Consider the following 144,179-nt stretch of genomic DNA (forward strand, 5'->3'; position numbering starts at 1 on the left):
GTCTGTCTTTTCACGAAGCAGCTCCTACTTAATCTGGGAACCATATCAGCCTGTCATTATGGTGGTCATACTTTCCAGACGAAACCTCAGGTGAGACATGTATTCTGAATGCCTGGTCACCAAGCCTTTATCCAAATGTTTAGCAACCAAAACTTCCCTCTCCCTTTTTACATTAGTACTTTTGTATGTGCTCTATGTGCTGAATAAATAAATGCTCAGCTCTGTAAACCCATCTTATTATAATTTACCACTGACTAAGCAAGGAAAATTAGATTTAATTAGCATCTATTCCATGGTTAGGGGCAGTTTTTCAGTCTCAATTAGAAAGCGAGGGCAGAGACTGTCTTTTGTCTCTCTGCAGTATTGCGTATGAATTTATATATGTACATGTATCATTGTCATCATAACAATGAGTGGTAGTGTAGGTCCACTCAGTACACAGGTACTCCGTCTAATGGTACAGAGTTTTTAAGTGGCCATACCATACTCCAGATTATCTTCCCAACCCAGGGCTCAAACCCATGTCTCTGATGTCTCCTGCATTGGCAGGCAGGTTCTTTACTACTAGCACCACCTGGGAAGTGCCAAGAGAGAAAAACTCTCTTTTTTATTTGTTTACCTGCTTGTTTCACTCTATCAGTCTTCTGCTTTATCCATTGTCCCAGTTGCTTACATACCTAAAGTCATGTTCTCCTTTTTCCTTACTTTCCTTCCATCCCAAGGCTTTGGAGAGAGAGTGGGATAGGATACGGGGCTTACAGCAGAATTTATATTGACTCTGTAATTTATTGTGATTGACTCTGATGTGTCTATCTGTTCTCTTTATCCTTTGTTCTTGAAATTGGAAGTAGCCAGTGGCACAGTGAGCAATAGGATTGGCATTGGGAGTGAGGTAATCAGCCAGTGAGGACTTGAGTAAGCCTTGTGTTTATTAGTAGTGGCTTACAGGATGACGTTTCTTGTCCCTTATTGCAGAACTCAACCAGTCTGCCTGCAGATACTGGGTTTTGTGCATGCCTGCCTTCTTTTCCTGAAGGTAAGTTCTATGCCTTTTTAATTTTTGATACCCCTACAAGTTTTAGCAAAGTATTTTGTGCTTTAGTTTATGTCTAGAAAAATCCCTAATGCATTGAGTTCTGTTAAAGAAGAGAAAACTCTTTGTATGGAGAAAAAATGTGGAGAGGCTTCCACGTTTGCAGGATCCAGAAATGTGATTGTTGCAGGGAAAGCCCTCACTGGGGTAAAGCGGGTAAGCTCCCAAGGTGGGCCGCAAAAAAATGTAGGAAGTTAACCTTTGTATGGTGGTTTAGTCACTAAGTTGTGTCCGACTCTTGTGACCCCAGGACTGTAGCCTGCCAGGCTCCTCTGTCCATGGGAATTTCCAGGCAAGAATACTGGAGTGGATTGCCATTTCCTTCTTCAGGGGATCTTCCCGACCCAGGAATCGAACCCAGGTCTCTTGCATTGCAGGCAGATTCTTTACCAACCGAGCTATGAGGGAAACCTTTGTATAATGAGATGCAAAATTAGAGATGAAGAGTCTGTGTAAATTGATTATTCGCCATTAATGTTCTAATAATGGTTAACACTATATCTAAAGTGTCTGTGGTTTGTCTGTATGATGTTTAACTTTCACTTTAAACTACACAGAATAAATTAAAATGAAAAAAAAAAGATGAACCTATCTGGAGCCTTGTAGAGTTTATTTTTGACACATGGGGAAGGCAGTAATAGCTAGTTCTGAAAACAAAATATTTTCTACCTAAGTTTCTTGATGAAGAATGTTATTGTTGTTGTTTAGTCCTAAATCATGTCCTATTCTTTTGTGACCCGATGCACTGTAGCCCTCCAGGCTCCTCTGTCCTTGGGATTTCCCAGGCAAGAATACTGGAGTAGGTTGCCATTTCCTTCAAAGAACGTCATTAGCAATCAAGAAATCAACTGGAAATAATTTTTTTTTTCTCCTCCTCTGAGTACCGGGATGTTTGTAGAATTAACTTGGCTTGGAGGAGAGTGAACCCCTTGTACTATTGCACAGGCACTTTCAGAACTGGGAGACTGCAGCACTTGCTATGAAGATTCTTTCTGCAGTTCACTGTAACCCAGCACCTAAATGTTAGTATTTAGAAAGTCTGAGACTTTTGTTTCAGTATAAACTTACTGGAAGTCACTGATTTGGAATTTGGTGATAGGTTTTAAAAAAAATTCTAGGCTCAGTAAATGTAAACGTCTTGTAGTATAGACCCAAAAAATAGCCTTTCACCGATTTCCAGCCTTGCAGACGCTCAAATGTAAAGTTCACTCAGAACAGACATGAAAGTTCTTTCATTGAGGTAGCCTGCAGGAATCATCACTGACTCAGAACCTGCAGCAGTTTTATCCCTATCCTTGGCTACTTTTTAGAATCCTAGAAATTCCAAGACAGGAGGGCATGTTGGAAATTATATAGTACATCTAATCCCCATAATTTGCAAATGAAGGAAGTGAAGTCTAGAGAGAGAAGTGAATTGATTTGCCATAGGATGTACCTGTTGACAAAGTGGTTTTGGTATCAGGGTAATGCTAGCTTCATAGAATGAGTTTGGAAATATTCTCTCCTCTTCAACTTTTTGGCATAGTTTAAGAAGGATAGATATAAAGTCTTCTATAAATGTTTGTTAGAATTCCCTTGTGAAGTCATCTGTCCTGGACCTTTGTTTATTGGGAGGTTTTTGATTACTGGTCAATGTCATCACTAGTAATTGGTCTCTCCAGGTTTTCTCTTTCTTCCTGACTCAGTCTTGGAAGATTGTATGTTTCTAGGAATCAATCCATTTTTTCTAGATTGACCAATATGTTGGTATATAACTATCCAGAGTGTTCTCTTATGATTATTTGTATTTCTGTGATATTGACAGTAATGTCTTCCTCTCTCATTTTAAATGTTATTTATTTGGACCCCCCCCTCTTTTTTTTTTTTTGATGAGTCAGGCTAAAAGTCTGTCAATTTTATTTATCTTTTCAAAAATCCAGCTCTTAGTTTCACTGATCTTTTCTAAGTCTTTATTTCATTTATTTCTGCCCTAGTATTTATTATTTCCTTCTTTCAGCTAACCTCTGTCTTTGTTCTTCTTTTTTCTGATTTTGCTGTTTGTCAGCATAATTCACCTACGTAAGTTAAAAATCCAAGTCTTATTAAAATTTTCATAACAAAAAATTTTAGTCCTCTGTCTGACCACTTCCCACCCTTCCCTTATCTCTGAGGTCTCCTTCCATACCCTTTTACCTGTTTCTTCTAGTCTTTAACTTCACATTTCTAAGTAATCTGCTTAGTCTATTTCTTGATTTATTGGTTTTTATCAGTCTGAGGTATTTTCTATTAACTCCTGCTAACCAAAGGCAGAATTTAGCATTCTTACATACATTAAACCCCAGCTTTCCTACCCACTGCCCTGTTCAAAGTGTTACAGAATTTTTTGTTGTTGCTATAATCCATATCTTCTGTTTACTATACTGATTGTATAAGTATTGCTCACTACTGAGCTAAGTAGTGTACACTGATTGCAATGCCTTTCTTGTATGATTTGATATTCTTCATTGAGTTAATAATTGCCTCTTTTCAGATTGTTTAGTTTTCTATGCCACTATCAGAACTTCTGTCCAAACCTGCTGAGAGAACTCTAATATCCTTAGATAGGATTTTTCACAAAACTCATGAAGTAATCAGTCATATATATACATTTATGTATGCGTGCGTGCGTGTGTGTGTGTGTGTGTGTGTGTGTGAGAAAGTGTTAGTCGTTCAGTCCTGTCCAACTCTTTGCGACTCCATGGTCTGAACCCCCCAGATTCTCTCTCTCTATGGGATTCTCCAGGCAGGAATACTAGAGTGGGTTGCCATTTCCTTCTCCAGGGGATCTTCCTGACCCAGGGATGGAACCATATCAATATCTATTGATTTTTTTTTTTTTTCTTAAGGATCTTCCCTGGATTCTTCTGTGTCACTGCTTCAGTCTGCACTGGTTTTTCTTCAGGCATAGCTGTCATCTTGGGACCTCTCCTTTGTTAGTTCCCTGTTAGTGGGATCCCATGTTTTTCACCTTTGGGGTTCACTTTCTTGTGTTGGTGGGACCCACATGTTGGTAGCTTTCTGAGAAGTGATATATGAGTCAATTTTTTGAGGCTTTATGTGTACTTGAATACTTCTTTAATTTATAATCATTTTTGTTTGACAGTTTGGCTGAGTATACAATTCTAGTTTGAAAATAATTTTCCTCTAAGCATTTTAAAGGCATTTTTTCTACAGTGTCTTTTAGCTGCCATTGCTGCTGTTTAGTCCAGTGCCATTTTTGTTCTTGATTCTTTTTAGATACTATCTCTGTTTTTTCCTCTGTCTCTCTTTTTTTTCTCTCAAGTTTGCTACAGTCTCTTTGTTTTTGGAATTTGTTCTATGTCTTTTTGTTCCTTGATCCAGGAACCTGATGATTCCTTTAAATCTGGAAATCATGTCTATACCTCTGCTAAATGTTTTTGTATTATTTCTTTAATAATTTCATACCCTGAATTTTATCTGCCTTCTTTTTCTAGAGCTTCCATTAGTCAGAGATTAGTCTTCCAGAACCGATTTCTTAATTTTCTCATTGTTTTTTCCTCCTATTTTTTAAAGTCCTCTTTTCTCTTTTAGATGTATTTTCTGCAAGATTTCTTTGACTTTACTGTTCCACTCTTTTTATCAAAATTTTAAAATACTATGACCTAGTTTTAATTTTCAGGAGCACATTCTTGCTGTTTGTTCCTTCTTCATATAACATACTGTTGTTTAATGAATGCAATGTCTTTTCTTACCTCCTGAAAGACATTTTTTGTTTTTGAAGAGCTATTCTGTTCTATGCATTATAGTTTTTTCCTGAGTTTTTTTTTCTTCAAATAGTTTCTTTCTTTCTTTTTCAAATTAGAGGCTTTCTTCCAATGTCCAGTGGCTCTTTGCAGTCTGGTTTATATTAAATATGAGAAATTGAGTTCATGGTTGGAAGCCCCATTGTGTTGAAGGGGTTTTTCAGAAATTCCCTGAAATTGATTTACCAATCAATTGGTAAGGTCCAAGAATTTTCACTGGAGGACCTCACATGTCCATATGTATAGGTCCTTTCTCCAAGATGCTTCACTTATTCCAGAGAAGAATCCTTCAGTTTCCTGCACAGAGTGAGAGATGGAGGCCTGGAGAGCTTTGGAGACAGTTTTCTTAGAGCTGAGTGTTAAGGGGCATGTTTGAGGTATGTCAGTAGGTAGACTTTCTCTTAGTTTTCGATTGAGTGCCTCATTCCCAACTGTTTCTGTTTCATATTCCCAATACAAGAATCTCTCTAGTTTAATTTCCCAAAGAATGATTTTTCTATAGACTGAAGTCTCTTCTTTCCCCTGATGGAGTGGGGAAGGGCATCTGAAGCTCTACCTGCTGTTACAGAGTTTCATCAATTCCTCTGTTTTCAGCCCCACATCTCACTTGTACCCTCTTTGTATCCAGTACTATTTTGGAACCTTTGTGTGTTTGTAATGTGAATTAATTTGTTTGTTTCTCGCTTCATTATCTGCAAATGATTTGTTCACTTTTTAAAATTTTTATTTTATATTGAAGCATAGTTGATTAATAATATTGTGTCAGATTCAGGTGTATAGCAGAGTGATTCAGTTATAGGTAAACATGTCTATTCTCTTTCAAATGCTTTTCCCATTTGGGATATTACAGGGAGCAGAGTTCCCTGTGATATACAGTAGGTTCTTGTTTATCTGTTTTAAATTTAGCAGTGTGTGTGTGTGAGGGCTTCCCCAGTGGGTCAGTAGTAAAGAATCTGTGTGCGTTGCAGGAGATACAGGAGACATGGGTTTGATCCCTGGGTCGGGAATATCCCTTGGAAGAGGAAATGGCAACCCACTCCAGTATTCTTGCCTGGAAAATCCCCTGGACAGAGGAGCCTGGTGGGCTACAGTCCATGGGGTCACAAAGAGTTGGACACGGCTAAGCACACATGCATGCACACACACATGTACATGTTAGTTCCACACTCTATCTAACAACAACAAAATTTGATGTGCTATGTTTGCTTTTGCTTTTTCTATTTAGGCGGGCATGGGATTTATACCTTTAAAAGTATCTTTTTCACTTTAACAGGGTTTCATGAAGGAGCAGAAACAAATGTGTTCACTTCACTGTTTTAGCAGACAAATGAGGCTCCATTTTGACAAGTTGAGTGTAATATGCCCATGGGACATCAGGTGAAACTGTTCAGCAGGCGGTTGAATAGATGAGCCCACAGCTCTTAAGAGGAACTATTATTTTGAGTGGTGTCAATAGAAAGTGCTACTCAAAGTGATGAGACCACCATGGAGAGAGTGTGTGGAGTGAGATAAGCTGCGGACCAATAATAGATTCCTGACGAACCCAGTATTTAAAGGAAGACAGAAGAAGAGGGAACCATGAAGGAGAACATTCTAGAATTTACCAAAGGGGTAATGTCAATGTGTCAAAGAAGCCACTTGAGATAATGGCCAAAACTTTTTTTTTTTTTGCAAAGTGGGGAACATGGAAATCACTAGTGACTTTGGCAAGATGGTGTGGACAAGTCTGAATGGAGCAAATAAGAGAATGAAAATAGTTTTGTTTTGTTTTGCTTTCAGTAATTGCTAAAGAAGCAGTAATAGAGGGTGTTTCCATGGCTCAAGAACTAGATGAACAAGTCTGTGGGCTTTTTCTGTTGTCTCCACTTGGGATGCTATCACACTTGATTTTAGGATATTTAATGAGATGATTCAAAACTGCATCCTTGTGTTATTGTTGAATAGTCTGGTTGTGACTTTGTTGCCCTTTTATTATCTGTGTGAAGATATTTTGGATGGTTTGATTTTAGAAATAATTTTTCACCATCCATTTTCATAACTTTCCAAGGCTGGTGTGGGCAAGCCAGACAGACTGTAGGGTACTTCAAATTCTGGATATGTGAGTGAAGCTGATACTAGTAACCACTTCTTTTTTCAATCACATATATGATGAAATGTTTACAGAATAATAGAGACGGGGGGGTGTAGTGGGAAAAAATTCCAGCCCATTACCCTTAGCATAAAGCCCAAATTCCATTCTGTTGGAGTTTCTGAAGCAGTCTTCCCAAATAGCAGACTTTTTGCTGTTGCCTGAGGTCTGGGGTAATTGAGAAGACAAAAGAGCAAGACAGGTGGAGAGTAAAATATTACCTTTCTTACTAAAAGTGACTGGGTTGGGTTGGTGCTTCTAGGGAAGTAGACTAAAGCCCAGACTAGAGAAGACTTGCACAGACATACATAGCTCACGTTAGTGGAGACAGAAAGCACTATTTCCTGGGGAAACACAGGAAGAGCTGAGCCCAACATGCCCAATTTATCCACATGTATCTATCCGATAAATCTTTCTACCTCTCATCCTACCCTCCTCAGAATGAACAAGAGGGTGGCAAGAGGCCAGCCTTACCAATGATGGAAACATCAGAGCTGGGAAGAAGTGAGCCCCCCAAACACATGTTGGCCTTCAACACCCTGCATGATCTGATAGCTGATCTCATTTGTACCACCCTCCCCATCACTCTCACACTGCTGCCATCCTGGCTTCCATCCTGATTTCTCCAGTTAAGGAGTCTTTGCAATCACTATTCTCCAGGCTTGGAGAAGGAAATGGCAACCCACTTCAGTATTCTTGCCTAGAGAATCCCATAGACAGAGGAGCCTGTTGGGCTTCTGTCCATAGGGTCGCACAGAGTTGGACATGACTGAAGTGACTTAGCATGTGTGCATGTGTTGGAGAAGGAAATGGAAACCCACTCCAGTATTCTTGCCTGGAGAATCCCAAGGATGGAGGAGTCAGGTGGGCTGCTGTCTGTGGGGTCCACAGAGTCGGACACGACTGAAGCAACTCAGCAGCAGCAGCATTCTCCAGCCTGGAACTCTCTTCTCTCTAGACAGTTACTTGAAACTCTCCAGTACCTTCAGATCTTCTCATATGTCACCTCCTCAGAGGGGCCTCCCCTGATCACCCCACCTGACCTAAAGACACCACTCCCCCCCCATCCCTCTCTAACCCTTTATCCTGCTTTGATATTAATAGCTTTCCTCTTTCTTGTCTCCTTTATATGGGAAGCTTCATGAAGGTAGACACTTTGTCTCTTTTGTTTTCTGTGCCTGCATGGAGTCTTTAGTGCATAGTAGAGCTAACTCCATAGGAGCTAACATATATTTGTTTATCAAATGAATGACCAGTCCAGTGAACTTGGGGCCTGTCCCAGCTCTGCTACTTCATCCACCTGAGTCTCTGTTGAAGAGCTGCATTAACTCCTTTCAAGAGTGATAGTGAGGATCCAATGAGATAATGTGTGCAGAACAGATGAGGCAAGCACTGAAATGATCCAAGCGCTTGCATGGATATTGCTCCCAATGACAACACTGTCTCTTTTGGAATCAAGGAGAAGTTAGTTTCTTGTCACCTTAGTGACAAATGATGGCTTACGGTGATGACATTGAAAGATTTCCCAGGACCATCCTCACATACTTTGTACCCAGTTTTATCCTTGTATTTGCCACATTGTGTATCCTGATTTTTTTATAAAAAATTTAGTCATGATGGATAGCAAAAAAGAGGTTCATTCTAAAAAAATAGGACTACATTTACTTCAGTAAAAAGAATTTCTCAGCGGAAAACATTTCTTTTGCCATGAATCTTAAAGGATTGAGGGCTTCAGCCATCCCCCTAAAACTATTTTCCAAATGGAAGGAAGCTAGAAATTAATTTTGAAGGAATTTCTTGGCATGTGAGTTTCACTTTTTTGCAAATAAACATGCTTTTAAATCACTCACAATTTCAGCACCTATAAATCTTGCAAATGGCATGCCAAGGTAATCCAGTTAACCCAGAATTCTGCTTTTTTGTCAAAAGTTGCATGGGGGCAGATTTTGTTGTACTATGTCATTTACATAGTGATATATATGAAATCAACCCTGAATATTCATTGGAAGGAGTGATGCTGAAGCTGAAGCTCCAATAGTTTGGCTACCTGATGCAAAGAGCTGACTCATTGGAAAAAGATCCTGATGCTGGGAAAGATTGAGGGCAGGTGGAGAAGGGAGTGATAGAGGATGAGATGGTTGACTGGCATCACCAAATCAATGGACATGAATTTTAGCAAACTCTGGGAGATAGTGAAGCACAGGGAAGCCTGGCATGCTGCAGTCCATGGGATTGGAAAGAGTTGGACACGACTTAGCAACCGAACAACAACAATATGAAAAGTATATGGACTTTGGACTCATCTAGATCTGGCTTCAAATTTGAGCTTTTACTGTTTAATGGTTGAGTTGAGGGCTTGAAAAAATTAACCTCGTGCTTGAGAAACTAGTCAACCTAAGATTAAGTTTCCTCATCTGAGTATGTCTTATATAAACCTTGAGACTTAAGGCCTTTCTAAGAAAAGTGACACAGATATAAATGAAATAAATAAAAAACACATGCTGTCCATGAGCAAGTGAGAGGCTCTGAAACATTCATTATATAACCAGGAAACCCATTTTAATTTGTTTGGCCCACATTTTCCTAAACTTTTATCCTTATGAAATCTAATAATATCTTGCTGAATCAGTATTCTGTAGAGGATTCAGTGGGAAATCCTGGCTTGCCAGAATGCCAGACATATCTTAAATGTAAAATCCATTTATCTTCCCTTTCCCATTTTATTGTTGACCTCTCAGAATTTTCACCCAGATGCATAATACTAACTTAAAGTAGAACTGTTTAAGTTCTACTATTTGTTCCTTTATCCCCTCCACCTTAGCTTCTTCCACAGTCATCCCAACTATCCATGTATTAGTTTTATAGCAGTGCTATAGCAAAGTACCACAAATTGGGTGGCTTAACTCATCACAGATTTGTTGTTTTAGACTTCTGCAGCCTAGAAGTCCAAACTCATTGTGTTGGTGGGGCCTTGTTCCCTCTGAAACCTTTAGGGAAGAATGTTCCCTCATCCTCATTTACCTTCTGGCAGAAATTTTATTTTCTTATATTATTTCCAAATTCACCTGAATAGGGAGATAAGATCCTGGTGCACATCACTCATTTTGGAGATGCTATTAATAGTATTATGGGCTTCCCTTATGGCTCAGACAGTCAAGAATCTGCCTGCAATGCAGGAGACCCAGGTTTGATCCCTGGGTCAGGAAGATCCCCTGGAGGAGGCAATGGCAACCCACTCCAGTATTCTTGCCTGGAGAATTCCATGGACAGAGGAGCCTGAAGAGCTATAGTCCATGGGGTCACAGAGTCAGACACAACTAAGAAATTAACACGACACAACATTAGTAATGTTGGGATTATTGAATGGTCTTAGAAAATTGATTGGTACTGACCTCAATTCTTTGCTGTACTACTTACCACCTGTGTGATTCTGGGCAAGTAACTTAAATTCTCTGAGGATCAATTTCTCATCTGTAAAATGGGATAATAGTACTTATCTGATAAAGATTAGAAATAAAAATATAAAGTAGTTAGCACAGTTCTGATGCATGAAGTGCATTTAATGACTGGGGACTTGTACTGATATCATTATCATGAAGATGCCTTGGATCATGGGGGCGGCCTTCCTGTTTCAAAACTATTATTAACATTTTGGGACATTGGCTACTTTCACGTCCTACCTCCATTCAAATTTTTCTTCTGGTTAGCATGAGATTTCAAAGTAAAGCCCCTACTATAGTGTCAGATAGTTTTATTTCCTCCTCTTCCTGATTCTTCTCATTCACTACCTGCCACATAACTTGAGTTTGACTCCCTTTCCTGTGAGCCAAAGGATATGGGGGCAGAGATAGGGATGACTAATTCAATTAGCAAGATTAGACACCACTGTCTGATGCCAGAGGGGGAGCCTGTGGAAAGGAGATAGGCATGTAAGTCTCAGGGCCCCTTCAGCAAAAGCTTGCCCATCACCTCGTGTGTCATGTACTATGTCCTCTATGGGGGAAAGAGTGCTTCAAATATCAATTTTAGAAATTAAACTGATGCTTTAAGGAAAGCGAATACTGGATCCTTCAAAATAAAGGTTTTCTTTTACCATTTGTTTGCATAGAAATCCTTAGCAAAAAATAGCTAGATTTGGGATTTGGGTTGGTATTTAATTCAGGGTTGCACAATAGCCCTTCAAGATTCAAATGCTTTGGATATGCCTGAATAATCTTGAGAAGTGACTGAATCTTTTTTAAATAGGGGGACCACTTTTATGTACCTTTCTTTAATTGCAAATTTCATGGAAATGTCTGTTACTAGTTGGCCTGTTTTTTGTTTGTTTGTCCGGGGGAATGTTTTTCTTGTTTTGGGAGTACTCAAGCCGGTTAAATATGTGAGAGGTCTCCAAATAAATATTTTAATTGCAGCTATGACATTTATTACATGAACGACTTTTATCCTTTGTTTGGAATAACCTATAATGTAAAATGCAGAAGTGGCAAGAAGAGAAGAAAACATAGGGCTACTTAACATGTTTGCTCTTTGTCCTCATTCTGGAGTTTTTGTTTCTAGTTCTTCTTTTCACTGGTAGAACACACACTTTCTGGTAGCTTTCTCGGATTTCTTTTCTCAAAGCCTTGCCTATCTGAGCATATTAACTGGTTGCTTCTACACACAGATGACAGCTTGGCAGGATTTTCCCTTTTTGTCTCTTCTGATCATTTCCATTGGAACTGGGATATGAGTTGATTGAAAGTAGTTTCCAGCTCAGTTTTCAAATAAGAAACATGAGACTCACATGAGCAGGTAATAAATGTTGAATATCAGAGTTCTCTGGGGTAGGGTGTCCAGGGAAGCCTTGATTTGTGGTGTTTCCTGATTTCTATGGTATAAATACTCCCATCATGGCTGATTCAAGCTATGAGATGTTACTCGAGACCAAGTTGGAAAGAAATGCACAGTAGCAAACCATTATATAATCTTTCAATTAGATAAATATGAAAAATATAACTCCAGAGCATAGATGATAGAAAACATAGTAAACATAGTAAAATAGTTAAGTAGTGATGAGTTTTGAGTATTTATCACTTATTTTTTAATATACCATATTTAATGGTAAGCTTTTAGACCCTAATTTTGAACAATAGCTGCATTGAACAGCTGACTCTCACAATTCCTGGAGACCTAACCCTTGGTTTTAACAAGGGTTTAACGTTGTCCTATCCAAGGTTCAGTGAATGAGTCATGTTAGAACCTGGATTAGAACAAGTCATTTCTAAAACCCAAATTTCTCTAGAAAGACTTACTTATTGATGTATCTGTTTATTCATTTGTTTATTTATTTATTTGTACTACATGCTCTAAAGATTTAATAGAAGGAATTCAGACTATAGCAGACCATTACTATCTATTGAGACAATAAGAATCAAAATATTTGAATATATATAATTACAACCACAGATGGGCAAGTGGAAAGCCAAATAGATTTAGGGCCATAAATGAATCCTGGCTTTGAGTCTCGGTTTTGCTGCTCAACAACAGCTTACAATATATTTTCTTCACTAGATCCAGTTGTCTAGACTGTGAGATGAAGGAATTGGACCATATGAACATATACTACCTCCTGTATGTCTAACATATCATGATTCATTATTTAGACCCATCAGTTCAGCAACTATTTGCTTAAACCAATTATATTCACATTTGTTATGGACTCTACTCCAGGCAGAACTGGATATAAATGCAATCAGAGTAATTATTATTAGAACAGCATCTCATGTTAATGCAGAGCCTTTTAATTCAACAAGGAGAAACTTTACTTTGAGTCTATGAGGTTCTATGACAGTACGAGATCAGAACACATCTTCACAGAATGTTAGTGAAAGCAGAACCTATTCTAAAAGGACAAACAGAACTCTTACTCCTAGGAAACGCAAGAGGTCATAACCAGGTAGTGATAAGGAATAAGGAACAAGCCATGCTTACCAGTTGCTTCACTGATAAAAAAGCAAAATTGAAAATGACTTTCTTCTGATTATAAGATTAATTATTGTAGAAAATTTAGAAATTATAATGAGTATTAAATAAGGACAATATACTATACACCCAATTTAATAGCTTGCTTTTCTTTACCTAATATTTTAGTATATTTTATAAAACATTCTCAGTAGAGTCATTTTAATTGCTGTATATGATTCCCTTTTTTTGATGTACAGTAACTTATCTTAAGTTGTTTACATTGTTGACAGTTTATTACTCTAAATAATACTGTGATAAATACCTTTGTTGATATAAAAAATTGTATCTTGTACACATGATTTCTGATTGTAATATTTAAGGTTTTTAGTAAGAAGGTTTTGGGCTTCACAGGTGGCACTAGTGGTAAAGAACCTGCCTGCCAATGCAGGAAACATAAGAGATGTGGGTTCAATCCCTGGGTTGGGAAGATCCTCTGGAGGAGGGCATGGCAACCCACTTCAGTATTCTTGCCTAGAGAATCCCCGTGGACAGAGGAGCCTGGCAGGCTACAGTCCATAGGGTCACAAAGAATAGAACAGGATTGAAGTGACTTAGCGCACACACGCAGTAAGACAGTTATAGCAAATCACAGATTTTGACCTTTAGCATATTTGATTCTGCCAATATTGTTTTCTACTTGCATATATTTTATTGTGTTTCTGAACATTTATTAAGAGGAGCAGTTTGCTTGTATCCTTCAGTAAGATGTATTTGAATTGGAAATAGCACCAATGTTTCCATATCACTTCAAGTAGATACATAATATTGTGTAGGGTTAATAATTTTTTCACTCTCTGCAGGCAATAACTTCCAATACAGGGTTTATTAGTTTAGCAAGGACTCAATAAATGTTCAATAAATGAAAAGATTTTGGCTAATTTAGGGTAGGCAAAATACATTAGTGAAAGATGTTAAGAAAAAAAATACTCCATTCATGATATTGCTTTCATTTTCATCAGGAGAGATGACAGCTAAGCACAGTCCAGGAACTCTGACCATTAAATGAAACAGTGAAATGAAGTATGTTGTTTTTTTAGTTCACCTACATGGGAAACCATGACTCTAATAGTTATTTGATTAAATGTTAGTGGGGGCTCCTAAGTTGACCCAATTCTTACTTTGTGTGTTAGATTTATGTCAGTTAAAACAAGACCAATTTCACCTTTCTTTTTTTAACATCTTTGAGTCAACATTTGCCGACAAAAGAAGTTGTAACTACCCTGGTTATTTAAATATTAATGACTTCCATTAAAGGGGGCTGGATGTTTACAGCAAAATGATTGAGAAATTAGATGGTATGATTAGTTCCTTGTTTCTGCCTGCAGGAAAAAGCGTCTTAATGGAAGAGCTCCTTCCAATATGTTTTTAATACCACAGATTTTTTTTCCTCGTGAACCAGTTAGAGAGTAAGATTGTTGACTTCAAGCATTCCTTGAAAGTAGCTGTTACTAAAACATTAGCATAACAAGTTCTTATAATTCAAAAACAAATCTTTTATCAGTGCCATAGTGGTCATAATACTTGGGCTTCTTGGGAACCTAATTTCAGTTTCTAATGTCATTTTGTTCCTTATTATAGTAAATAGACAAAACCACTCTTAAGTACATGGTCTATTTGGTTGGGCTTGTTTACATTAAGTCTGGGGAATTCTATTAAGTTAACCATGAAAGACTTGACAAAGGTTATGTATTCAATCAAATTATAATTATAAACTTTTATCTTATTGGAGAAATGTGGCTGAAAACCTTTCTAAATTTGCTAGAACCAATATTTTCCTATTATGCTGAATTGGGTTGTGATTAGCATGTGGTTAATAGATTACTACGTCTTGTATGTTTTTAAGGTATATTAATGACTTGGTATATTAAGGCACTGAACAATCAGGGCAAGCATTGTATTTGCTTATATTGTATATTTCTCTTTGCATCCAGAATCTGAGTGAGCAGAGTATTTAACTAGCAGCAGTACACAGTCATGTAATAGCACTGGTGCAAAAATCATATTACTTAATAGAGTCAGGATTAACAGAAGCAATTGAGGCACCTGCCTTGGATGTAAAATCTAAGAGTACCAAAAAACTCAGTAATCAAGATAAATAATATTTAATGCAATACTTGAAAAAATCAAAATTAACTTGAAAAAATCCTTGATAGACAAAATTTCAAAATTAAAAAAAAGATAAGGTCCCACTTCACATCTACATCAGACTCACCTTACCCTCAGCCCAGCCCTGACTGCATACTAGTTCTGGTTTCTCTGCTTTGATGTCTGAAGATAAGGTACTCCTTTGAGTCAAATTTTGTGTGTCTAAGATTGATGATGATAACCCTTGTTTTCCTGGTTGAGTTATCAGGATGTTCAGTTATCAGGATGTTCCGAAATACATTGGAAAAACACATTGTAAATACAATTTACATGTTTACAAGTTTAGGGAATTCACCATACATTTTTGTGCTATTATTATCAAGCAAACATCAGGTTGGAAGATCCTTGAAAAGCTTAGTGTTAATGAAGTGTGGAGTCTAACTTTTGAGTTCACTTGTCAGCTTGCTATAGGGGTAAGGGCCTGAAAATGGTTGTAGGATCTTCCCTCTCTTCTTTCTTTCTTTTTTGTTCTTGAATGAGAAGTTTAGTGATTTGTAAGAGATAAAAAGATGGCCAGAAATCTATTCTGATTCTTTTAAATTTCCCTGCAAAACACCCAGGGACAAGTCAGGTCTCACCTTTTCTCAAGCTTTGCCTTCCACCAGTGATGCCTTCCCCATTTCTCCTGCCTAACTGAGTTCCACCCACCTTTTACTCACCTTCTACCTTGGTAAGGCCTTCCTTCCTAGGTTCTCGTGTCCTGAAATGTGTTCTCGGTCCTCTGCCTGGAGTGGATGACTGTCCCTCCCACTCACTTTGTGATTTGTTTAGAGTCCCTGTTGTCTTCATGCTTCCTGTAATCCTTCGTCAAATTTACTTTCCAGACCACAGTTTTAGAAATAGAAGTTGTTGCTCTAGTTACATTGCCAATCGCTTAAATAGCCTTCCATTAGAGTTAATTTCAGGATGAGCAAGGACTGGGTTGATCTTATTTAGGCTGTATATAAGGGACTTAGCAAAGAGCTTTATATGTATTTTTTGAGTGACTAAATGAGTGTTTTGCATATAAAGGGGCTTGGTAAATATTTACTCTCTGGATTCATTTGTAGAAAGTTATTGTTTTCATCCTAGGCCCAGAGGGAACGGTTGGTGCCATGTGGAAGGCACTCTTTTTGCTGGTCTTGTTGGCGCTCAGCCCTGGTGCTGATGGGTTGTTTCGCTCCTTGTACAGAAAAGCCCATGTTTCCAGACCACGTAAAGGAAACCCAGGACAGCCGTTATTTCTGACTCCTTATATTGAAACTGGGAAACTTGCAGAAGGTAAGCTTGAATCTGAAACCACTGAAACTATATACTTTCAACAGTTGTTGTTTTAGCAGATGTCTCACAGGATCCAAAAGACAATATGATATTTTACTCAATAGTTTTATTTCAGATATTAACAATTTGATATCATATAGTATCAGAGTTTTGAGCTAAAAGGAAAGTTCATCAGGGTCCGATTAACTAGTGGTTGAGTCTCCGCATATCTATTTATAAAACTACTATAGTGCCTCTCTACAACTGGTCATTTAATAGGGCTAATAGTAACCTTAGAACTTACTCTGTGTCAGTTATTGCTTCCAAGCATTTGATATAAAATCATTTAAGCATCTCAACAACCTATTTAAGCTTCTGTACACAGAAGATAACTAAAGCAGAAAGAAATGAAGTTACTTGCCAGTCATGCAGACACCAGCTGGTAGATGCAAGGGTCACACCCAGACAGCTTCATTCCCGAGTCTAAGCTCACAGCCATTGTGCTTGGCCCCTTTGCCTGAGAAGTTATCTGAGTCTTAGGGCTCATTTTCCTCATTGATTAGATGGAGAAAAGCAATTCACCCAAGTCACAGAGATGTTAAAAATATCAGATTAAAAAAAGTACATGAAAACTCTTTGTAACCTGTAAGTTGCTCTCTAAATACCTGTATTCGCTGATGGCTTTTATTTAGAGATTGTCCTAATACTAGTACAAAAAGTGTCATTTGGTGTCATCAGAGTCTAAAATTTATGACCTGCCTCTACTCTTAATGCTTCTTCATGCTTAGAGAAATCACTGTATAAGATAAAATGTAATCTTTCTGGACCTCATGATACTCCTAAACTATTAAATAGTATATAGACAGCTATCCTGAAGAGCTGTTTGTAAAAGAAAGCAGAGAAATGGGGTGGTGGCTGAGGAGAGTTATGGAGTCAGGAAGGGTCATTAAGAGGGTAGGAGATAATGGCAAAAGTGGTCCAGTAGAGAGGGGAAAAGTGATGGGATGGGACATCTGTTGGTGGAGTATATCTTGGAGATGAGCATCCATAGATGAAGGTCTTGGTTTTTGCTTTGGATTTTATCCCTACTCACATGTAGGAAGGCAGACTTAATGCTTGCGAAGCTGATATGCTGGTAGATTTCATGGGCATGTGGAACTGAAACTAGAAATTTTAGGGAAATGAGCATGTTAAAGATAAAAAATAAATGCATATACTCTGTATGGACGTTTAAAATAAAGTGACTTTTCTTCATTTGAAGAGATTTCATAGTCAATAGACTGTCATAATTTTTTTTAATTTAAAGCCAAAACATTTTCCCTTCTTAAGGGTGCATTTGAGTTCTGTTCATATATCTTTGCCTGAAATATGCATTGATTCCATGTTTCATCATGTTTTTTGTAAGAAAAGATGAAAAACTTTGATAATATAGTCAATGATAATATAATGAGGCAATGCAGTCTTTTTTTTAAATAACTCAATTTTGCTTGATGTAGAAAAGTCATGAAAATGTGGCAGCCCAGTGTTATAGGCTGATGTCACTTGACATAAATGAAGAGGCAAAATATCATTACTCTAAATCCACCTAGTTGAGTCATATGCATTACTTTCAGCTTCTTTAATAAGTGGGTACTGATGACTGAGATTATGTTCATTCACATAGCAGAGTTAAATATTCATAACCAAACCCTACCAATCCACAGATGAGGAACTTGAGACTCAAATATTTTACGTGACTTGCCCAAGAGGACACAGGTAATAGTAGCAGAGATGGGATCAAGATCCAAATTTTCTGCCTTCTGCTCTGTAATTTGCCTTCTATAATTTATTTTCCTTTGTTTAAAAAACGTGTCCTCTTCTGGAGTAACCAGATGCACACACATGAAACAAGGAATCAGGCAATGCACGCTAAAATGCTAAAGTATTACATTTGAGGTAGATATGCTATAAATTTTTAGAAGGAAGCTATCCCTGTTGGTTGGCATAATCCAGGTAGAAAATAGTAGTAGTAAGAAATAAATAGCTAACATTTAGTAGCAATTATATCCCCTGTTCCTGTCAGTGCCTGTATATGTTAATAGGCACTCAATAAATATTTGTAGAATTTAAATTTGAGACCTAACTATGTTCCAGGAATTATGCTTTACACACATTATCTCTTTTAATCCTTAGAGCAACCCTAATGAAGAATGAATAGTTATTGTTCCCATTTTATAGATGAGAAAACTGAGACCTAGAGAAATTAAGTATCTTGCCCAGGGCTATGTAAAGCTGGTAAGCGGCAGATCTGACTTTAAAACCTGCCTCTGCTGACTCATGATTCCTGTGTCAGGAAGATCCCCTGGAATAGGAAATGGCAATATACTCCAATATTCTTGCCTGGAAAATTCTATGGACAGAGGAGCCTGGCAGGCTGTAGCCCATGGGGTCACAAAAAGTCAGACACAACTGAGTACGCACGTGCATGCGCACGCGCGCACGCGCGCGCGCGCGCGCGCACACACACACACACACACACACACACACACACATGCACTGCTGACTCAGCACACACACAGACACAGACACACACAGACACAGACACACTGCTGACTCACAGCTCAAGGTAGGAACCACTGTGCTATGTGGCCAGACTTGAAGATAGAGGGGAAGATTTGGGCAAGTAAGAAAGAGCCTGCACATCCTTAGTGAGGAAGACAGCTTAAACAGCATTAAAGGAAAGTGTCTTTGAATTGTGCATCAGGTAGAACCAAGTGCAGAGAATATAGAGAAATCTGCCCGAGATTGTCCACATCCCACCCATTCCTGGATTTCTTGCCTATGAGAATGTCTCTCTTATGGATGTTAACGGTAGTAAAGAAAGATTTCAAGGGAGATAGTTAAATCTTCTCTCCTTTTGTGCCAACCCTGATAGATCACCATCTGATAAGTGACAACATTTACAATATTAAATCTGGTATAACATCACTTTCTAAAGTTCTGTTACATAGTCAAAAATCTTTTAATGGAATTTTAAATGGCTGATCCAAAATCTGGTACATCTGGGTATTCAAATGTAGCCCTGACAACATAATTAAGGATAATTTTATTCATCCGCTTTACTGAAAGTTCAGGAAGCTCTGGGCAGATGGTCAGCTCACTCCCCTGAATCCCTTTTGTGCATCAAGTGTGTTGAAATCTCAGGGACATGAGTCTTAATATCACAACGAAACATTTCTGAGATAAATAGTAGTTCACAAAAAGACACAGAAAATTTTAATTTCTTTTAAAAAGAATTAGTTAATTTCCCAGTTAACTAGCTTAGTTGTACCTAGTTGTAATTGTGTGTTTGCTTTCTCTGCAGCTAGAATAAACTGTCACTCTCTGAAACAAAATGAATGAAACTAATATGGGGGGCAATTTTAGTGTATTTCCAAATGCTGCCTTTCCATAAACTTTAAAGAATATTTTGCTATTGGGTCTTAATTTATTAAAACTTATGGCCTGGTAGTGTCCTGTCCATCCGGATGATGTTGCAAGTCTTTGCAAATATGGAGTGCCTCATTAGCTGGTTCAAGCCCTTCTTTGGTCATGCTCCATTCTTTTTGGATTGGAAGTGTTACTATCACAAGCACCAGTCATCGCAGTAAAAAGGAAGTGAAGCCGCTTCAAAGAAAACCTTTTTCCTTTTTTCAACTGTTTCAAACATTTGTATTATGAGTCATGATTCCAGGAAGAAAGAAACTCTTACATCTTAGGAGTTTATTTTCCACATTCCATTAACAGATTCTGGAAGGATGAATGGGACATTTGAAAATGCGAAAAAAAAAAAAATCAATTTATTTGAGAGAACTTTTAATCATTTTACTGTGGTATAGTGAGAGGAAATTTAAAATTCAAAACAGGGCGAAACACTTTTTTTGTGGGCCAGAGAAAAGTTTTTCTGAGTTTCCCAAGATCTTAATAAGGCCTGCCTGCCTTAGGAGGTTTTTGTAGAAATGAGCTAGTCTGAGTGCATTGCCAATGTGTCATGTTTTAGTTCATTAATTCACATTTATTCATTAACAAGTATGTATCGAATGTCTTAAGTGTTTCAGTCAGCATGCTGTGTCTCTAGGGGTACAAAGGTAAGCAAGACAAATTCCCTGCTTTCCAATAGCCCCTGATCTAGAAGGAAGGTAGAAAATATACCCAGGTCAGTTCAAGGCAACAGAGATAGAACTTTGAGATGCTCAGGAAGGGTCAGAAAGAGAGGACCAGGTGAGCATCTGAGATATCTTCAGAGCAGGCCATTGGACCTCGTGTTGTGTTGGTCTCAGAGAGATAAATTGATTCAATCACCCTATCTCCCAAAGTCCATTCCCTCCTGCCCCTTTCTATTATATGTTTTCTCTTTTTCTCTTTCTACTTTGATCTCTCTCATTTTTCTCTGTCTTTCTTGAATGCCCATTTACTCCTCTGGGATTCACTTCTCATTCATTCCAAACCCCTCAGTTTTCAGTTCTCTGCTCTCCTTTTTTGGGGAGGGTCTCTGTGGATTTTGAGAAGGTTAATAGTTTTGTGAAAAATATTTCAAAACTGTTTCAGATACAAACTTCCAACTCCAAAAGATAGGAGTCCCAGGACTGTGATATACGTCATAGTAAGAAGAGTTAATAAACTGTCTTGCATATTTGAAAGTTGCTAAGAGAGTAAATCTTAAAAGTCCTCATCACAAGAATAAAAACTGTAGCTGTAGGGGGTGATGGATGTTAACTAGACTTATTGTGGTGATCTTTGCACAACATATAGTGTATGAATATTCAATCATGTTGTACATCTGAAACCAATATCATGTTGTATGTCAATTATATTTCCAAAAAAATGGCCAAAAGAATTGTTTTAAAGACTGCCCAGCCCTGGAGTTGATTTTTCTTTGGGCTAACTGAGAGTGGAAGCAAAGATGGGAAGAGGGAACGGTGGGGAATGGGAATGGGCAGGTACACACTGTTTTCCCCTGAACATCTCCCTTTTCTGTAAAATCTTTCTTTTATCTTTGCCTTTTTTTTTTTTTTTCTTCTTTTGATTGGGAGGGATAGCTCTCATGGGGAAGAAAATGGGGAAGAGGTAGAGAGGTTGAATTAATCTTTCCTGGGGGAACTGCACTGAGCCCAAAAAAGGCAAAGTCTTCTAGACTATTCTTGGGGTGGCCCATGGGCTTATGAGAATCACCCCTTTCTTTGCCTGAGCCCTTATTTTATGTGCATCTCTGTGCTCAGGGGTCATATGCATGCTTTCATTTGATCCTCACACAAAGTCCAGGGTGGACAGATCAATATCCACATTTACACCATGGCTTACCACGCGCTATCAGTGACTTCACTGAATACCAATTTGGGAAGAGACGCTGTCAATCAGCATTCCAGGACCTGTGGGCTCCGGCAACCCACTGAAGGCATCTCTAGTTGGTAGCACATGTATAGGGTCGAGCTTCCTTACCTACTGTCTACTAACCAGTCTCCAACTTAGTAAGCTCAGACTTAAGTAGCTATTCTTGAACGATCCATTTTTAGCAGGGAACTTGCTTTGTTCCCCCTAAAGGTCTCCTCTTCACCCAGACTTCGCCACCACCTCCTGCTTCCTACCTGTTTACTCTCCCTTCTCCACTCCTTTCTTATTCACTGCATCCCCCTACACTCCCTGCTGCCTACACCTTCTGACTGACTTGCTAGCTGAGATGCCTTGTAGCAGGGTAGGGGCAGGAGCTATCTCTGCAGCCTGACTGCTGGTTTAAATTCCATCCCTCTTTTACTAGCTATGTGACCTTGGGCAAGTTACTTAACCCCTCTGTGCTTTTAGCTTTCTCATCTGTAAAGTGGAGGTAATAATTGTACCACATCATACAAAACCCTTGTTATATCAGCCTTGGAAGTATTAGTTCTGTTGGTTTTGTTTACTCCTGGGTGGCCTCAGCTGTCTGAGTGTTCCCTCTTTCTCCCTTCCTGACCTTTTGCTGCCATAAGAAAACCAGGACCTGTGCCTTTCACAGATGTCCCGTGTCCTGTTTGGCTCCGTCTGGGTAGCCACACGATCACCCCCAGTCCCACTGCCCGCCTCTCCCCACCCTCCTTAGCCGTCCCTAGTCATCCCCACTCCCCACACACCTCACTTCATTTCCCTTTAGTGGAAGTGTCAGGCCCTTTGCTCTCACCATCAGAAGAGTGTGGAGAACACAGGCCTCCCCTGGGCCGAGAGCTCATTCGCTGTGTTATTTCTCTTGCACCCCTCACCCCCACATTTTAGAATTAGGTGACTTCATCCTGCCCTGGCCTTCCAGGTGGCCAATGTGAACACCTTGGTTTAACTTTAGAGTGGAGGTGAGGATAGCTGATTATCTTCTTGGCTAAAAGGTGAATGTTGAATATGTGGACCTGGCCAGGGCAGTAAACACCTTTATGGCAATCCCCCTGTAGCCTTTCTGATCACTCCATTCCAGACCTGGACCCTGGGAGAAGTCTGGCCAAGATGGAGTCTGGGCAGCACTGCATTTATGTTTTTGTCTAATCCTTATAAATTTTTCCCCCACTAGGGAGACAGTTGAGTTTGGTACCTCCTTTCCCAGGATGGAATTTGACAAGCTATTCCGGCTACATCACTGTGAATAAGACTTACAACAGCAACATTTTCTTCTGGTTCTTTCCAGCAAAGGTAGGCCTGCAGCAGTGCCCGCACAGGACCCTGTTGCTCAAGACCTGACTGTGTTGCTCCAGGTGGAAACATCAGTCTACAATCAACCCAGGGTTGGTTTTTTTTTTCAATCTTTTAGATTTTTTTTTTTCTAAAAATAAGTGCCAGTGATTCCATGTAGTGTTCCTGTTTATGTGCAGGAAACAAATGTTAGTGGGGGAGGTCCAACTTTTAAATTCCTTGCAACCTTATTCAGAGTATTAGTGCTGCTTTCCTCTTCCTGCCATGGTCTTCTTCCTATCTTTTTTTTTGCTTTATTCTAAAAATACTTGGGGGCAGGGATGGGTGGTAGGGAGCAAGGAAAGACAGGGAGTGGGGAGATTCCTGAAGTGCATAGGTAATGCATGTCTAAGCCTGTCTACATTTAGTCAGGCATAGACTGCTCTGTCTATGGATTTTACTGTACCAATTATTGTTCTTATACTCACTCCTTTGTGCATCTAATACCCACTTACTCTGTAGAACTCGGTGGGGACACAAAGGAGAGAGAACTGTACTCACTCTGTGGGCCAGTAGGGGAGGGCTGGGAAGGACTGGTGACCCAGGATGGCTTCTGAGGAGGGGTCTCTTCACCTCACATCCATACAGACATAGGTTCATATATGCTTGTACTTTACCAGCTGTGTTTAGCTCAATTCAAGGTCACACGGTGCTTCAGCATGGACAAATCACTTTAGGCTTATAGATACTATTGGGGGTTATTGTAAGAGGTACTGAGATGCATACATAAATCTTATCCCACCATAGGGTAATTTTCCGTTTTTGTTTTCTAAATTGAGTTTGCTTCAGAAGCCAGAGAAAACAAAGAAAAAGTTATCCCTGTGGATGGTAGTGTTTATTTTTGCATACCATTTGCATATAACAGCACTGTATATGTAATGACTGCATAAATTGCTTAAACCAAGTTTCTTCTCTTAGTGCTATGGGATTGTGTTTTTTTGACTTTTCATTTCTGCTTTCTCACTCATGGCCTCTGGTTGTTCACCAGGTGGTTGTGTGTGGTGTGTGGAGAAGGCATGTACGAAATGGTGAGGAATTCCAGGTTCTTTGTGACTGGGGCTCTTAGTAGTTTTCAGACTGTCACCACTCTGGGAGGCCTCTCCTGAGCCCCTTATTTCTTCCTCATTGTACTCTTGAGTGAGGCAAGTAAGGTTCCTAGAGCATAAAATTTAAGAACTCACTTTCATGCGTGAGCACCTAGGAATTGATGCTTTTAAACTGTGGTGTTGGAAAAGACTCTTGAGAGTCCCTTGGACTGCAAGGAGATCAAACCAGTCAATTGTAAAGGGAATCAGTCCTGAATATTCATTGGAAGGACTGATGCTGAAGCTGAAGCTCCAATACTTTGGCCACCTGATGTGAAGAACTGACTCATTTGAAAAGACCCTGATGCAGGGAAATATTGAAGGCAGGAGGAGAAGGGGATGGCAGAGGATGAGATGGTTGGATGGCATCACTGACTCAATGGACATGAGTTTGAGCAAGCTCCAGGAGTTGGTGATGGAGAGGGAAGCCTGGCATGCTGCAGTCCATGGGGTCACAAAGAGCTGGACATGACTGAGAGACTGAACTGAACTGAACTCATGGGTGTACAAGTGCAAGGCTGGCACCTGAATGTCCTCTAGACTTCTGCTGGAACCCCTCTTGGGGGAACCCAACTGGAAACCAGAGGGCAAGGGACTCTGGTCCATTGAGGTCTGCCTACCAGGGCATGGAGCCAAGTGGAGACTGGATTTTCAGAAGCGGTCAAGAAAATATCCGAATATCCAGCACAGTGATGCTGAGGACAGTTGGTATAAATTAAGCCTAGAAAGATGACCTATTTTTGACAGGTGGGAAATTTCCTTGTGTTCTTGGAAGTCACTTAAACTTTATACCTTTCAGAAACCATACTGTATGGTTTGTGATATCACATCTATCTATATAATATGCAAATGCAGGCATTTATCATGAATAGCAGTTGTATGAGTTTTCAATTGCCATTGTACAAATTTAGTCACTTAAACAACACAGATTTATTATTTCACAGTTCTAGAGATCAGAACTCCAATACAGGTCTCACTGGCCTAAAGTCAAGTTGTTGGCAGGGCTGTGTTCCTTCTGGAGGCTACAGGGGAGAATCTGTTTCCTTGTCTTTTGCGGTTTCTAGAGCTGCTGGCATTCCTTGGCTCAATGGCTCTTTTTCTTGTCTTCACAGCCCATATCAGTGAGCTGAATACTTTGCACATTGCATCACTTTGGCCAATTCCTTATTCATCACCTTCCCTACTCTTGTATTTTGCCTCTCTCTTCATATAAGGACCCTGGGATAACTTTGGACCCACCTGGATAATCCAGGATAAATCTCTCTATTTTACTGTCAGTTGACTAGCAACCTTAATTCCATCTACAACCTTATTTTTCTTAAGAATTAACATATTCACATGTTCTAGGGATTTGGATGTGTACATCTTTGAAGGCCGTTATTCTGTGCAAAATAGATCCTTGAAAAGTTTACCCGGATTAGTGATTCACAATATGTTCTTTTATTTTATTGTACTTAAGAATGATCTTCAAATTCCCCAGAGATTCTGACTCATAAACTAGGAGAGGCTAGCAAGTTGTAGGATTAGCAGGTGGACCATGCTTCAGAAATCATCGCTTTAGCCTACAGGCTACTATCCTGGATTCAGTGTTCCTGACCCCAAGTGACTCACATTTCTTTTGCCAGAAAGAAACAGCCAGAGCAGGCAAACCCCGATGGAGGTGGTTGTGTTATCCCATGCACTTACCTAAGATGAAGGCTAGAATGGGGGACTGAGGAGGTGAATGCAGCCTTTGGGGTCAGCTCTCCTAATCCTGCCACTGCCGGGTCTCCAACTCCAATGCACTCTGCCTCTCCACCCTCACCCTAGCCCTGCCAAACCCAATTCCTTACTCTCTCTTCTGCTTTGGTGGCTGGTTATGATACCGGTGAGCTCCTCATTGATTTCTGCATGATATCTTTTATTTTTTTTTTTTTTTGTAATGATCCAGATTTGTGAAAACAGGGAAGTGATCAAACAAAAACAAAACAAAGACTCAGTCTTTTCCTTTTTAGGTTGCCTCTAAGCAGGTGCACAGCTTTATCAAGGAGACTGGTGATGCTCTGGGACTGTAAAGCTGGTCAGGGAAAAGGGCTTAGGGTTTACACTCACTTCTAGTTGCTGGACTGAAACCCCTTGCAGTAAAATAACTAGACTATTAGGGCCCCCCCTTTAGTTAAAGAAGACCTGCCTATGCACCCCCAGATTATGTTTTCTGGGGGCCCAGAATTGTAGCCCTAAACACATTCTAAGATGATCCCAGAAGACTTGAAACCGAGGCCACTGTGGCATGAAAGATGCTTAAGCACATAGTGTTCTATTGGAAGGGATAGACTGTGCTTCAGGAGAGAGGCGCAGAGAGATGAAAAGACGGTTCTGTTGACAGGTTATCACCACATGGCAGCTGGGATAGATAGTTCCAAGACCTCCTTCAGGGGAGCCCACACACACAGCCAGGTCTCTAAGGCCCCAAAGCAACCTTTCCTGCCGAGGCAGTCAGGTTATAAATTATGGACCAGGCCATTTTGGGTGAAGGAGATAAAGCATGCGACAAGGAGAAGCAGTGATCACTGAGATGGGAGAGAGTTCCTTTCATTTGGCAGAAATAATAGTTTGTTGCCTGTCACAGGGGAACAGCTGATAACGATCATCAGGAGAGAAATGACCCCTTACGAAAATTGAAGGTAGAGAAAATAAGAGACCCAGGAAGGCTGCCACACTTGTAATAGCCCCTGGGTGATTTTTTGGACTGCTGTTTCTCAAATTAATTGTGTTTCCTGTTATTTCTGTGAGGCTCCCCTGTTATTATATACAAACCAGTGCATAATGGGTTCCAGAAGTTGAAATTGGTGTGCAGTTGGGGGACACAATCAACATGAGGAATGAATAGTCATTTTTCATAGAATAAAAAGTACAATGAAACCAGTAAAAATATAACAATTATAATAGCTGCTCTTAATTGAACATTGACTATGTGCTAATAAGTACTGTGCATTTTTCTTTAATCCTTACGAAAACCACATGAGGAAGGAATTACTATCCTTACGAAAACCACATGAGGAAGGAATTACTATCTTCATTTTACAGTTGGAAGAGAATTGCAGAGATTAGATAATTAGCTCCAAGTTTCCCAACTAGAATTGGGCAGAATTAGATTTTAAAACAAAATCTCTGTTGGAGAAATATTTGCTCTTGATCATCTCAGGTTGATTGTGAGAAAACAAATCATGGAGGGCAAAAAATTACAATTGTTAAAAGTATGGCTCTTGGGTTAGGCTTGGATAAAACCCTGGCTCCACTTCTTTTACCAAATGTGATAGTCAGGCTTGGATAAAGCCTTGGCTGCACTTCTTATGCCAAATGCGACCTTGGGCACATTCTTAACTTCTCTGAGCATTGGTTTCCTTATTTTAAAATGAGGCTCAAAATACCTACTGAACAACGGTTTTGAGAAAATGAGATAATATGATAAAGTTTCAGAATGGTGTTTGATATCTAATAAGTAGAGTTGCTATTATTATTTCATTATCAGTATCATCACTGTCATTACTAGTTTTCCTACTATTAACACAAATACTCTACAGAATAAAACCAGACATAATTTGGTAGGTTAAAGAAGGCAGGAGATAAGGAGCAATTCCAAATTGGAAGGAGTCGGATGCCAGCCAAGAATGTGGATTAATTGTTACTGGGAAAGGAAATTACAAAGTGAAACTTGGATTTTTCATGTTTAAGAAGGTAAAAAATCATATATTATTATTTTTTTTTTGAAATTGGCATCCTTTTCATTAGAAAAAGTATCCAGCATTTAAGTTTTTCTTATAGATATAGGAGTAATTTGTTGGTGCATTTATCTAAAACCTGTAGATTATTCAACTGCCATAGAGTCAAAATCTGAGATGTTTAGAGTTGGGTCTAAGCCCCTTTTGGGCTGCCCCAGTGGCTCAGCAGTGAAAAATCCACCTGCATTGCAAGAAAGGCAGGACACAGGGGTTCAATCCCTGGGTTGGGAAGATCCCCTGGAGTAGGAAATGGAAACCTACTCCAGTATTCTTGCCTGGAGAATCCCATGGACAGAGGCCTGTAGTCCATGGGGTTTCAAAGAGTCAGACATGAATTAGTGACTGAGCATACATACACGCTAAGCACCCTTTACTCAGGTCCCTACCTCGTTCCTTAGGCCAAGGAGAATAACTGGGGTTCCTGGAATCTGACTATCTGGTGATGGAGAAAGGTCAGTATCATATTGAAGAGTCAGCAAGGCCGGGATAGGGTGAGGCATGGGAGGTGCCTGGAGGCAACATTTGAGATGCTCCCTCCCTCTCAGGGTCCTGCAGGTGCCCACCCTGCTTAACCGGATGCCAGGAAAAGCATGAGTGCGGGGGATTAGGTGAACACGGTCCACGCATCCACAGTGCGGTGCAGAGGCAATGAACCACTCTGATGCTTGTGGCCAAAGCAAAAGGCATTCTCTCTGGGAGCAGGAGAGCAGGTCCCCCAGGGTCCCTGGAAGCCAGCAGACAGCCGACCCTGGAAGTGCAGACACAGGGCCTTCGCACACACTCAGTTTACTTCCTCCTCTGGATGTTTAGACTGCTTCAGTAAGAGTGGCACAGAGCAGTAGCTGCCAAACTTGGACTGCTCGTCAGACATAACTTGGGAGCTTTACAAATATGACAGATCCTCCAGCTCAGTATGCGACGCCTCCCAGCAGAGATCTGATTTGTTTGGTCTGGAGGGGGCCCAGGGATCAGTGTTTCTATCAAGTTCCAAAGTGATTCCAGCGCAGCTAGTCAGTTCACTTGAATTTGGAAAGAGAGAACTAAAGATCAGGGTACTTTCTCTAGTGTAACCTCCAGACATATTTTCTCATACTCCCTGTGTTCAAATGATATCTGACCAACTTAACAAGTATTGAATTTTCAGCGAACACGATATTTAGCTTTGTCAATAGAGGGTGCTGGAGGGACACTGCAGGAGGAAGTTGACTTCTCTTCCTGGTCCCTTGTTCTGCATTTTGCTTTCTCTTGGCCCTGCTGCCCAGTCCGTCAGCAGTGTGTGTGGAGGGACAATCAGTGGTGCTCTGCCTTGGCTGGGCACCCAGACCATGAAGACCCTCAGCAAGTTTATAGACTGGACTCCATCCCAGTGACCACCTGTCTGTGGCCCCCACAGACAGGTCTCACCAGTGAGCAGGCTTCCCACAGCCTAGGCTTCCTACTTTCTCTGGCATCCTCTCATCAGCCTGGACCACCTGCCTCCCAGAGGGTCACTTCCAGCAGCCTTCCTGGCATGGACACCATGCACTTCTGGTTGTTTGTGCCCTTCAAGCAAGCAGGCTCCCAATGTCCTGACTTCCTCTGCATTCCTGGCCCCTGCCAGCCACAGCCTGCTGTCTTCCAGGCCTTTCCTACTTGCCCAGGGGTTGTTGGCCCGCTTTGCCTGGGCACCTCAGTGAATTTCTCAGCCCCTCAATGGGCTGGAACCATAGCTTCTCCAACGAGATCTGGACTGTGTTCTTGGGAAGGGCCATACCCCACCTTATGAATTCGTCCATCCGTGGACATTCTCCCTCAGCCCAGATACCCTTTAGAGTTCTCTTTACATATTTATGATTATCCTTCCATTATAATGAATATCCGTTTACATTAAAATATGGACACAGGAAGCCGACCCAGAATGCTGGCATTTGGCCAACACCAAGGAAGAGGCTCAGTGGGGAAGAAGACCCTCTGGTATTCCATCCCCACTCTTGTCCTGGGATGGATGAACACGGCTAATGGAGACCAGCGCAAACACTAGGACTTGTAATGGTATTGAAAGTCAGTGTTTCCAAGTTAAAAAAAAATATTTGAAAAACAGAAAAATTTAAGAGTTAAAATTTACTGTGTGGTTACGACGAAGGTGTCAGGATCCACGGCAGCTGGTCTGTCTCAATCTTATTCTGCTAAGACCAGTGAATTACTCATTTGTGCTTCATTGCAGATCAACTTTCTTTGTTTCTACAGGCATTTAATAGAAGATGGCTACCCTACAGTTTCCTAGTTTATCTGTCCTTGGACCATGCAGTAAACAAAGATTAACTAGCACTTCTCCTGGGGGAAGAGTGTGATTGGCCCAGTTTGGGTCAGGTGTTCTTTCTTGGTCCTTTGAGCTAAGGCTGAGGGTGCTGGGTCATGTGGTAATTAACATGGCTAATGGGCTCTTTCCATTGGTGAATGGACTTAGAGAAGGGGATTTGATTTGGACAAATCGCTTAAAATATGTCTACCACTGATGGCTACAAATACACTAATAATACAGTAAAGATGTGGAGGTCATAGACATTTGTCTTCTTTAAATGTTCACTGTTTATCTTCTCTTGGCTATGTACTGATAGCATCAGGGATCTGGGAAAATAGAAGGTAGGTGAGTGAGACAAATCAAAAATAAAGTAGCTAAAAATGATAAATTATGGATCATCCCATCCATAGGTATGCTCAGGCTCTGCAGAAACCTTGATATGCCTCATTGCCTTTGAGAAATAAAATTTTAATTTGGAGAAACAAGTAAACTTTTTCACTCATTTCTTTCTGTGCATCAAGCAAGGAAAGTCCTTTTCTCCAACACCCTTCCCCCGTTCTTCTAATGTCCAGCGTTTTGGAAGAAAGCATGAACAGAGAAGCCAGAACTTTCTCATGAAGAAATAACAGCTAGGTAGAAAGGTTAGGAAGGAGAAAGGTAAAGAAGATTCTAGTGGGGTGTGAGCTGGCTCAAATGAATGAGACAATTCAAAGCTTAATAAGAGTCAGTGCGAACTTGGAAATGATATGAGGAGGCTTCAGAACGGAAAAAAAGTTGGAAAAAGTTAATTGTCCATATGATGGTACAGTGGCAGCTATCATAGTATAGGAAGTTTTTAGAGAGTGTTTGAAATGAAACACTGTGAGTAAAATTCCCCTGAAAAGCACTGAATGTCTTAAGTAAGTTGTCTTTATGTGTTGGGAATATGTGTGTATAATTAAAATGTTATTAAGTATCTAGTTAACAGTTCTAGTCACAAAACCAATTGCTTTAAATAAAAAACCTCTGCCTTCATTAGTATCATTAGTGTTGCAGCTGAAATATCAGCTGAACTGGGATCTGTGCCGCAAAATTGGAGTCCATTCAAACATACTTGGGGGAATTTTCAAGACAGTTACATGGGGTACTAATGACTTCAATTACAACAGAACACATTACTTAAACCAAGCAAATGATCAGCCTCTGCATATAGAAGTGTGAAGGGAACCTTAATTAATTTACTAATTGCGCTTCTTATTTTAAGTGGTACCACTGGTTTGGGTCTATAGTGGTTAGGTTGCTGTTTTCTCTTACAGAGTGTGGTGTTCGTTTGTGGGGCTGGAGGAAGGGAGTGCCTAGAGTTATGTCCGCAGGCCTAGGCATTGGCAGAAAATATTGCTTCAATACTTATTGAGTACCTAAGTTTCCCTAGGGTTACTCCAATAAGTCCTCTGTCTACAATATAGTCTTATTACCTAAGAGTATTGAAATCTCCAAGTGTTTACTGCATCCCCAGCCCCAATCCGACATGACTGAAGTGACTTAGCAGCAGCAGCAGCCCCAATATAGGAATGTACTGCTTCAATGATTATGTAAGGTTAGAAGGTTATCTCTACCACCTGATGTAGAGGAGGGCCCGGGAGGATGGAGTGAAAGATGGGTATGGTTTGATGGGGAACAGGGTGAAAAGGAAGACTCGAAGTGTAAGAGGATGCTATTCATGTGGGAAGCAATAGGGCAGGAGGGTTTCATTTCATTAGTGTTTTCATGTAGAGTCCTTTATGCTCACTTAGAAGCAAGAAGGAAGAAGCTGGGTGTTTTTGAAGAATCTCTTTATGTACAGAATGTTAAACCAAATAAATGAGTTTTAATACTTCAGATGACAATCTGTTAAGAAAGAAAGTGAAAGTGAAGTCGCTCAGTCGTGTCCGACTCTTTGTGACCCCGTGAACTGTAGCCTACCAGGCTCCTCCATCCATGGGATTTTCCAGGCAGGAATACTGGAGTGGGTTAAGACCTAGGGTATTTTTTCACCATCATAGTGAATGATAATGGAATGTGCTAATTTAATGTGAGAGATTGTGAAATTTTCTCCAGTAGAGATCTAAAAATTAATTGATAAACTGTCTCCTGGGCTCTTCCTTTAGCAACAAACCCTGAGGAAGGAGTGTCCAAGTTCATGATCTGACCACCAGGGGTCACCAGAAGAATTGAAAGGGCTTCTGAGGCAAAGCCATAGTTTCCTGTTCACCAAGAAGAGGGCAATATGTGCTTCTATTGTTAAAGAGACTTCTCACTTAAATATTTAAGATTCTTTTGTCCCTTCTTTTATATTTAAAATTGCCTTGTCCCTTATTTTTGATCGTCAGTTCTTGCTACACGACTCTGATCTATATGTCATTGGTAGATATTTTTCTTTTTAATTAAATATATAAATGCCTATTCGTAAGGGATTACTCACATTTCAAATGTTAGCCCATCACCAGAGGCTGCCTTTAAGTACTCAGTCTAACATCTTCCTGTTGTTCTTTTATATTACCCATTTCTTTAATTACTTATTTACTACCTGTCTTTCCACTTTACCAGAAAAGTAATCAGAGCTAACACTTAAGTAGATACTCTAGGCACTGTTCAAGTGCTGGGCATATATTAACTCTGAATCTGCACACAGTCCTGTACAATAAACATTATTATTATTCTTATATTCAAGCAGAAGACACTGAGACACAGAGAAGTTAAGTAACTTGCCCAAGGTCACACAGTTGTAAAATAGCATAATTAGAATTCAGACCCTGGCAGTCTGGTGCCACAGTCCATGTTCTTTTTCATTAACTATCCTTCCTGTCCATGAGTGGGAGCTGGCCTGCATCCCCAGCCCTAGAATAATGCCTGTTGATGTTCTGTGTTAAATGAATTAATATGTCATGGTAAATTCAGAGTGTCAGACTATTCAGCCAAATGATGATATTTTCTGATATATGAAGAGATTTCCACAACATGATGTTAAGTGAATGCAGCAAATATAGAATATTATATATTGTTGTTTTTCTTCAGTTGCTAAGTCATGTCAGACTACTTTGGGGGAAAAAAAGGTACTTATGTACATAATATATGTAACATCTATGAGATATTTGCATATGTACATGTGAGGAGGTGGGGTAGGGTATAGAGAAAAATCTGAAAGACTAAATACTCTGATGATCATCTGTAGGGAATAAGATTGGTGGGGCAAGGGGATTTTTTTAATACCCTCTTTGAAAAAAAGTAAGAATAAGTATTTTCTTTATGATATGAAAAACTTTAAGTACAAATTTTTGAATTTTTGACAAAAATAAACACACTCTCTCATTTCATACATTCTTGAATTATAGTTTCAGAATAATAAGTACTTTAAAAGTCCTTCATTTCCTAAATCTATAAATGAAGTAAAACAGTTGTTTCTTTCTTCATTTGAGTCTGAGTTTTGTAATTTTGTTCAGGGTGTCTTTATTTACTTTTATTCTTTCCTAAATGGGGGTAGGGGGTGGGAGAAGGGCTTCATTCCACAATTGAGAGCTAAATATATCACCCAAGGAGTTATCACATAATAACTTTATGCCATTATTATTGACATAATTACTGTGTATGTCATGACATTGTGATGTCATGCATATGTGTGTGCATGTTCAGTCACTTCAGTCATGTCTGACTCTTTGCAACCTCATGGACTATAGCCTACCAGACTCCTCTGTCGATGGGATTCTCCAGGCAAGAATACTGGAGTGGGTTGCCATGCCCTCCTCCAAGGGATCTTCCTGACCCAGGGATTGAACCCACATCTCTGGCATCTCCTGCATTGCAGGTGGATTTTTTACCACTGAGCCACGTGGGAAGCCTTGCGATGTCATATCATATTAAAGAAGTCTGAAAGCTGTGTGATAACTGACTCTTAGACTTTTTGCATTGAACACATGAACCTTTCTTTTCCAGCATCTGATTTTTGCATTTCATTCTAGATAAGGGCAATATTTACTTCACAGTTTGGTTGGCACATCAGAGTAAAATGATGTTTGCATGGAATTTTCTTTTTAAAAAAGTGAGCTTCTTCAAAGATTGTTGAGCTCATTCACCTCCTTCAGGAAAGTAAATTTGAGGAGCAGGGTCAGCTGAGGTTGGAGGTGTGTATGCAGATCTCTTATTATTTAAGCATTCCAAGAATGCAGTGTCCTGTGCTTCAAAGTTGCATAATGAAGATGTTTGGCACCGAGGTACTAGACTTGACTTTGTAGTGTGGCCTCTCAGGGTCTAGCCTATTTTTCTGAGAGCCTGGAGGTCCCATCATTGAGCCAGGTCACAGGAAGAGACATGAAAAGCTGGGGAGGATGGAGTGGAGAGCAGAGGGCCCAGGGCACCCAAGAGGGCAAAACTCTCCATCACCCTCACAGCTTCTCAGCCCTGCCTGCACATTTAACCACCTGGGAGCTTTTAAAACAAACAGATGCCTGTCTCACTCTAGACCAGTTGAGTTGGAATTTTGGGGATTTGAGCCTAAGCAGTAGTTTTTTTAAAAAAAAACAGCTTTCCATGTTGTTTTTTTAATGAGTGGTCAAGATTGAGAACCACTGGCTCGTGCATAACTCTTCAGGGCTTCTGGAAATGCATGCACATTAGGAAGGAAGTGGGGGACTGGAGGCCCACAGGGTTGGGTGGACTCACAGTATTTCACACACTGGAGGCTAGAACCACTTCCATGTAGATTCCATCCTCTCTCCACTGCTTATACTCTCCTACTGCTGAGTGAATACAAGTTGAAGATTGTCCTGGAAAGTGGTATTGAGTAGCAAGTTAGAGGATCAGAAGTCATGTTTTGTGACCCCATGGACTGTAGCCTGCAAGGCTCCTCTGTCCATGGGATTCTCCAGGCAAGAATATTGGAGTGGGTTGCCATTTCCTCTTCCAGGGGATCTTCTTGACCCAGGAATGGAGCCAGGGCCTCCTGCACTGCAGACAGATTCTTTACCATCTGAGCCACTAGCAAATCCCATAGAGGACTGGAGGGGAGATTTTTTTAAAAAATCACTTATTCAAACAAAACACACATAGTTGGGGCCAGGCAGGCTAGGGCAGAGCTAGTTACATTTATTCAGCACAGTAGAGTTGACAATATCATTTCATGATACATCTTCTCATCAGGGTCCTCAGGCAAGCCTTTGAGGTGGGCATTATCGCCTTCTGATGGATGAGGAAGCAGAAGGCTGGAAGAATCTGAGGTCAGGATCACACAGCTATTATGTGGCCAAGTAGAACCAGCACCTGTCTGGCTACCCGTTCCTGAGCCACACTGCTCTCCCATAGTGGTTATACAAGGCCGGCTTTGATTTTAATTTGTTTTTGCTTCAGCTTATAAGTTACTGCTTCTCTTGAATTCTCTATGGACATTTTCAACACTTTAGTCAAGAGAAATAACTAGTGAAAAACTGACCAGGTAAGATGGCCAAAGGAGCAAAGAACAGCAAACAATCCACTTTTCTTATTCTCCCATTAATAGATGGTTTACATGAAAACTGTCTTATAAATTCCTGGTATTTCTTTCTTACAGCAATAGCTAACATTTAAGAACATGCACTATATGCCACTCACTAGGCATTACAAAAGTTAATATATTTAGTCCTCCCAACCACCATGTGGCATAGGTACTATGATTGATCCCCATTTTATAGGTGGGAAAACTGAGGTCCAAAGAGTTTAGCCAACTTACCTAAAGTCATCCAGCTAGTGGATAGCAAAGCCCAGATTGGAATCCAGTTTGAGACAAGAGCTCACAAACTTTATCTGTTACACTCTGCTGACTCTTAGAACTACAGCCCTGCTGATCTGAGTTCCCAGTTTGCCTCTGGGCTCCTACCTTTTCTACCTGTTTCTTTACTAATCATTTGTGCTTAATGTCCTCTTATCATGCATTAGGCTTTGCTGCAAGGGCTTGGTAGATATTATCTCATGTAATTCCTTAACACTGGAGACTGGGTCCCAGGTGGCCCCTCCGAGGGAGGCTCCTCTCCAGCCCATGGCTGTTCTGACCCATCCCTGTTCTCAGCACGCTCCCTTGGTCTCTTCCCAAAGCTGCCAAAGACCCTGTAGATTTTGAAATTTTTCTGTCCCCGCTCTCCTCATGGTTAGAACCCTGCAAGCTCAGCTTTGCTTCCAGGTTCTTGGCTGCGGGTCACAGATCCCTTCCCCTTGAGTTTCTCTTGCCTTCTGTCCACTGCCTCCTCACATCATCCAGGTGGATGCACCAGTCCACTCCAACTTTCTAATGTAGAAGTGACATGTCTCCGTGTGACTGGGCTAAGGAAGGGATTGCAGGATTTCATTCTGGCCCGAAGCAGTAGGATCCTTTCTGGCCAAACATGACTGCACATCAAATGAGCCATGACATCACGGGAGGGCTTACAGTCACATCCTGCCTTGGCCTTGTGGAGACCAAGTGGGCCTTCTTTCAGACTGCTCCCAAGGATTCACATAGGGCCAGGTCATCTACACTTGCTGCTCTCCCACTCAGTTCTTCTCTGGCTTGAAGACTTCTCTATCATTTTCTTCCATCTACAGCATCATTTCCTGGCTCTCCTTGTGGCTGAATCCTTCTTGGCTCCCAAGCCTCAGCTGTGCTCTCAGGATCTCACTGAGAATTTCCCTGATCGTGTGTCCAAAGGAAGTACCTCTTTGTCAGCCCTCACTCACTCTCTTGATATCACCCTTATTTCCTCTCCTCGATGGCTTAGATAGTCAAGAATCTGCCTGCAATGTAGGAGAACTGGGTTCAATCCGTGGGTCAAGAAGATCCCCTGGAGAAGGGAATGGCAACCTGCTCCAGTATTCCCGTTAGGAGAATTCCATGGACAGAGGAGCCTGGGAGGCTGTAATCCATGGAGTCAAAAAGAGTGAGACACAACTGAGTGACTAACACTATTTCATCTCCACACTTTTTAATCATCGTGTTTATTCATTTACTTACTGTCTGTATTTTTCATGAAATGTAAGCTTGAGGAGGGCAAGGAGTTGTCTTTTTCACTCGCTGCTCTGCCAGGACCTTCTCTTAGCATGGTGCCGACCCCTAAAAGGTGCTGAGTGAAAGAAGTAAAGACACCTCTGTCATTGAGGGTGGTAGTGTTGACCACTGCCAGTGACTCATTTCCAGCATCCCACCCTGCCAGTGGCCTTTCCTTATTTACATTGGCCATACCTCAAATAAATCTGCACCTTCTTCGGGGTTTTGTTGCTGTCATTCGCATGGACTAGATGACTCAGGTCCTGCCTGCTGCTTCTCAGTTCATTGAGTTGAATGAAGTTACTGTTGTCTCTGTGAACACCTTCTCTGTAAATAAGAAAGTCAGTTTGGATTCTTGGTGAAGGGAGCAGATTGTCACTGAGGAGGGTGGATTCTTTGTTATCACTCTTTGAGAATATTTTGGTCTAATGGAAGAGTCCCTGGAAAGTTTAAAGAGCTTAAATATATGTATACTGTGCTGTGCTAAGTTGACTCTTTGCAACCCCATAAACTGTAGCTTGCCAGACTCCCCTTTCCATGGGGATTCTCTAGACAAGAATACTGGAGTGGGTTGCCATGTCCTCTTCCAGGGGATCTTCCCAACCCAGGGATTGAACCCAGGTCTCCCACATTGCAGGTGGATTCTTTACTGTCTGAGCCACCAAGGAAGCCATATATATATATATATATATATATATATATATATATATATATATATATATATATATATATATAAACTGTGCCATAGGCCATATGGCCTAGGGCTTCCCAGGTGACTCAGTGGTAAACAATTTGCCTGCCAAGCCAGGAGATGCAAGAGATGCAGATTTGATGCCTGGGTTGGGAAGATTCCCTAGAGAAGAAAATGGCAACCCACTCCATTATTCTTGCCTCAAAAATCCCAATCGACAGAGGAACATGGCAGCCTATAGTCCATGGGGTTGGAAAGAGTTAGAGACAACTTAGTGACTAAACCACCACCACTACCACTAGGCAGTATGCTGGGTATCAGTTCAGTTCAGTTCAGTTCAGTCTCTCAGTCGTGTCCAACTCTTTATGACCGCATGAACCACAGCACATCAGGCCTCCCTGTCCATCACCAGCTCCCGGAGTTTACCCAAACTCATGTCCATTGAGTTGGTGATGCCATCCAACCATCTCATCCTCTGTCGTCCCCTTCTCCTCCTGCCCTCAATCTTTCCCAGCATCAGGGTTTTTTTTCCAGTGAGTCAGTTCTTCGCATCAGGTGGCCAAAGTATTGGAGTTTCAGCTTCAAGATCAGTCCTTCCAATGCACACCCAGGACTGATCTCCTTTAGGATGGACTGGTTGGATCTCCTTGCAGTCCAAGGGACTCTCAAGAGTCTTCCCCAACACCACACTTCAAAAGCATCAATTCTTTGCCGCTCAGCTTTCTTTATAGTCCAACTCTCACATCCATAAATGACTACTGGAAAAACCATAGCCTTGACTAGACAGACCTTTGTTGGCAAAGGTCTTTGCTTTTGAATATGCTGTCTAGGTTGGTCAGGTTTCCTTCCAAGGAGTAAGTGTCTTTTAATTTCATGGCTGCAATCACCATCTGCAGTGATTTTGGAAACCAAAAAAATAAAGTCTGCCACTGTTTCCCAATCTAATTGCCATGAAGTGATGGGACTGGATGCCATGATCTTTGTTTTCTGAATGTTGAGCTTTAAGATGACCATTTCACTCTCCTTTCACTTTCATCAAGAGGCTCTTTAGTTCTTCTTCACTTTCTGCCATCAGGGTGGTGTCATCTGCATATATGAGGTTATTGATATTTTTCCCGGCAATCTTGATTCCAGCTTGAGCGTTTTCCAGCCCAGCGTTTCTCATGATATACTCTGTATATAAGTTAAATAAGCAGGGTGGACAATATACAGCCTTGACGTACTCCTTTCCCGATTTGGAATGAGTCTGTTGTTCCGTGTCCAGTTCTAACTGTTGCTTCCTGACCTGCATACAGGTTTCTCAAGAGGCAGGTCAGTTGGTCTGGTATTCCCATCGCTTTCAGAATTTTCCACAGTTTATTGTGTTCCACACAGTCAAAGGCTTTGGCATAATCAATAAAGCAGAAATAGATGTTTTCCTGGAACTCTCTTGCTTTTTCGATGATCCAGCAGATGTTGGCAATTTGATCTCTGGTTCCTCTGCCTTTTCTAAACCAACTTGAACATCTGGAAGTTCACGGTTCATGTATTTCTGAAGCCTGGCTTGGAGAATTTTGAGCATTACTTTACTAGCATGTGCTGCTGCTGCTGCTGCTAAGTCGCGTCAGTCGTGTCTGACTCTGTGCAACCCCATAGATGGCAGTCCACCAGGCTCCCCCGTCCCTGGGATTCTCCAGGCAAGAGTACTGGAGTGGGTTGCCATTTCCTTCTCCAGGGCATGAAAGTGAAAAGTGAAAGTGGAGTCGTTCAGTCGTGTCCGACTCAGTGACCCCATGGACTGCAGCCCGCCAGGCTCCTCCGTCCATGGGATTTTCCAGGCAAGAGTACTGGAGTGGGGTGCTAGCATGTGAGATGAGTACAAGTGTGCAGTAGTTTGAGCATTCTTTGGCATTGCCTTTCTTTGGGATTGGAATGAAAACTGACCTTTTCCAGTCCTGTAGCCACTGCTGAGTTTTCCAAATTTGCTGATATATTGAGTGCAGGACTTTCACAGAGTCATCTTTTAGGATTTGGAATAACTCAACTAGAATTCCCTCACCTCCACTAGGTTTGTTCATAGTGATGCTTCCAAAGGCCCACTTGACTTCACATTCCAGAATGTCTGGCTCTAGGTGAGTGATCACACCATCGTGATTATCTGGGTGGTGAAGATCATTTTTGTACAGTTCTTGTGTGTATTCTTGCCACCTCTTCTTCTGTTCTTGCCTTCTCTTCTTCTTGTCTTCTCCTTCTGTTAAGATCATACCATTTCTGTCCTTTATTGAGCCCAACTTTGCATGAAATGTTCCCTTGGTATCTCTAATTTTCTTGAAGAGATCTCTAGTCTTTCCCATTCTATTGTTTTCCTCTATTTCTTTGCATTGATCACTGAGGAAGGCTTTCTTATCTCTCCTTGTTATTTTTTGGAGCTCTGCATTCAAATGGGTATATCTTTCCTTTTCTTCTTTGCTTTTCACTTCTCTTCTTTTCACAGCTATTTGCAAGGCCTCCTCAGACAACCATTTTGCTTTTTTGCATTTCTTTTTCTTGGAGATGGTCTTGATCCCTGTCTCCTGTACAATGTCATGAAACTTCAACCATAGTTCATCAGGCACTCTATCAGATCTAATCCCTTGAATCTGTTTGTTACTTCCACTGTATAATCATAAGGGATTTGAGTTAGGTCATACCTGAATGGTCTAGTGGTTTTCTCCACTTTCTTTAATTTAAGTCTGAATTTGGCAATAAGGAGTTCATGATCTGAGCCATAGTCAGCTCCCAGTCTTGTTTTTGCTGACTGTTAGAGCTTCTCCATCTTTGGCTGCAAAGAATATAATCAATCTGATTTTGGTGTTGACTATCTGGTGATGTCCATGTGTAGAGTCTTCCCTTGTGTTGTTGGAAGAGGGTGTTTGCTATGACCAGGGTGTTCTCTTGGCAAAACTCTTATTAGCCTTTGCCCTGCTTCATTCTGTACTCCAAGGCCAAATTTGCCTCTTACTCCAGGTGTTTCTTGAATTCCTACTTTTGCATTCCAGTCCCCTATAATGAAAAGGATATCTTTTTTGGGTGTTAGTTCTAAAAGGTCTTGTAGATCTTCCTAGAACCGTTCAACTTCAGCTTCTTCAGCATTACTGGTCAGGGCATAGACTTGAATTACCGTGATATTGAATGGTTTGCCTTGGAAACAAACAGAGATCATTCTGTCATTTTTGAAATTGCATCCAAGTACTGCATTTCTGACTCTTTTGTTGACTATGATGGCTACTCCATTTCTTCTAAGGGATTCCTTCCCACAGTAGTAGATATAATGGTCATCTGAATTAAATTCACCCATTCCAGTCCATCTTAGTTCACTGAATCCTAGAATGTCGATGTTCACTCTTGCTATCTCCTGTTCGACCACTTCCAATTTGCTTTGATTCATGGACCTAACATTCTAGGTTCCTATGCAATATTGCTCTTTACAGCATCGGACGTTACTTCTATCACCAGTCACATCCACAACTGAGTGTTGTTTTTGCTCTGTCCCCATCTCTTCATTCTTTCTGGAGTTATTTCTCCACTGATCTCCAGTAGCATATTGGGCACCTACCGACCTGGGGAGTTCACCTTTCAGTGTCCTATCTTTTTGCCTTTTCATACTGTTCATGGGGTTCTCAAGGCAAGAATACTGAAGTGGTTTGCCATTCCCTTCTCCAGTGGACCACATTCTGTCAGACCTCTCCACCATGTCCTGTCCCTCTTGGATGGCCCCAGACGGCATGGCTTAGTTTCATTGAGTTAGACAAGGCTGTGGTCCGTGTGATCAGATTGGCTAGTTGTCTGTGATTGTGGTTTCCATCTGTCTGCCCTCTGATGCCCTCTCTCAGCGCCTACCATCTTACTTGGGTTTCTCTTACCTTGGACATGGGCTATCTCTTCACAGCTGCTCCAGCAAAGCACAGCTGCTGCTCCTTACCTTGGACGTGGGGTAGCTCCTTATGGCCGCCGCTCTTGAGGATATACAAGGGAAATCTTTTATCATTCCTGGGTATTCTGGCTATTGGTGAGAAAAGACTTAACTGCACAAGATAGATACCAGCATATGAAATAAATACTAATTCTAAACAAGAAATGACAGTGCTTTACTTCTGTAGAGAGTGGTCATGGGGAAGGTTTGATGAGACTTAGTCAAGGCTGTGAAAGACACAGGATTTAGGTGAGTTTGCTTGGGTATTTCGGAGAAGGCAATGGCACCCCACTCCAGTACTCTTGCCTAGAAAATCCCATGGATGGAGGAGCCCGGTAGGCTACAGTCCATGGGGTCGCTACGAGTCGGACACGACTGAGCAACTTCACTTTCACTTTTCCCTTTCATGCACTGGAGAAGGAAATGGCAGCCCACTCCAGTATTCTTGCCTGGAGAATCCTAGGGACGGCGGAGCCTGGTGAGCTGCCGTCCATGGGGTCGCACAGAGTCGGACACGACTGAAGCGACTTAGCAGCAGCAGCAGCAGCTTGGGTATTTTCTGAAGCCTTAGCACTCTGTGTATTCACTGGGTTCTTTGTCCTTTCTAGTTAGAGCCACAGAAAGCGCCAGTTGTCCTTTGGCTGCAGGGTGGGCCAGGAGGCTCATCCATGTTTGGTCTCTTTGTGGAACACGGACCTTACATTGTCACAAAAAACATGACTGGTAAGTATTGCTTGGGCTCTGTTTTCCCATGTAGAGTTCTTCCTTTGAACCTTGTATCTGCTTTAGAAATAACTTAGTGTGAACAGTGAACCACTAGAAATAGCTTTACAGTTTCAGATTATGAAAACGTAATTTTCTGGCAGTGTCTGTCCAAGAAGGAGGAGCCACCAGGGTGAGTGTCCTGACTGGGCTGCTTTCTGCCTTGAAATTTGGGTGAAAGGTTCCACACTTCGTTCTGCTAGTCTACTGCTGACTCAAGCAATCCAGACTTATGAAAAGAGTTGGCATTTATTACTGTCTGGGCAAGACCTTTTGTGTGGGACAAGTGGGTGGAATTATATCACTAATTATTCATACAAACTGAATGGCATACAATTCAGCCACACAAATGATCAGGTATCTTGGAAGTAAGGTGCTGAGGGCTGAGGGCGGCAGGAAGGAATGCAGAAGGAGCTACATCCAGGTCTAACCCAGGTTTACCTCCACCTGGGTTAGGAGAGGGGAGATTGTTTGCTTTCCCCAGGTCAGAGTTTGGAGGGTGAACCAGTTTGTGACTTGGTATACTTATGTACACAATTCTGTTGAAGTTGTGGGTCTCTTCAGTGTTGGATGGGAGGGAAGATTCTGGAGAATCAGAGGTTAAAGAGGATTCACTTGATTGGACAGAGAGGTTTATTGCATCTGTGGGTGATGGGTGTTTCTGCATGAGGCAATTGCATGGGGTTTGTTTCCAACGTTCATCTTAGATGTAGAAACTCTCTGGTTCTGGGAAAAGTAAAGGAGAGGAGGGGAGGAGGAAAAACAGCTGGTGTCTGTTCCTGCTGCAGGAGAGTGACACAGGGTCAGAGGGACACCAAGAGTTCCCCAAACTGGAGGGGACAGGTGGGCATGTTGGGCTCCAAACCAGAGCTAGACGTTAGGTGGAATGTTTTATTAAGGATTCAGTCTCAAGCCTCTTCTCTGCTTTACTAGTGTATGCCAGAGACTTTCCTTGGACCACTACGTTTTCCATGCTCTACGTTGATAATCCCGTGAGTACCTGGGGTCCTGTGAAATGGCAGTATTGGCCTCTCTAGTCTTTTTTTCTTTCGTTAAGTACATTTATTAAATAGAAAAACACCAGATTTTTTTTCTTTTTAAAATATAATTGTCTATTTTATTTTTCAAATAATTTTTAAAAATTTTATTGGGCTACTCCGGGTCTTAGTTACGGCCTACATGGGATCTTAGTTGCCACATGCAGTATCTAGTTTACTGACCAGATTCCCACCTGGTTTCCCTGCATTGGGAGCACTAAGTCTTAACCCTTGGACCACCAGGGAAGCCCCTATAATTGTCTGTTTAAAAGACACATTTGATTCAATTTGTCCCACCCTCTCCTTCAGCATTGAAACATGTTCATTGCCATAGGTAAAATAGATAGCTAACTAATGGGAAGTTGCTGTATAACACAAGGAGCTCAACCTGTTGCTCTGTGACAACCTAGAGGGGTGGGATGGGGTACAAGATGAGGGGGAGGTCCAAGCCGGGGGACATATGTATACCTATGGCTGATTCATGTTGTTGTATGGCAGAAGCCAACACAATGAAGCAATTATCCTCCAATTAAAAATTTTTTAAAAATTGAGATTTAATTTTTCAAATATGTACCGTTATATCCAAGTTTGGGAATTTTCCTTGCTGCTTTCTCTCCTTCCCTCATTTCTGGTCTTATGAAATGTCCTCTTCACTGAGTTATACCATCCAGGAAGGGATGACTTTCTCTCTACTGATAATATGGGTTTCTCTATAACTTGGGTTTCTTTTATAGTATGGGAACACCTAATCTTTCAAATTGAGCTCTGATATAAAAAGTCAAAACTAGCCCCTTTCACTTATCACAGTGAGCTGAATGCCTCATCTCAGGGAGAGCAAAAGGTAGAATTCTCCTTGGGAAGTTTTTATGAAATCAAATCAAATAAACTACAATATAGGAGAGTAACTTTAGGGTCAACTCCTGCAGATTGGGAGTATCTGTCCTCTAATCTTTCTAACTTCTTTCACTTCCCAGATGGTTCAAAGAGAAAACAGAAAAATAGGAAGAAAAAAAATCCAACATTCTTGCCCCCCATTATGTTTTGTCAGCCATCTTCTTTCCTAATCTATAATTCCATGTTTACATTAAAGTTTAATTAAATGTCCTGTTCCCTTGGCTGTTTGGAAAAAAATAAAAAATATTTACAACTGATGTATATGGTGAGGGAGCATTCCTTGTACATATTGTTGACCCAAAATAAGTAGTGGCTTTTTCTATTGATTTACTCAGGTGTCTATGAACTTCCAGGAATAAGGAACTATGAGTTTAAAGCTAATCTTTATTTTAAAGCCCCCTATCTGCTGAAGGTGAAAGGGCTTAGTGGCCATATTTATCACAAATAAAGAAATGGGGGAAAAAACTGTGCACACACACAACTAGCTTTTATCTTCGGCCAATAGAGAGTTCCTTCTTAGCAGGACAGAGCAGTGCACCTTCCAGGTTTCAAAGAGGAGACAACTTTGAGTCTCTTGATACTGTAGCAGGGGCCAGGAAAGGTGAGTTTCTCATCCTTAAATAATCATCTGACAGAGTCCCCACTGCAGGATCAGAGAAGAGCTTTGCACTGCCAGTTTATTTGGGCTCAGCAGAGGGAAAGGGGACTTGGTGACACGCAGCATCCTCCTGTGAGCATAAATGAGTGCACATGCGTGATGCCAAAAAGCTGAGGCCAAAGGCATGACCTTGGGAATAATGTTGATTTCCTTCCCGTGCAGTGTCTCTCAGCAAGTTGTGCGTTTCTCTCTGTTTATACCTGCTTATTTATTTCATCTTCAGGTGGGCACAGGTTTCAGTTTTACTGACCATATCCAAGGATACGCGATAGATGAGGATGATGTGGCTCGAAACTTATACAGGTAAAAGGCCCTGGCTTTCTTTTGGTCATCTTCAGACCAAATGATTTTCTATTTCAATATGAAAATTCCTCCAGTAGTAGAAGTATTATTGATTGGTCATCATAGTCCAGTTCCTGAAGATCTTTTAAGAATACTTCTATGTGAAGAGTGCGTGCACGCAGCGCGCGCGCACGCACGCACACACACACACACACGCACACACACACACACACACACACACACCCCTGTTTTCCATTTTGTTATCATTGATAACTGTGAAGTGGCTAGCAGAGAAAGTAGCAAGAAGAACTGACATCTTAAGGTGTAATTTTGTAAAAATATTCTTTGAAAAACAAAAGAAACAGCAGAACTATTCAACCAAATATACTTTTCCAACCTTTCAACTAGCTGCCTGAGAGGTTTCTGCTTGCTTCCAACATTATTTATATATTGAACTTTGGATTTGCCGAGAAACAACATCTCAGATGTTTGTTTGTCTTCTTTTCCAGGAGTCCTCCTTTTGTGGCTATCACAAAATGCAGTTTTTCACTCCTATATTTCTCCTTCATGTCTTTTCCAAACTGAAAGCTCAGCTTGCTGGCTAGTCTTACTTTTCCTTTCAGATTACAAAGTTATTCTTTTACACAAAAAATTAAGGAAAATGTGAAGTTGTCAACCTGATCAAACAGTATACATATAATATCTTCCTTTCTCTTTTCTTACATTCATTATAGCTATTTTTAGTACATTTTCTTAAAGTGACCTTTCTTATTTGGTCATATTTTTTTTCCCAGTCTGTAGATTATTACTAGAGACCAGGTCCTGGATTCTTTCAGATCACTAGCACCCCCCCACCCCCACGCATTGTAATAATTTGTTGAAAGAATCCTAGTCGCCAAAAAGAGTTAACCAGCTCCTCTATGCTGCCCCCCTACTTTCACCAAACACCCCGTCTGCTAAATGGTAAGCAAACCCAACCAATCCCCAAAGTGAAAGTGAATCTAATAGGAGTCAGTTTTTTGATCTCTGACAAAAGCTTTCCGTTTTATTCCTCTTTCTTCCCAAGGCAATGGCTGGGAGGGGTGGGGGCAGGGGAGAGGAAAGAGGGACTTCCGGCCTCTCTCCCAGAGATGTTTCTTCTCTGCTGCCCCAGAAAACGACAAGGCTGGTGTCCTTCTTGCACACTTTCATTCGCCACATGTCCCATTATTTTAACACGGTCATTCAATCTCCAGGTGAGCTGACTAGGACCCACACTTCTGCTTCCAGATCCTATGGGTCCTTAGCCAGATCCTGGCTGGGGTCCCTCCGCTGCCACCAGCTCAAACACCTCCTTTTCCCTGCCACAGACAGGGAAATAATAACACTGCCATAATCCTGATGGCAGTCCTTACAAGTTAACTCAAGGACCATGTCTTTCTCATTTAGTACTGACTGTGAGCTCTCATTTTTCAGGTCGGAAACCTACATGCCCCATACCCTCCTCCTCCAACCCCCTTTTGGCTTAACTCCAAACAACCTCAGTTGTTTAACTAGCAAACACCCTGAGGGTGGAGGGTCTGTATTAAAGAAATACATCAGACCCTCTAAGCCAGAGCCTTGCACCCTTGCCCTTCCTCCCCCGATGATGGTCACAGCTTCCAGTTGACCCTCCGAGTGGATATTTACTGCTGACATGTGGTTCATCTCTTCTCGCAAGACATGTAAAGAGAACCTATTTCAAAGCATCCATTGTTTATGGCTGTTTTAGTTCTTTTTGCTTCAGGCTCTTAGAACTGGAAAATAGCTAATCAAGGGTAGGCAGAAAACTGATTTCAGCTGTTTCCTTTATGGTTTATTCTATTTGTTTCCCTTTGTCACAGCACTCTTCACCCCAGCTGTCCAGATGGGTGTTTGGAATAAGAAGGTCGCTTTGAAACCTATAAACAGGCTACTACAGGTTTAAAGAGTAGAACTTTCTTTTTCTCCCTTTGAAAGCCGTCTTTCTTTTTCCTGAATATCCCATTCCATTTCACTATTATTAGTGCACAGCTGAAAGGAGTAGATTCCTAAAAAGACATTTGACATTTACATTTAGGCTGCTTTTCTTTGTGTTTGGAAATGAAACTTTTTCCACTAACAAGATGTTTAGACTTTTTTTTTTTTTGCTGTGTTAGTCGCTCAGTCATGTCTGACTTTTTGCCACCCTATGGACTGTGGCCACCAGGTTTCTCTGTCCATGGAATTCTCCCTACAAGAATACTGGAGTGAGTAGCCATTCCCTTCTCCAGGGGAATCTTACCAACCCAGGGAATAAACTTATGTCTCCTGCATTGCAAGAAGATTCTTTACCATCTGAGCCACCAGGAAAGCCCATTGCTAAATAAAACTTCATAATGTGACTATGAAACAGTTTTATATATTAAATTGAGAGCAACATTGCATGAAGGGTGCAGGTGAGATCATGACCCGGCCACACTAGATGTGGAATGAATGAATGCTGAGGATAGCTCCCCATCTGATGCAAGAGAACAAAACCACTGAGATCCTTGTTGCTATGCTTCTTTCAGCCAGACTATCAGTGACTAAAGGTGTACCTTGTCTGGTTTTTGTTGGTATGGAGCTTTTGCTCAGATTATTTTAACCTCAGTTCTCCTGAATGTCTTGTATTTCTATGACCCTGACTCCACTAGAGCTGACCAGAGTCCAGAGCTGTCTTTGGATCTGTAATGTGTTATCATTTACATCCACCTTCTCTGCCCTGAGCCCATCTTCTCTTTAATAAAATTATCTGGGGGGTGGTTTCTCCTGATCATTCACCCTTGCCTTCTGTGTTTCATCCTATTGTCCCTCAATGTACCTTTCTGCCACTGAGTAGACTTTGACTAAAATTCTACTCATTTGACAAGGCCTTGACACAATGCCAGCAAGGTTCCAAATGGAAAGACATGGAAGAGAGATATGCTTTGTGTGCCATATGGCTCTTGTGCCTGAATAAATGTGTGGAGTACACACACACACACACACACACACACACACACACACACACACGTATAGTATGTATTGGGTTGATCAAAAATTAGTTCAGGTTTTTCCATAACATCTTACAGATAAACCCAAATGAACCTTTTGGCCAACCTGATATTATATACTTTAGCAGTTGTACTTCTAAAGTTTGCAGTTTTATGTGAGGATGATTCTAGATTTTATTTTTGAACAACCCTTTACCATGTAATAGTCTAATCCTTGATGAAAACACAGTTCAATGAACAAATGGCATATGTACCTCCAACTTACCAAATTTACCTTTTTCATTTTTCATTCCCATTTAAGAAAGACTTACTAAGGCATTGCTATGATTAGCAAAATTTTTGTTCAGATCCTACTGTGAAATTAAAATTCTGTGATAACTTCCTCAAGTGGGACCTTGCCTTGGAAATTTCAACTAGAGAATCCTGCTTTTTCGAGCTAGAAGTAAGCTGGGAGATTATATCCTTCAACTAAGATTGCCAGATAAAATACAAAATGCCAGTTAAATTTGAATTTCAGATAAACAGTGGATAATTTTTTAATCTAAGTATGTCCTGTGCAATATTTGGGACAGACTTATACTAAAATATTATTTGTTGTTTATATGGAATTCAAATTTGGTTGGTATTTTATTTGCTAAATCTGGCAACCCCAACAACTCTCCAACAAATTCTTTAAGGAAATAAGTCTTAAGCTAACGCACAAGGCTTAATTGAGATTTACTATATTAAATTGTCTATTGCCATTCCAACTAGCAGGAAGAGAGAAAGAGAAGTAATTTTTAGTCTGAAGGTTAAAGAGGCAAGGGTGGAGAATAAACTCCTATTTTTATCTCAGCTCTAAAGGCAGCGCATTGCCAGCACAAACATGGAGACTATGTAATGCACTTTCCAGATTTAGTTGCTACAAAGATTTCAGTTACTATAAATAATAAATAAATACACTGAAACTCTACAGTAGAGTTTAATGTTGGCTTGTTTTTTTTAAGATTTTTTTTTTTGATGTGGACCATTTTTAAAGTCTTTATGAATTTGTTACAATATTGCTTCTGTTTTATGTTTTGGTTTTTTGGTCGTAAGGCATGTGGGATCTTAGGTCCCTGACCAGGGATCGAACCCCCACCCCTTGCACTGGAAGGTGAAGTCCTAACTAATGGACCACCAGAGAGGTTCCAATGCTGGGTTCTTAATGGAGCCTTTGAAAATTATTGCCAGGATGTGGTGATGGTAAGGACCCAATTTTGCCTCTGTGTAACCCTTGAACTTTCTGCTCCTGGTTTTGCAGGGCCTCCTTGCCTTTCATCTTCACTGGCTAGTTCACGGCTTTTAGTCCTTAAGCAGGAAACTGGAACAAAAACCCTGCCCAGCTTCTCAGGCATTGCAATCTAGGTCAAGACATTCATAAGGCTTCAGAGTTTCACAAGTTTTTGTCTCCTTTATGAAAGATTCTGTTCAAGTAGAGAATCATTCAATAATCTACCCTTTTCTTGCTTGTTATGAAATAATTTCTTGAGTCTGTTTAAATCTATTTCAGCATACCAAAGTGGCTGTTGGCAGTCTTTAGTAAATGTGGATATTTTGAGCCTGGAGGCCACTTGGCACTTACTTCCATATCTGTGGGCATTTGGTGATTTTCCTTTAGACTATAGTCATTTTAGGAGGCTTCCCAGGTGGCTTAGCAGTAAAGAATTCACCTGTGATTGTAGGAGACATAAGAGACATGGGTTTGATCCCTGGGTCGGGAAGATCCCCTGGAGTAGGAAATGGGAACCTAACTCCAGTATTCTTGCCTGGAAAACCTCATGGACAGAGGAGCCTGACAGGCTACAGTCCATGGGGTTGCAAAGAGTCAAACACACCTGAGCAACTGACCACAAACACACCTAGTCAGTTTACAGTTTGTCTGTTCTTTGGTTATTAAAACACTGAAATTGTAGGGGCCCCATTAGAATATAGAAATGTTCAGTGTTCCCCACAGAGAGAGGTTGGTAAGCAACTGAGGTTCCCATTACCTCACCACAAACTGAGGTTAGTGGGACTATAATGTTTGTAGAACTAACTCCACAAATTGCTAAATGATAGGTGAAAGCCTGTGGTACTTTGCTCAAGGGTCCCCTCAACAGGCAAGTAATTCAAGTTGGTAACCCAGGGATTTGGAAACCTTTCCAGAATGTTGATGTTCACTTGTATGAACTTCTGAGTATCACAGAGCAAGCCTACAAGTATTTTTCTAACCATCCACAGAGTATGGAGTGCCATACACTCATGAGACTTCGAAAACAATACCTCCAGAAGCTTATAGCATAATAGTATCTTAATTGAATGCAAAACCTCTTGTCTAAGAGTGAAACAGGGTAGTATAGTATGATTCCATGAGATTTTTATTGTTGCTTTTCTTTTTGCAGTGCGTTAACTCAGTTTTTCGAGTTGTTTTCTGACTATAGAGACAATGACTTTTATGCCACTGGGGAGGTAAGTTGAAATCATGTTTTCTTGTGTTCTTCCAACATCATCAAGACTGGAATATATTATGACACCTGTGGTTTATTCATTCAGTATGTATACACACATTAATATTAATTCAATCCATATAAAAATTCTCAAATCATTCCCTACTATGTCTGAGGCTTTGGACAAGTATTAAAAATTCAGTTATGAGTAAGACATTAATTCTGCCATAAATCTGAGAGCCTAATAATAAATACAACACAGAATGAAAAGTACAATTACAAAAGTAGCTGTAAAGACAAGTAGCTTAAGGTGAGCAAATAGCTACCTCTCAAGATGTGATCCACAGGAAAAGTCAGACAGAGGAGGCAACAATTAAACTGGATTTTGAAGGATGAATATGGGTGTATTAGTCAAGGCTCTTCTGCTTACAAGTGACCAAAACGCTATGCAAAGTGGCTTAAGTAAAATAGAGGATTGACTGGTTGGCATCAGGCATGGCTGGATCTGGGTGCTCAAACTTTATCATCAGGATTTTGTATCACATTCTCTTGATCTAGTCATGTGGCTTTGCACGTGACTGGTTAAGTTCTTTTCACCTGTGCCCTCGCCTCTCCAATCCACTACAGAGCTCTAGAGATTGCCTACAGGCTAAACTTCTTCCTCACCAGAATTCCACCACATTTCTAAATCTCATTGTCCATTTGGAACCCATGCCCATTCTAGAGGTCCAGGGGATGGAGTACACAGATTGGCCAGAATGGTGCCTGAGGCCCACTGCAATGCCCTGGGAAGCAGCAAATCATCTTGGAGCCTTTACACCTGAGCCACAAGCTTGAGAATGGGAGATGAGTGATCTCCAGAGGAAGATCTGAGTGACGATACCAGAGGGAGGGCTGGAAGGATGCAAGCACAGACCACAGGTGTCCATTGTAAGGGTGTCAAAGTGAAAAGCGGTCTCAGCTTTTCCAAGGGAGTGACAAGTTAACGGAACTAGGATCTTCCCTCTCTTCACCTTCTTTCTCCTTTTTCTAAACTGTCTAGAAAGGATATCCTGACTATTTAGCTTCTTACACTTCAGTCTTTTTAAAAGAGCGTTACCTAGTTAGGATTTTTTAGGACCTCTACCAGTAATTCCCTGCTGTTCCTTGCCTTTTAACCCATTTCATAGGCAGCATGGGGAAGAGGGAAGGAAGCAACACCCCTGTCATTTTGGTAGCAACCTTGGAAAACACCCAGTCTCCACCTCCAACAACAGAACGATCTGCTTAGAGTGTAATTCCTTGTCTTGTGAATAATGTGACAGTTTTGTTAACTGTGATGTTGAACTTTTCAGCAAAGCTGCCAAATTTTCAATGAAAAACTTGACTTGTCTACTTCATGTCAGCCTGGTGGTTTCATGCATGTAATTTCTGAATGTGTGCAGGAAAGGACAGTTTTCTTTTTACATTCTCTGCTGCCAGGATGAATACTTTTAAGAAAACCTGTGCCTTCAAAGTGGTGAAGGAAGACGGAAATGAGGGCGGGCAGGGGCTAGGGTGGAGATGCACTTGCCAGGGAGCAGCATCTCTGTAAGAACCATGCAGGAGACATTAAACCAGGGGGCACACCTTTTTCTAGAAGGAAGAGCACTCAGTAGTGACTGATGTTTTATTATTTGCAGAATGTGGTGTTTCTCTTTAGTTTGTTCCATCTGGTCTTCTGGTAAGGCTAGGAGGAAGAACGGAGAAGTGGAAGGAATTCTGGATTAGTAATTAAGAGACCTGAGGTTCTTTGCTGACTTTGTCTCTCTGAATGATTCCAGACAATTTCTTTAACTTCTCTGGGCCTGTGCATTTCATCTTAAAATCAGAAGGGTTGGTTTTTAAATTAGATCACTTCCAGGGATATTTTGCTTTACTGGATATTCAACCCTAGTTACCTAGACATACCCTTAAAGCATCTGTATATAAATGTAGTTTTAACATAATACCAACCCCACCTGTGTCCGCCACCAAAAAAAAAAAAATGTTGTAATAGATTTTTCAAGAAAGGGAAATCTTTTCTCTTGTGAACTCTTAACTTCTTCATATTTTTGGGAGAGGTTGAAAATAATGCTGCTAGATTTGTAGAACTGTTCTTGGAAAAGAAATGCATAAACTCAGAAATGGTTTTCTGCTTCTCATTGCAAATGTGAAAGTGTTAGTTACTCAGTGATGTCTGACTCTTTGCAACTCTTTGGAGCCCTCTAGCCATGAAATTCTCCAGGCAAGAATACTGGAGCAGGTATCCATTCCCTTCTCCAGGGGATCTTCCCAACCCAGGTATCAAACCTTGGTCTCCCGCAGGCGGATTCTTTACCATCTGAGCCACCAGGGACACTTATTACAAATGTACTGGACCTAAATATCTCCCACTTTTGTGTGCTTTGAATGAGAGTAGCCTGTTGCTCTAAGCGACTTGAGCAGCTGTTCGGCTCCCTAAATTCGTTGTAAAGGAGCCTGGAAGTAATAACAGTACCTTCTGAATAGGGTTGTTTGAGCATTTAATTAGATAATCCTCCTCAAATATTTAACAGAGTGACTGGCTGTAGAGAGTACCCAACACATGATGACTATTACTACCATTCATGTTGAAAAGCTGGATTAATATATTACTGCTCCAAAGCATATGGCCTAATGCATGTGAGCAGGGGCTGAGATGTTTAAAGAGCTCTGCTCACTTCTTTTTGGGATGTGGCATTGTCTCCCCTCTTATTTTGAAATCATCTGTAAAAGAAGTTGTTCACTTCATCAGAAGATGATGGTGGAGCTTAGCAGCTTTGGATAGTAGCAAAATATGTGGGGATCAACTGAGGGCCCTCGCCCCTGCCATGCAGACCATGGTGAGGCCACAACAAAGCATGGTGTGGACCTGCATTTGAAGCAATGGAGAAGGAAGAATTGCTTTGTCTCCTTCCCTTCTCTCTGCTCCTGCCTGGAACACCAACTGGAATTAATTTTCTCTAAAGAGAGGCAAATGTGTCTGTAAATCACCCTCCTCGAGGCATGAAAAAAAATATACTTCAAAAAGAGAAACAAGCTGCATTTAATTCACATAATTAACTTTCTTCATAAGTGTTATCCTTTCCGAGCCAGTAACTATTAGTGAGATTGCTCTTTTTCATGAGGTTCAGACACTCTTTAGAATCTGCTCAAGTGTACATGGGCCCAGCTAGAAATTAAAGCAAAACAGCCCTGGTGCATGAAGGCAGGGAGGTGGCAGAAGGGAGGGGTCTGTCCACTGTCCTCTGCGCCTGTGGTTTTCAATCCACTCGTGGGAAAGATCCAGTGCTTAGGGGTGGTTGTGCCAATGGGTGGGATCGCTTGTGAATGGCATCTGAAAAAACTGAGCTTCTCTTTTTGATCAGCAGGAGGAGGGCTGCTTTCCTTAGAAGCAGTTTGCCACCAGGGTTTATTTGAGGCAAAACTTTGAAGCTATTTAAAAATTAGCAAGCTTAATAGGATACTTTATCTTCATCCACATGAGCAAAATCCTTCTGGGTTCACCGAGTCTGATTTCTTCATTGAAATCATCATTGTCCAATGGGTTCAGAGGAGCAGGCTCCCAGGAGTCAAGAGCCAGGTTTGCTTAATTTGTTTCATACAATACTAGGCACACTGTTTAATAGATGTTGTAGAGTGGCGTTGAGCAAGGCATTTACCAACCTTGCTGGTAAAATCGATAAAAATATCGATGACCCTTCTCTTTGGCTTTTTTTGGTCTCCCTTTCATGGTTCTTCTCTCCCTGTACTGCACCCCAGGCCCTGGGAACCTCCTTTCTACTCTTATTTTCCAGTGCCCTAACTCCCACTCTCAGCCTTCCTTTCCTTGGCTGTATGGTGTTTGGTCCTAGTTCTCCCATGCTTCCTCCATCCCCATCGTGATTATTCTGTTTCTCTCCCCAATTCTGACTTGTTACCAGCTCACTGTCCATTAGAGAAAATTAGATTAAGCGTACTCCCAGCATGCTGCTGCTGCTGATTAGTCGCTTCAGTTGTGTCTGACTCTGTGTGATGCTATAGACTGCAGTTCACCAGGCTCCTCTGTTTATGGGATTCTCTAGGCAAGAGTATTGAAGTGGATCTTCCTTCCAGGGAATCTTCCTGACCCAGGGATCGAACTCGTGTTTCCTGCATTGTTGGCAGATTCTTTATCACAGAGCCACCAGGGGAGCCTCTTCCCAATATACTTGTCTTTGAATAGAGGATAGAGCCTAAGCCATAGAAAGATACTTGTAATAGGGGAATTTCAAGCACTGACACACCTGTAAAGGGGCAGGCTGGGGGAACTATCCAAGTGATAGGTTTATACTTGTTTATAAGGGCCACACCTTTGTCTTAGCCCAGCCTTGTGATCCTTGAATTTGGTAGTTAGAAGGGGACCTTCTGGGGAAGGAAATTACAACCCACTCCAATATTCTTGTGGGAAATCCCAAGGACAGAGGAGCCTGGCAGACACACAGAAGAGGTGGACACAACTGAGCGACTGAGCAACAACAAAGGGGACCTTCTGGAGTGTTTAGTCCCTTTGTTTTATTTGTAGATCTTATTTGAGAATATTTATTGAGAGTGGATCTTATGACAGGCATGATGCTGAGCAGTTTCATGCATTTCCTTATTTAATCCTCACAATGGCCTTATGAAGCCAGCGCTGTTATCATCATACCCATTTTACAGCTGAGATGAATGAGGCTTGGAGAGGTTACAAACTCATCCAGCCCAGAATTAGAACCTAAGCAGCTGGACTCCAGAACCCAAGGACTGTGGTCAAGGGATGAGCTAAGGATTGTAACCCCCTTCATGGAGATGCTTTCTGGAGCTTAGCTGCACTCTTCTCACAAACTGCACTGTCTCCAGAACCCACCTCTTCCCACAGAACAGATCTGTCTGTACAAGGGAGTCAAACATCCTTTCCATATTTTGTGCAGTCTCTGAGGGTTACTAACCTTATACAAACAGTAAAGAAGTTCCCAGCTTCTTGGATATTTCTGTATTTCTGGCCAAGACTTCATTTTAATCATAAAGGCTTGGCTTTGATCATAAAGTTTTATGGGGTAAATGGAGGTTTCAAGTGATCTAAAGGCTTGAAGTCCTTGGAATGTAATTATTTCTCAAAGCTTGGAACTTGCTGAATTTTATTAGATAACATTTGAGCTGCTTTAACTCTTGAGCTCATGACAGATGTCTATTTTCAGTTATGTTCTTCTGACTTGCCAATATTTTCTTTTAGAATTGAAAACGGATTTTGACTATTTAATGAGTTTAATATTAGAAAAGTTAAGGTTTAAGCTGCAACCTGAAGAATTGAATGGGGGCATATGGAAATGTTTGCAAATTGGGCCTCAGGCTTTTGGATAGCATATCTAAGTCAAATCAGCACATATTTACTAATTCTTTAGTTACATGGAAAAGAATACGAGTAAATCAGAAGTAATTATAAACTTTGTCTGAAGTGAGCTACCATGCTGGACCAAGCAGCATGAGACACAAATAATAACCTGATTGGAGGAGATGTCTAGGCTGAGGACTGTAAATACTAAATTAAATCTATTATGCACAGCTTCAGCCTTCTGAGTTCTATCTACAGTGAGCAAATTCAGTTTGTTGACTGTGGTCCAATATGTTCATGCTCTTTATTTAAAAGCTGAATTAACTACAGTCTCTAAACAAAAGTGTTTACTCCTCTGATCGAATCACCTGGCTTTGAGCTGGGTATGAATTTCCCTAAAATCGGCACCGAGGTCAGAGTTAGGGGGAGGTAAGGTGTATCTTTTTCACCTATTTTAGTCACCGATGAAATTATTTTTTAAAGAAGCATCATCTCAAAACAAAATAGAAACATATCATTTGGAAGGCAATAGATACTTTTTCATAAATTTATGTGACTCAAAGCTGAATACAGATCAAAATGTTTTTCTTATATGTCTATTCATGTAGATTCTGCATTTCTTTTTAAGCCCATAGTCAAGAGAAATAGCTATTTAGATAAAATCATATTCTCGTTAGAAGCCCCCCCTCACCTTTTTTTAATCGTAGCAGTGTGGTCTTGAAACTAGATGATGCATGGTCTAGCAACGTCTAGGAAGTTATAGAGATTACCACAATCTATTGTGTAGAAACTGAAGTTCTAGTTTTCCCCATTCATTAATTTTCTGAACTAGCTGTGTTAAGGCTACCCCTCTTCTCTCTCCAGTAGAAATAATGGTGCTGAGTGAAGTAAGATTCTATCCCAAGGCTAGATGAAGTCAGGGTTGTCCTAGCTTAATCCAGTCCTCGTGACTGCTGTGTCCTGTGTGACTCCATTCAGCTTAGGCTGTTCACCAATTTTTGTGGTAAAACTCTCTTCAAGGCATGTCCCCCTCTTAAAGGCATGTTCACTTTGATCACCCTCATATATGGGAGTAGCTCCACCACAGTCTGTGCTTGGGGACAGCTAGAGGACACGAAACTGGTGTGACTCTGTCCACAAGGAGAGCCCACTTGTTTTTCTCCTGAGCATGGAAGGGTTCTCACCAGCCCTGAAGTGAATTCTTAAAGTACGTTCATCCCACCTGGAGTGGCTGGGGACTTGGTGACAGAGCAAGGAAAAGGGCGTTGATGACCCTGACCATCCTCATTGTGTCATTGCTGAAGCTGACAACTGCCCTTTTCCACTTCCAAGCAGAGGTGAGGGGCTAGGGCCAGTAAATACTTGGTAACCAGGTTTCAAAACCATTGCTCATTATCACTGATAAAGTTTCTGTAAGTTTTACCATAAAAGATATACTTAGAAGCAAGTCAGAGAATGAATATAACGGCATCTACTTTAGTAAGAAATGTAGACGGCTGAAAGTAGCTTACACAATAGTAACTGCTAACATATGTGAAGTTTCTGTCAGAGGACATTGTTTCCATTAAAGTATTATTCTCTGACATGGTTATTTTTTCTTCTGGAGGAGCTGATTGAAACTTGATTTTTCGATATAATTTTTTTTCCTCCCTTAAATGTAACCGGGTGGCAGGGGTGCAGTAAGTCTGCTGTGAATGTTGTTGAAACATGTAAGAAGGGAGAGATTCAGACGGAATACACAATTACAAGTTTCTTTAAGTCCAATTGCATTGTGCTTTTACACATCTGGATAATTAACCAAGCATTACATTCTCTCTAGACTATTTTTACGAGTACAGTATGCTCCTAACATGATTTCCATTAGGCTGTTCCAAACATCATTTAAGAACTCAGAAAGATTGCAGACCAAGATTCAAAACCACTGTTCAACTGTAATGTTGAGACCTTTTTCTCTCATGGGAGAAATAAAAGATTGAGAGCTGAATTCTGAGATCCTTCTGATGTCAGAGGAAAAGTCTAGGTTTGTTGCTTCTTTAAGCTCCAACAAATACAAGCACAAACAAACATACACTAATATCTCTGACCCTTCTTGCCAGGGGTGAGCTCAAAATATGGTCACTGTGGAGCAAAGGAACCATATCAGAATAGTGCTGGAAATTGCAACTTCTTTAAATATCGGAAAGGAGTAATTACTAGGGGCAGACTAAAATCCTAACATGTTGATTGCTAATCAAGTTTGAATTATTATGATGGTTAAATATATTTATCTGACTGAGTTCCTCATTTGAAGGTCACTGCTGAATTCTAAAATAGTATGTGTTCAGATAGTTTCTGGCCACACTTTTCCTCTTTCCTTTTATAATTGCTTTGATGCTGTTCCGAGCTTTTATGAGGCCAGGGTCTGATCCAAAAGTAGAAGGTTAGTGTTAATTCATAGACTTCAGGAACTTCCTTGGCCAGCTGCTGCCCACATTGGTGAACCCCAGCCAGAGATCAGAGAAACCACAGGGCTGATAATTGTGGTTGTTGTTGCTTTAGTTGTTGTTACGGGTAGAACTCAGAACAAAAGAGGCAAGAGTTCATAAAATTACAGGATCATAACTATAAGTCCTTAAGGGGCCATATAGTCCATTTCTGATCCATAAGACAACCACACCTAACTTCTCCCTGCAGAGTCTGGGCTTCTATTCTATTTAAAATCATATCTGGAAAACTGGGTAAAATCAAATAGACTTGATTTATTGACTGGTTGTCTTTTAAAGTGCTCACAGTGGTCAGAGAATTGTTAAATTGAGAAATAAATGGTTCAGAAAGAATAAACAAATCTGATCTTGAAAAATAAACAAAGAAAGAAATGTGTCTCAGCAAGGAGAATGAAAATAATTGAAATTTCATCATAATGTTTCGCTGTCCATTTTCCATAAAATAATCCTATAACTGTCTACTATTTTGACAGTCTGAGTCACTCAACCAGTGGAATGATTAATGAAAACAACAGTGAAGGATTTGTCACACTGATGCAGGGCAAGGAAGTGTGTGAAAGTCATTAGAAAGCAAAAACGGAGGCAAACATCATCACTGCTAGGTTAGCAGATATGGACTGAACATTGAGGAATCTGTTTTGGACGTGGTTATAGTACTACCCATGCCTGCCTGCTAAGTTGCTTCAGTTGTGTCCGACTCTGCAACCCTATGGACTGTAGCCAGCCAGGCTCCTCGCTCCATGGGATTCTCCGGGCAAGAATACTGGAGTGGGTTGCCATGCCCTTCCCTAGGCAATCCTCCCAACCCAGAGATAGAACCCGCATCTCTTATGTCTCCTGCATTGGCAGGTGGGTTCTTTACTACTAGCACCACCTGGGAAGCCACTTATATGAACTACCTATATATATATACACACATATATATATATGTATACACACACACACACGTATAGTGACTGCAGAGTGCATGAGTGCTCAGTCGTGTCTGATTCTTTTTTCTGTTTGTTTGTTTGATTTTAATTGGAGGCTAATTGCTTTACAATATTGTGGTGGTTTTTGCCACACATCAATGTGCATCAGCCACAGGTGCACATGTGTCCCTCCATCCTGAACCCCCCTCCCACCTCCTTCCCCACCCCATCCCTCTGTAATATAAACATGTAATATACGTGTTTCTATGTTATTCTCTCAAATCATCCCATCTTTGCCTTCTCCCACGTAGTCCAAAAGTCTGTTCTTTACATCTGTGTCTCTTTTGCTGTCTTGCATATAGGGTTGTTGTTACCACCTTTATAAATTCCATATATATATGCATTAATATACTGTATTGGTGTTTCTCTTTCTGACATACTTCACTCTGTATACTAGACTCCAGTTTCATCCACATCATTAGAACTGACTCAAATGCATTCTTTTTTATAGCTGAGTAATATTCCATTGTGTATATATACCACAACTTCCTTATCCATTTGTCTGCCGAGGGACATCTAGGTTGCTTCCATGTCCTAGCTACTATAAACAGTGCTGTGATGAATACTGGGGTACATGTGTCTCTTTCAGTCCTGGTTTCCTCAGTGTGTATGCCCAGCAGTGGGATTGCTGGGTTGTATGGCAGTCCTATTTCCAGTTTTTTAAGGAATCACCACACTCTTATCCATAGTGGCTGTACTAGTTTGCATTCCCACCAACAGTGTAAGAGGGTTCCCTTTTCTCCACACTGTCTCCAGCATTTATTGTTTGTAGACTTTTTGATGGCAGTCATCCTGACCAATGTGAGATGGCATGTCATTGTGGTTTTGATTTGCATTTCTCTGATAATTAGTGAGGTTGAGCATCTTTTCATGTGTTTATTAGCCATCTGTGTCTCTTCTTTGGAGAAATGTCTGTTTAATTCTTTGGCTCACTTTTTGATTGGGTTATTCATTTTTCTGGTTTTGAGCTGCATGGGCTGCTTGTATATTTTGGAGATTAATTCCTTATCAGTTGTTTCATTTGCTATTATTTTCTCCCATTCTGAAGGCTGCCTTTTCAACTTGCTTATAGTTTCCTTCATTGTACAAAAGCTTTTAAGTTTAATTAGGTCCCATTTGTTTATTTTTGTTTTTATTTCCATTACTCTGGGAGATGGGTCATAGAGGATCTTGCTGTAATTTATGTCAGAGTGTGTTCTTCCTTTGTTTTCCTCTAAGAGTTTTATAGTTTCTGGTCTTACAGTTAGATCTTTAATCCATTTTGATTTTCTTTTTATGTATGGTGTTAGAAAGTGTTCTAGTTTCATTCTTTTACAGGTGGTTGACCAGTTTTCCCAGCACCATTTGTTAAAGGGATTGTCTTTTCTCTATTGTATATTTTTGCCTCCTCTGTCAAAGATAAGGTGTCCATAGGTGTGTGGATTTATCTCTGGGCTTTCTATTTTGTTCCATTGATCTATATTTCTGTCTTTGTGCCAGTACCATACTATCTTGACGACTGTAGATACGTGTCTGATTCTTTGCAACCCCCTGGACTGTAGCCTGCCAGGTGCCTCTGTCCATGGAATTTTCCAGGCAAGAATACTGGAGTGGATTGCCATTTCCTACTGCAGGGGATCTTTTTGACCCAGGGATTGAACCTGTGTCTCTTGAGTCTCCTGCATTGGCAGATGGATATATATATATATATATATATTTTTTTTTTACCACTGAGCCACCCAGGAAGCCCAATAAAACAAAATAAAACTACCCATTTCACTTTCTTATTTTCTGTAAGTGATCCACTTGGCAAGTGTGCAGTGGCTAAATGCAAGAGTGGGTCCCAGCTTTGGGGACCAGAGACTTGCAGTTATTTCAGGACCGTTGAGTGAAATGTGATTTGATGTGAGAAATGGGAAGAGTGGAGGCAGCCAAGCCCGGATAGAATTTCAAGTGGGCACATGACTAAAATGCACAGACCTTTGTTTTCATGATTTAAAATATAGGAAGATAATGTTAACTTTACATTGGCTCAAATTACAATAAGTGAAATAACCTGTTTATAGTAGATGCTCAGAAACTCAGAGGGTGTTCCTTCTTAATCTCCTGCCTGAATATATCCCAGAGACACATGATGATCGCAAGGGGGAAGGTGCCATAAAAATGTGACTGTTTTAGTTTAGATTTGTCGTCGCTACCTATAAAATACACACTCTTCTATCTCTGAAAAAAGGCAAGTGAAGGGTTTTATTGCCAGGTCTTATAACAAGACAGCTTGAGTAATAACATCACTGGAAGGTATACTTTTTTAGCATTTGTACTAATTTCCAATAGAGAAAAAAATGTTTAGAAATGTCAGATGAGTCATTCATTTATCAGATGTCTTTTTATGTACCTACTATGTGCTGGTCAATGTTCACATGGTGGAGATAATAAGCCATGAAAGTGGTAAACATAGCCTTAATCACATTTGAGTCAAGTTTTCCATAATGTATTTTTAAAAGAAATTGTGTTTTGTTATTTATTTATTTTTGTGTCTACTCAAGTATCTATCATGATATCTTTGACAGAAAAGTTGCCAGATAAACCACCGCTGAATGAAGAGTATATAATACATCTTTACCAGTGAAATGATTATTCAAAAATGTTTGCTTTTTGGGGTCAATTTACAGAAATATTACTTGATTCACTCACTGTCCCTAAAAAGAGAATATAGCAAAATTATACAAGCCAAATTTCAGACATATAAACACATCTTGATAACACCACACAGGGAAGTTAAAGTGTACTTCTGAGCATGTGCTGTGCTGTACAAGTCACTTTAGTCATGTCCGACTCTTTGCAACTCTTTGGACTGTAGCCCCCAGGCTCTTCTGTCCTTGGGATTCTCCAGGCAAGAATATTGGAGTGGATTGCCATGCCCTCCTCCAGGGGATCTTCCTATCCCAAGAATTGAACCCGCATCTCTTACATCTTCTGCATTGGCAGGCGAGTTCTTTACCACTAGTGCTACCTGAGAAGCCCACTCATGAGTACACTTTGATTCAATACTTTGCCTAAATAATTATTATTACAAGAGGGGTTCATTAGTGAGGTGATTTTATATAAATTATGGAAATTACATTCTTCTTTCATAATTTGGAGGTGGTTTAGGATTTGGAATAGATCAGACCAGGTTTGGGGCTTCCTTGTTAGGTCAGTTGGTAAAGAATCTGCCTGCAATGCAGGAGACCTGGGTTCGATCCTTGGGTTGGGAAGATCCCCTGGAGAAGGAAATGGCAACCCACTCCAGCATTCTTGCCTGGAGAATCCCATGAACAGAGGAGCCTGGCAGGCTACAGTCCATGAGGTCGCAAGAGTTGGACATGACTTAGCGACTAAAGAGACAGAGAGAGATACAGTCCATGGAGTCTCAAAGACACGGCTGAGCGACTTTCACTTTCACTTTTTAAACGGGGCTTCCCTGGTGGCTCAGCGGTAATGAATGCAGGAGATGCAGGAGATGTGGGTTCAATCCATTGGTCGGGAAGATCCACTGGAGAAGGGATAGGCTACTTACTCCAGTATTCTTGGGCTTCCCTTGTGGCTCAGCTGGTAAAGAATCTGCCTGCAATGCGGGAGACCTGGGATCGATCCCTGGGTTGGGAAGATACCCTGGAGAAGGAAAAGGCTACCCACTCCAGTATTCTGGCCTGGAGAATTCCATGGACTACAGGGTCGCAAAGAGTCAGACATGACTGAGCAACTTTCGCTCACTCCTACACTCAGACGAGGTTTAATTCTGGCTCTACCACTTAACTTCTTTGAGCCCCAATGTCCTTACGTTGACATGGGAATAATAACTCCAGCATATGATTTTGGCCTGGAATAAAAATGAAAACTTTCCAGAATTCTCAGACTGTGAACTTCGGAGCCCTAGAAAGCCTTGGAAATACTATGAAAGTTCTACAGGTCCATATGTACCCACCTAATGCCTCTAGTCTATCTAGAACATATGTGCATTGCGGATTCTCAAAGGCATGTAAGTTAATTAAAAATTCATTCATTCAGCAGTAGTTTATTAAGCACTCACAAAAACACAGCATCAGGCACAGGGAAAACATTAGATAAACAAAATAGACATATCTCTGTGTTCGTGGATCTTCTGTTCTAGTGTGGGTAGAGGATAACAATACACAAGATAATAAAAGTCTGTTGGAGAGTGATAAAGATTAAGATGAAAAAGGAGCAAAAGAGAGTATAAAATATCAAAAAGTGGTGTTAAATTTTTAGATAGAGTGGCCAGGGAGGGCAACCCTGAGAAAGCCTCACTTAAGGAAGTGAGGGAGTTAACCAGATGGATATCCGGGAAAGAACATTCCAGGGACAGGAACAGCTAATGCAAGGGAAGGTATAGTGCAGATCACAGTTAAGATTTAGTCTGAGAGGGGCTGGAGAGGATGAGCAAGAGGATAGTAGAGGATAATGTGAGGGAAGTGACCAAATCATGTCAGCCCTTGATGCCTCAGAAAAAGGACTTGGCTTTTGCTTTGAGAGAGATGGGAAGTCATTAGTGGGTTTGAGCAGAGGAGTTGCTTGATCTTATTTGACAGACCACTGTCCTGAAATTAAACTGGAAGAGCAAAAACAGAGGCTTATTGAGGAGGCTACTGCAAGAATCTAGGTGAGAGATGATGGTAACCTGGGGCAAGGTAATAAAGTACGGATGTGGAAAGACACTGGATTCTGTGTTTGTCTTGATAGAATAGGTAGAGTTGTTGAGATTCACTGATGGACTTTTGTGAGGTCTGAGTGAAAGAGGAAAAGAATAGCACCAAGTGTGTTGGCCCGAGCAATTAGAAGAACAAAGTTAACATGAATGGAAAGGGAGGCTACAGGGAAGGTTGGAAGGTTGGAACTTCATTTTGAACATAGGAAGTTTAATATTAGACACACAAGTGGAGATGTCAGGAAGGCAGCTTTTTCGTGGAAGGAATACAGAACTATTTTAAAATATCACAACCAATAATAGCTCTTTTCAGCATAATCTAAAAGAAGAATTATTATCATGTTTATGTTCACAAAATATTTCAAAATTAAAAAAGAGCCTTTTACTGTAAAAGGCTGAAAACAGAGGTAAGTTCAAGTGACCAATTTAGTGGCCAATAAATATTATTTTTCCTTTTCCTCTTCCTTTAATACGTGTTGATTTCAAATTTTGGCATCATTATACAGATTTTGAAATCTTAACTTTGGCCTTTAGATTTTTTTTAAAATAAAGCTTGCAATGGAACTTTCTGGTAAGAGAAACCCTAAGGATGGCAGAATTGTGTTCACTGGTGTCCATGTTATTTTATTTTGGAAAGAAATTAGAAAGTTCACTTAGTATTTTCTGTGTTTCTAACCTGTAACTTGCATGTCACTTGGTACTGTTTGGGATGACAAAAGAAGGAAGGGACTGAGCTCTGTGCTGTTGTGAAATTTGCAATGTGAGGTTAAGAATAAAATACATGGTGCAAATCTTGTGGAAATCCTGCTCGTTTGATTGTGATTTTAATTCACCTAAATGTGCCATTTTAGTAGCACCATTATGTGATGGTTCATTTTAATGTCTGCCCTTCCCAGTCTTACGCTGGGAAGTATGTGCCAGCCATTGCCCACTACATCCACATACTCAACCCTGTGATGACCGTGAAGATCAACCTGAAGGGAATTGCTCTCGGAGACGCGTATTCTGATCCCAAGTCGGTAGGTGGCTCTTCTTTACTTTCCATTTAATCAGATAGAGGCTCCTCTTAACCCTAGAGACCTAACTTCATAAAGGGAAATACTGTTGCTCGAATGACTTTCTAATGATTTAAATCTTCTAATTTTTACCAAATGTTCTACGGTGTCAACTTACTGTGTCAGCCTAGGTTGGCTGTGAGTGCAAATGTCAGTGTGTGTGTGTGCCTGTGCTTGATGTGTTTGTGTGTATTTTGTGTATGTATGTGTTATATGGGTGTGTGTGTTGTGTGGTTATGTGGTATATGTGTGTATGTTTTGTGTATGTGTGTTTGTGTGGTGTATTTGCATATGTTGTGTGGTAGGTGATGCCTGTGACGTGTGTTTGTGTATTTGTATGTTTTATGTCTGTGTGGGTGTGGTGTATTGTGTATGCATTGTGTGTGTGGTGTGGGGGTTGTATGTATGTGTGTGTGTTGTCCTGCTCCACTAATTAACAAGTTACAGAAGGCTATTTCTCAAGCAGACGGGCTCCCCTCACATCCCTTTCTCTCCCTGTCATGTCTGTCTTTGCCTCTTTTGTCCTCAGATCATAGAGGGCTACCCATCATTCCTGTTCCAGATTGGCTTGTTGGATGAGCAGGAGAAAAAGTACTTCCAGAAGCAGTGCAATGACTGCGTGAAATTCATCCACCAGCAGAAGTGGCTTCAAGCCTTTGAAGTGAGTTCTGGGTCCCACGCTGCCCTGGAGCAATGAGCATCATCTGAGAGGGTCCTGGAAGCCCCGAGGTGCCTGGCCTGGTGTTTTATTGTTAGAGAAGCTGTATCTGGGGTGCTGTCACAGGTCAGGAGGTGAGACAAGCGGGCTCATAAGGAAGAAAAGGACCATCTGGGTTTCTTTGAATTTACTTTGGCAATATTTTAAACCTGAGATCACCTCGGGGTGTTTATATAACTGTGTCTTTCATTAACTGTTTTGATTTCTGTACATGCTGTGTTGCCCTCGAGGCATCCCATTTGCCAACAGGGTAATCAGAAGAAAGGCAACCTGGAAAGTGGATGCATATGCGTCCACACGTGCTCTAAGCCCTTCAGAGGGGAATATCCGCACACGGGGCTCCAGCTGGGGAAGTGGCCGCAGTTTAACAAATGTCACATGTGCCTGTGTGTCTGGAACAAAGAGTATAAACGGTGGTGTGGTCGTTTGCAACTTTTGCAAAGAGCTGTTGACTTTTGTAAATATCATCACATCACTCTCCTAAAATTGAATTTGAGGATCCAATAATATGATTATGTTCTTGAACCATTTTTTTTGGTTGTTTAAAGCCTAAGACTCTACTAAATATTAGGATATGGGGGGGACTTTGTTTGTTTGCTGGCTTATGCAAACAAAGATCATGTGTAAGCAGTCTTCCTTGGGGGTTATGCCACTTTTGCCATAGAGCCGTGATGTATGACCCAGTAAATGTGATGTGACTGAATTTTGAGGCCTTTAATCTTGTTACTGCAAGCACAGCCTGTCACCGTTTACCCAACAGCATTGTTTTTATTAAAGCTGAGTCCTGATATTAATAGTCCTTCAGGCACTGCAGGTCAGCTGGTTCAGATCAAAACAGGAGACATACAAATTTATGGAGAAGAATGGGGTAACAAAATGATGCTCCATTTTACAAATAGGGTGCCAGGGCACTACCTGAAAATCCCCAGGGACTGATGCTGTGAATTCTGACAGCAGCAAGCTGTGTGAGTGCGAGAGCTCAGGAAGTCCTGGGTCACCCTGCAGGATACTGGTGGGCTCCCCTTTCTGTTCAGGACCCTTGATGTGGCTGCAGAGTGTGCATACAGGATTTCTTATGCAATTGTGAATGCGATGAAAGAGGATCTTATCGGAGACATGTTGGGTCATTCTTCAACTCGCAATCACAGTATTTTCAAGACTGGTTTTAGGCTGTTTGCTGTGGTAGGCAGGAAGGGTAAAAAGGACTAAACTTTCAGAATTTAGAATTAATATGAAATATAACATTGGATGAGGCCCATCTGCATGTGAGACATGCGATGTATTTTTAAAGAAGCATACAGGGATTAAGCAATATCAAGAGCAAGAACATTTGATAGATTCAAAGGAATAAAGAGGGACTTCTCTGGCAGTCCTGAGGCTTCCGTGGGAGCTCAATTGGTAAAGAATCCACCTGTAATGCAGGAGACCCCAGTTGGATTCCTGGGTCAGGAAGATCCACTGAAGAAAGGATAGGCTACCCACTCCAGTATTCTGGCCTGGAGAATTCCATGGACTGTATTGTCCATGGGGTCGCAAAGAGTCGGACATGACTGAGCGACTTTCACTTTCCCTGGCAGCCCAGTGGTTAAGACTTCACCTTCCAATGCAGGGGGTGGGTGTTAGACCCATGGTGAGGGAGCTAAGATCCCACATGCCTCATGGCCAAAATACCAAAACAGGAAACAGAAGCAATATTGTAACAGATTCAATAAAGACTTGAAAAATGGTCCACGTATTTATTTTTTAATAGGTGGGGGGATAAATAAAGCAGATAGATATCCGTGGTGCATGCTCCAGCAGCCTAAGGACCCACAAATTAGTGAAACTGCTGAGAAGTTCAGGTGTTTTGTATATTCCGAGACAATGAGAAAATGGCATATGAGGTCTCTCCCAAACCAGATTTACCAGAAAAAAGAGAATCCCCCCACCAAAAAAAAAAAATCCTGAAGGTATGCAGTATCTCTGTGGATCACTGGTCCAAAATCTTGAGTGATAAATGAAAACACTTGCTTTTTCAAGGGAAATAAAATGATACTTATGGAAGTCAGCAAGTAGTGGGAAAATGTATTTCAACTTATTCAATCAGCTCAGTTCAGTTCAGTCACTCAGTCGTGTCCGACTCTATGCGACCCCATGGACTGCAGCATGCCAGGCTTCCTTGTTGGTCATCAACTGCCAGAGCTTACTCAAACTCATGTCCATAGAGTTGGTAATGCCATCTAACCATCTCATCCTCTGTCATCCCCTTCTCCTCCTGCCTTCAATCTTTCCCACATCAGGGTCTTTTCAAATGAGTCAGCTCTTCGCATCAGGTGGCCAAAGTATTGGAGTTTCAGCTTCAGCATCAGTCCTTCCAATGAACACCCAGGACTGATTTCCTTTAGAATGGACTGGTTGGATCTCCTTGCAGTCCAAGGGACTCTCAAGAGTCTTCTCCAACACCACAGTTCAAAAGCATCAATTCTTTGGCGCTCAGCTTTCCTTATAGTCCAACTGTCACATCCATACATGACTACTGAAAAAACCATAGCCTTGACTAAACGGACCTTTGTTGGAAAACTAATGTCTCTGCTTTTTAATATGCTGTCTAGGTTCAATCAGTTCAGTTCAGTCACTCAGTCATGTCTGACTCTTTGGACCCCATGGACTGCAGCATGCCAGGCTTCCCTGTCGGTTGTCAACTGCCAGAGCTTACTTTTCTTCTAAGGAGTAAGCGTCTTTTAATTTCATGACTGCAGTCACCATCTGCAGTGATTTTGGAGCCCCCCAAAATAAAGTCTCTCACTGTTTCCATTGTTTCCCCATCTATTTCCCATGAAGTGATGGGACCAGATGCCATGATCTTAGTTTTCTGAATGTTGAGTTGTTTTTTTTTTTTAATAAATTTATTTATTTTAGTTGGGGGCTAATTACTTTACAATATTGTAATAGTTGTTGCCATACATTGACATGAATCAGCCATGGGTTTACATGTGTTCCCCTTCCTGGACCCCCCACCCACCTCCCTCCCCATCCCATCCCTCTGGGTCATCCCATTGCCCCTGCCCTGAGCATTTGTCTCATGCATCGAACCTGGAATGGTGTTCTGTTTCACATATGATAATATACATGTTTCAATGCTATTCTCCCAGAACGTCCCACCCTCACCTTCTCCCTCAGAGTCCATAAGACTGTTCTATGCATCTGTGTCTCTTATTCTGTCTCGCATATAGGGTTATCATTACCATCTTTCAAATTCCATATATATGCATTAGTATACTGTATTGGTGTTTTTCTTTCTGGCTTACTTCACTCTGTATAATGGGCTCCAGGTTCATCCATCTCAATAGAACTGATTCAAATGTATTTTTTTAATGGCTGAGTAATATTCCATTGTGTATATGTACCACAGCTTCCTTATCCATTCGTCTGCTGATGGACATCTAGGTTGCTTCCATGTCCTGGCTATTGTAAACAGTGCTGCGATGAACATTGGGGTACACGTGTCTCTTTCAATGTTGAGTTTTAAGCCAATTTTTTCACTCTCCTCTTTCACTTTCATCAAGAGGCTCTTTAGTTCTTTACTTTCTGCCATAAGGGTGGTGTCATCTGCATATCTGAGGTGATTGATATTTCTCCCAGCAATCTTGATGCCAGCTTGTGCTTCATCCAGTCTGGCATTTCTCATGATGTACTCTGCATATAAGTTAAATAAGCAGGGTGACAACATACAGCCTTGACTTACTCCTTTCCCAATTTGGAACCAGTTTGTTTTTCTATGTCCAGTTCTAACTGTTGCTTCTTGACCTGCATACAGATTTCTCAGGAGACAGGTCAGGTGGTCTGGTATTCCCATCTCTTGAAGAATTTTCCACAGTTTCTTGTGATCCACACAGTCAAAGGCTTTGGCATAGTCAATAAAGCAGAAGTAGATGTTTTTATGGAATTCTCTTGCTTTTGCAATGATCCAACGGATGTTGGCAATTTGATCTCTGGTTCCTCTGCCTTTTCTAAATCCAGCTTGAACATCTGGAAGTTCACAGTTCAGGTACTGTTGAAGCCTGGCTTGAAGAATTTTGAGCATTACTTTGCTAATATGTGAGATGAGTGCAATTGTGTGGTAGGTTGAGTATTCTTTGGCATTGCCTTTCTTTGGGACTGGAATGAAAACTGACCTTTTCCAGTCCTGTGGCCACTGCTGAGTTTTCCAAATTTGCTGGCATATTGAGTGCAGCACTTTCACGGCATCATTTTTCAGGATTTGAAATAGCTCAACTGGAATTCCCTCACCTCCACTAGCTTTGTTCGTAGTGATGCTTCCTAAGCCCACTTGACTTCACATTCCAGGATGTCTGGCTCTAGGTGAGTGCTCACGCCATCATGATTACCTGGGTCATGAAGATCTTTTTTGTAGAGTTCTTCTGTGTATTCTTGTCACTTCTTCTTAATATCTTCTGCTTCTGTTAAATCCATACCATTTCTGTCCATTATTGTGCCCATCTTTGCCTGAAATGTTCCCTTGGTATCTCTAATTTTCTTGAAGAAATCTCTAGTCTTTCCCGTTCTATTGTTTTCCTCTATTTCTTTGCATTGATCACTGAGGAAGGCTTTCTTATCTCTCCTTGCTGTTCTTCGGAACTCTGCATTCAAATGGGTATATCTTTCCTTTTCTCCTTTGCCTTTTGCTTCTCTTCTTCTCACAGCTATTTGTAAGGCCTCTTCAGATAACCATTTTGCCTTTTTGAGTTTCTTATCCTTGGGGATGGTCTTGATCCCTGTCTCCTGTACAGTGTCACAAACCTCCGTCCACAGTTCTTCAGGCACTGTGTCTATCAGATCTAATCCCTTGAATCTATTTGTCACTTCCACTGTATAGTTTTAAGGGATTTGATTGAGTTCATACCTGAATGGTCTAGTGGTTTTCCTTACTTTCTTCAATTTAAATCTGAATTTGGCAATAAGGAGTTCATGATCTGCTCCCGGTCTTGTTTTTGCTTACTATATAGAGCTTCTCCATCTTTACTTCTCCATCATTACTTTACCAACAAAGGTCTGTTTAGTCAAAGCTATGGTTTTTCCAGTAGTCGTGTATGGATGTGAGAGTTGGACTATAACGAAAGCTGAGCACCGAAGAATTGATGCTTTTGAACTGTGGTGTTGGAGAAGACTCTTGAGAGTCCCTTGGACTGCAAGGAGATCCAACCAGTCCATCCTAAAGGAAATTAGTCCTGAATATTCATTGGAAGGACTGATGCTGAAGCTGAAACTCCAATACTTTGGCCACCTGATGCGAAGAACTGACTCGTTGGAAAAGACTCTGATACTGGGCAAGATTGAAGGTGGGAGGCGAAGGGGACGACAGAGGATGGATGGCATCAATAGATGTGAGTTTGAGTAAACTCTGGGAGTTGGTGATGGACAGGGAGGCCTGGCGTGCTGCAGTCCATGGAGTGGTAAAGAGTCAGACTGAGCAACTGAGCGACTGAACTCACTCACTCACTCCCTTAGTCTTAGTCTCCTCTCAGTAGTTACCTTGTTCTCTTTACCTTAGCTGCTCATTCCCTTTTCCACCTGCAAAAAAATGCTGGCAATCACTCCATAATCTCAGATGCAACAGATTCAAATTCTTCCCCCACCTGACACCTCTGGTCCTCCCAGCTCACTTCTCCAAACATACCAACATGAACTGTTGCCCTACAGCTGCATTGTCATTTGGTCCATGGATCCTACGGCTTCATCACGGCCCCCCACTCCTGCAAGTCTTAACCCAATGTAAACCCAAGCTCAGTCACACATATTCTCAACCTGTGCCCCCTTTGCATGCCCTCCAACTCCTTTGGCCAAACCACAGTCCTGGATAAATGCTCCTCTCCTCTCCACTACTTCATGCCTGCCTTTGTGCAGCTCAACATGACCTGAGAAAAACACACCATGTGCCAATTGCTCTCACTCTCGGTTAATGACTGGGTTTTCGATGCCAGCAGTCCAAAGCTTACTTCCACCAGTTTCAAGCACCTGGAGGTATGCCTCCTGCCCCCTTGTCCCTGGGTGAGTGGTCAGTGGTCACATTACGATAACCCTTCCCCACAATGCTCACTCTTGCAGCTGGGGCTTTGGGCCTGCTGTTTTCTCTCCTTGGAGTGTTCTTTTCCTAGATATCTGCATACCTTGCTTCTTCCCTCCAACAGGTCTTTACTTAAATGCCACCTCTTAAATGAAACCTGTTTCCTCCTCTCTGCAGTGTCCCCTCCACCCCCACCAGGTACACACACATGCCCACACACACCCATGACACTTCCTCTTCCCCTTCTCCTTGTTAGTTTTCTCCTTTGCCCTCACCACTCTCTAATACACTGCATGTTTTACCTATTAATGCTTGTTTAATGTTCTTTCTAGAATATTAGCATTTTTGATCTGTCTTGTTCGCCACTGTTTCCCCAATGCCTTGGACAGTGTCTACAGCACAGAGAAAATGTGCGGTGATTGGTTGTTGAATGAAACAATGTGGGAATGACACAGTTATTGAATAAATGAAAAACAAATGTCTGTACTTATTTACCTATCCTGATGTTTTTCTCATTTCTTTATCTCCTCTCTCCCAACCTAGTTACTGGACCAACTACTAGATGGTGGCTTAATAAGCGAACCATCTTACTTCCAGAATGTTACAGGATGTACTAATTACTACAACCTTTTGCTGTGCACGGTAATGACAACATTTAAAAAACTATAATAGTGTTTGCTTAAAACTTTTGGCAAAACCAAACTTCTTCAGATTTGGGAAATATAGTTGACTTTACACTAGAAAAACATGTCCAAACTATATTGCATTATTTGGTCTACTAATCTATAGGATCTTTTACCTTGCCAATGTTGTATACTGTATAATCTGACCATTGAGAATGTGTCATATTCCAGATAACTCAAAAAGAAAAATCTCTGATTAACACAATTTCCCCCCAGTAGAGCTTGTTATACAGAAGTTCGTTTGTGAAGGAGAAAGGCCAGGATTGCAACTCTGGGTATCAGGCCCCAGAGCCCCAGGCTTGTAGTGAGTTTCTTGAAAATGCTCACATTATTTGTTCTGTACTTAAGACAGCTTGGATAACCCAAACTGCCAAAGCCTTTATGAAAATATTTGCTTTGTCTTACTTTTAACTTAAGATTTTTAATGCATTTAGTATGGCCCTCACTTTAAGCCCTTTGGAATATTCTCAAAGTATTCAAGCAGTTTCTTTCATAAAAGTATGCCAAAGTTGATGTTTATTGTGTAGCTTTAATCGAATAAGACAAAGGAAGCCAGAGTGGGGATTTGAAATTGTATAATCCAAGTCTAGGGTATATGACTATGCATTCTGTTTTTAAAATTGCCTTATTTATGAACTATTTCATATATAATATATAAAGCTAATTTCAATGGAATTTGCCAATGCTGGCGTTTTGGATTTAGATTTGACCAAGAGAAAAACATTTGCTAGGCAAGAAAGAAGCAAAATTTGTAATGATATTTTTTTCTTCACAAAGTAACATATTCACAGTTAGCAAAAAATATTGATGATTCACAAAATTGTTGATTTCAAACTTTAACAGTTTTTTAATTATTTCATAACTTTTTGAAAAAAACAGCATTTAGTCCTTTTTTTTTTCCTTTTAGCTTAATGAATCTTACAGAGACTTTTATGCAGTGCTTTTAAAAAATAAGGCTCATGGACAAGTTTTCGTTTGACTTATGTCCTTCATAAAGTATCATCTATTTTTACACTTGTTATGTTTTTCCTCTTAAATTATGAGTATCAGCTGAGTAGTTTGTGTGTGTGTTTTTAATAAACAGCAGAACACAAAAAAGAAATCCTCATCTTTTAATCTACCACATCACCTCCCTGGCTCCTTGTGGTCCGTTTCACCTTTCCCAAGAGCCTCCAACAAGGAGCAAATTGACTTTGATAATCTCACCTCTTCATCTTCCCTATTTATCTTTGTCGTGAAGGGGGTTTTTAATTGGAGTCACAGATGGCCAAATATTAGTTACAAAAAGGAAAATTCAGCATTTGCAAATTGGATATTGCCTCTGAGAGTATCAGATCATCCAGACTTTTGGGATAAAATTTGAAGTGAAGTGAAGTCGCTCAGTCGTGTCTGACTCTTTGTGACCCCATGGACTGTAGCCCACCAGGCTCCTCTGTTCATGAGATTCTCCAGGCAAGAATACTGGAGTGGGTTGCCATTTCCTTCTCCAGGGGATCTTCCCGACTCAGGGATTGAACCCAGGTCTCCCGCATTGCAGGCAGATGTTTTAACCTCTGAGCTAAATCTCCTCAAAACCCCCAAGTCAAAATGGTCAGGATGAAGACCAGTTAATAGTCATGTCACATCTTGTTCATTGTGGTATGGAAAAGAAAATGTTAGTCACTCAGTTGCTCCATTGTGCTTGACTTTTTGTGACCCCATGGATTGTAGCCCACCAAGTTCCTCTTTCCATGGAATTCTCCAGGCAAGAATACTGGAATGTGTAGCTATTCCCTTCTCCAGAGGATCTTCCTGACCCAGTGATCAAACCCAGGTCTTCTGCACTACAGGTGGATTCTCTACCACCTGAGCCACCAAGGAACCTTCATTGTGGTATATGTTAGGAAAAATCTGAAGCATTACCCAGCATGGTGTTCCTACCCAGCCATATTGCCTAATGTCTTTTTGATGGCCCTTTTGCCAGGAGCCTGAGGATCAAAGTTACTATGGGAAATTTTTGTCCCTCCCCCATGTGAGACAAGCCATCCACGTGGGAAACCAGACTTTTAGTGATGGAGCCAAAGTTGAAAAGTACTTGCGAGAAGATACAGTCAAGTCAGTGAAACCATGGTTAACTGAAATCATGAATAATTATAAGGTAAGAGGGCTACTTTAGTTGCTATCTATTTTAGGAACTTTTCAGATTACCCAGAGCAGAAGTGACCTTCTTTTACTCGTAATTCAACTCCTACCATTTTTTATTCTTCTGATATCTTACAAATGTAAATAATAACCATTGCATTGTTTGATTTCTTGGAATTAAAAGTTCTTTTTTTTCCTTCTAATTAAATCACTTTCCCCTACTAGTTCCTAAAAATGAAATTCTCTTTGGCACATGCCACCTCTCATCATTTCTTGAGAAAAGAGGGATAACAGAGCCGAGAAGATGACTTGCCTTGTGTAAGCCAAGTTTCCCCTATTATTTGCTTTATATTATTAATCCCAATGAAGTCAGGGATAAATGAAATCAACTGGTTATTCCAAAAATGCTTTTTGCTTGATAATTGCATTCATTCACATCACTCAGCCACAGTTTCTTCAGTGTCTGCTTCAAGCCAAATGTTGTGCTAGGCTGTCAGGTTGTGATGAATGAGACAAGGTCCCTGTTTTGAGGCATATAGAGTCAAGCACTGTAGTATCTGACTGAGATGTTCTGCCTGATTCGATGCTGAAGGTACCAGAGGTTCAAGCAAAGGAGCTATGACCCCTAGAACTCTCACTGTGAGGGAAGGACTCCACGGGCAGGTGACAGAGGGAAAGTTATATTGTGCATTTCTTTGCCTTTTCCTTCTCTTCTCACCTCCTCCTCTGATCTTCTGGGACTGTTAGCGTTGGTCATAGGCATGGTTTGGGAACACCCCGGCAGGGTAAGTGTGCTAATGACAGAGAAGATCACCACCGGAGGTGATCTACTTTTTCTCTGTTTCCTGGCAGTGGCAAAAGTAATCAGTTCAGTTCAGTCGCTCAGTCGTGTCCGACTCTCTGCGACCCCATGAATTGCAGCACGCCAGGCCTCTCTGTCCATCACCAACTCCCGGAGTCTACCCAAACCCATGTTCATCGAGTCGGTGATGCCATCCAACCATCTCATCCTCTGTCGTCCCCTTCTCCTCCCGCCCCCAATCCTACCCAGCATCAGGGTCTTTTCCAATGAGTCAACCCTTCGCATGAGGTGCCCAAAGTATTGGAGCTTCAGCTTCAACATCAGACCTTCCAATGAACACCCAGGATTGATCTCTTTTAGGATGGATTGATTGGATCTCCTTGCAGTCCAAGGGACTCTCAAGAGTCTTCTCCAACACCACAGTTCAAAAGCATCAATTCTGTGGCGCTCAGCTTTCTTCACCGTCCAACTCTCACATCCATACATGACCACTGGAAAAACCATAGCCTTGACTAGACGGACTTTTGTTGGCAAAGTAATGTCTCTGCTTTTAAACATGCTATCTAGGTTGGCCATAACCTTCCTTCCAAGGAGTAAGCGTCTTTTAATTTCATGGCTGCAGTCACCATCAGCAGTGATTCTGGAGCCCAAAAAAGTAAAGTCTGACACTGTTTCCCCATCTATTTCCCATGGAGTGATGGGACCAGATGCCATGATCTTAGTTTTCTGAACGTTGAGCTTTAAGCCAACTTTTTCACTCTCCTCCTTCACCTTCATCAAGAGGCTCTTTAGTTCTTCTTCACTTTCTGCCATAAGGGTGGTGTCATCCGCATATCTGTTGTAAAAAGTACTGGCAAAAGTAATGGTTGGGATGAAAAAAAAAAAAAAAAACATGGCAGCCAGTAACCAACACATGAATTAGACAAATGGTAATCTGTACTCAAGTATTTTATTTTTATCTATCTAAAAAATTGTCCTGATATACTGCTTTTATTTGAACCAGACTCTTTCCTGCCATTTTATGACATAGTGAAGTGAAAGTGAAAAGTCGCTCAGTCGTGTCCTACTCTTCGTGACCCCATGGACTGTAGCCTATCAGGCTCCTCTGTCCATGGGATTTTCCAGGCAAGAGTACTGGAGTGGGTTGCCATTTCCTTCTCCAGGGATCTTCCCCACCCAGGGATCGAACCCAGGTCTCCCACATTGTAGGCAGATGCTTTTACCATCTGAGCCAGGAATACACATTTCAGCAATGTCTATGTTGGGACTGTTAAGTGTACAACCCTTAGTAATATCCGGGGAGTCCTTGGCCTAATGCAACCTTACTAGATTGTTTTTCAGAATATGCCCAACCTAAAAGACCTGTTTTCTGGTCCTGCCTGTAGTACAAAGAGTTTCAGTCCAGTCCCTGGACATACAACATTTATTCCAAATAATTTAAGGTCAATGGCATGCAGACTCTACAAACCCATTATAAATCTGGAGAACTTGATGATATACTTTCTAGGCAAGAAAGAGTCTAACTAGATGAGGTCAGACTTTCAACCACTCTTATCTTTGGTTCTGGTGGGGAAATGTAGTGAGTGGTCCTTAGTGCCTGCCTGCTTCGAGCCTTCTCGGAGCAACTTCCCAATGCTCTGCTGGTTGTCCTCTCCTCTGAACTCTCTGACCATGTGGCCTCTACTGTTGTGAACACACTTAGCACACTGTACTGCCATTACAGGCTTTCAGTTGTAGCACCAGCCTCAAGCAGACATCAGTAATGCATAAATGAATAAATGGATGAGTGAAAAATCAGTTCTATAAATTAGTGCTATATCAAAAATATATCTATTAAACTTGTTCATGCTGCTGCTACTGCTAAGTCGCTTCAGTCGTGTCCGACTCTGTGCGACCCCATAGACAGCAGCCCACGAGGCTCCGCTGTCCCTGAGATTTTCCAGGCAAGAACACTGCAGTGAGTTGCCATGTCCTTCTCCAGTGCATGAAAGTGAAAAGTGAAAGTGAAGTTGCTCAGTCATGTCCGACTCGTCGCGACCCCATGGACTGCAGCCTACCAGGCTCCTCCGTCCATGGGATTTTCCAGGCAAGAGTATAATCCATCATATATTTATTACCCACAAATGTATTAAACCAAAAAGAAACCCACATCAGTTTCTGTATAGACTACTTAGCATTTATGTCTTCAAGATGAAAACAATGGGCTATAACATTAAGGAATGCACAATGATTTTCTTGAGTCCAGAGTGGAAAAAGAAGTTCCCATGTATATTTTTTGTGCACTTGGAAATTTAACTAGAATGTGATTCCTGTATCAACCAAGTGAGGATAGCATGGGACATATAGTTCACTTGATGATGTAAAAGTCTTTTGATACTGGCTTATCACCATACAATGTCCACTTGATTGATGAAGAATATGCTGATTAAAGATGAGCCTACATTTTGATATTTAAACATATCTGTCTCTGTTTCCCATGGATCCTAAGCCTGCCAGTATGAATCCCAATGAAATCAGAATATTTTCTAAACTTTCAAACTCTCAGTTGCAGAGAAAGAGAATAGATTTGTGGTGCAGATAAACCATATTTCCAGAAAGAAAGAGAACAAAGTATGCAGTCAGTCTGAGTGCAGACCAGAAAGTGGCTGCTGCTAGAACAGACTGCATATTCATGGCTAGAGCTGGCATAGGCCGCAGGATAGTGATTATCTTTGGCTTGTCTGTTCATGGTGGTGAACCTCAGTGCATATGCAGTGGAATCAGAACAACCTAGGCTGGCTTAAAACATTAGTATCCTCAAGGTTATATTTATGTAAGACTGAGTACTAATTTGTCATAGAAAATAGTGCACATGTTTCTATTCATAAGAACATGGAAGTCTTTTTCTAGTACTAGATTCATTTTAGCCAATGTGGAGTATTCTCTGATGGGCTGAGGAAGACCTTCATCAGTTTCTGGAAACTTATAGAACCCTTTGTAGCACATCAGTTTCTGTGTAGACTATGTGAAGACATAACCCTTTTCTTGTGATGACCTACTTGGGATGTGTACTTAAAGTCATTCTCTCTTCAGTAATTTTAGATATTTGTATGGTAAATTTGAAATATCATATTAGCAGTTTCCAAGACAACTAAAATGAAAAATAATATGTTGGACTACTGGAGTTTCTGATGATTAAATCAGATCATGGTTAAATATAAATCTTATTAGGATTAACACAACCTAATCCATCAGTGAATAAAAAAGATCAGGTTGAGTTGATCTCATAAATGCAAGAACATTTTTGCATTGAAAGTTCCATCATGTATCACCTAAAACATTGACAAAATAAAAAAACATTCATCTTAATAGATGCAGAAACTGGATTTGACAAAATCAAAACCCATTTAGGATAAAAGTTAATTTTTTAAAATTTATTCATGTATTTATTTGGATATACCATGTCTTAGTTGCTGCATGTGGGATCTTAGTTCCCTAACCAGGCACTGATGCTGTAGCTGAAATTCCAATACTTTGGCCACCTGATGCGAAGAACTGACTCATTTGAAAAGACCCTGATGCTGCGAAAGATTGAAGGCAGGAGGAGAAGGGGATGACAGAGGATGAGATGGTTGGATGGCATCAGTCATCAATGGACATGAGTTTGAGTAAACTCTGGGAGTTTGTGATGGATGGAGAAGCCTGGCGTGCTGCAGCCCATGGGGTTGCAAAGAGTCGGACACAACTGAGCAACCGAACTGAACTGAACTGAACTGAACCAGGGATGGAACTCGGGACCCCTACATTGGGAGCGTGAAGTCTTAGCCACTGGCCACTAGGAAAGCCCCAGGATAAAAGTTTTTAGCAAACTAGGAATAGTAGTATCTGTATTAGATTCCTATGCTTGCTGTAATGAATTACCACAATCTTGATGGTGTAAACTACAGAAATTTATTTTCTCACAATCTAGAGCTTAGAAATCCGAAGCTAACTCTCACTGGGCTGAAACCAAGGTGTCAGTAGGATGACTCGAATGGGACAATCCATTCTGGCTTCTGGTGGCTATTGGTGTTCCTTGGCTTGTGGACGTATGATTCCAACATCTCCCTCTGTGCTCACCTTGCCTTTTCTTCTGTGATCAAACATCCTATTGCCTTCTTCTTAGAAATATTCATGAGGTTGCATCTAGGGACCTCCTGGATAATCTCCCCATCTCAAGATGCTTAAGTTAATCAAATCTGCAAAATATTTATTTTTTAATTAATTAACACTTTATCAGGTGACATTCACTGGTTCCAGCGGTTAGGACTAGATATGTTTTAGCAGAGCAGTATTTAGCCTACCATACTATGAGACTTTCTTGACCTAATAAAAACCTACATGTGTAAAATAGATAGCTAGTGATAAGTTGCTGTATAACACAGGGAGCTCAGCCTGGTGCTGTGCGACTACCTAGAGTCGTGGGATGGAGGAGTGGAAGGGAGGCTCAAGAGGGAGGGAATATAGGTAAACTTATGACTGATTCACTTGTTGTACAGCAGAAACCAATACAACATTCTTCCAGTTTAAAGAAAAAACCTACTAATAAGCATTATTCTGGTCTATAAAACTTAAATATGCATTCTCTTTAAAATCAGAGTTATAGTGATACAAACAAATAAAAAATGAAAAGGAGGAAAATCCAGTTAATAAATGTATAAGAAATAATGGAATAAAAAATTATTATTTGATAAATAGTACAGTAATAATCATTTCAGGAAAGAATCATCAGTGGATACTAACATCAGTTAGTGAAAGTATGATGAGAATCAGACTATTTACCTGATCTCAAAGTATCCCCTTTCAAAATGTTTATGATGAAGGGGAAAATAGTAACTTTATAGTGGAGAAACCTGGCACATGAATGTATATGTGCTGTTGCTCAATCATGTCCAGCTCTTTGCAACCCCATGGACTGTAGCCCACCAGGCTCCTCAGTCCATGGGATTTTTCAGGCAAGAATTTTGGAGTGGGTTTCCATTTCATACTCCAGGGTATCTTCTTGACCTAGGGATCGAACCCAAGTCTTCCGCATTGGCAGGCAGATTCTTTACTACTGAGCTATCTGGGAATTCCTAGTAATGGGACAAATCTGCATTATGTGTCTCCTGAAGTGTTGTACTGAGGGACACAACAATGCTAATGTGTATTTCCAAAAGTGTATAGCAGGGGACGTCTCTGGTGGTCCAGTGGTTAAGAATCCACCTGTCAATGCAGGAGACACAGGTTCGATTCCTGGTCAGGGAAGATTCCACATGCCGTGGAGCAACTAAGCCTATGTACCACAACTACTGAGGCTGTGTGATAAACCCTGGTGGCTACAACTACTAAGCTCACCTGCCACAACTACTGAAGCCTTTGTGCCTAAAGCATATGCTCCACAACAAGAGAAGCCACCCCGATGAGAAGTCCGAGCACTGCGATTAGAGAGTAGCCTCCTCTCACCTCGACTAGGGAAAGGCTGCTCACAGCAACAAAGACACAGCACAACCGTAAATAGATAAATAAAAATTTTTTAAAAGAATACATAGCATTAATCTGGTCATGAAACAACAGCAGACAAACTCAAATCAGGGGACAAATTTAGCCACAAAATAACTGGCTAGTGCTTGTCAAAAGGTCATGAAAGAAACACACACACACACACACACACACAGACTGAGGGATTGAGGAGCGTTTACAACTATATATATATAACATGTGACTTTTTATTGCATTCAGGACCAGAAAAAGTATATTAAGGAACAACTGAAAATTTTTAAAATAAAATTTGTAGTAAGAAAATAGTATTATATCAATGTAATTTTCTAGTTTTGATGATTGTATGATAGTTATTTAAAATGTTAATATTTTGAAGTCTACATAAAGAATCTGCAGGACTTCTTTATACTGTTTCTTTAACAACTTTATTGAAAATATATTTCACATACTACAGAATTCAAATTTGTAATTTTTTAAACATTCACAAACTTTTGCAGCCACCATCACTGTTTAATTTTAGAACATTTTTGTCACATTCCCCCCAAATTCCTTATGCTTTAGGAGTAATTCTCATTTATACATTGATTGTAAGTAAGTTGTATCCTGATTTTCAAAGTAATAAAATGCAATGGGGAATGGATAGCTAGGTGGATAGATAGATAGATAGATAGATTAGGGTATCTCTAAAGTCTAGGAAATATAGCCCATACCCTACAAAAGCTATTGCCTTTAACTCCCTTGCTCTTTGTAGAAGTCCCCTGGTCCTCCTTAGTACTTTCTGATAAAGAAGTTACACATTTTTCTTATGAAGATTCTTGCTAAAGATTCTGAATATGTTTTCAACCTCCTTTTTTCTGTTTGGCTACAGTTCTTGCCTGTGTAAAAATATATGGGCTTTACTTTCAAAGACTAAGGAGTACATGAGAGAGAGAGGGAGAATGTGATTGTGCGTGAGTGTGTGTGTTATATTTCCTGTATGAAACTATTATTTCAAGAAAACTGGAGCTACAGCTATATACACAGAGGCCATTTGTATCCAAAGCAAAATATTGCCCTTGGATTGAGGTTGCCGTTCTTGTTGTCTGCAAGGCCACTGCAGTTTTAAGAAGGACCATCTCCAAAGGCCAATACCTCCATATGCTTTTGCTTTTAAAGGTTAAATTGCCCTTGGGTAGGGCTGAGTTTGCTGTGTTTAAAAGTTCATCTAGTCAGGAAATTGTAAATATAAAGTTACATTTCCCTGTCACTTATCATTCTGCAGCTCATTAAGTTTCAACTAATTGCATCTTCAGAATTCAGAATCTTAGTGTTTCTCAGCTTTACCACCAGATTGAAATCTTAACACCCAGGTCGTTAGAGTTTTATTTACTTATCCTAGGCTATCAAAAGATCTTCTTTTAGAAATGGGCAATTCCTGGTTAATGGATGTGACTCAGGACTTTGAAAGGTAAATATTTCTAGTAATCTAACTCATTTTAGCAGTCATTCTAATTGCTTGTGGCATTTTCCTTAATAACATTTTCTGATGGCAAAATGTCTATGGTAATATTGCCAGGAAACTAGATTTGATAAATGTCTAGCATACCAATAAAAATTTAACACTTAAATGGGCCTGATTCTTCAGCAGCTAAATTGGACTCTTAGCTTTTGTCAAACTATGATGACCATAATATGATGTAATCACTTTTCTTCCAAACCCTTTGAAGATCTTAAGGAGAATGCCAGTACCATTCTGTGAAAGACTTCTGTGAGGAGGGAATAATTCTTAGTGAAGCATAACAGAGGAGAGGGAAGCTAATCCTGAGACATTTGTTTTATGTAATCATACTATCGATAAGGAGTGATCACTGGGCAGGCAAATAATAAGTGTGCATTTGAAAATCACTTTTACTGCAGAGTTCCTTGCAAATTACTTTCACCTATTTTAGTTATAATTCAAGTCAAGAGTAGCATTAACATTTTTTATTTAATGAGGCATGCTTCTTCTAGGCCTCTTTGATTTTTAAGCATTTCAGTGAATAAAGGGGAAAAGAATACCCATAAATTATTAAACAGACTTTGATTTCATCCCAAATTGCCATGCTAGTGCCAAACACCTTTTCTTGTTGGTCCTTTAAATTAATGTTGGGATGAAATATGCAAATGACAACCAGCATACATTTTTATTTACTCTTACTTATTTCTTTAAGATATTTGATAACATTCTACTGTGTGAATTGGCATATTTTAAACTGATTTGCTTGGTGAGCATGGCATCATTTTGTTGTTGTTGTTCATTCACTCAGTTGTGTCTGACTCTTTGTAACCTCATGGACTGTAGCATGCCAAGTTTCCCTGTCCTTCACCATCTCCTAGAGTTTGCTCAAACTCATGTCCATTGAGTCAGTGATGCCATCCAACCATCTCATCCTCTGTTGCCCCCTTATCCTCCTGCCCTCAATCTTTCCCAGCAATAGGGTATTTACCAATGAGTCAGCTCTTTGCATCAGGTGGCCAGAATATTGGAGCTTTAGCATCAGTCCCTCCAGTGAATATTCCTGGATGATTTCCTTTAGGATTGACTGGTTTGATCTCTCTGCAGTCCAAGGGACTCTCAAGAGTCTTCTCCAGCACCATGATTCAAAGGCATCAGTTCTTCAGTGCTCAGCCTTCTTTATGGTCCAACTTCTTTATGGTCACATCTGTCCATGACTACTGGAAAAACCATAGCTTTGACTATAATGGATCTTTGTCGGCAAGGCGATGTCTCTGCTTTTTAATACACTCATACTTTTGCCAAGGCTTTATTTTGTTGTCATTCAAAGGTACCTCATGCTGAAAACATTAGAAGGTACATTTGTGATTTATGGCAACATAAAAGTAGAATTTAATCTAGAGCCATCTAAATACAGCAGAGTGAGGGTGGTAAGAGAAGAAAGATATTAAATGCTGATACCATTTGTTATGTAGGTTCCAAGGACCTAAAAATCAGCAAGCTAAGAAATGCACATTTAAATCCAGTTGCTATGAAATTCAGTTGTTATGAAACACAAACAATTACATCGGTTGACTGTACTTTGAAAAGATGAATATGGAAAGAGTGAGAGGAGTATTGCTTTCTGGATACAGTGAGGACTCCTTCTTGTGCAATAGATGTCACCATGCTGCAGTAGCTTCTCAGTCTTTATTCCTTGTGTCTTAGTAAAACAGAAGATGCACAGTGATGATGACACATTCTAAACGACTCAACCACTGGACACCAGTGGTCTTCAAAGCAGTGTGTGCCCACCACTATCCCCTGGGGCATGGGAGGGAAAAGTGTACATTAACATTTTTTAAAGGAAATTTAAAAGTAAGCATTATTTATGTTTAATAGATGGATTGGCACTAGGGCACTTATTTATCTCTGTGATAGTCACATTAGATGTGATAGAGCCAGAGTGCAAAGCCAGGATTTGTGTTTGGGTTTTGGTTTTTCTAATCATCGTCATCATCATTTAAGTCCATTTGCCACAAAATCTGACTCCAGCTGCAGTACTCTGACTGCTGTTTCCTCTTCTTCCCTGTAAACGTGAGTAACTTAATTCAGGGGCCGTTGGCCACTGAATTTTGGTCCAGTAGGGAAAGCAGCATTTGCATACTTCCCACCACCTGAGAAAGCTGCAATTGCAACCTCTAGGGCTTTTCCCAGGGGCTTTTCACCACTGAATTTCGCTGGCCTGCGTTTTAGAAGTGATCTAACCATGCCCTCGCCATGGGGCAGCCTATGCCATCTACTTGCTCATTATGAGTGTGAGCAGCTTCTAATGTTGTCACCAGGTAAACAGTGCCTCAGCACAGCATTCCTGTGCGGAATGACGTGACTGAATGAAAGCCAGAAGAACCTTCAACCAAACTTTCAAAAGAATCGCTCTGAGCAGGAGTCCTGGACTGTCTTTGTCTTGGTTTTCCTCACTTTGTGCTCTGTTCACTGTGCATGTCCACATCTGTTTCTTCAGCATCTCAGCAGTCCACACTGACTGATAATGATAATGTCAGGGAACAGGGAGCTGGCAGGGGGACTGATGGCAAGAGGTTTTCCTGCAGCTCCTGTCTATTTCTGCTGGAACTAAAAGTGCTTCCACCTGCTAATGCCAGAGACACAGATTCAATCCCTGGGTCAGGAAGATCCCCTGGAGGAGGAAATGGCAACCCACTCCAGTGTTCTTGCCTGGAAAATTCCATGGACAGAGGAGCCTGGTGGGCTACAGTCCATAGGGTCACACAGAATCGGACACGACGGAGCACAACATAACCAATAACAATAGGTGAGAGGTGATGTCAGAGGTGAGGGGATCAGAAAGGGGATATGAGAACAGACCCTGAAACAAGAAGCTGAGCAAAGGGCCTCTTAGAGTGGGCCCCCAGGACTCTTCAAATGAGACATAAATATTCTGGACATTATTAAAGGTCATTTTAAATGTGATGTTCTGGGTGGTTAAACATTTTTCACAGATCCCTGGGTTGGAGTGATGGCTTGGATTATTTTCAAGTTGGCTTTACTTATTGTTCCATTCTAAAAGCAACTAAATTATTTAGAGTGAAGTTGCAAGTTAATTTCATTTCAAGTTAAGTTGCATGAAATTAAAAGATACTTGCTCCTTGGAAGGCAAGCTATGACAAACCTAGAAAACATGTTAAAAAGCAGAGACATCACTTTGCCAGTGAAAGTCCATATAGTCAAAACTACTGGTTTTTCCAGTAGTCATGTACAGATATGAGAATTGGACCATAAAGAAGGCTGAGCACCAGAGAATTGATGCTTTTGAATTGTGGTGCTGGAGAAGACTGCTGAGAATCCCTTGGACTGCAAGGAGATCAAACCTGTCAATCCTAAAGGAAATCAACCCTGAATATTCATCCAAGGAACTGATGCTGAAGTTAAAACTCCAATACTTTGGCCACCTAAAGCGAAGAACCAACTCACTAGAAAAGACCCTGATGCTGGGCAAGATTGAGGGCAGGAGGAGAAGGGGGTGACAGAGGATGAGATGGTTGGATAGCATCACTGACTCAATGAACATGAATTTGAGCAAACTTCGGGAGATAGTGAAGGACTGGGAAGCCTGATGGGCTGCAGTCCACAGGGTCACAAAGTCCAACACGACTTAGCAACTAAACAACAACACCAAAAGTTGCAAGAAAGCAGAAATAACTTTCTTTGACAGAAAGACATTTTATTTGTGTAATCGCTGGACACTCACTCAAGCTCCCTGCCCCACTTACATTGTTCTTCACTCTTGGCAAAACCAACTGGTAGGAGAATGGCAGGAACACTGAAAGTGTGTTTATTCCAAGTTCGTTTTTTCTCTCTCTTTCTTTCTTTGTCTTCCTTAAACTTGGAAGCCAAATTTGTCTCATTTGAAGAATGACTTGGTTGCAGAAGTGACTACTGTTTCATTCAATGGTTGCATTATTTTTCTGTCAAGTCTTCTCCAGGCGGGCCCTGGGGACTCTGGCTTCCTGAGTATTACGGCACTATACCTCTGCGAAGTCACCAGGAACCAACGGGCCCAGGCGTTGTCCCTGGAAGGATAACAAGTCGGCCTCCAGTGGGGAACATTGCTAAACATTATACTCCATAGCTGAGATTGTTTTTCTTTTGCAGCTGAGCTTTTGAGAAACCCTTGGGAATTGCCCTGGCTTGAGTTAGATATTAGTGAAATTAATTCTTAGCTATTCAGGAGAAAGTTACTGTAGGTGGGTCATGCTAATTGCTCCAGGCAAAAAGAACTCCTGGCTATGTTGGGGTTTGTAATAGAAGAATGATAAGTAAAGCAGCCAGAAGAGGAAGTGTGGAGGGCTGCTTTGTAAGAGTTTCATTGATTTAGCATCTGTAAGGAAAGTTTCTTTTTAAAAATTTTTTTTCTTTTTTTTTATTAGTGAACAGGAGAACATTCAAAACTAAGACAGATAGCGGCCAACTGGGAATGCTGTACAGTTTGGAATAGCTTAGGCTGCTGTTCAATCATTTCCCCAAACAGGAAACCACAAAATGTTAGAGATTAAGGTCACTGGATCATTGGGAAAAGAGCATAACTTTGTCTGCAAAGTATTATGGGTGGATTGTAAATGGGCCAAAATATAAGCATAAATCTTTCGTCTAAAAATGCAACAACAAAAACCCAGCCTTCTCGCAAAAGCTCAGTTTGCTTTCCTATTGTACCAAGAGACTGAAGCCTCCTCCTGTGGCATTTCTGTAATTTTCCTAATAAATAGAGGAGTAATTGGGGAAATAAAGAGAAATGCTTTGTATGGTCTGTCATCAATACGTGTGTTTCGGTTTGGATTTTTAAAAACAGTTAAAGTTTAGATCAGAAAGTGGCCCTTGTGTGATGTATTTTCAATCTTAAGCTTTAATATAGGTGACAGTGAAAATATAACAAAATGCACATTTACATACATTTCTGCCCCAAACCCCTTCTTTCAAGTGTTTGGTTATATGCGTGCTAAGTTGCTTCAGTCTTGTCCGACTCTGTGTGACCCCATGGGCTGTAGCCCACCAGGCTCCTCTGTCCAAGGGATTCTCCAGGCAAAAATCCTGGAGTGGGTTGCCATTGCCTCCTCCAGGTTTGGTTGTATAGGAACCATTAAAAGCACAGGTATCTTTTTTCTCCTTTGAGTGTCATGTGCCCCTCCCGCCAACTTAACTCAAAGTCAAAATCTGAGTTTAGAGGCTGTGAGTTCTTCTTAGATGAGTCAGCAAGTAAACTGGTCTGTAGATATCTATAGTTGACACAGTTGGTTGCTTTATATCTGCCTGGAGAATATTTATCCTTCAGAAGCATTTACTATGTAAAATAAGGATTAATCATCATCTGATTGTGTTCATTGGATTTTTCCTAGAAGGAGGTTTTCTCGCTAAGAGAAGTTAAATTATGAAGAAACTATTGACTTATGTACATGCAGAACCTGAAAAGTTTATGCTTTGGAATGTTAAAATGGGTAGATTTGAGAAAGATTAAAGTGAAACTGACTTTTTTAACCCCTCTTTTTAAGGAAAACTTAGAGAATGAAAGAGTAAACCTGCTTTTCTTCCTCTGACTATTCACTCTTTTGAAAAGTTTTTTAAAATCTAGGGTTATTAGGAGGACAGGGGGCATATCTTTTCATGTCTATTCTCTTGGTGCCCAATCCTTTGGCTCTCCATAAAGATTTGAAAGTGAAGGTGAAAGTCAAGCGCTCAGTTCAGTTCAGTCGCTCAGTCGTGTCCAACTCTTTGCGACCCCATGAACCACAGCACGCCAGGCCTCCCTGTCCATCACCAACTCCCGGAGTTTACCCAAACTCATGTCCATTGGGTCAGTGATGCCATATAACCATCTCATTCTCTGTTGTCCCCTTCTCCTCCTGCCTTCAATCTTTCCTAACATCAGGATCTTTTCAAATGAGTCAGCTCTTCGCATCAGGTGGCCAAAATATTGGAGTTTCAGTTTCATCATCAGTCCTTCCAATGAACATTCAGGACTGATTTCCTTTAGAATGGACTGGTTGGATCTCCTTGCAGTCCAAGGGACTCTCAAGAGTCTTCTCCAACACCACAGTTCAAAAGCATCAATTGTTCGGCGCTCAGCTTTCTGTATAGTCCATCTCTCACATCCTTACATGACTACTGGAAAAACCATAGCCTTGACTAGACGGACCTTTGTTGACAAAGTAATGTCTCTGCTTTTTAATATGCTGTCTAGGTTGGTCATAACTTTCCTTCCAAGGAGTAAGCATCTTTTAATTTCATGGCTGCAATCACCATCTTCAGTGATTTTGGAGCCCAGAAAAATAAAGTCACCCACTGTTTCCACTATTTCCTCATCTATTTGCCATGAAGTGATGGGACCAGATGCCATGATCTTGGTTTTCTGAATGTTGAGCGCTCAGTCATGTCTGATTCTTTGCAACCCCTTGGACTACACAGTCCATGGAATTCTCCAGGTGAGAATACTGGAGTGGGTAGCCGTTCCCTTCTCCAGGGGATCTTCTCAACCCAGGGATTGAACCCAGGTTTCTCACATTGCAGGCGGATTCTTTACCAGTTGAGCCACCAGGCTAAATAGAAATTTCATGGGAGCAGATTAAGCAAATACATGCCATGTGTAAGTGAGCACACACTCCTTTCTCTAACTCAGACAAAAGGCCACTTCCCTTCCATTTCAGATGGAAGTGAAACTTAGCTGCCTATGGATCCAGGAAGGAAATAAAATAAATGAGTAGTGTTGGACTGAGGCATACTGATCTTTCTTTTCTATCCATGACAGAGACATGGATACAGAAGAATATTTTTGTCTCTTCTAAGAACAACAATAGCATAAGCATTGAATAAATGACAGCTGCCCTTGCGCCTCTTTTGGGGGTGGAGGAAGATACTCAGGAAGGTGGAGGACTGTGTCTTAGGGGGACAACTACTGCCCAACTTTTGCCCCTAGTAGCCAGGTGGAAATATGAGCCAGTGTGGTCCGGTCTCCCAGTATTTAAATGCCAGCATCTAATTACGAAAGCAACAACAACCTGTGGACTAGAATATATCTGCAAGCTAAATGTAGGCCCCTGGCAGCCAATTTAAAGCTTTTGCACTCCACTATGGGAATTTATTTTTCAGATTACTTTTGATATAAAGTAACAAAAACATGAATGAAGCCTTGCTTTTCAGGTTACAGGATATTTTTACATCTTGTATCCCATTTGGTCCTGCCAAGAACTAGGATATTCCATTTCCCAGAAGACAAAAACTAAGGCTCAAAATGGATAGATGACATCTCCAGAGTCACTCAGTAGCCCAGGCTTGGGAAGCTGAGCCAGGTCTGGAGCTCGAGGCTCCTTTCTGCAGATGTCATAATAACTTTTATAAGCCCCTGAGGTTTGTTTCATCAGATTGATGATTTCGTGCAGTTATGTTAGAACTCCCACATCCTAAGAGTTATTCTAACTTACTTACATCCTAAATCACAATTATGATTCACAGGCAACTTCTCACTTGGAAATAATGAAGCTATTTGAATAGCTATGTTGAATTATTCTAATGTGATTGATAATAATAATAGCCAGCATTAACTGAACACTTACTATCTGCCTGGGATATGGAGAGCTTTTCCTGTATTATGTTATGTAATTCTCCCAATGACCTTCCCTCACAGATGTTTCTCTTCTATCCATTTTACAAATGAGGAAACTGAGCTCTAGACAGGCTGAGTAACTTAATATCAAGATAATCTTGCTAGTAAGTGGCAGAGCTCAGTTCATACCCAGCCACAGGGCCTGTGCTCTTAATTCTAAACATGTATCCTTCATTCCAATTCCAAAGAGTCACGCTTACATTTAAGTGTGCTCCTTGCATGTGTAATTACAAATAAAGAACAAACTATGTTCTGTGTTCTCTGAGCAGGGGGGTGGTGGTAGTGACTAAGGCAGTGTGGAAGAGGGGTTAGGAGCACACAGTTTGGACTCAGGCAGATCTGAACTTGAATCCATGTCATCAGTTGGCTCACTTCTCTACACCTCTGTCCCTTTGTTCTTAAAATGGATGAATAAGACCTGCCTTTGAGGAGTATTGTGAAATCACGGATGTAAAATGCTTCGCACAGTTCCTGCGGCATGGTAAGAAGAATGAGAGAATTCTACTATTAATATTATCCCAAAATGTCCCATTAAAAGCTATACTCTTAACCATACTTTTCTAGCATTTTAAGTATGAGGAAATTTCTTGGGATCTTGAATCCCATGCTACAAAATTAAGGATTCCTTTTAAAGGGTAATTTATAGACTTATGGCTCTGACTATCAAGAAAAGACTGCTGAGACACCATGCCCAGTGTGTGTAAAATTAGTCTTGAAAGGCATGTTATTTCATGCATTTGAGTTCGTAGAGTTCAGATTTACCCTGGCTGGGTTCCCTCCTACTGTCGGCCTTTGTCAGAAAGAGTGAAATTGGCAACCAAGTGTTTGACACAGAAAGACCATCTGAATACTCTGAAGGTTTGTTTTAGAAGAAGTGTTTTTTTGAGTCAGTCTTCCAAGTCATTATCACATTATCAACCTAGTTGCAAAGGAGGAGGAGTCTATTTACCTCACTCCCCCAATTTGTGTCCTGAGCTGTGCTTAGAACCCTATTCACATTTTCTCATTAATTCTGACTGCAGTAAGATGTAGGTCTTACATCTACATTCCAGAAAAGGGAACCACAACTCATAGAGAGTGAGCCATGTGTCCAGGGACTCCCAGTCACTTCATGCTGTGGCATGTGAGGCATGGGTCCAATGATGTGTGAATTTGGATTTCATGCTTTTAGCAACAGCAGCAACTCTGGTTACTTGAAGCATGAAAGGAACTGATCAGAAGACAGGATATGTCACAGAATTCATGGACAAACCAAAGAACTGGCATGAGGAAAGATAGGGGCCAGATAAAATTCTGGGAATCAAGGTAGCAAAATTAATGGACAGACTCATCAGGGACCCTTGTGTCACTACTCACAATCCAAACTCTAGGGAAAGAGCATTTGAGGGTCCTAGCTTTGGTCACATGCTCATCCCTTGCGTGGAGGAGGAAGGACACTGATTGACAGCCTTCACTAGCTTCCCTTGAGGGAATGGCAGTATAGTTAGCAGGAGACAGGTGAGTGGACCTAAGCAAGCCAAAATGGCAGACAGTTACTATACAGCACTACAGAATCCTTTAATGAGTGCAGTTGACTATACCCTGTAAGTGTTGATACGTCTTATGGGGTATTGGCACTATGCAAGAGCTGTGGGTGGACCAGTGGCTAGGAGGGCTCCATTCACCACAAGCTGAGGCTCTTCCATAGCTGCTTAATCATGGCCACTCCCTACAACAGAAGTGAAGTGTCTGTCGGCAGCTGAGTAATGTCCTTGCACACATCATGGTTCATAGAGCTAAAGTTACAGAGAGATGTTGAACAAACAGACTTGAGATTGTTTCTAAACTGGACATGTGAACTATGTCTCCTTCCCCACAGACTGTTTCCTACAGCTTGAGTAGCACTAGACACGGAGTTGTGGGGAGTCAGTAAATGCTTGTCGGTTTGTAGGAATTTAGTTCCTGTCTAACGGTGTTCTAGAAAGAAATTTGGAAGACTGGGACCTAGGATGCTTTCTGGCACTTTGCTGTGTCAGTTTCCTTTATGGTAAAGTGGAGGTGGGCCTTGTAATACTTCTCATCCCCACCCTGTGAAGCTGGATGAGAATAAAGCCATTATACACATGAAAGCACTTTGAAAAGTAAAGAACGTAATGAAAATGACTTTATCATCTATTCCTATTAAAAAAGAGAGAGAGATGCTTGTAATCCAAATCACCTAGTGCCATCTTTTGTAAATGCTTGAATTCTGGAATGAGTTTTTAAGATCATCTCTTGATTGGTGGCTCAGATGATAAAGTATCTGCCTGCAATGCAGGAGACCCAGGTTCGATCCCTGGGTTGGGAAGATCCCTGGAGAAGGGAATGGCAAGCCACTCCAGTATTCTGGCCTGGAGAATCCCCTGGACAGAGGAGCCTGGTGGGCTACAATTCATGCGGTCACAAAGAGTAGGACATGACTGAGCAAACAACACTTTCACTTTCACTTCATGATTGAACTAAAGTTATGCTATTTACCTAGATGTCATGAAAAAAATAACCTGAAATCTGGTAACATTTGAGTCAGCAGAAATTATTCCTCAATAAAACACATCTTTTGCCAAACTGAGGTGCCCCAACTCTTAGTGTTATTGTTTTATGTTTTTTTAATTTTTTCATTATGGAAGCATCCTAACCACGTATACCCTCCAAACTCAGAAATGAGTCAAGTTAAATCAGTCATACTTTGATTACCTTAACTGCTGATATTTTTTTTTTTTTGTATTCTTTTCCCAAGTTAGAAGCATCTTTTTAAAATGTAGTAATTATAGAGCTTCTGTATAGAGTAATTATGGGCTTTCCTGGTGGCTCAGATAGTAAAGAATCTGCCTGCAATGTGGGAGACCTTGGTTCAATCCCTGGGTTGGGAAGATCCCCTGGAGGAGAGCATGACAACCTACTCCAATATTCTTGCCTGGAAAATCCCATGGACAAAGGAGCCTGGTGGGCTACAGTCCATGGGGTTGCAAAGAGTCGGACATGACTGAGCGACTAAGAATACACACACAATTATAAACAACAGTGGGATCATAGTTTTCATTGGTTTTTTAATAAGAAATATTTTTTCATGTCTTTGCATTGCCATCAATTTCAACAAACTAACCAGTAAGACATGTAGTAAAAGAGAAGAAAATTCTCTAAAAGGAAGGGCTCTGCTCCTTCACTGGGGCCTCACAGCTGACCAGAAAGGAAAGTGAGGACACTGGCTATTCAGGGGTGCTGCCTGCTGTGTCCCTGGAAACCTACTCCACCAGCGCTTTCCCTGCCCCTTGTTTTGTTAAGAGTCAGTCCTGACAAGGGAAGTGTAGCTAAAAGCTGCATTCATTTCTGTCTCCTCCTCTCAATCTTTAGACCCTGTTGCTTTAAAATACCAGCGAGCCTCAGGGGAAGGTTTGCCCCAGACTGTCCCAGTTTTAGCCTGCAAACCCTGCATCCTGGGAAACTCCTCCATCCTGGGCAAACTGGGACAGCAGATCACCCACCAGGAAGAAGTGGGCGAATATGTGCACATCCTTACATCCTTCATCAGTGGCCAACCCGCTGGGGCTTAAGCCGTGTTCTAGCACTTCTCTGACTCTCAGGATGTGGGTGGCCAACACGTGCCCTCTGACTTCAGGACCACCCACCCCTGGGCTACACCCACCTGGCTTCTCAGCTCACTGTCACCTGATCTGGGGATATCTCGCCCACTCACCCAGCCCTGGAGGCACCCAACTGGGATATTCCTGTGGGGGCTGAAGAGAGTAAATATGACATTTAGATAAAAATGGCAGCTCTGAAATTCTTATATTTAAGGCAGCCTTAAATATCATCTCTGAAATCACTTCGCTTGATCGTTATTAGTCTGATTTCTTTTTGTTGTTGTTGTTATATTGGACTTATGTGCCCTGTAGAAGTTAAAAATGTTTTCCTTGCTTTTTTGCAAAGGAAAAATTTCCATTTGCCCTGCAAAGTAGGCCTTCTGCACATCACACGCACAAAATTATGCAGTCCGGCCCTTTACTGCCTTATTCTGGAGACTGTACTCTTGTTTAAGATGAGTCTGGAGAAACAAGAGAAATGGCTCAGGGATGGGCTTTGTTTCCGTTCAGTTCAACAAATGTGTACGTATCACTCTGTTTTTGCTCTAGCCTGTGGATTTTGCTATCATCCCTCAAAACTGAAGATTCAAATGTATTTCAATAAATACCCTGATAATGTAAGGTAGCAAGTGACACTCAGAAAGGTGCAGGCTTCACAGAGTGGTGACAACGAGGAAAAATGGTCAGGTACACTTGTGTGTGTGCTAATCAGCATCTTTTCATTGATTTCTAGCAGAAGAATTACTTTATAAAAGATTATATTCATTAATCAACTATAATCAGCCCTTCCTAGAATGGTGAAGTATTTAAGCCTTGTTTGCTGGTACAGATCATATGTAATTGTTTCCATATTGTTGGTAAAACAGCTGTAGGAGTTTTGCATGGGCCATAAGTACTCAAGGTCTTTGAGGCAATTTCTTTGTATAAACAATGCAAATTTTTATTGGTATAGTTGAATTTTTTAAAGAGGCTTTAAATCCATCAGGATTTTTTTTTGAGGGGAGGGGTTCTTCACAGGAGAGTGGAGTGGTGATGGTGACTGAATAACATGAAAGACCCTGTGTTCTTACAGGGGAGGCCCAGGGCCCTTTCATCTCAGGCTGAATCCTGGCCCACTGCTGCTTGAGGATTTGGAGTGTGTAAAAGTCCTGGGCTTTTTAATTATGTGTAAGCCTTTTAAGGCGCCTGTACCAGGAGAGCACAGATGGAAACATATGCAGTGTAACATTTTATATCCAATTTGAGGATTCGACCAGAGGTCTTCACTTGAGTCAAACCAGAGCTTCCACATAGATGAAAGGTGGCATGGACTTGAAGAAAATGTCTTTGTTGGTGGTGGAGTGACAATACCTCATGAGAATCAATGATTGCAAAAAAAAAAAAATAGCCTAAGAAGAATAGAAAACAAAAGGGGAAATTATTCACATCTCCACCGGCGAAATTAATCAACTCTATTCCTTTTTTAAAAGTTTCGTTCCATATTTGTAAATAAATATATCAGTTGTGTGTATATGTATATAATAATTGTGATATATGTTTGGCATTCAGCTTTCTTTTTTCATTAAAATTATTTATGTATTTATTTTAGTATTTATTTTGCTGTGCTGGGTCTTTATTGCTCCTTGGGCTTTTCTCTCGTTGTGGAAAGTGGGGGCTACTTCTAGTTGCAGTGCTCAGATTTCTCTCTGTGATGGCTTCTCTTGTTTTGGAACAAGGGCTCTGGGGCCTGATAGCTTCAGTAGCTGTGGCGTGTGGGCTCAGTAGTTGTGGCTCCTGGGCTCTAGAGCACAGGCTCAATAGTTGTAGCTGATGGGCTCAGTTGCTCCACAGCATATGGGATATTCCTGGGTCAAGGGTTGAACCCATGTCTCCTGCGCTGGCAGGTGGATTCTTTACCACTGAGCCACCAGGGAAGCCCAGCATTCAGGTTTCACACTTAATATTACATGATAAGTATTTTCCAAAATGCTTCATGGTTTAGTCAGACAGTTGAAGTGGCTTTGCAATATTCCATAGAATATCTGTACCATGGTTATTTAACTACTCACTAATATGGAACTTTTAGACTGTGTTCAAATTTGTCTTTATAAAAATTTAATGAATATAGTTAATTTTTTATTTCTTTGGGTTTATTTTCATAGAACTTATTCGACAAACCGCGATTAACTGGGACAAAGAGTCTCAACATTTTAAAGTCTTTGCATTAAACAGTGACCATTGCTTTCCTGAAGAGTAGTACCATTGTACACTGTCCCCAGGAGCTTCACAACTTCAGCAGCATTGGGTATTATCTGAATTCTTGTTCAAGCAACTAAAACGTTGTTTGGGAAGAAAAGAGTTGCCTCAGAGTTTCTCCTACAGTACCCATCAACTTGGCTTAAAAATGTATTCTAGGCATTTTGAAGGACATTCCTCATTGTTGACAAATGGCTATCATATTTAAGAATGGAGGCCTCTGGAAGGACATGGCAGACATTGCTGCCTCCAACAAATAAGAGACTTGAGGCACCTGCGTCTATCTGTCTGCCTCAGAAAATTATAGTTGCCACTGAAATGTAGAAGGGGAAAGTAATATGCATTAGCATCAGCTGATGGAATTCCCAGCTTGCCAGCTGCTGCAGGGCCTGAAAGTGAAGATAATGAAATGCAGGCTTCATGAAAGTCCTAGAGTGTAGTATTCCTTGGTTCCACTGAAATGTAACCACAGTCTTCTTCCTTCAGTTCAGTTCAGTCGCTCAGTTGTGTCCGACTCTTTGCGACCCCATGAACTGCAGCACGCCAGGCCTCCCTGTCCATCACCAACTCCCAGAGTCTACCCAAACACATGTCCATTGAGTTGGTGATGCCATCCAGCCATCTCATCCTCTGTCGTCCCCTTCTCCTCCTGCCCCCAATCCTTCTCAGCATTAGGGTCTTTTCCAGTTAGTCAACTCTTCGCATGAGGTGGCCAAAGTATTGGAGTTTCAGCTTCAACATCAGTCCTTCCAATGAACACCCAGGACTGATCTCCCCTAGGATGGACTAGTTGGATCTTCTTGCAGTCCAAGGGACTCTCAAGAGTCTTCTCCAACACCACAGTTCTTCCTTCACATAGCCATAAATGAAACCTATAGCGCTGGGTAATACAGCACAAATGCTTTTGTATTTGTAGAGGTATACATGAAGAGTCCTATGAAGAATCAAACTTTTGGAAGAATGCAATGGTTGAGACAAGGTTGAGTTTATTTCAGGTTGTTGGTATTTGTAACCAACTGGAAGAAAATGACCCTACTGAGTTCCTGGGCTGGCCTCTCTGAGCAGTACATCAGAGAAGCTTACATCCCCTTTTGTGTCTTACGTGCACTTTCAGTACCTAGACACACGACTGGCTTCCCTTGCTGAATCCTGCATTTGCTCACGGCTCGATTTCGTTTCAGGTTCTAATCTACAATGGCCAACTGGACGTCATTGTGGCAGCTTCCCTAACAGAGCGCTCCTTGATGGCCATGGACTGGAAAGGATCCCAGAAATACAAGAAGGCAGAAAAAAAAGTTTGGAAGATTCTTAAATCTGATCCTGAAGTGGCTGGTTATGTACGGCAAGTGGATAACTTCTATCAGGTATGAAAATGCTTCTGGGGTGGGATTGAAACTGAAGCCCGAGAGACTTCCCTTGTGATCCAGTGGTTAAGACTCTGTGCTTCCACTACAGGGGGCACAGATTTGATCCTTGTTTGGGGAACTAAGATACTACACGCAGCTTGGCGTGGCCAAAAAATCAAGCAATAAGACAGAGGGTATATATGAGAGGAATTAGACTTACGGGGAAAAAATAAAAGAAGAAACTAAAGCCCGAAAACCCATTAAGGCATGATCAACCTTAAGCAAAGACATACAACAGCCAAAATACATGTCCCTCCTTTCCACAGAGAAGGATGGTCTCAGTTCATATTAAAATACAAATATTCCATGTTAAGACAAAAGTTGACAGACACAAGTGTAGGCATTGTTTAAGAAATAAGGTGACAATGAAAAATACAAAGTCTGTGTGCTTGGCCGCTCAGTCATATCTGACTCTTTGTGACCCCATGCACTGTAGCCCCCCCCCGCCCAGTCTCCTTTGTCATGGGGATTCTCCAGGCAAGAATACTGGAGTAGGTTATCATGCCCTCCTCCAGGGGATCTTCCCAAACCAGGGATCGAACCCAGGTCTCCCACATTGCAGGAGGATTTTGGTGGGCTACAGTCCATTGGGTCACAAAGAGTTGGGCATGACTGAGTGACTAACACACACTTTCATAAGTAGTTAACTCTAAAGTCAGATTCCAAAATATTGGATAAGTGGATGCTCTTCAGTTGCAGAAAATAATCTGGACTTAATTTTTCTTGTCTACTTGTCCCTAAAAATTTTTAAGTTTTTTGAATTGAATTCAAAAATTTTTTAAAAAGAAAACATCAACAACTTCAACACCTTAAGTTGCATTTTAACTGATGCCTTTGTACACAGGTAAAATTTTGTACATAATTTTAACAGTGAAATGTGAGATTGATTCTGCTTTGGTACTTTAAAAAATCTTATTGAGTTATAATATAGAAAAGTTAACAAGTCACAAAACAGATAAATGAAATTTCAAAAAGTGAACATATCCATGTGACATTCACCTAGATAAAGAAATAAAATAGAACCAATGCTTGTTGCCCCACAGTCACTACCCCCCTCCTCTTCAAGGTAACCACTGTCCTGACTTCTTATAGTCTAGATTATTTTTGCAAGTTTTTGAATTTTTATAAATGGACACATTCAGTTTGTACTCTTTCCTGTGTGGTATTTTTGCTCAGCTTTATGTTCATGAGATTTTATTTATACTCTTTTTTATGGCAATTTGATCCTTTTTCCTGATATGCCTAGGAGTTTGAATCTCAGACATTAAACAAGTCAAGTTATGCAGACAGTTTGAGTTTTTGGCTGATGATATTTACCTTCAAAGAGAGTTCGCTTTGCTTCTATCAGGCAATTAGAATACAGGCAAGCACCTTTATCAAGTCTGGAATTGAGTGTATTTAAAACTGTATTTTAGCTGGCCTATTTCCATGGCCCTAAATTGACATTTGTGGTATTAACCAGGGGCTCTACCCTTTGGCAGAGCATGAACACCAATATTTGTTTCCCAAAGCTCCTTTCAAGTTTCCAGTCTCTTAACTACCACTTTATGTTTGGTTTATGCTTTATGCTTTATTTCTTGGCCCCTGAATCAACCACTGCTTTGATGCAGACAGGGTCAGAGAATGTCACACTCAGCTTGATGTGCACACACACACAAAGAAACCTTTCCCTTAATCTCTGGAACCTGTCAATATGTTGTATCATATGGAAAGAAGGAATTAAGGCTACATATGGAAATAAGGTTGCTAATCATCTGACCTAGAGATGGGGAGATTATTGTGGATTATCCAGATCAGCCCAATATAATCACAAAGATCCTGATAAGTGAATGAGGGAAGAGGTGAGTCAGAGTTTTGAAGGTGCTGCACAACTGTATTTGAAGGAAGGACCATGAACTAAGGAATGCAGGCAGCATCTGGAAAACTAGAAAACACAAAGAAACAGATTCTCCCCTAGAGTCTCCAGAAGCAAGGGAACCCTGGCAGCATCTTAGTTAGCTTGCAGCTATCTGCAAGCCGGGAAGAGAACCCTCACCAGAAACCCAGTCAACTAGCACCTTGATCTTGGACTTCCCAGACACCAAAACTGTGAGAAATTTCTGTGGTTTAAGCCACTCAGTCTATAGTATTCTCAAGGATTATTGAGGGGACTTAATAAGCTAAGCAACTTAAAGCAGTCCCTGACTCACAAGAAATATTTGCTAGTATTATTATTACCGTGGATCACTTATAAGGATGTATATAACAAAAGGGAAATCATAAATAGTAAAAATCAAGATCAGAGAAAATGTTTGATTTTTCCCTTAGAGGAAATCGACCCTTAGAGGAAAGTTGGGATATTACTATTCAGGTTATTAAAGGTAAACACGCATGCCGAGTGGCCAGGGCACAGTGCTGGGCATGTCTTTGCCCCCATCCGCTGCACTGCTTTATGATGAGAATTCCACCAGCCACACTCAGCATGTCCTCCACATCCTCTGTGGCTGCCTCAGCCGCCTGTTGTCTTATGTCCCCCGGACCAGCATTATGAATGCCTCCAGTGCCTGGCATCACACATGTGTCCTGCTCAGCACCGTGCATGGAATGCCCAGCTTGGGGGTGAGACTGGGGCTGCAGGGCGGCGTAGGCCACAGAGGTGGGAAGAGGGATGTTGACCTTCACTCAGAAACTTGTGGCAAATATCACACTGAGCCCGCTGACTCTTCTGGTGAATGCAAAACACATTGAGAGATGAAATGGCACTCCTCCGACTGCCAAAAACTGGGTAACAAAAGAAGCGAGGCCCACATATGTTTGTGATAGAAGTGTTTTACCACACGGCGAGGGAGCTGAATTTTATGTAGGTGATTTTACAACATTGGCAGCGCTCCTCTCCCCTAATGCCTCCACGTAGGATTGGGGGTGGCATGTGGAGATGGGGGAGGGCGGGGAAGAAGGGTGGAAAAGAACTCCGATGTTCACAAAGGCATTCTCTGTGGATTAGGGATACCGTTCAAATGTCAGGCGTCTGATAATGAAAAAAACGGGCGTCAGCCGTGGACTCGGCTTTTTAGCATTTGACACACAAAACAGAAGCATGTGTCTGTGTCTGCCAAGAGAGAAATCTCACTCTCTGCCAAACTCCACAGCTCTTAATTTAAAAATTGAAACCAAAGTAGACTTGTCTCTGAATGGTTCCTTAAAATGTCCACTTAGAGGAATGACGGGGAGTGGCAAGGTACCGAGATGAGGGAGCATTTCTCCATCGAGGGATGCCCAGGGAAACCAGGGATGCCCAACTCCATCCACCCCTCAGAGATCAGATGAAGAATGAGTCTGTTGGTTGCCCTTTGCTTCTCTGGCTGCTTCTATCTGTCCTGTTCTAAGAATCAGACTCTCCCTTCTTTTATCATCTGCGAAATAATGGGCTTTTCTCAGCCTCAGTTTGTTCATCTGTAAATTACAAGGTTTGAACAAAGTTATCTCTCAAGTGAAAGTGTTAGTCATTCAATCGTGTCCAACTCTTTACAACTCTATGGGCTGTAGCCTGCCAGGCTCTTCTGTCCAGGGGATTCTCCAGACAAGAATACTAGAGTGGGTTTGCCATTTCCTTCTCCAGATGATCTTCCCTACGCAGGGATCAAACTTGGGTCTCCTGCATTGCAGGCAGATTCTTCACCATCTGAGCCACCAGGGAAGATATCTTTAAAGAAAGATCTGAAATAGATTTTTCGTTAATGTCCAGAGAGGCTCAGTTTGCAAGCATTATAGAATAGATAGTGGCCTTCGGAGAGAGAGAGAGAGAGAGTGCGTGTGTGTGTGTGTGTGACTCAACAGCATTACAGTATAGATCAAAGATGTAATCCTCTCTTTCCTTGGCTGGTGACAATCCATGTCCATCACTGTCAAGACCACCCTGCTGCACCTTTTGGGGTCTTTCTCTGCCATTCTCCAGATGTCACAGCTGCTGTTCATGATCTGTTTTGATGTCATCACTGCTTTTGAAATGCAGGAAGTTTTTGTTCTTACATCATTGAATCATCAACTCCAAACATGCCAAAATGCCACATTTATAAATATTAAATTTTCATCAGAATAATAACACTGATGAATTCTTTAAAAACAGCTTTCTAGAAAAAACTTCATGAAGCTACATTTTCTGGGGAAAAAAAGCATTTTTTATATCTTTATTTCACTGAAAATATTTTTATGGAGAATAATTATTTTTCATGTAGAGATTAAAAGAAGACATGAGTCACTGGTCATTTTTCATCCCTGTGCAATCATAGTGAGCATAGTTTCTTCTGCCATGAATTTTGCATTATTTCCAACAAGTCTCTTTTTCCTGATTGCAACTTGAGTTATCATAATTTTTGTTTTCATTATGAGTATCAGCTTAGGTTATTCAATAAGTAATTTTCTCTATCCTATAGGTAGCATTTTCCAGCTTGTGCAAATGTTAGATCTCATATTCCAGGTGGAGAAACTAAAGCCTGGAGGTTAAATGACTGTCCCAAAGTCCCGTACCCATTTCATGTCTGAAATTAGATTCGATTTCAGGTCCCCTGGCTTCCAGCTCAGTAGTTTTCTACTTCACAAGGGCACCCACCTCTGGAATGATGGATTGGCAGCAGTAAGCTAGTACACCTGAAACTGGAGCCTGCATGCACATCTGCCATAATTAAAGCAGCCCTGAGAAAGAATGTATTTTACTTCTAGTGTTAGTTCTTGAGTTACATACATGTGCCTTTCTATAGACAGAGTATCAGGGATTTTTTTAAAAGGTAGGTGGTGCTTAGTAGGTGGTGAGGCAAGGCTCATCCAGTGTTAAGAAGGGTTATAGATTTACCTGGGGAGTTCTCATGTTAGTAAAAGAATCAACGCTGAAATTGGCTAAAATGAGCAGCCAGTGGTGGGCAGAGCCTCAGAAGGGGAGCATACAGAGGACACAGGCAGAGCACACAGTCTGGTTTCTGTTCTGGTGCCTGGAGGGTGAATGCTGGGAGAGAAACTGGAAAGGGATGATGGAGCCTCAATAGTGGGCAAAAGGGTGAGTGTTCCATTGTTTTAAGCAGTAGGAGGGGGTGAGAATTGAAGAATTTTTTTTCCAATTTTTTTTATTGTGATAAAATATACATTGAAAATTTGCCATTTTAACTATTGTTAAGTATACCATTGAATGGTATTAAGTGCATACATACGATTATGTACCATCCATCTCTACAGCACTTTTCATCTTCTAAAGCTGAAACTCTAATTATCAACACCAGCTCCTCATTCCCCCTTCCCCAACCCTTGGCAACCACCATTCTACCCCATCTCTATGAATTTGAGTGCTCTAAGTATCTCATATAAGTGGAAGCATACAGTGTTTTTTGCCATGGAAGATAATTAAGCACATTTTCAAAGCTTTGGAAAGTTTAAATTGGCAGCAATAGGATGAATTCAGGGTAGAAATAGGTCAGAGAAGAAGGAAAGTGAAGTGAAAAAAAGTGAAAGTTGCTCAGTTGTGTCTGACTCTTTGTGACCCCATGGACTATCCAGTCCATGGAATTCTCCAGGCCAGAATACTGGAGTGGGTAGCCTTTCCCATCTCCAGGGGATCTTTCCAACCCAGGGATCGAACCCAGGTCTCCCGCATTGCGGGAGGATTCTTTACCAGCTGAGCCACCATGGAAGCCCAGGAAAATAGAAGGAGTACCCCCAGGAAATAGAGAGTCGTGTTAGGAGCTGTACTGGAAGAAGGTTCTTCATCTACTTCCTGAGACCACCTTCTTGATGCTTGATCCTGAGGTCCCAAAATAGAGGAGATAAACTTTATAATGTCCAAGCTGTGAGGACCGATTCCTGTTTGAAAGATGGTGTTTACTGTCCAGTTAAATGAACTTGAAAGCTAAATACCCACAAGGACTGCCTGGCATGCTGGTGTCATCCCGGTGCCCTCCTCAGGCTCACAGCAAGCCCCCCAGTCTCCAAAAGCACAAGCCCTGAGCCACGACTTATATTTTGACCTTGACTCGTGTTTGGCCTTACAAAGTTCTCAGGCCTATGGTCTGCCACACTCTTCTCAGGGGTTTCTCCCTGAGTTTCCAAAAGGAGTAAGACTTTCTGCTGGGGGACATGTACAGAGAAGCCAAAGGGGAGGAGCCCACCACCCTTGAAGCTTGACTGTTTTGGAGAGTCAAGATCGATGGGAGATGGTTTGGGGTAATGAGAGGAAGGTGGACCTGTGGACTTAGACCAACCTGTGTGAATTTCAGTTTTGCCACTTACTAGGTGTGGTTGTTGGTTCATGGGGGTCAGGAAGGCCAAAAGAGACACCAAGGATGGCTACCGACCTGCCAGCATTTGCAAACCCTCAAGCCAGTGGTCTGGCACACACTTTCTTAGCCACAATTTTACAGAATATTTGTAGCTCCCCTCTAAATTATGTGATTGTATTTATTAATTTATAAATAAAGAAACAGAAGTTTCACCTGGGAAACTTGCTTAAGGTTTCAAGCAGCAGCAGTACCAGGGATTTAACAGTCCACATCTTGCTCTTTCCTCTGCACCACCATCCTTAAATACCTGTGAGGGCTATGGAGCAGGAAGGATGGAATACTCCAGTTGCCTGCCAAACCTCAGCTACAAGTCTCCCCTCAGGGTGTATATGTGATGGTGGTGACAAATGTGGGTGGAGTGTCAGTGGCGGCCAGTGTATTTCGCAGCACATCCAGTCCACACAGAAGAGGCTATTTTCTAAAGGAAAGCAGAGTGCTTACAAGGAGGAGGAGGATGGGAAAAGCCTGGTGTGCAGACAGAAAGCAATAACCACCACAGCTTCTTCATTGTGCTTTTCTAAAACTAACATTAACTGTTTTGTTCCTTTGACTACATGCAACTGAAAAATGGAGAAAAGAATAACCATAGTCCTTTGAGTGGAAGGGAAGGTCGGGCTAGGATTTCAACATGTCCACAGATAATCCACAGAGGGAATGATAATCAGCCACCTGCCTCTCTTGACCTTCCTGCTAACAATTCATTTTTCTTTAATTTATAATTTTAAACAGCTTAGGGAGCATTAGAAATTATTTCTAAAGGAACCAACAGTTTCCAGAAAGGTCTTCAGCAAGTCCTTGGTTGCACTGACAACGATCAGAGTAAGCAAACAACAATAAATGTCACTTGTGCATTCAACTAGTTGATAGGGGATGAGAAGTTAAAACAATATTTAATGGAGGAAAGTAACTGTTAAACAGATTTGAGACAATGATTACCAAATGTAGCTAATTCCAGGGAAAATATTTTGGCTATGTTACAGAAATTGTTAAACAGAATCTTCATCTCTATCCCAGCTGTGTTGATTTCTACAAAAAGGGATGGCCTTATCCATGGGTTCCTTGTCCCCATCTTCTAGACCTGGGGAAGGCTCTTCTGTCCATTTATGGGAACCAAACTGTGGGCAGACAATCAGAATATAGCAATCAAACCATCCCTTGCCCTCAGTAATAAGACTTACCATTATTAGAGAGTTTCATGGCAATTACAAGTTAGATTCTCCAGAAGCAGGTATTGAGGCAGACTTTAGGGTACAAGACGTTCATTAGGGATTAACACCTGAGAAAGGAAGGAGTAGGAAGCAGCATTGGCAGAGGAGGAAATCAAACTATGATGCAGGCCTGACAAACCTTGGCCAACCTGGGAGGGAGATCCAAAGAGAATAGTTTCCATCAGAGCATCTTACATCAGACAAAAATGAGCAGGCCTTTATACTCCCCCACCTCACTTAGTCACCAAACGTGGGATGCCCCAGGAAGGGCATCATTTTGGGAGAGGCTGTGCTGTGCAGCTGAGGCAGACCCTGAAAGAGCTGACAGCTGGAGGCTGTCTGCTGACTGGATTTCCTACAGCTGGACCGCAAGTCCATCCTTGAAGGAGGATCTGATGATGCATCTCTCTGTCTACCACAAAGGCCACCCAGATGGTTCAGTTACAAGCTCTCAGGATTTGCAGGGGACGTAGGTTAGGTGGGGGTGGTAGACAGCAGTAAGAGCTGGTGGTTTGCCTAAGACCACATGGGGTATGTCTTCCTTTGTTTGCATAATATACACTTTCACTTAAGCTGTCATGTCATTATGTCTTCTCTCTTCATTAGAAAGATGAATCCAGTCTTGTTTTTCAGTTTACCTCAAGATTCCAAGATCGGAATAACAGATCTTTCAGGGGAAAAAAATAAAGAATTGTTAGTAAATATTTCCCTCTTACAACTATTTGTTACAGAATAAGGAATCACTCCAAAACTTACTGGCTTAACACAACAGCAATTTATTATTTCTCACAATTGTGTGGGTGGAATGGGCTCAGCAAGGTTTTTCTGATTGGGGTGGTTCACACCTGCAGCTGCATTCAGCTGAGAGTTTGGCTAAAGCTGGAACATCCAAGGGAGTCTCTTCTCCTCTAGCGCTCTCTCCATATGACCTCTAACCATGCGGTGTCCTGGTGTCCTAGACTTCACAACGTGGCAGCAGGTCTCCCAAATTGAGAAGCAAGAGATGCCCATCCTTTTAAGGCCAGGGCTCAAAAGTCCCAGACTATTATTTGCATTGCATCATCTTGGTCAAAGCAAATCACATAGCAAGGCGAGATTCCTCTTGCTAACAAGAATGGCAAAGAACTTGGGATCATCCCTTCCCATTACATTTTCCTAAACCAATGCGTCTCAACCCTTGCAAATATAGATTCCCAAGGCCTGTTTCCAGATATTCTGACTTTATTGGTCTAGAGTTAAGACCTGAGCATTAATATTTAAACTTCTTAGGGAATTTAATATGCAGCTGGTTTGGGGGACATAAACTGTGTCTTTTGTTCCTTTATTGATACTGAAATGGCTTCCATCTATCTCACAGGAATCCTGTGTGGCTTATGTTTGGGTAAACTTCTGTTCTGATACCTAAAGAGTGCTCTAAATCCTGACCTATTTTACTTACCAGCCAACCAGACACCCGAGAACATAGTTTTACTCTTAACAAACCAGCCATTGATCTGAAGCATCACATTTAGAAAAGTATCCTCTAGTCAACAGTATTTACTGATGTGGCTCTGAGTCTCTGAAATCCTCAGCCAAAACCTTAAACTAAATTTTAAACCTCAGTTCCCTGCCATGTATTGTAGGTTGACAAGTGGTCTTTGTTCTCTCAAAACACTAATAGACCATTGGTAATTTAGACTCATAGAAAAACTCATTTACTCAAAACATTAGCTTCCTTTTTGCAGCAGCATTCTGTCCTATACGGAAACGATGTGGTCCTCATGTGCAGTGTCTTCAGATAGTAGTGCGTTCTTACTACTTTCCAACAAGGATACAACTAGGTCAAGAGAGTTCTCAGCAAGGATGTCCACCAGTCACAGTTTGTTTCTGGATATTAATTATTGATCCAATAATACATTAGATAGATATGATTAGTTCTGTGCCAAAGCAAAAATAAAATTGCAATGATTTAGACTGAAGCCTTATCAGGAGTAAACTTAATGCTTCCTAGTTAGGTTATTTAATAGACTGCCAACCTGGGGTGAGGCTTTTTGGTTAGGATTTAAGAGGTCAGTGAACTTATAAGGGGGAAAAATTGCATCTTTATTTTCACTAACCTCTAACTGGAACATCATTTCCTCCTATTATGAATTATGAAATTTAGCATTTCCTTCCATTATGAATGTAGGCAACAAACCACAGCAGTATTAGCAGTGCCTTTGACTTTGTCACCACAGAGAGCAGAGATAGTTTCATATCAAATACAGATGCTGTTGCAAATAGCTAGAAACAATGCTTATGCCTAAAGTTATAGAAGATAACTTCTATAAAAGTTATAGAAGTTATCAGACCCACAAGTTGCTCTGTTCATATAGGACATATGTTGATGTGTCACAAATTCATGTTTAACTGTTATTTTGTTTTGTGTCTTTAAATATTTATTTGTATTCATTTTATTTATTTGGCTGCACTGGGTCTTAGTTGTGGCATGTGGGATCTAGTTCCCTGACCAGGGATCGAACCCAGAACTCCTGCACTGGGAGTGCAGTTTTAACCACTGGACCACCAGTGAAGTCCCATGTTTAACTGTTTTGATAATGTCAATCTATAATTTTAATTTATAATCTATAATACGTATGTATCATTATACATATATATATATATGAGTGAATCATGTATTTAAAAACATTGTTCTGAGAGGTATTTATAGGTGACACTAAACAGCCATAGGGGTCTATGGCACAAAAAAGACAAAGAACCTATGCACAGACTATTTGAATTGTTGAAAATAATTCATAAACCCTCCCATGTACCCAAACCATGGGCCATTTTCTCAAGCTGAGAAGTTATGAACTTGAATTTTATTTATTACCTTGGTGATTCTCACTACTTCTACTATCACCATACTCAAGTGACCTTGAAGTATAGGGATTAAGAGAGTGGATACTGTGTAAGACCTGGATTAGCTTCTAGCTCCACCACTTACTAACTGTGTGACCTTGGGCAAATTACTTAACCTCTCTAAGAAGTTCCTCATCATAATATTAATACCTAATTCTCTTGCAGAAGAATTCATTATTAGATTAATTAAGATAATTCTTATGTATCCCTTGACACTCTGGCACCTAGTAAGCATGTAATAAATATTAATTTTATTGTCTTTATTGACCTCTCCTAGCATGAATCTGTTTTCATAGGACAAGAAGCTCCCCCCAGCCCCGTCTAATACAGTCCTTATGAGATACTATGTCTTAAAGACTCAGATGATGAAATGGGGTATTATTCATCAGATAGACCTAGAAATATTTCCACTGTATCTAGTGTTCACTTTACCGTAACATAGAAATAATCTTGATGAGAGATGGAAGAAGTAGAGGGGCCTGCACATTTTGTTCATGGGAGTCTAACAACAGTATATTAAAGTTGTTAAATTGAGTGATGAGATGTTTCTAAAGCATTTGAGTCCCTTCTAGTTTAACAGTGATCTGAAACATACCTGTTGACAATAAATGAAGCATCCAGACTTTATTTTATTCTGGTTTTTTTTCCCCATTTATACTGAGCCTCTAACATACAGAAACAGGGAAGAAGGGGAATATAGGAGCTTAGATTTAGAGAATAAAAAATAATCTAGCAAAACAAAAAAAAGTTTGGCAATTCTTGCTCTTCTGCTCTCCAGCATGGAGATGTGGGTGTTTATTTTTGTTCCTCTATTTATTATTATTATTATTACTTTTATGCAGCAACTGGAGTCCCAAGGTTTCCATTCTGGTACCATTTCTGTCTTCTTGGAGCCGCTTGCCAGAAGGGGACTTCCCACTTTTGCATTTGTTTCATTCAATTGCTTCTCCATATTCTCCCCATTTATCGTGTTTAGACATATGGTCCATTTCATTATCTCTGTGTTGGGCAGAAGGAAAAAACACAACAGAGAACATGTTATATTTCTTATAGATTTATTTTTATGAGTTTGGCAGTATCAATAGGTGGGTTTCTTTTCTTTTTTAATTAAAAGTTGAAGAATCTCCAAAAATATGTATTATACTTGTATAAGGTCAAACAAACAATGATAAATGACAACCCCTGTGCTTACCAGTCATTTAGGAAATGTAGCATTACCAGCAGCCCACCCTCCCAACCCCATTCTCTTCCCTCACTGGCCCTCGAGGTACACCAGTGCCCTGGGTTTTGTTTCTACGATCCTTTTTTAAAAATTTATAGTTTTACTACAGATAAACATCTCCATAAACAATATTTTACTTTTCATGTTTAATTTTACATAAAAGAATTATTCTATATATATTTTGCAACACTATACTTTTGCTCTTCAATATTTTGAGATTCACCCATGTTGATATGTTCAGGATTGTGTTTTGTTCCTTTTCACTGCTGCATAGTATTCTATTGTATGATTACATCATTCATCCATTCCTGTTGATGGGCATTTGGGTTGTTTCCAGCTTTTTGTTACTATAAATATTGCTGCTATGAACAATATTGCTGCATATATCTCCTTGGGCTTGCATGCTAGAGTTTCTCTTAAGAATAATGCGTAGAGGTAGAACAGATGATTTAACAGGGTTTGAACCTCTTTAGCTTCTTTAGATAATGCCAAACTGTTTTCCCAATTGATTGTATTCTTGCCAGTAATATACAAGAGTTCTGATTATTCCACTATATCACCAGCTCCTGGACTTATCTCTGGGCATCTTTCACCTGGGCTTATGAAGTGGAAAGGGGCCTTAATGTCCTTTTCCATGTCTAAAATTCATAGCCTAGCTTCCTTTTCTCTCGCTCTCTTTCCCATATTCTTCTCTGGCTATCGTCAATTAAAAGGACTGTAGCATCCACACCCAGTGAAAGGATGGAATAGATGTGTCATGTCTAAGTCTTGGTGCTCTAGTTGGGAGATGCAGTTTTCTTTTTGGATGACCTGGGTTAATGTTGGCTATCAAAATACCCAGCTTAAAACAATTAGAAATTTAGTCCTTCAGCACCTTTTCACCTCAGCTTACCAACAGTGGCTTAGTATAAGAAACAACTAATAAAAGAGACATTTCAACGTATGTCTGGATTTGCAGGCAAGCGCTGGACTACAGGGAGAAAAATCTGAATCTTTTTCTAACACTTCTATCACTTTTCCACTGAAAGAACAAGGAAATGGTTTAGCCAGTTGCTTTGCCATGAGTCTTACCAGAAAATTAAGAATAGCGATTAGCAAACACAACTCACTCCGTTCTTTGGCTAGCCTTTCTCGCATTTGGTTTATAGTACCCTTCTTGCTGACTTGATTTTACTCACTTCCTTGTGCTTGACGCAGAAACCACAAAGAACTATTTGAAAAACACTGATTTTATACAAACCAATTAGAAAACATACAGCATTTTGGAGGACATAAAAAAAAAAGTGGCTACACTACATTATGAATTCTTAAATGAAACAGTTTTTGCTTTGTGGTGTTTTAAGAAAAGGCACAAATTTTGAAAGATGCTATTCAGGAACACTCTGAATATGTGTTTTAACTTGTTTAAACTTTTTCCTTTTAAAATAGCCTCCTTAGCTGGTCTTAACTAGTCTTCTTCCTCTCCAACCTACCCTTCTCTTTGTGCTTTTTCCAAAATTCAAGTCCGATCCAGTTTTATCCTTGTCTAAAATCTCTCACTAACTCCCTGAAGAATGAAGTCCGAACCCTATACACACAGAAGTAAAGTTGATCTGGCCTCTGCTTCCTTCCCTGACCTGGACTCTCAATCTCCCTCTCCCTCTTTTTTAATTAGAATCCTGAAAAACAAAGCAAAACACGTTATAGTTCCCCAAACACACCTTACTATTTTGTCAGCCAGTAATTCCCATGGGATTCCTTCTACTTTTTATATCAGGCCCTTCTTCCTCCAACTGCCTGGAAAACCTCCATTTGCCTTTCAGAGCTAAACACCAATATCACCTCTAGGAAGCCCTTCTCCCAGAATTCCTCCTTCTCTGCATCTCTATGTACAGCTCCTGTTGCAGGTACCCCACTGGGGTTTCATTTGCCTTTCTCCCCTATTTGACATGGAGCTCCTTGAGGACAGGAATAATATCTGATTTATGTTTGTAGCAAGCCCCTTAGCACAGTTCCTAGCACCCAGTAAATGTCAGTGAATTAGAATTAAAATCAAGTTGGCCCCTACCTTATTCCCACACCCCTCTCACTACTGTGTGTATTTAAAAACTACAGTTCTCAAGGAATGTAATAGTGGCTCACCACTTGCACACACCAGAATTTCTTCTAGGAAATAGACTAGACATGCTGAGATAATGAATAGTTCAAAACAATTCCCATCAAGCGAAAGGATGCATTGTTTATGTCCACTGAAGACTATTTCCTTTCTGTGTTACATAAAAGAAAAAGGGAGAAATATTCTGGGAAACAAAAATTTATGGAAGGAGTTGTAGAAGTTTCATTATCTCAGTGGCTGACTAGTGTGTCCTCTCCCTCAAAAATTGAATTATTGGTATTTGATAGTTTTTTTCCCTTTTCTTAAAACACACACACACACACACACACACAGCTTGCTTCCTGAAAACAAAGGAAATGATAAACAATAGCAACTCCCGATTTTACTCTGATTATTTGCCAAGAGTCAGTTTAGTTCATGTGATTCTATTTCATTAGAGAGGACTGATTAGCATAAAAAGAATGCTTCTAAATTAAGCTACCCAAATATGCACTTAGTTAATACTCAGGGAGCTAATTTATTGTATTATTTAAAATATAAATTGGATAGCAGATCTATTTGCTGAGGTATAACAGCTAAGCAATGATGCATGTTTTTCTCTTAGCTGCTGAGTTTTTTTTTTTAATAACCTATTGAAATTTAACAGAGAACCATTTCATTATGGAAAGTGAATAAATACTAAGAAGGCTAACATTTAAAGTATTATCCACACATGGAGATTTAACAGAGAACCATTTCATTATGGAAAGTGAATAAATACTAAGAAGGCTAACATTTAAAGTATTATCCACAAATGGAGAATGGGTTTTAAAAATTAATGATATTTGAAGAACAAAGAGGGAATTGGGGTTTGCTTTATAAACAGTAACTTTTTGTTGTTCTAAGTTGAAGTGTAACCAGATTTACTTCTCTGGTTGCTTACAGGAACCAAATTGCTTATGGGAATATTAAATGGAGCCAACATGGTAGAGTGTGGAGTTGGGTAAAGAAATGAAGGAACAAAATAAAGGTTGTGTTGCGATATTGCTGCGTTGTCAGCTGGACTAAGGGCACTATTTTTGCCTTGCACTCTTTGGTTTATCAGTAAAGATGGTGTAGATTGGAAGCAGGCAAATATTAATATTCTTGCTGTTGTTCAGTCGCTAAGTCGTGTCCGACTCTTTTTGCAACCTCATGGACTGTGGCCCACCAGGTTCCTCTGTCCATGGGGTTCCCCAGGCAGGAATACTGGAGTGGGTTGCCATTTCCAGAGGATCTTCCCAACCCAGGGATAGAACCTGTGTCTCCTGCATTAGTGGACAGATTCTTTACCACTGAGCCACCAGGGAAGTCCATTAATAGTCTTACCTTCTTGCAAATATTTGAAACCCAGCCCATCTGATATCCTGAGCCAAGGTTTCAGAGATTTGGGCCTTATAATTTACCCATTTGAATGAATATTTCTTTTGTTTTGGGAAAGAGGAAGAATGGCCTAACATATCATGTCTCCCCAGGAGAGTCAAAGTGTCAGAGAACCAGTGGTCTGAGGTAAACTAGCTTGGAAAGGAAGGGAGTCGCTGATCTCTAGTGCTTGCTGATTTCCATGGTGTAAGTTGTCCCACCATGGCTGATTTCAGGGTACCAACATGAGGTCACCGAATGTGGAGTAGATCAGCAATGTGCTTGTTAATCCAATCTCCTGAGCCAGTGGAGAAGAACTTCAGCGCACTACTGCTGGAGCCAACCTGCACTGCTGTTTGCAGGAAGCCAAATTTTGGCAAGTTGGCTGGCCCTTGTTTCCCTGTTACCCAGCGGACAGTGAGTCAGGATCTAGGTCCTCACAACACTCCTGGCAGAGAGCATTTGCTCCTCTAACCTCTGCCCTCTCCTCCACTCTCAGTCTCTCCTCCAAAAGAAAACTACAAACTGTCGCTCATAAAGTTAGATATTGAGTAAGGTAATTAATGAACTGGATTGTGCTTTTTATTCCCTTGTGGATATCAAGTATAAAAAATGGACATGAAGGAAGTAAAGTTTTGATTACTTTTTAACTGCATCAAATCCTGTGTTATAAAGTGTGTTCTTAAAAGGGAAAAAAGACAGTGGCTTTTTGCCATTCTGCTAAGACAAGTAAGGTCTTGCTTGCTTAACATTTCTGTGTGGAGAGAAAAGGGTGTTTGGCATTACATGTGGTGAAAAGGGGTGGAGGGAAAGAATGGGATGGATCCTGGTGTTGGTAGATTTAAGGGATACAGTTTGCTCTAGACAGGTAAGCATATTGACAAAGGTTTGTAGACAGGTAAACATATTGACAAAGGTTTGATTTCTTATTTAAGTTGCTTTCTTATTAATTTTAATTGGGACCTTCTTTCCCATGGAAGGAAGGATTCACAGCATGGAAAGAAAAGAAGCCTGGAAGAGAAATATATCCCTTCCTAAAGAAAATATTGTGATCTATCTTTCTGAAAAAGTATAGTAATGAAGTTTACAGTTCTTAGTAACTTCTAATCTTTCTCTGCTCTTAAAAGGAAAACATACTCCTTTGACAATAAAAATTCAGATAATGATAGTATGATGACCTTTGGTTGAGTGCTTATTATTTGCCTATATGCTACGTGGTACAAGCTTAATATGCATCTGTGGACTGACTGCCATGGGATATTTTACATGCATTGTTTCTCTGAATTCTCACAGAAAGTTTAGTTTTCTTAGGGTGACTAACCAATCCAGATTTCAGCATTAGCACTAAAAGTTCTATGTTCCTAATAACTTCTCAGTCCTGGGTAAACTGAGACAACTGGTCGCCTTAATTCCTATCTCCATTTTACAGATGGGAAAATAGGGATAGTTAAGTAAGTCATTGTGCCCAAGTCACAGAGCTAGGCTCAAACCTAGATCTGCTGAATCATGAATTCCATGAGCTTAAGCTTTTATTGTTGTTCTTAATAGTGGCATTGGTTTGGCACCTGCTATTAATAAGTCATAATGAAAAGTGGAAATGCTAAATTATGATTTTGTTTCAAGTGGTTAAGTTGGATGGTGCACCTGGAAAGCACCTTGGAACTGTAAGGTAGCACCAAAGTTACGTACTGACTACTCTAGAAATGATACCACTGCTGTGGCTACATTTAGGTCAGCTAAAGCACCTTTTCACCCCAATAATCATTTGCTACAGTAGAACTTGCAGTGGTAAATGTGAAGGAGTCTTCCCAGAGTGTTGTGGGAGCAACACTGAGCCTCGATCTTAGGTTTTTTTTCTTTTTTTGAAAGTGACTTGCTTCACTCTTTTGTTATGAGGTGGCTGCTAGCAAGCTTTGGCTTATTTTTTATTCTGATTCCCAAGTACCTTTTCTTTTTAGTATACATTTTATTTGAATGCTTATTTATTTAATTTATACTCAGGGTTAATGTCTGAAAGTGAAAAGGTAAGCATTTGTAAATGTGGAATGGAATAAAAATAATAAAAGAACTTAAATGTAAGTCAGAAACAAACAAGATGATCTTGAGTGTCTCCATCAATCTGTAGTAGAAAACAAGGACTAGAAATCTGTCCTCTTAAAAAAATAAATAAATAAAATTCTAAAAAAAAAAATAATTCACTGTATAACTTGAGCTTACTGAATCCTTAATTTTAAGGTATTTATTAGAATAAATTCCTTTAAAGTGAAAAAAAAATGATGAACTGCTGATGAGAAATGGCAGAAGGACTTTGTGGCTGTGGATGAAATCTTAAATTTTGATTTTTGGAACTGAGTGGGGGAAGGTAGGCAGGACTTAAATCAAGACACCCAAGCTCCAGCCTGACACTGTCACTCACAAGCTGTATGGCCTGAAGTCAGGCACCAAAACGTCCTCTGTGAATCAGAGGAGGGAGGCAAGTAATCTGGATGAGCTCTCAGGTTCTCACGCTCTGCTGCATGAAGTGGTGAGGGTGATGTTAGCCACTTGCCTCGTGGTGATGTCAGGAAGATGTGTTCTAAAGCCAGGGTTGGCCAACTCTGCCTCTCTGCCTGTTTTTCTATGGCACACAAGCCAAATTTGGTTTGTATATCTTTTAATGTTTGAAAAAAAGAATATGACTTTTGTTTCACATAACAGTTGTATGAAGTTCTAATTTCAGTGTCCATAAAGTTTTATTGGCACACAGCCACAGTCATCCAAAAAAAAAAAAAAAAGAAGTTTGTCCTCTTTCACCTGCCTTGGCCGTGTGCCTCTTGGTTAATAACATCACTTCTTGCAAAGCTGCATGTTTCAGAAGCCTGGAATGGGAAGGATGTTCATGTGTTGGGAAGCGGGGGGGAGGTTTCACTTAACTTTATACCTGATTAATCACTAATTTTACAGGTTCAACCCCAACATCCCTCTTCTCTTCCCTTCTTACCATCTCTCCTTTACATCATTTCTCACCTGAACAGCTAGTCTCCTAACTTGCCTCCTTGCCCCAGTATCATTTCCTTCAAACCAGCCCCCTCAGTAGCTATGAAGTCATCTTCCTTTAATGCAGATCTGAGCATGTCACTATTCTGCTTAAAACTCTCGAGGATATACCCATAATAGGCAACAAAAACATAGAAACAAAAAGTAGGTTAGTGATTGTCAGAGACTGGCAGGGAGACAGGAATGGAAACTGAGTGCTGATGGGTACAGGTTTCCTTTGCAGTGATGAAAATATTCTGCAACTGGATAGTGATGATGGTTACTCAACACTGTGAATATATTAAACGCTACTGAATTGTTCACAGTAAAATGGTTAGAATGATAATTTTATGTTATGTGTATTTTAACACACACACACAAATCCTGTATGAAAAGGTCGGTGGTTCCCAGCAGCATGTCATATGGGGTTTACCTGTTCAACTGTTCCTTCTGCTTGCCTTCTAATTCTTCATAACTGGAACTCTTTTCAGATTATCACATGTGCAATGCAGTTTCATTCCCCACTGCTTTTGAACTCAAGTTTCCTTTCTTTACTGCATCTCTTTCCCCCTCCCCACCTCAACATTGTCTGTCCAGTGATCTGCTCCTCCTTGACCCCCCTTGAAGTCTCCCATGACACATCTGTGTCAACATACCCATTGTGAATTTCCCCTTATATTTCATCTCAAAAGGCCCAACTGAGAAATCTTTATTGCCAGGTCTATGTTTCTAGTTCCATGGAGAATCATATTTTCTAAAACACAAAGCGGAGTGAAGCTTTAAAGTGTTTTGTATAACCCTTTTAAAATTCATGACATGTGGAACACATGAGTTTAGCAGTTTCAGTTCTAATGTGAAAGCACCCAAAATATCTAATTTCTGGTGATGAGACCATTTCTATCCAGGAAGCCTCAAGATTAATCTTGTCACATTTAAATATATAATCATGGCCCTGTCACATTTTTTTACACACCTCTAAAAACTCTGGAGTGGTTTGTGTCCTTGATTTGTGAGTGGTGAGTGCCTTGGCTATTACAAGAGAGTGGTTTATTTTTTCAGCACTCATAAATTCATTTTTGAGGTTAACTTTGGGAAAATGCTATATGGGAATCTGCTAGAGAACATACTTTGAGAATTTTGTGGCATGTGAAAAAGACTTTGTTCTTAAATGAGCTTTTCTTTCCAATCTTAATGACACCATTTATGATGTCATTTGGTCATTACATATGGCAGCTCAGAATTGGATCAAGGATCAGGCAAGTCATTGAGAATAAGAATTGTAACACCTAACTCCTGTCATCTCTTCTTTGCCACTTGATTATCATGAATGTAGAAGGTGTGTGTGTGTGTGTGTGTCTAAACACCAGGAGAGTGGATGATTAGAAAAAAATCCACTAAGGTGAGGTCATTAATAGATGTTAAACAAATTTTTCTTTCTGTTTTCCCTTGATGTAAAAACAGAACAACCTGTCACAAAATAGGAAGTTCTTTCAAATAGAGGTCCTCAAAGAGTAGTCTTTGGACCAACAGCACCAGCATTACTTTGCAACTGTTAGAAGTGCAGATTCTTAGGCCCTGGCTGGGACCTTCAGAACTGGCAGGTCTAGGGGTGAGAACACAGCAATTTACTTTAATAAGCTCGAGTATTTTTATTCCCCTTCAGGTTTGAGAACGACTGTTTTAAACAACTCCCTTAAACCAAGATTTTTATGCTAATGTAGGAACACGATGTCCTAGGTTAGTTATGTTGGTTACGAGAATTTTGATCTTACATTTTGAATAGAGATAATTATTGGAAGAATAATTACAACAGCTAATATTTCTCAAGAACCATCCCAGGCCAGGCACTGTGCTGTGTTCCATGGATATCATTCCTTTAATTCCTTATACAACTATCCCAGGACACAATATTTCATTCCCTGTTGTACCGTTAATAAAACTGAAACACAGAGACGTTAAGTTGCTTGCCCAAGGTCACACAGTTTGCTGTGCCTCTGGTCACGCTCCTGTGTTCCGACTCCCAAGCCCAGCCCATGAAGCACTGAGCTAGCCCTCCATTAGCAGTAGCCCTGGTCAGGGAGGGAGGCAGGATGACCTTTAGCTCTTGAGTATTCAGTTTCTTACTGTTCTGGATGATTGCTGCCAAACTCATTTCCAGCTGAAGCAGCTGGGTTCTGTCATAAACACAACTTCATTAAGTGTCCTCATCTGAGCTGAAGTTGCGTGGAAAATCGCTCATCTGATTCCTGCCAAGGCTGGAGGACTGGATGGGAAGCCACAGGAGGAGAATTCTAGCCTAGGGTCTTGGGGGGCGGCAGAAGTCTTCCTCCAGGGTCACATGCATGGGCTCCTGTCACAGATGTGTTCACTTTCGGTCTGTGACAAAGAGGGGGACATGCTGGGTTTCCAAATGCAAGCTGGAACACAAATGTAGATGGGTGTCGCTGTCATCACAGCAAGGCACAGCTGACTGCTGGTGGAGGGTAGCATGAAGCAGTTGTCTCCAAAGGCCAATGAGGGGTAAGTCCCATCTCATAGTCCTTAACTATCTAAAAAGTATGTGGAGAGGTGGGTGAAACATTCTGTGACCAAGCCATAAAGTTCCCTTCATAGTAAGAAATTATTCTGAAAGTACTGGAATTTGATTAAAAATACTAGTGTTTACATCAGAAGCCAGGGTTCTAGCTACTTCCCCCACTTAACAATTGTATGACCTGGTTGTTGTTGTTAAGTCACTTGCTAAGTCGTGTCCGACTCTGCGACCCCATGGACTGTAGCCTGCCAGGCTCCTCTGTCCATGGGATTCTCCAGGCAAGAATACTGGAGTGGGTTGCCATTTCTTTCTCCAGGGGATCTTCCCGACCCAGGGATCGAACCGGCATCTCCTACATTGCAGGCAGATTCTTTATTGTCTGAGCCACCAAGGAAGCCACCAGAGAATCCCATTGTATGGCAATTTTACACAAAATTTGGGGACATACTGACATCCCCATCTTACTCTGAAATGTGTCAAAAAGATAAGATGGATTAATAGATAGGCAGTGAGATGCAGCTGTAAGAAAACGAGTAAAGTGTTAATGAGAGTATCTAAATGGTGTGTATATGAAATTCTTTCCAATCTGCTATATGTTTGAAATGTTTCACAATAAAATCTTGTAAAAATAGAATGTTATAACTTTTTGCTGCTCAAAAATTTTTAAGCCTTTTAAAATTTCAGATGTTAAGGAGTTCTCTTTTGTTGTTGTTTTAATTTTTTTGAGACTCAAAATATCTCCTTTATTACTGGTAAAGCCTAAGGTAGAAGGTGTAGTTAAGGTAAAAGGTGTAGCTTAGTGTAAAGGCCAATGGACCAGCTCGCTGAACGGCAGAATTAGGTACATTTCTCTACCTAGTTGCAACCAGAGCTGGTCTAGGGTAGGTCTCCCAACCTCAGGGCCCTAACAAGGTAAGAATTACAGCACAGCATGGAGAAACAGACAGCTCCCTCCTAAGAAGAAAGAGACAAGGAAGAATTTTCCAGTTTCATACACATGAAAGATGGATGCAGTTTGGTGTAAAATCAAATAACTACACAATTTAAAAACTTTACCTTAAGGTACCTATTATTAATGCTATCAAAAGCAGACAATCAGCATATCCAAAAGCATGAACTGATATACTATGTTCTTTATTTCATGTAAGCTTTAAAAATGTTTTAATCCAAATTAAAAGTTTCCATGTATTTAGAATATCCAGTTTTCTAAATTTCAGTTTTTCTTCTGTTTTTCTTCTTTAAGGTAATTGTTCGAGGTGGAGGCCACATTTTGCCCTATGACCAGCCTCTGCGAACTTTTGACATGATTAATCGATTCATTTTTGGAAGAGGATGGGATCCTTATTGATGGATAAGCTGCTTTCCTAAAGGAGATCATCATGGCTTTTAATCTTTGAAAAGAAAATTTTCAAGACAGAAACTGTTACATAAATAAGAAAATTATCTTTTTAAGACTGCAAAATGTTCCTCATCAATAAAAATTATCCTTAAAACACACGAGGCGCTGTTTTGGGGGAGAGATGGCTCATTACAAAATTAACTGTAAGAAAATGTTGTGCATGAGTGAGAATTACATCATTTATATTAATGGGTACAAAGAATGGATTCTGAGACACCAATTCAGATAGAAATGGATAAGTAAATGGGATGTTGGGGCCTTGAATCAGAATTTTAAATTCCTTCTCTAATGATGTGAAAAGTGCAATAAATGAATAGAGTTGTAACTATCTTGTTCTGTAAATAACAGAAAAGTTTATCATACCATATATCTGAAGGTATTGCATAAATATTAGATAAGGACATCTGAATTATCATTCCAAATGAATAGATGAAATTATAGTAGTGGTGAGGAAGAGATTTCAGAATGTAGAAAGTCTTAGCAAGAAAGGTGGCTTGCAATTCTTTGAACTAAAAATCTTATATGTAAAAGAAATAATGTATCTGTATCTACTTACTGATGATAAGCAGAGAATCTTATTCAGAGAACATACTAAATCTTTGCCTATTCTTCCTTTGTTCTCTCTCTCTCTTTTTTTTTTTAGTTCATAGGTTCATTTTAAGTATGCACATTTATCAAACAGCCTGCAGGCCATATTAGTTATGAGCTGTTTTTAATTTGAGTTTTAAATTCTGTACTTCTTTAGCCAAATAAGGAATAACCTAATTTTGTATAATTGTTGGAATATAAAAAAAAATGAGATCCTCTTGCATCAAAATACATTTATAAATATGCATACGTTAGTAACTTTCCAACTAAAATATCACATCTTGGCACATCTTTCCTATTTATGCATTTATACATCACATGCTCACATCTCTAATTCCACAGCACATTTGCCTTTTTCCACATCATTTCCCTCTCATATTACCCATCTATGAATTGGCTCACTGAGGAACTTAAATTTTAAAAAGTCAAAACCTGTTCTCGCTACAAATATTTTATTGAGTTCTTTTAATATCTCATTTCATTCAGGATTGAGATTTTCCTTTTTAAAATATACATGTTGTTCATTGTGCCCATATACTATAAGACCTCAAATGGAACATTCTCATCAAAAGCAAATTTTTATTATTGCAGAGAATAAACTGGAGGAAGTGTGCACAAAGTTTTGCATATAGCACCACCAGCAAGTTAAAACAGTTGCATTTGGTCCCAATAACATGTGATGGAAAGGGCACCAACTGGGTCTGAGAGACCTAGAATCTCATCCCAGGTGTGTCACACATGCAATGGATGTTTTTGGACAAATTACCTCACTATACTAGTCTCCCAAAGTCTCAAAGAAAGTAGCCAGAAGAGATTTCTGAGGTTCCTCCCAGCTCAGGTATCATTGTCAAAGTGACTATTTCACCAAGGAAGCCTCATTATTAGTGGGTTCCATATTTGCATCACCTACTAATTAAAATTGATCTGTAATCCTCAAATCAATACTTGCTCGCTTTGTGGTCATTCTTGAGTATGTGCAGAGTGATGAAAAATTTGAGTTACCCAGTCTGCACATTCTCAGCTGAGGGCAAATGAGGCAACACTGCCTTCTTGTTTCAGCTCTGCTAATGTAAACACATGTCCTTTTGGCAGTCTATTCAGTGCCACATTTTCTGCATCTTTGTGCTTTTTGTTGGTGATTTTGCTGTTTAAAAGGAATCCCATGCATAGTGCTGAAGTGCCGTCTAGTGTTCTTGAGCACAAGAAGGCTGTGATGTGCCTTATGGAGAAAAGTGTGAGTTAGATTTTGTTTAGGCGTGTGTTGTGTGCCGTTGGCCATGAATTTAATATTGCAGCAACAATATATGTTAAATAAGGTTTCTTTAACACATCAAACAAGGTTAGCTAATGTTTGGTTGACCCAAATGTTGTGATCAGCATCTAGTAAGAACCAAATCCTGCATTTCCCTGGCAGAGGTGTTTCAGAACTCACTAATTCAGTGTTTAGGGAGACATTATAGAAAATACCTACAGTGAACAGAGAGAATGGACTGTTTTTATGGAACACTTAGAGTAGGGATCAACATAAAATCATTGCTTAATAAATGGAAGTGGCCAGACATTGCCATTTTGACCATCTACCTGCCTCAGGCACTGGGCCAGTGGGGACTGCTGAGGACAACTTGCGAGACCGTCCCAGAACAACCCTAGTGAAGCCCCTTGAGGATACAGTGCTGTGGAGACGGAGTCTGGGGGGTATTTTCATTAAAAGAAGGAAGGGAGGACGTCCCTGGTGGTCCAGTGGTTAGGAATCCATGCTTCCATTGCAGCAGATACAGGTTCCATCTTAAGTCCAGGAACTAAGATCCCACATGCCATGTGGCGTGGCAAAAAAGAAAGAAGGAAGAGAGGGATAGTTCACAGACTAAAGAACAAAATAAAGCTTTTTGAATTTAATAGGAGAGAGTCCTTTGTGGAGAGAATCTCTGAGTGGGATACACATCCTCCATGGGATACATCAATTCATTAAGGTGCCCTCCCTTAGTCCAGACAAGAGACAGGCAGAGGGTCTCACATGACTGTGGTTACTGCAAGCAGACAACATACAGAAAGAGGGGGTTGCAGTGAGGACAAGTGAGGCATCTCCTCATGCTTCTGGGTCTGGCATACTGCCAGTGATTGCCTGTAGGATGTTAACCATGCCGAAGTTTACATGCCTGTGGAATGTTATCAATGTGGTTCATTTCATAAAAACAAAGTCTTCAAGTAGGAGGATCTTTATAACTCTTCACCATGCGATGGGGAGTGGCCACGTACTCACAAGCTATCTCAGGGCAGTCTATTTAAAGAAGCTGTAGAACTGAACCTGCGAATGGGTCTGGCATTCTTTCTTTCTTTGACAAAAAGACAAGAGTTGCAGATGAGCAAGTGGCTATTGTTAATGTGTCATCTAAGTGAAAGTTGCTCAGTTGTGTCCGACTCTGCAACCCCATGGACTAACACAGTCCGTGAAATTCTCCAGGCCAGAATACTGGAGTGGGTAGCCTTTCCCGTCTCCAGGGGATCTTCTCAACCCAAGAATCGAACCCAGGTCTCCTGCTTTGCAGGCAGATTCTTTACCAGCTGAGCCACAAGGGAAGCCCAAGAATACTGAAGTGGGTAGCTTTTCCCTTCTCCAGGGGACCTTACAGGCCGAAGAATCGAACCGGGGTCTCCTGCATTGCAGGCGGATTCTTAACCAACTGACCTATCAGGGAAGCCCCAATATGTCATCTAGCAGGTTTTTTTTTTTTTTTAAAGTAAAGTATTAATAGTATGCCCTTTCTAAGTAGAAGTGATACTTTAACACTTAGTGAGAAAGTAATTTCTTTCCAAAAGAAATTTAATCTATGGCAATAGCATTTTGAAAACAGATGTTTGGACATATTCCCATTTACTCTGTGTGTATTACCAAAAAAAAATCCCTTAACTCAGGAAAAATTTCAACAAATGTGTTAACATAAAAGATGGTATTGAAAAATGCATGTTGGGAGTTAATAAAGCTTATCTAATGAGGTATTATTTCCATTTGGATCTACATCTCTGTAATGTGTCTTTTTCAGCTCTGATGGACTTTGAAGCCAAATATCAAAATATACTGAACATATAACCAGACAGTTGAATGTTATCTCACAAAAGAATCACCCAAGATTTTCAGATATGACAAAGCAAATTCAACACATTGATCTTATTAAAAATATTAATAGTAATATTTTAGAAAGCACAAATATTTTGTATTAATCAAATACAATTTAAAAAATTAAGTATTTAAATTCTCATCCTTTATCATTTTAAAGTTTCTATTTTAATTAGTATTTCATAATATAAATGCTACTAGTAATTAGTAAATTAATATTTCATAATACAAATGTTACTAGTGACAGAATTATACTTTATAAATGAGTGAATAATTACATATTTTTTGTGTGCCTCAGGAAATTTTTTAGTGATGGGGTGACAAAGCATAAAGGTTTGGAGAACACTGAGAGGGCACGAAAAGTCAAAATTTAACAGTGGCCTTAAACAACTATGCACTGATTTTGTTAAGTTAAAAAAAAACAAGGTATCTAATAATATGGTGTGTTTCATTTACAAGAAAGGGAGAAAGAAAGGAAGAAAGGGAAATAAAACCAAAGGAATAAGTAAGGGAGGGAGGGAGAGAGACACACATACAAAAGTTTTGAAAGGAAGAAAGCACCTTGGGCTTCCCTGGTGGCTCCGTGTCATCAAGAACCCACCTGCCAACGCAGGAGATGTGGGTTTGACCCCTGGGTGGTGAAGATCCCCTGGAGAAGGAAATGGCTACCCACTCCAGTATTCTTGCCTGGCAAGTCCCACGGACAGAGGAACCTGGCGGGCTACAGTCCATGGGGCCACAGAGTCGGACATGACTTAGTGACTAAACAACAACGACAAGAAAGATAAATAAGGAATCAATAACAGGAGGCAAGGAAGGACTATATGTTGCTGGGCATGGGTGGGAGGGAGACAATATACTTTTTTAAAGTATATTTTTATTCTTATACCATTTTTCACTTACGTTACTTATGTAAATATTAAAAATCTGGCCCCAGGAAATCTCAGAGAAATAACTTCTTTCTGTGTTAGCAGAACCCAGAGGATAGGCCCTGTGGACTAAACCTGCTCAGCAGAAGGCCAGAGGGAGTGTTTGCGTTCCCTGGGCAGCCTGATGGTAGAGAGGAAATGGTGCCAAAAATTCAAGAAAAGGAGGGGAGCTTGAGGAGGTAAAAAACGGAGACTCTGGCCACATGTTGGCTGAGATCAGAGAAATTTAGAAGTCTGCAGAATCTGGAACTAGAAGCAATGTTAGCCCTGCCCTCCCCACTCCCACTACACAGAAAGTATGGGAGGTTTGCTTAGTGCTATGGTTGCATTGTGCTGGTGGGTTGGGGTGGGGAGCGAGTTGATTTGATCTTTGAGTTGCAAACATAAAGAGGCAGAAAAGCACTTCTGTTGGAAAGGAGTCTATTGGGAGGCCCATAAGTAGGTCTGGAAGGCCTAGCCTCAACCTCTGACCTTGTTACCACATGGCGAAATAGGCCTTTCCCTGGAGGTTCACTTCAACTGTAGATACCCAATTCTGCGAAATTAGAAGTAACAATAACAGCTACCCTTTTAATGCCTCTAACCTGTACTGGATGTTGACCAAGACATCACCAGGTAGATGGTTTTCCCATTTCACAGAGGAGGTCATGGAACTTCATTGTTATAAAGAGAATTCCCTGAGTTCCTACAGCCAATGGCAGAGCCAGTCCAGATTCAAACTCAGATTTCTCTCCTTAAACTCCATCCTCTCTCCATGAAGAAGGCACCCTGCCTCCTGATCCTGAAGTTCTTTCTCATCTGATGACATCAATGGGTAAGTATCAGGTGACCCCACTGGGGGTTAGGGTGTATACCAGAATTAAAAATGTGCTTCATTTTAAACATTACATACACCAGTTATTGGAAACTAGATGCTGTATCTGCTCCACCCAAGAGGAACTAGTTTGAATTTGAATCCTGCTTCTCTGGAAAGTATTAAGAGCTTTCATATAATTACTTATTTGTGTGAAATTCTTCAGCCATCTTTTCTCATGCTACACAAAATGTGGTAGATAAGGCCAGAAACCAAAGACAGATTCCGAGACAGACTGCTTGACTTGAGCCTTGATTTGTTTTGGAAAATTTCTGGCATTCCCTTTCTTTCTCCTTGTGAACTTGGACAAGACCCCTCCTCTTACTGCTGATGATATATGGGCCATGGCTGTGTCGATCTTTATGCCATGTAAGCTCCCAGTTCTAAGCTCAGAAACCATCTCATTCTTCATGTTGAACCCTTTCAGGGTCACTCTCTTGTCCATGGGACTAGTTGCAAAGATGAGTGATGGGGGCCCATTCAACTCCATCATCACACAGGAAGTTTGTATCCTGGGATGAAATACAGCTACCAGTACAGATGTGTTTACTTTTCTTGCATACGGTAATGGTTATTGCTATTATAATTCAGGAGATTTAAAAAACATCCAGAAAACAAATCTGAGAGTGATTGATTCTGTTGCCCCTAAGACACGGAGTCAGGAATTGAAAGCAGTCCGCTGTGATTTATATCCTCTCAACCTCAAGGAAAGACATCTGTTCAATCATTTTAAAGGGATTTTTGGCAACTTCTGGAGTGTGACGTGGACTGTCTGCATTCCCCTGGGACTCTACAGTTGAGTAGAAGAGGCCAGGCCTCTGGTTGCTGTTCAAACTGATTTAACAGGAAAATTCATTGCATCCATCCAGATCTTCCGGGTCAATGTTACTCTTTTTCTTAAATCTTTAATTTGAAAACTGTCCATTGTAAAAGTTAAGTAAAAAACATCCCTTCTCCAACCCCACACTGTACCAGTAGTGATCACTGATAACGCATCCCAGGTTAAAGGAGGGTGGGCTACCTTGAACTCAGTATCACCAAGACTGCACCCAATGGGGGAAGACAACTACCTCCCCACTTCAAGAAAAACAAAACAAGGTGTTGTTACTAGAAAAAAGGAAGCTTGAACGCCAGGCGGTCAAGAGCCAAAAAATATCTGCCATATATAGAAGTCAAAGCTCAACAGAAAGAGTAAAGCCAGCCTGAACATTTTGACAGGCAGTAGGAATGTGTGCATGCTAGGTTGCTTCAGTCATGTCCGATTCTTCGCGACTCTATGGACCATAGCCTGCCAGGCTCCTCTGTCCATGGGATTCTTCAGGCAAGTGCAGTAGGAATACATATTGGTAATTTTCCTAATTTCCCAATGAATATTTATAATCAAAACTCACATATAACTTGTAATTTTTGCTGATTCTTAAAATTTTTCTTATATGAATCCAAGGGGAGAAAAGAAGTAAGTGGCCAACAGAATTGAGGAGGGGGAGAGGGAAGCATTGTGTGAAAAGTGAAAGTTGCTCAGTAGTGTCTGACTCTTTGCAACCCCATGGACTATACAGTGCATGGAATTCTCCAGGTCAGAATACTGGAGTGGGTGGCCTTTCCCTTCTCCAGGGGATCTTCCCAACCCAGGGATCAAACCCAGGTTACAACCCAGGTTTCCCACGTTGCAGGTGGATTCTTTACCAGCTGAGCCACAGGGGAAGCTGAAGAATACTGGAGTGGGTAGGCTATCCCTTCTCCAGCGGATCTTCCTGACCCAGTGTGAAGAGAACAGGAAAATCCAGATACTCATCTCCACATTATGAATAGAAGTTCACCGAGATCCCTGACCCCGTTACAGCTGCCATAGTGGTTGCACTAGGATGTGGCATACTAAACCTCCTGGTGACAGGACCTCTTCTGGATGACAAAGATACAGAGACAATTTTGGCCCACTCCCCTGCCCCTGAGACCCTGTAAATGGGGGAGAGGAGGATGGGAAAGGTGGCTGACCACTGCACAATTAACCACAGGCCCAGACTGCTAAGTGCTTTGGTAGAGGGAGGTACAAAGTGCTCTGAGAGCAGAGAACGGGAAGTGATGAACAGGGATCGAAGAATTATTCCTGGGGAAGAGGATTTTTCCAAACTGAGGGACAGGAGGAAGGCTGGAGGTCCAGAAGTCAGGAATAGCACTGACCTGGCTTAAAGCATGAGCGTTAAGTGTGGTGGGGAAATGTGAGACTCTGAGCACTCCCTGCCTTCTCTCCTCTTGTTTTTATCCTCTCACCTCTGTTAGTTCAATTATTTTGTTGCAAAATTTGAATCCTCAAAGGATTGTTCTAATCTTCTGTAATGGAAACAGTAGAAGGGCTGATTCCTGTATTCAACTGATTTGAGGCAATCCCTAACAACCTGGTTTTCGTTTTTCCACCTTGTCTAGAGTGAGGGAAAGATCTAGAAGGCTGCCTCCCTGTAAGTCCACCCATCAAGTGGCTTTGGTGACAGATGAAATAACATTTCTTTATTAGAATCCCCACGTGCTATTCAGTAACATATTGGGACAGGCTGTCTTATACCAATTTCCCATCTCCTCTGGGAAGAGAAACATCCTGTAAGGAGGTCATCTTGAGATGGTCCCACAATGTGACTCACTGGAGGGAAATGCCAAAAGCTTTGGGGCAAAAATAAACAAAAGTGAAAAAATATGTCTGTTCTATCCAAAAAAACAAAAAACAGCCGGGAGTGGTGCTGCACTGGCAAATTGAAGCTGATCTTGGGCAGGATGGAGGGTATAGTGGAGAGGGATTTTGTTTAGTAAATTAGATATTGGGTAGTTTGTTGAGGGTTCAATTTCACCAGCACATACTTTTCTGGGTAGGGCTGTGAAGGACAGAGGGAAAGGAATCTCTAATAAGACATGGCTCCCTCAAATGAGCTCCTTCTGCCCCTGAAAAATCTTAACATCCATTAGCCTAGAGCCTAAGTTCTAAGAGTCTTTAAGAGTTCTAGCTCTAAGGTCTTCAAGAGTTGTAGTTTCTTATGCATTGAGAAATGTAATTCTCTTTTGGCCTCTTAAGTAAATAAATCGAACTCTATGTAGCTTTGCCTCTACATCATATTCTTCTCTTGTTGGGTGGTCAGAGAGTTAAAAAGATGTACCAGCTTGGGGAGCATGTGATTTTCAACCCCAATTCCAAATTTTCTAGGATTTTCAACTCTTAAGTGAAATTTTTTTTGGTCCCTCGGCTTGAATAGAGTCGATAGCCACATATTTGAGTTGACAGTCACATATTTAATTTGGAAACATTACAAGGACAAGAAAAAGTTTCAATAAGCTGGAGATACTATAAACTGGAATTGGGTGGTTTAAAAACACTAGGGCCAATAATTCCCATGGACTTTGTCTTTTGGTGAAGACACTACTGGTAGGATTCAGAATGCAGACAGATTCCTATTATTATTCCTTACTTCTTACTTCACACAAATCTCTAAATTCCCAACAGAGGTACCATCAAAAAAAACCCAAAAAACCAGATTTAGAGAGATAGGGGTAGCATGCCTGGAAAAGACCACAAAAGGAGGTCAATAGAGATGAGTCCTGAACCACCAGAGGGCAGCATGTGGTGGCCCAGGGAGTGAAATGGATTTTAGGGTCCCCCATTCTCCCCTGCTCCCCTTGTAGATGCATCAGCTGCCTGGAAACCCCAAGTACTGCTGGTCTTCATGATGAGCTCTTTCTCCCCTTCTGCCCCAAACCATCAGTATAGAGAAAAATTTGGTCTTAGGACTGGAGGGCAGGTGATGATGGGCGACCCTAGGGACAGACATACAACACGGGGAAAGTAGCACAGAGTTGGAAATGTGGGCAATGAATAGTTGCTACTTTTCCATGTTTACGATGTTGAGGAATTTCGACATCTTATGAAGTCTCCCAAAAAACAAATTTCCAATGAATGGCGTAACAATAGTCTAGCAGAGAGAGTAACTCATTAGAAAAGACCCTGATGCTGGAAAAAGATTGAGGGCAGGAGGAAAAGGGGACAACAGAGGACAAGATGGTTGGATGGCATCACTGACTCAATGGACATGAGTTTGAGCAAACTTCAGGAGATGGTGAAGGACAGGGAAGCCTGGCGTGCCGCAGTCCATGGGGTCACAAAGAATCGGGACGCAACTTAGCAAATGAGCAACAACAACAATGCCTTAAACAAGATACACAATGTGAAAGCTATTTCTTCTCACATCTGCCTGGATAGAGTTCATAAAACTACCATAAAAGGATTCTGTATTTACTGGAGAGAAAACTTGATGCTGCATGGGTCTGCCCTACTATTCTTCGGGAATTGACTATATATTCACCAGAGAGTTTGTTACAAACTGTTCCCATGATCAAACTCCAAATGACACACTGACTGTTCCCTTTATTCTCAGCAAGTGGCCTTGCCTCCTACTCTGAGATGATCAAAAGAATCTGACACTGGATCCCTTAATTTTGCTTCTTCACCCCAAAACACTGCTGTAGCATTATTACCCATATTCTCTTTCTACCTTGGGAAAGTCATGATCTTTCTTCTAAGTCCCTCATCCACAGCTCCAACAGCTGTCCTGATGGAAGCTCAGACTTCATATGATCATTCTGGTCTTCTTTTCCCCCAAATTAGAAGCTCCTCTTGGTTTTCTTTGCCTGCTGAGAACACCCCCATTCTTGTAATCACCATCCTTCTCTTGCCTTTCTCTTCTATTCAGCTGTTGCTGTTGCTGCTTAGTTGCTTCAGTTGTGTCTGACTCTGTGCAACCCTACAGGCTGCAGCCTGCCAGGCTCCTCTGTCCATGGGATTCTCTAGGCAAGGGTACTAGAGTGGGTTGCCATGCTCTCCTCCAAGGGATCTTCCTGACCCAGAGATCGAAACCGGGTCTCCTGCATTGGAGGCAGATTCTTTACTGCTGAGCCACCAGGGAAGCCCCTCTCCTATTCAACCAGTGGTCAAATCCTGTTTACTCTACTTCAGCAGTATCTTTTGCATCTCCATCCTCTTTTTCCTTTCTGTTTCTAAACTACTTCTCAGCCTGCTAAGGGTTCTCTCTGCTTCTAGCCTTCCCATCACCATTTCCAACTATTAATCCATCCTAGACAGTGTTGCTATTTCATTTCCTAATGCACAACTCTAATCTATCTACTAGGAGAAGGCAATGGCACCCCACTCCAGTACTCCTGCCTGGAAAATCTCATGGACGAAGGAGACTGGTGGGCTACAGTCCATGGGGTCGCTAAGAGTCGGACACGATTGAGCGACTTCACTTTCACTTTTCCCTTTCATGCACTGGAGAAGGAAATGGCAACCCACTCCAGTGTTCTTGCCTGGAGAATCCCAGGGACGGCAGAGCCTGGTGGGCTGCCGTCTATGGGGTCACACAGAGTCAGACACGACTGAAGCGACTTAGCAGCAGTAGCACCAGCAATCTATCTACTGACCCAATGGCTGCCAAATATTGTCAAGTTAATATCAAAACACTCTGACTTTCAAGCCCTGTCACAAGCTGATTCCACCTATTTTTGGGAGGGGGATCTTTTCCCACTGCTCAAACACAACAGTCATATCAGGCTATTTGCCCTCATGTACATGCCGTCTCCATTTTCTCTTTGCTCATGCCTCTCTTTTCTATCCATCACACTCTGTGAAATGAAATACTCCAAGCCTTCAAGGCTCATTCCAAAGTACAAGATGCCTTAAGCCTTCCTCCTGGCTTGGTTTCTCTCTTCCCACTCCTGCCTGAAAAGAACCACTTTCTTCCCTGCATTGTCTGCTTCACTCCTCTAACATACATTTCTGTCTTGTGTCAGAGTTGTCCGAAGTTGTTCTTGTTCGTTCCCCATTTGAGCAGGTAGCAGACTCCACATCCCTTGCTTCAGGGAGGTCAGGGGCAGAATAAGAAACAGAATGATTTCTGGCTCTTTCTTTTTAAAAGCCAGAGGCCCATGGGGAGGATAGAGTTTTAGAGAAGGTTAGTGGTTTGGAAAAAGAGGAGAAAAACATCAGACTAAAAGGAAATTTCTTCCAATTAGGAGTGGAAGCAACTTCTGCAGATTCTGCTACCCGGCAGGGGCCATGGTGGGGAAAGACCCTGAGAGGAAGAGCTTTTGGATGAAGCATCTGGGGAGCTGGGGCCATGGGCAGTAACATTCTCAGTCTTGCCCAAAAGCAGCAGATAGCCACCAGGTATGAAGGCACCATGCTGAGGGACACAATGGGATGGGCTGCTCAGCAGAGGACCTTTCCCAAAGCCCTTATTATTGCATAAGATTCTTGAAAACTTAAAACAACTCCCTCACACCACCCCCATCCCTGGTGATGAGGGGAATGGAGCAGAGCAAAAAATGAGATGAAATTTCCCACCAGCCCAGCAGGGTAGAGGTGCAGAGGTTTTAAATTATTGTAAAAAATAGAGATACCATCTCTTTATCACCTGAATTTGTGGACTGATATTCATTCTTGATTTGTTTAGATACACATATCACAACTTCTCCCTTGAGGAAAATTCAATTCAACAATGTTTACTGAGTGCCCACTATGTGACAGGCACCCTTCTAGATGGACAGAGACATAGCAATGAACAAGCCTGAAGACCCCTCCTCCAAGGCATTACATTTTGGTGGGAGGTCAGTGTTCAAGTGCACACACGCCTAGAGGGATATCTATCGACATGAGCCACAAAAAAAAATCAAAGCACTACAGGGGACCCAGCGTGGTGGGAGGTGAGGGCAGGATTACATAGGTGGTAGGAAAAGCCCTCCTGACATGCTGCCATTTGAGCTGGGTCTGAAAGAAGGGCAGGAGGGAGCCCACCCGAATCTGAGCGAATACACTGCCAACACTGCGGGACCAGCCAGGAGGCCCGGCCCTGTGAAGAGAACAAAAAGCTCAGGCTCTGAACCAAGAGGAGGGGCCGTTGCTGTCAGAGATATGAGAGGCAGTGGATCAAGATGAAGACCTGGAACTCTCTCAGCTTTGCTCCCTCCGCAGGGTGCCACACTCAGAATGTGTGCTCAGGAAGTATTTAACTGAATTAAGGGGGAGCCAACCATCAAGCATCACTATTTATACCACAATGAGAAGTTAGCTAATGCATAAAAATATGCATAAATATACGACACAAAAATGACCCATAAGCTCACAGCCAGATATAACCAATTTTAAAATTTAAATACTAGTCCTACTAGTCTTTTATTATTTGTAGATCCCGATTTTTTTCACATTTGAGACAACATATGTTCTGTTTTCTTCACTTAATCCTATTGCAATTTGTAATATCGTCCATTAACTCACCAAAGTGACACTGACATGCATCTCTAGCTGGTTTCAGTACCTTGGACAAAGTGGTAACAAGGCGACTGACTTTTTCTTAAGGGCCACAAGGGGTGCTCAGAAGCCATTGAATTTTATGAGGAGGGGGATCCATGAGCCACTAAACTTGTAGACAGAGAAAGCATGACAGCATGGATATCCTGGCGCCAGGATGCCCGCTGCTAACAGAGGGAACGTCCCGGCTTCCCTACACACAGGGCATGATCACCATTAGCAAGATGGTGCTTGTGAATTTTCCCCTGTCCCTCTGGGTTTGAGGCAATGGAACAGTTCCTAAAAGAGTCATTTTGTTCCTCTTGGGTCTCTGTTTTACTCTAGTAACTGCCCCCACCTATTCCTAATGTTCGCTTTGGAGGAAAAATTCAGCTTGATTCAGTGTCTATAACCTGTGGCATTCTAAAAGAGCCAGACCATGTTGTAACACAAGGAAATGTAGCTCAAACTCCTAAGATAATAACCATACATTAGAAAATATAAATGTATTTATTTTCAGTGTCCAGGATTATAAACTCTTCAACTAAGAAAATAAAACATGTGCCTAGGTTTAAAAAAAAAATCCGAAAGGACTTAATCGAAATCAAGCCTAAGCTCTTCTCTGATGCAGCTTCCTCTCCTTCCGTCTGCTTTGGAAATGGCTCTTTCTGGAAAAACTGTAAGGCCTGTGCTAGGGTATCCTCTTAGCCTCCAGAGGAATATAATGGGCATGTTCATGGCCAAAAAGGAAGACCCCATTACGTGTTTTTGGAGTAAATGCAGATTTTTACAAATGAATCAACATTGCTATAGCTTGAGGATGATTTAGGCTGGTTGCTGCAGCTACTTTTTGCCCATGAGCAACAAATTAATTTATTCAAGACCTGCATTACTGAAAGGAAAACAAAACGGAGGCAGGACAAAATTAATGGGAAACTTAAGAAAATCACAACCACCAACAAACAACCCTCAGTTTGGCTGAGATAATTAGAGCCAGATGGAGGAGGGAGCCCAGGTAACCAGATGGTTGGGATGCATTTAAGGACAGAAACGGCTGTGCATCAGCCAGCACAGTCCCAAACCTTCAAATTACTTGGAGTAGCAAAGAATATTTCCTTTTTTCCTCTTTCTCTCCTCTTTCCCCTTTCCCTATAGCAACGGGAATTTTCCATGTTGGAGCTCTTCTAAACAAGAAGGCACAGTGAGATGGGGCTGGGTGCCAAAACTAAGGTGCAGGGGTGGATGGAATAGAGCAAAGCATCTAGGACTTTAGTCATGATCATTCTCCCAAAACTCTGGATTTCAAAATAAGACTCCCATCCAAGGGATAATAAAAGGTACATTCAGCTGCTCTAAGCCTGTCCTACAATTTCTGGTGGGCTGTTAGACGTTTTGAGCTTAAACAGACCTGTGCATATCCTCTGTCTAATTCTATCATGTGGCTTCTAATGCCTTCATATGTAGCCTCTGGCAACAAAGCCATTTTCCAATTGCTAATATCCTCTCCCTTCAGCACTCATCCTGCCAGAATCATTTACAGCTCTGTGTCTGAATCTCTCCAGAAAACAGACTTTTTTCCTTTGGCGAGATGGTTTCCGGAAAACAACCCTTTCCACAGGACAAATGAATATAGAAGTTCTGTTCATGACAATCAGCACAACAGTGAAGAAATTCAGGGATCGTGATACCTCATTAAGGACAAGAATGTTGCAGAAGTTCTTTATGTAGTATTTTAAAATTTATGGCTCTTACAACATTTGCAACTTCACCCATTTAGTGAAGAACACTAGTTTGTTCATCTTATCAACACTTTTTTATGTTTCAATTCACTCCAGAAACCCTTACAAGAAACTGCACGAGCTCTACAAAGATAGGGACTTTGGTCTATTGTGTTCAACTCCGTACTCACAGCTTCTAATATAGTAGCTGGCACTTCACAAGTATTCATTAATACTTAATGTTTAATGAACCAAAGTATTTTCCATCGGGAAACCAAAAGTCTGGCCATCTTTTGATTTGTGGTGTTTTGTGTGAAACAGAAGTGTTTATCTATCTTGGGGTTAAGAAGGAAAATTCTGACCTAATTTCACTCTTAGGAAGCAACAATACTCTTAAAACAGATTACTATCTAGCTTACTTTAAATGTGCAAACTACTGCTAGGTATTTAGAAAGTTGATCCTTTCTTCCATTACAAACAAAAATACCATCTTGTGTCAGAGCAGTACTCCACTGTCAGCTACATGCTAAGCCCTGCCTGCAATAACAACAGATTGCTCACCTTATGTTATGCCTAACAAGAAGATTCTGGACTCCAATAGAAGGGCAGACTTCAAGATACATATGCTAACATGACATTTTCTCAATTCTCTCCATCTTTGGGGAAACAAAACAAAAATAGAATTTATACATTCCAAAAATACTCCATATTGTTTTATTTTTAATCATTCTTAGCTATTTGATCTAGTGGCTGAGGATTTGAGAAAATATAAAATTTCCACCTCTGCTTTTCACTATTGGAAAAAAACTTGATTTCATAGAACTCTAACAACTGTTGGCCAAATTCCAGATGAGGCTGTGCAGTGATTAGAAACTGACTTTTTAAAATTCTCTCTTATTTATAATGAAATGATAAACTAAAATCCAGGCTGCTGTAGAATCTTTTCCAGAGAACAATAGTCTGTTCCAAACGTGCTGTCAGCTAGAGAGAAAACCAGTGGTGCTCCCAACAGGAAAAGTGGGCTGGGATGAAAGAGGCAGAACTGAATCCTATGAAATTCAGATGGAGATCTAAGAGCTTTCTGGGTTTTCTTTGAAGCTGAGCATAGGGAATACGTACCAGCAAGAGGTAAAACCAATTCATGATGATGTCAGACCTGGTGCTTCCGAGAGTGCCTCACAGATTGCATGTGGAATTCCCAAGAAAAGGAAAGCACATGCATTAAGAAACCTCCAATGTGCCATTGAGGATTTGGGGATGGTACTTCCATGTACCTCCTGTTTTGATAGTTTTAAAACCAATTACCATGAAATGTGGATATGATCCAGTTGTGGACTTAGCCTGTGGGTGTGGTTATCAAGAAAATGAGGAAATCAATGGACCATTTATCTTAGATAACTGCTGTTTCATCTATTAAATGTTCAGTAGAAACTATTTTGTTAACTGTAGTAGAAGTGATCATAAATCATTGTTATTTGTGACTATTACTGAAATGTAAAACATTAAAATTTTTCCTTTTCATGTCTTCTCACTTTGGGGTACTGTTTGGAAATATACTTCATGCATATCTTCTCAGATTCAGCCCCATAAACAGGAAATGTGATTTACAGCATTTAAGCTTGCTTCCAGGTGGCCCTAGTGGTAAAGGACCTGCCTGACAATGCAGGAGACATGAGACGTGGATTCAGTTTCTGAGTCGAGAAGATCCCCTGGAGGAGAGCATGGCAACCCACTCCAGTATTCTTGCCCGTAGAATTCTATGGACAGAGGAGCCTGGTGGGCTACAGTCTGTAGGGTCACAAAGAGTCAGACACAATTGAACAACTTAGCAGGCATGCGTACAAGCTTTTGAGAGTTAAATGGGCTTGGCTATTGATTTCTTACTGCATTATCTGGGTTATTGGAAATGTCTTTGTTAATTTGACTGACAATGAGGTTGACAGTATAACAGTATTACCACCAAAAGCAGCTTTGATTTTTGCCTTTAATTAGAATTTTCATACCATAGCAGCTCGGATTTGTCAGGGATTCATGCTTTAAAGGGATTATGTTGAAGATTATAAAAGTAGAACCCTTATGAAAAGAGCCTGGATATCCATCTTATCAACTGCAGTTCCATACCCTATTGGCCAAGTTGCTAACGGATGTTTGAGGATTCCTGTCACACTTTAAGTTGCTGTGAAAGTGTAGAGCAACTAGAAAAATCCTCCTAAGGAAAAGGCTGATTGGGAGTTGGCATGGCAACTGTAAACAGGACCCAACCTTCCCATTTTAGAAAATCAAACAAACCTTAAGAGCTGGAAGGAGAATGCCAGAATGATCGGAATACCTAAAAGATAAGAAGATAACAAAAGTGCTGTTTAATTAAAGAAGATACAATCAGAAAACAGTAGAAGGATGGTGTTAGCAAAGAGCTAAAGAAGCTTTCACTCTTTAGTCTAGCGGAAGCAGAATATCAGATGGCTGAGATGGGACTGAGGCAGCCCCGTGGAGATGAGGGCATTGTGCTGAGCTGGGCAGCCTTCCAGCCCCGAGGTGGACCAAGGGGACAGGGTGCACAGGCTGAATTAGAGCACTGCCCACAAATCAATTAAAATATTTCATAATTGAGAGGAAATGGTTTCTAAGGAGCACTGCCTCCATGAAAGGGATCTGGAATAAGACCAATAATAAAATTAACTAGACCTCAATTTGAGCCACTGCATTATGTGACAGTGTTGGCTGTGTCATCAGCTTCAACCTCAAGAGAAAACCTGAACACTGTGTTTACATGAAGGAATACAGGGCTTTCCCCAGGCTGCCAATCAGATGACACATTCGGATGACATTAATCATAAGAGAAGAGGCGCTATTAACATCTCTCCCATCCCACCCCCACATCACACTTACATATTCAAAATATGACATAAGATCAAGCCTCAAGGTGATTGAAATTCATTTGGAAGGGGTAAGGCTAGGATACATGGACAATACTTTAGACCACCTATTAACTTATATAACTGGCTGCAGGTGGACACTCTCTAGATTTCAGAGTCTACTTTAACTTAATCCCATTTCAGCAATTTAGATCCCTGCATAAGAACTTTAGCAGGCATCACTCCAGGTTGAGGAAGAGATGACTATTGCCAAATACATGCCTTGACAATGCTTTCCTAAAATGGAAATGTCTCTATTGCCCTTACAGATTAAAAGACAAAATTGAGAGCAATTTAAATATCCATTATATAAATACCCATTATATAAATACGATGCATTCCTCCTTTTTTTTTCTAAATTAGAGAATGAGGAAGTTCACTTTGTACTGATACAGAAAAATTTGTAGCATTTGGCATCCAAACAAGAGAGTAGAAGCCACCATATACATTTCAAGTAGAGAAGGATGCAATGTAGGAAACTGGTTAAAAACTGCTGGAAGGGCTGAGGAGCAGAGAAAGAAGGCAGCTATAACCTAAAGATTGGAAGCTGCCACTGTCCCTTGGCTAGATCCTATGAGTGGATACTCGCTGCCGATGTTGCCAAAACCACCCCCAGGCTGGTGGAGCTTGTACCACAAGCAGTCAAGCCCAGTTGCATGTCCCTGCTGCTGCCAGTAGCATGAAAGAAAGTGAAAGTGAAAGTCGCTCAGTCATGTCTGACTATTTGCAACTCCATGGACTGTACTGTCCATGGAATTCTCTAGGCCAGAATACTGGAGTGGGTACCCTTTCCCTTTTCCAGGGGATCTTTCCAACCCAGGGATCAAACCCAGGTCTCCCACACTGCAGATTCTTTACCAGCTGAGCCACCAGGGAAACCCAAGAATACTGGAACGGATAGCCTGTCTCTTTTCCAGCGGATCTTCCTGACCCAGGAATCAAACCGCTGTCTCCTGCATTACATGGGAAATAATTAATCTCTTTCCCCTACACTGAAACCTACCATCTATGCCTTCCATTGAAAGAACATAACATGAAATCGGTTAAATGAGTGAGTCTGGGAAAGGGGCTGGAGATTATCTAGAAGAATGAATTTGGACCTAACAGCCAAGAGACACAATCTGTTACACCTATTCTTTTGCTGCTCATGTTCCACTGTATCCATTCAACATTATACTTCTACCTAACTGAAAGCAAATATATTGATCATATAAATGAATTCAAGCTTACTCTGTCTCCAAAAGGGGGGAACACAAAGTGAGACCACTATAAGGAAGCAGCATCAGTCACTGTATTCACCTCTGGGTGATGTCATTTCCTCTTCTATTTTAATCACCACAGCACCTTAGATTTGAGAAGGAAATGAATGGGAACCCACTCCAGTATTCTTGCCTGGAGAATCCCGTGGACAGAGCAGCCCGGTGGGTTGCTGTCCATGGGGTCGCACAGAGTCGGACACAACAGAAGCGACTTCGCATATATGCATGCATTGGAGAAGGAAATGGCAACTCACTCCAGTATTCTTGCCTGGAGAATCCCAGGGACTGAGGAGCCTGGTGGGCTGCAGTCTATGGGGTCGCACAGAGTCAGACATGACTGAAGCGACTTAGCAGCAGCAGCAGCAGCAGCAGCACCTTGGATATTCTGTAACCTAAAGACTAAACTGTAAACTTAACCACCAATGACACTCAGTGTTATACTTAACAAAGCAAAAAGTACACAGAGCTGCTATAGTTCTTGTTTTAGTAACTGGTTACAAAAATAATTAAATGATAATGGTAAGAGTTGAAATAATAACTGTTAATGAGCTTCTTCCATTGTCTAACCCATGTTCCATCTGCCTTAAACTGACACCTCAGTCGTGCGGGGTTCCTTCCTGGCAAGATAATTTAAACCTTCCTTTCTGAAGGGTCTGAGTTTTTAGTAGTCTTGTAGGTTGCAATACTATTCCAATAATTGTTTTTCCATAATGGAAAGAGTTCAGTGTAGTAACTGACTGGTGGCTGACTGGTCCCCCTGGGGAATGATGCCGCTTTAGGTCTCTGCTGTCCAGCAGGTTAGGCACCCAGCAGTGACTGTAGCCAGAGCAGCCTTGGCGAGGGGAAGTCCATATTGTTGAGCCTGTGCACGACTTCCATTCCTGCCACAATGGCCACATTTTACATGGGCCTACTGACCACACCTCAGGGTGGCTGGGAAAGGGGCTGACTGGTCCACAGAATGGGCATCCTGTCCAGCTGGTTACTGAGAGCCTCATGGCATGTGCCCTGTGGTGAGCACATATGATGTTGCCCATATGGAGAGATTCATCTGCAAACCTCTTCCTCAGACTCCTGTGCCACCAATATACCAACCAAACCACTAGTCACCCATGAATTGGTGTACAGCCCTCCCTCTGGCCATCTCTCCATTCAGAGTGGACAATTGCTTTACCCCACTCCTGCTCTGGACTGTTAATATCTCTGTAGTCCACATCCTTCTGGTGCCTTCAAATTGTAAGGGGCCATCCGTGAACCTGATCCAAACATTTTCTTCCTCAGTCATCTGTCACTCCCAAAAGGACAAGATGGGTGTGCTCCGGGAGTAGGAACTCACTTGTACGTTCAGGACCTGCTCAGCTCCAATCTGGCATATGCTATTTACACTGGATGAGGATTGCTGCTGTGCACGCCAACTACATGGCTGGTGGATCAGTATACTGCTGCAAAACAAATTATCCCAAAACTGAGCAATGAGCATTCATTATCTGTCATGGTTGCTGGGATTCAGGAATCCAGGTTAATTAAAAAGATCTGGCTCAGGGTCTCTTCACACGATTGCAGTCAAGTACCAGCTAGTCCTTTCCTCGAGGTTTACCTAGACACTCTATAGGCCAGTGATTCTCAAATAGGGGAGCAATTTGGGAGTAGAAATGGGGGAAGAGCTACTGCTGGAATCTAATGGGTAGAGGCCAAGGATGCTGCTAGACATCCTACAATTCTCAGATAGCCTCCCGTATCAGAAAACTTTGTCCCCAAATGTCCACACTGCTGAGGTTGAGACACTCTGCTAGGGAGCCTTGTTCTGCTCTGATCCCCGCACAAAACTCGGCAGCTTTATGCATTACTTAGATGTGGCTTTGATCAATACATTCAAAAAGAGCATATGTTATCTCAAAAATCAAGAGGTAGAGAACACTGTTGCTGTTTCTCAGTGATAAGTGGGTACAAAGTACACAATTTTCCTTTCAGTTTGGAGAGGAACTGCTACCATTTCCCAGACTACTGGACCCCTAGAAACTTTACCGAGGTAGCAGGCCTTTGACTATTCTTGGAGTCTCTCTCCCACCCTCTGGCATACACGTGTTTCATCAAAGCATCGAGGGCATGTGCTGCTTCCTGCTCATCATGTCAATAATGTAATATATCAACATTGTGTTCTGGGGAATATCAAGATGATCAAGGTTCCTGCAGACCAGATCTTGTCAGACAGCAGGAGTCACATGGGCCAGAGAGAAGCCAGGGAGGGTGTTTTGCTGATCCTGCTAATTGAGAACAAACTCCATCTGGTGTTCTTTGTTAATTTGGTATCAAGAAAAAAAAAAAACACACACAAGCATCTGCCATATCAATAGTTGCCTTCAAAGTTCCAGAAGCTCTGCTCTGTTAGCCAGCAAAGAGACTACGTCTGGTCCAGTACCTGAATAATTCCTCAAGAATCCAGTCATTCTCCAATAACCACCTTCCTCTGCCATGACAAACAGGTAAGTTAAATGAAGATGTGGCAGGACAACCCCTTCATTGTTCAAGTATTAGATGGAAATAATAATCTCTGCAAACCCCCAAGGATGTGGTATTGCTTTCAGTTTACTTTTACTCTTATGTAAGTAAAAAGCTCTGCAAGGCCCTGCCTACCATAATAAAGCTCACCACACAGGTCAGGGAATCAATACAGGGGAATCAATAATCTTTTAGTTATTGAGGACACCTATCACACTCTATTCAGGGATGGGAAAATAACCATAATGGAGTAAGTGGACACACTGAGAGGCAGCCACAGGCCAGAGTTTCATTTGTCACCTGATCAAGTGACCCCTACACCCTTCATGCCCCAGAAGTATGTTGAGGCTTTGACTCAGAACTAACGTCCAGAAAATCCCCAAAGGCCTGGATAGTCCCCGTTCCTCAGTGCACTTTGGGGAAAGCTTAAAGGAAGATTTACGCTAGATACTTGGGTTTCCATGGTGGTGCAGCGGTAAAAGAATCCATCAGTAATGCAGAAGCTGCAGGAGATGTGGGTTTGATCCCTGGGTCAGGAAGATATTCTGGAGGAGGGTATGGCAACCCACTCCAGTATTCTTGCCTGGAGAATCCTTTGAACAGAGGCGCCTGGCAGGCTACCGTCCACAGGGTCACAAAGAATCAGACACGACTGAAGTGACTTAGCACACAGGCATGCTAGATACTTATAGCAATGTTATAGGGTCCCTTCTCGAGGCTTCCCAGCCTCTTCCTCACTTAATGTCAGAGCTCTCAAACCTTAGCATGCATAGGAATCAGCTGAAGTGCCAGCTAAAACAAAGACTGCTGGACCCCCGCCCCCAGAGTGTTGGTGTCCCTTGGGCTAGCAGAGGGTCTGAAAATTTGCATTTCTAACAAATTCCCAGGTGGTCCTTGGACACAGCTGCAAAATCAATCATCTGGGGATTTCTATGTCTTTGATCTAATTCAGATCTGAGGCTTGGGTGATGAGCTATTACTCTACATTGAACAACTAAGGTTTCTATTCACTGGACCTGGAGATTTCCCAGTTACGTAAGTCAAATAATTCTTAGTAGACCTCCCATCTGTTTTGGTCCTCAAGCTACCACGAAAAATAAACAAACATCAAAGATTCTTATGTCCTGAAATACTCTGATTACTGCCCCAGACATTCTGCCCATGATAGTAACTGCACTCACCTTGCTGCCAGCTGTAAAGAGCTGCCACTTGGCTCTGTCCCTCCAGGAGCCTGTCACTGATGGATATCAAGAAGTCTATTTTAATGAAAGTGTCTTCTTTCATTGGTGAGATCCTTAAGAACCCTCAAACAAGAGACCGTAAAACATCTGCTGAGTCTAGAGAAAACTGACCACAATAATACCAATCAGGAAAGACATTTTCCATTCTTCTCAACAAGCTGTCTCCCCAAATCTCTATCTTGGAGAAGCTAGAAACAGGTTAGCCTGATAGGGTAATAAGAGTAGACGCCTTGCTTGGGCAAAAGGAGAAAAAGCTGATCACAACTTCGCCACTACTACATGCTTAGAAGATGAGAAGTTTAAGCAGGATTCTGATTATTACATGGAATTTAAGGTGGCTCAGAGAGTAAAGAATCTGCCTGCAATGCCAGGAGACCAGGGTTTGATCCCTGGGTCAGGAAGATCCTCTGGAGGAGGGAATGGCTACACACTCCAGTACTCTTGCCTGGAGAATGGACAGAGGAGCCTGGCGGGCTACAGTCCATGGGGTTGCAAAAAGTCAGACATAACTGAGCAACTAACACTTTCACATTTTTTAACTTAATTACTAAAATAAGTGGGTTTTTGTGATTTAAAGTGACTAACTGGAGGCCCATTTGTATTATTTAAGAGTTACCAGAGAACTCAGAGGTCTGCCTGAATTTCCATCCAGGTGATGGTAAAGAAAATCCCATGGAGTAGATTATAGAAGATACTGAGAAATACAAATAATGTTGCTTGGCAATTGAAGCTTCTAAGACCTACTTGTTAAATGTACCAGTTATAATGGCAAATGACGTGGAAACACATGGAGATGATTATATCTCTATGGAGAAGGCAGGAGATAAGCCATCATGCTACCAGACACAGTCACAGCTTCCCAGATCCCCAAAAGAGACAGGCAGTTGTGGATGGTACTATCTGAAGCACTGAAGGTTCCATTGTAGCCTAGAACCACACTCTTGGACTTTTATACCCTCTTGGCCCTCTCTCACATCCCTTTCTTCCAGAGACTTTGCTTATGTGCCTACACACTCATGAGGTGCAAAACACCCGCCATGTGGTTGAGTGTTAACTAGGAGACTGGATGAAATGAAACACAGTGTCACAGAATATTATCCAGGAGGCTCAGACTTTAGATCTGCCTTTGTTTCATTTGTGAATGTCCCAAAATCATTTCTTGGAAAATACATCATTTTCTCTCTCTTCATTAAACACTAAAACAAGCATTTTAAATAAAGCATTTAAATATATAGGTAAGTCCATTTCTGGATCCTGTTCTTGGTTTCCCTTAGATCCCTTAGCTTTATGCCTGCGCTGGCACAAGAAGAATAGCAAAAAGGCTAATGGGACTAGAACAGAGAGAGAAAAGCAGAGTAACAGAAGATGAGATCAGAGAGGAATCTTCTCAGGGGGTAAGGGGGAGAGTTACATTCTGCCTTTAAACTTTGTGAGCCATGGAAGGGTTTTGGGCAGCGGATGATGTGATTTGACAGGTAATAACAAGATCACTCCAACTGCTGTGTTATTCTACGGAGAACAGATGGTGGGGGGCAAGAATGGAAGTGGGAAGTTATTGAAATAATTCAGGTGAGAGGTGACAGCTGCCTGGACTTGGGTCTTGGAGGTGGAAGTGCTGAGACGTGGTCAGAATCTGAATCTGTTCTGAAGGTAGAGCCAGTAAGATGTCCTAGTGGGCTGGATATGAAGTGGGAACAAAGCATGACGTCAATAATAATTCTGAGGTTTTTTGGTCTGAGTAACCAGAAAGATGGGATGACTATAATCTGAAATGTAATAGAGTATAGAAGGAAGAAATTTCAGGGGAACAACACTATTTTAGACATATCTAATTTGAGATCTCCCAGATATGCAAGTAGAGATATCAAGTAGGTAGTTCAACACACAAGTTTCTGTTTAGGAGAGAGATCCAGGTCAGGGATCAACCAGACAATTTGCAGTCTTTGGGACAGACACAGTCTTTAGTGCCATGTGATTATATTGGATTGCCACAGG

At 41.0% G+C, this 144,179-nt stretch overlaps 1 protein-coding gene across 14 annotated transcripts; it reads left to right on the top strand.

Moving 5' to 3' along the window:
• The first annotated feature begins 12,907 nt into the window (after positions 1 to 12,907).
• CPVL (carboxypeptidase vitellogenic like) lies at positions 12,908 to 119,844 on the top strand. Of its 14 annotated transcripts, none has more exons than XM_081531313.1 (14): positions 12,908 to 13,039; positions 13,966 to 14,026; positions 16,223 to 16,411; positions 22,938 to 23,056; positions 42,456 to 42,570; positions 43,543 to 43,601; positions 45,422 to 45,501; positions 50,894 to 50,960; positions 65,323 to 65,445; positions 66,011 to 66,142; positions 72,786 to 72,884; positions 74,889 to 75,062; positions 97,488 to 97,670; positions 119,591 to 119,844. In XM_081531313.1, exons 3-14 carry the CDS (start codon positions 16,246 to 16,248, stop codon positions 119,693 to 119,695), a joined length of 1,422 nt encoding a protein of 473 aa, XP_081387439.1. In that variant the 5' UTR covers positions 12,908 to 13,039; positions 13,966 to 14,026; positions 16,223 to 16,245; the 3' UTR covers positions 119,696 to 119,844. The 14 variants fall into 14 exon arrangements, with proteins under 14 accessions (XP_081387439.1, XP_081387442.1, XP_081387440.1 ...); XM_081531316.1 differs by having other exon boundaries at positions 16,323 to 16,411; XM_081531314.1 differs by having other exon boundaries at positions 12,908 to 12,995.
• Positions 119,845 to 144,179: the final 24,335 nt, after the last annotated feature.

This window comes from Giraffa tippelskirchi, chromosome 10 (genome assembly GCF_054371585.1).
Source record: "Giraffa tippelskirchi isolate mGirTip1 chromosome 10, T2T-mGirTip1v1.2.pri, whole genome shotgun sequence".
Taxonomy (NCBI): Eukaryota; Metazoa; Chordata; class Mammalia; order Artiodactyla; family Giraffidae; genus Giraffa; species Giraffa tippelskirchi.

What these genes read in the sequence shown, in the direction of transcription:
- CPVL (XM_081531313.1), top strand. Translation starts at nt 16,246, where the DNA reads ATGTGGAAGGCACTCTTTTTGCTGGTCTTGTTGGCGCTCAGCCCTGGT. An exon ending in TCTGGTTCTTTCCAGCAAAG is followed by an intron (nt 23,057 to 42,455) that starts GTAGGCCTGCAG and finishes TGTCCTTTCTAG; the next exon opens with TTAGAGCCACAGAAAGCGCC. An exon ending in CGTATTCTGATCCCAAGTCG is followed by an intron (nt 65,446 to 66,010) that starts GTAGGTGGCTCT and finishes TTTTGTCCTCAG; the next exon opens with ATCATAGAGGGCTACCCATC.